Source organism: Oncorhynchus nerka, linkage group LG11 (assembly GCF_034236695.1).
Source record: "Oncorhynchus nerka isolate Pitt River linkage group LG11, Oner_Uvic_2.0, whole genome shotgun sequence".
Classification (NCBI taxonomy): Eukaryota; Metazoa; Chordata; class Actinopteri; order Salmoniformes; family Salmonidae; genus Oncorhynchus; species Oncorhynchus nerka.
In genome coordinates this window covers 26051702-26181880 of record NC_088406.1, presented here as the reverse complement: position 1 = coordinate 26181880, position 130179 = coordinate 26051702, and the positions used below count along the sequence as shown (strand labels likewise).

General features: G+C 45.7%; 1 protein-coding gene across 1 annotated transcript; it reads left to right on the top strand.

The window, feature by feature from the left end:
- Nucleotides 1-70356: 70356 nt before the first annotated feature.
- On the top strand, nucleotides 70357-122218 carry LOC115126444 (chordin-like). The gene is made up of 21 exons (XM_065024334.1): nucleotides 70357-70819; nucleotides 72234-72337; nucleotides 72608-72734; nucleotides 74713-74859; nucleotides 76084-76201; nucleotides 76394-76481; nucleotides 78762-78903; nucleotides 79247-79384; nucleotides 80348-80430; nucleotides 102499-102646; nucleotides 104494-104600; nucleotides 104746-105025; nucleotides 106400-106641; nucleotides 112287-112400; nucleotides 117978-118169; nucleotides 118409-118502; nucleotides 118656-118712; nucleotides 119231-119334; nucleotides 119494-119751; nucleotides 120246-120339; nucleotides 120545-122218. The coding sequence occupies exons 1-21, from the start codon at nucleotides 70660-70662 to the stop codon at nucleotides 120607-120609; spliced, it is 2862 nt and encodes a 953-aa protein (XP_064880406.1). The 5' UTR covers nucleotides 70357-70659; the 3' UTR covers nucleotides 120610-122218.
- The last annotated feature ends 7961 nt before the right edge of the window (nucleotides 122219-130179 follow it).

Sequence of the window (130179 nt, the reverse complement as noted above, 5' to 3'; positions counted from 1 at the left end):
GGTATTTAGTAAATAAATAATTAAACCTAATTTTGTATTGCTGATTCAACTTGTTAGCTAGGGTTCGTGAAGATAACCAAGAATTTACAAGAATTTATAAGGTGACGATTAATATTGACTGCTATTGATGTAAAATATTACTAGGTCTTTAAGAGTTTATTCGGAAGATAACTGCTCTATAAATGTTATTTTGTGGTGCCCCGACTTTCTAGTTAGTTACATTTACATGATTAGCTCAATCAGGTAATATTAATTACAGGGAAAGGATTTTATAGAATAGCATGTCATACACTTAATCTGGCATAGCCAAAGACACGACAACTATGTAACTGCAATATTTAGACTTAGGGATGCCACCCCTTAGATAAAATACGGGACGGTTCCGATTTTCACTGAAATAATAAACGTTTTGTTTTGAAAATGATAGTTTCCGAATTCGACCATATTAATGAACAAAGGCTCGTATTTCTGTGTGTTATTATGTTATAATTAAGTCTATGATTTGATATTTGATAGAGCAGTCTGACTGAGCGATGGTAGGCAGCAGCAGGATCGTAAGCATTCATTCAAACAGCACTTTCGTGCGTTTTGCCAGCAGCTCTTCGCAATGCTTCAAGCATTGAGCTGATTATGATTTCAAGCCTATCAACTCCCAAGATTAGGCTGGTGTAACCGATGTGAAATGGCTAGCTAGTTAGCGGGGTCCGCGCTAATAGCGTTTCAAACGTCATTCTTTCTGAGACTTGGAGTAGTAGTTCCCCTTGCTCTGCATGGGCCACGGATTTTGTGGAGCGATGGGTAATGATGCTTCGAGGGTTCAAGCCCAGGTAGGGGCGAGGAGAGGGACGGAAGCTATACTGTTACACTGCCAATAGTAAAGTGCCTATAAGAACATCCAATAGTCAAAGGTATATGAAATACAAATGGTATAGAGAGAAATCATCCTATAAATACTATATTAACTACAACCTAAAACCTCTTACCTTGGAATATTGAAGTCTCATGTTAAAAGGAACCACCAGCTTTCATATGTTCTCATGTTCTGAGCAAGGAACATAAACGTTAGCTTTTTTTACATGGCACATATTGCACTTTTTACTTTCTTCTCCAATACTTTGTTTTTGCATTATTTAAACCAAATTGAACATGTTTCATTATTTATTTGAGGCTAAATGATGTTTATTGATGTATTGTATTAATTTAAAATAAGTGTTCATTCAGTATTGTTGTAATTGTCATTATTACAAATAAATAAAAATAATCTGCTTTTTTTGGTCCTCCAATAATCGGTATCGGCGTTGAAAAATCATAATCGGTCAACCTCTAATGTCAAATCCCTGCACAGGGATTGTCACACAACACAATGCCACAGATGTCTCAAGTTTTGAGGGAGCCTGCAATTGGCATGCTGACTGCAGGAATTTCCACCAGAGCTGTTACCAGAGAATGTAATGTTCATTTCTCTACCATTAGCTGCCTCCAATGTTGTTTTAGAGAATTTGGCAGTAAGTCCAACAAGCCTCACAACCGCAGACCACGTGTAACCATGCCACTCCAGGACCTCCACATCTGGCTTCTTCACCAGCGGGATCGTCTGTAACCAGCCACCCGGCAGCTGATGAAACTGGGGGTTTGTGCAACCAAAGAATTTCAGACAGTGTGTATGGCGTTGTGTGGGCGAGCGGTTTGCTGATGTCAACATTGTGAACAGAGTGCCCCATGGTGGTGGTGGGGTTATGGTATGGGCAGGCATAAGCTACGGACAACGAACACAATTGCATTTTATCTATGGCAATTTTTATGCAGATTTCCGTAACAAGATCCTGAGGCCCATTGTCGTGCCATTCATCCGCCGCCATCACATCACCTCACGCCACTCAGGCTCTCGAGTGGCGCAGCAGTCTAAGGCACTGCATCTCAGTGCTAGAGGCATCACTACAGACACCCTGGTTCGAATCCAGGCTGTATCATAACCGGCTCTGATTGGGAGTCCCATAGGGAGGCGCACAATTGACCCAGCGTCGTCCGGGTTTGGCCGGTGTAGGCTGTCATTGTAAATCGTCTGAGATCGCTAAAGATTGGAAAGCTGCCGCGGTCATCCCCCTCTTCAAAGGGGGTGACACCCTAGACCCTAACTGTTACAGACCTATATCCATCCTGCCACGTCCTCGAAAGCCAAGTTAATAAACAGATCACTGACCATTTCGAATCCCACCGTACCTTCTCCGCTGTGCAATCTGGTTTCCGAGCCGGTCACGGGTGCACCTCAGCCATGCTCAAGATACTAAACGATATCATAACCGCCATCGATAAAAGACAGTACTGTGCAGCCGTCTTCATCGACCTGGCCAAGGCTTTCGACTCTGTCAATCACCATATTCTTATCGGCAGACTCAATAGCCTTGGTTTTTCTAATGACTGCCTCGCCTGGTTCACCAACTACTTTGCAGACAAAGTTCAGTGTGTCAAATCGGAGGGTCTGCTGTCCGGACCTCTGGCAGTCTCTATGGGGGTGCCACAGGGTTCAATTCTTGGACCGACTCTCTTCTCTGTATACATCAATGAGGTCGCTCTTGCTGCTGGTGAGTCTCTGATCCACCTCTACGCAGACGACACCATTCTGTATACTTCCGGCCCTTCTTTGGACACTGTGTTAACAACCCTCCAGGCAAGCTTCAATGCCATACAACTCTCCTTCCGTGGCCTCCAATTGCTCTTAAATACAAGTAAAACTAAATGCATGCTCTTCAACCGATCGCTACCTGCACCTACCCGCCTGTCCAACATCACTACTCTGGACGGCTCTGACTTAGAATACGTGGACAACTACAAATACTTAGGTGTCTGGTTAGACTGTAAACTCTCCTTCCAGACCCATATCAAACATCTCCAATCCAAAGTTAAATCTAGAATTGGCTTCCTATTTCGCAACAAAGCATCCTTCACTCATGCTGCCAAACATACCCTTGTAAAATTGACCATCCTACCAATCCTCGACTTTGACATTGTCATTTACAAAATAGCCTCCAATACCCTACTCAACAAATTGGATGCAGTCTATCACAGTGCAATCCGTTTTGTCACCAAAGCCCCATATACTACCCACCATTGCGACCTGTACGCTCTCGTTGGCTGGCCCTCGCTTCATACTCGTCGCCAAACCCACTGGCTCCATGTCATCTACAAGACCCTGCTAGGTAAAGTCCCCCCTTATCTCAGCTCGCTGGTCACCATAGCATCTCCCACCTGTAGCACACGCTCCAGCAGGTATATCTCTCTAGTCACCCCCAAAACCAATTCTTTCTTTGGCCGCCTCTCCTTCCAGTTCTCTGCTGCCAATGACTGGAACGAACTACAAAAATCTCTTAAATTGGAAACACTTATCTCCCTCACTAGCTTTAAGCACCAACTGTCAGAGCATCTTACAGATTACTGCACCTGTACATAGCCCACCTATAATTTAGCCCAAACAACTACCTCTTTCCCAACTGTATTTAATTAATTTATTTATTTTGCTCCTTTGCACCCCATTATTTTTATTTCTACTTTGCACATTCTTCCATTGCAAAACTACCATTCCAGTGTTTTACTTGCTATATTGTATTTACTTTGCCACCATGGCCTTTTTTGCCTTTACCTCCCTTCTAACCTAATTTGCTCACATTGTATATAGACTTGTTTTTTTTACTGTATTATTGACTGTATGTTTGTTTTACTCCATGTGTAACTCTGTGTCGTTGTATGTGTCGAACTGCTTTGCTTTATCTTGGCCAGGTCGCAATTGTAAATGAGAACTTGTTCTCAACTTGCTTACCTGGTTAAATAAAGGTGAAATAAATAAATAAATAAATATAGACTTTATTTTTTTTCTACTGTGTCATTGACTTGTTTATTGTGTTATTGGCTTGTTTATTGTTTACTCCATGTGTAACTCTGTGTTGTTGTCTGTGTCACACTGCTTTGCTTTATCTTGGCCAGGTCGCAGTTGTAAATGAGAACTTGTTCTCAACTAGCCTACCTGGTTAAATAAAGGTGAAATAAATAAAATAAATAAAATAAAATAATTTGTTCTTAACTGACTTGCCTTGCCTAGTTAAATAAAGGTTCAATAAATAAATGTAACAAAAATTTATGTTTCAGCATTATACTCCACAGCCTGTCGTAAGGATCTGTACACAATTCCTGGAAGCTGAAAATTAACCAGATCTTCCATGGCCTGCATACTCACCAGACATTTCGCCCATTGAGCATGTTTGGGATGCTCTCCATCGACATCTACAAGAGCGTGCTCCAGTTTCCGGGAAATTCCAGCAACTTGGCACAGACATTGAAGAGGAGTGGGACAACATTGTACAGGCCACAATCGACAGCCTCATCAACTCTACAGTATACAAAGGAGATGTGTTGCGCTGCATGAGGCAAATGGTGGTCACACCAAATAAATAATGACTGGTTTTCTGAGCCACACCCCTACCTTTTAGTTAAGGAATCTGTGACCAAAATATACATGTGAACACCCCTTCAAATTAGTGGATTCGGCTATTTCAGCCACACCTGTTATTGACATGTGTCTAAAATCGAGCACACAGCCATGCAATCCATAGACAAACATTGGCAGTAGAATGGCTTTACTGAAGAGCTCAGTGACTTTCATAAGATGCCTTTTCAACAAGTCAGTTTATAAAATGTCTGCCCTACTAGAACTGCCCTGGTCAACTGTAAGCGCTGTTATTGTGAAGTGGAAACATCTAGGAGCAACAACAGCTTGTGGTAAAGTGGTAGGCCACACAAGCTCACAGAACAGGACAGCCAAGTGCTGAAGCGTGTAGTGCATAAAAATGGTCTGTCCTCGGCTGCAACACTCACTACCGAGTTCCAAACTGCCTCTGGAAAAAAATGTCAGCACAATAATTGTTCGTCAGGAGCTTCATGAAATGGGTTTCCATGGCCAAGCAGCCACACACAGGCCTAAGATCACCATGCGCAATGCCAAGCGTCGGCTGTATGGGTATAAAGCTTGTCGCCATTGGACTCTGGAACAGTGGAAACGCATTCTACAGAGTGATGAATAACGCTACACCATCTAGCAGGCCGACGGACGAATCTGGGTTTGGCAAATGCCAGGAAAACACCACCTGTCCGAATGCATAGTTCCAACTGTAAAGTTTGGTGGATGAGGAATAATGTTCTGGGGCTGTTGTTCATGGTTCGGACTAGGCTCCTTAGTTCCAGTGAAGGGAAATCTTAATGCTACAGCATACAATGACATTCTACACGATTCTGTGCTTTCAACTTTGTGGCAACAGTTTGGTGAAGGCCCTTTTGCTGTTTCAGCATGACAATCCCCCGTGCACAAAGCGAGGTCTATACAGAAATGGTTTGTCAAGATCGGTGTGGAAGAACTTGACTGACCTGCACAGAGCCCTGACCTAAACCACGTCGAACACCTTTGGGATGAATTGAAACACAGATTGCGAGCCAGGCCTAATCACCCAACATCAGTGCCCAACCTCACTAATGCTCTTGTGGCTGAATGGAAGCAAGCCCCAGTAGCAATATTCAAACATCTAGTGGAAAGCCTTCCCTGAAGAGTGTTATATCAGCAAAGGCGGGACCAACTCCATATTAATGCCCATGATTTTGGAATGAGATATTCAAACGAGCAGTGTCCACATACTGTACTTTTGGTCATGTAGTGTATCTGTATTCCCAGTCATGTGAAATCCATAAATTAGGGCCTAATTATCTTATTTAAATTGACTGATTTCCTTATATGAACTGTAACTCAGTAAAGTCCTTGAAATTGTTGCATGTTGCATTTATATTTTGGTTCAGTGTATGTTTTCTAAAAACCTTCCAGAGAGGCCATAAGTAATGGCAGTATTCAGTAATTCAGTATCATATCAAATGTTGTATCATATTGTACAACAGCTAACAATCTCCGCTGGTATTTGCTGATAGTTGCTGGTTGAAAATACAATCAACACAGGATGTCTTAATCAGCGGGTTAAGTATAAATGAATAGACCAGTTCCAAACCTCTGCTAATAACAGCTAGTTTTCAGGTTAGGCTACATTTCCCCCCCATCAGGCTCTTCTTCTTTGGTGAATTGATCACACTGTGGTTAATGCACCACTTTGTTGCCCTTCCACTCCCCACTCAACATTTTTGCATGAGAATATTTTTTTTGCAAAGAAAAACTAGTTTTGTTTCGTTTTGATCACTTTAATGGAAAACTATTACAGTAAGGTATTTAATTGTTGCCCAGAGATGATTTGATATTGAGATAAGTTATTTTTTTACAGCTGCATTGGGCCTTTAAAATTCAGGAAATTTATTTTAAATGCTAAAAATACATCTAGTTGGATGAGCCGACTACGCCTCTGCTCCAATTTATTTCAGAGAAACCTGGAAACCTGATCACCTGGCTAATGCGGCATCCCCCAGAGCAGGCTCAACTTGCCCGGCTGCCATGCCATAAATTGTACATCACTTACTTAACAATGCGGATTAACCAGAAAGATCAGTTGTATGTTTACTGGAATTCTTTACAGTTATGTTGTTTTCAGTAATAAAAAAATCACCTGGGGCAACTTTAGAGCAAGCTCAACTTTCCAAATACCCAGTTTACATGCCCCAGGCAATAGGACAACTCTTAAAGTCCCTGAAACAACCAGTAGTTTTACCTGCTTTACCATCAGAAGGAAAAAAATCCCCACTCTGGGACCTGTGGTGCCATCTCTGCGCATGTCTCTTATTAAGCCATTTTGAGAAAACCAAATAAAAGAATAAGCGAATTAATTAATCATCTACATTAATGTATACTATTATACATATACTATCGTCGCTGTCTGATGAAAACCTCGTATTTCCAAAACAGAAACTTTGTAGGATTTTTTTCCCTCCATATTTTCCCAATAACAAACATGTCACTATTTTGAATAAATGTTCTTGGTCCTAGAGTCATTAAATGTTCAGAGTACATTGAGTTGAGTTACTTCAAATAAATGTACAAAAAATTGAATTGCAACAACGGAGTTCATCAGACAGCGACTATATAAACCTTCACAAAAAATGTGTGATCACAATATGAGACATATTAGGATAATCCAAATAAAACGAAAAATAACAACAAATAAAAGTTCCCACTCCTTTTCTTATCGAATGTGATTCGATTGTCGATCAATGAACTATTAAGAAGTCGTCAATAGTTGGTTATCCATACTAGGTATTGTTTTATGATAAACTTCTCATAGCTCAATAAACTCAATAATATATCGCAATACATGACTACTTCTTTAGACGGCTTAAGGCTATAAAAAAAAGTATTGGAAATAGAAATGATCAGTCAGAATTCAAAATCTTCATCTGGACTTACCGCCGGAGATCCCGAGGATACCCACGGAGAAATGCAGCGACTCCAGCTCAGCCATCACCAGAGCATCTGATGCACGCGCCACGGGGCGCTGAGGTTATAAATACATTTCCGGTTTTCTTACGTCACTCTCTACCTGTTACAAGACACTGCTGGAGGATAGTCGGGAAAGTTACCTCATTACCTCATAAACAACAACACCGGGACAACAAGAGATCCTTTTTGTCAGAACTATTCAGGAAGTTCTGCCTCGTGAAATGAGTTCTATTTTCCAATGCCGTACACTCATGGATATGCACATCGGTGAACGCCTATCTTGTTTGACATGCATTAAATAAACCGACATTTCAAAGCTAGACACATCCTTCTTATCTATGAAAATTATGAACATCTGAAGTTGCAGAAATTTACCCTAGACACCTTTTTTTAATATTGTCTTTTGAAGGGGCAATCTGCGATTGCTACATCCATTTTTAGACTTTTAAATTAATGATATATAGCCATTGATTCTTCAGGAATATAGGCTAACTTATACATGTTTTATACGTTTTAATTCAGCTGTAACCCCATCAAAACCGAAAATATATGCTTGTTTTTCTCTATTGTTTGTAAACAATCTATTTTAAGAGTTCATTCCAAAACTCTATTTATACATTTTCAGAAATGTTGGTAAATTATCTTTTATTGTTTGAAGAAATTATTAAAGAGATTGGTGTGTTTTTACATGATCTAATCATGGCATGGGGTTGTTCAATGACAGGCATATACTGTATTTGTTTAAAATATATCACTTGATGGTTTCATTTCAGAGAGACAAATAATCATGTTTTTTTGCAAAAGGCGTCACTGCAGTCCCTGGTTCGTATCCAGGCTGTATCACAACCGTCCGTGACCGTGAGTCCCATAGGGTGGCGCACAATTTGCCCAGCATCGCCCGGGTTAGGGGAGGATTTGGCCGGGGGGGGGGGCTTTACTTGGCTCATTGCACTCCAGTGACTCCTTGTGGTGGATCGGGCACCTGCAGGCTGACTTCAGTTGTCAATTGTTTCCTCCGACACATTGGAGCAGCTGGCTTCCGGGTTAAGTGGGCGGGTGTTAAGAAGCATGGTTAGGTGGTTCATGTTTCGGAGGACGCATGACTTGATCTTCACCTCCATAGCCCGTTGGGGAGTTGCAGACAAGATAGAAATTAGTGGGTTAAAAAAAATATTCAATACATCTTTATGTAAAACATTTACATTCTACATTTGAGTCATTTTGCAGATGCAGAGCGATCTTAAGATAGCTAGGTGAGAAAACCACATATCACAGGACATCACAGGACATGAACATCCCATTCCATGTAAACAATGGATATTTAGCATTTTGCAAAAATGTTTACAAAAAAATCATACACATCTAAAATCTATGAATAATAAAGCAATATTTTAGCTAAACGATTGATGTTCTTCAGATCACTGTACCCACCTTCCGACCAAGGCTCAGACTTTCCAAAAAGCAGGCAAGGCCAGCAATACAGGCGGCTTGATGGCTCCCTGTTAAGGTACCAGACCGAGGTAAAATTGGTTTTATATTCACACATGCGGACTTTCAACAGACATTCATCAGACATTCGCCAAAAGCATTATAAAAATCAATAACTAATTAATAGTTTGTCACAGAATCATCAAATTAGGTATGATTTATTCTATAAATGTCTAGCGTACTTTTACAACGTTTTTTAGTAGAAATTCCAGTTTTGACTTGATAGAAATACATAACATCTATAAAATACCATTTAAAGCGGTATAAGTCAATATCTAAATCACAGTTTGTCACAGAAACATAAACCTAAGTATGATTTATTCTATAAATGTCTTGCATACTTTTACAACCTTTGTTTTGAGGCCAAATTCCAGTTTTGATTTTATAGAAATACACTTCAACAAGGCTGTCCCTATGCACTTTGATCTCTTTCTCTCTTAAACTGCTAGCACAAAGCATACGTGAGAATTTGTTTCACAAAAGATCATGAAAAAAATATAAACTGGCCAAAATCACCATAATTCAGCAGGGAGACGTGCAACTACCACACATTATACCAGTGTAGAAACTACATCACCTACATAGGTATTACCAAATCTCTCTCAATTCACATTCCTTGCAGAAAGATCTATTTGCAAACCTTTTAAAACGTCCAGAAAGACAGTGGTCTTAGAAAGGTGTTTATACTTTAAAATACTTATTTTATGTGAATGGATGTGGATGAAAGAATTCTGGCAGTGTTTTAATGTCCTAGTTTCATATGTACAGTGGGGCAAAAAAAGTATTTAGTCAGCCACCAATTGTGCAAGTTCTCCTACTTAAAAGGATGAGAGAGGCCTGTAATTTTCATCATAGGTACACTAAAAAATCCAGAAAATCACATTGTAGGATTTTTTATGAATTTATTTGCAAATTATGGTGGGAAATAAGTATTTGGTCACCTACAAACAAGCAAGACTCCTGGCTCTCATAGACCTGTAACTTCTTCTTTAAGAGGCTCCTCTGTCCTCCACTCGTTACCTGTATTAATGGCACCTGTTTGAACTTGTTATCAGTATAAAAGACACCTGTCCACAACCTCAAACAGTCACACTCCAAACTCCACTATGGCCAAGACCAAAGAGCTGTCAAAGGACACCAGAAACAAAATTGTAGTCCTGCACCAGGCTGGGAAGACTGAATCTGCAATAGGTAAGCAGCTTGGTTTGAATATATATATATATATATCCAAGTGAGCCTATGAGGACCTTGGGGATCAGATTTACCATTATACCCATTGATCAAATGTATAACAGACAGACACTGCTCAAAGGGAGTTGTTTGTGATATCTACACTTAGTTGCCACTTTATTAGGTTCACCACCTCATTCACAAAAAGAAACTGCTCCTACATACACCAAGTCCAGTGGGCTTGGCTTGCTAGAAACTAAATAATGCTGAGAAGTATTCAGGTATTCTGTTACTGTTTGTTTGAAATTTAGAATATGCTAAATGACAGCACAGTCTGTGATGGTAACTCAGAAAAGTTCCAAAACTGTTTTTTTAATCATTCCAACACTCAGCTTGTACTGACTGTAATAAACTCAAACTAGACTTAAATAAGACTTAAACTAGACTTAAATACTTAAATACAGTCCATCTCCTTTCCCAGTTTCATCAACTTTGTTTAATTCACGCTGTTCCAGATGCAAGGGGGGTTGTACCTAATAAAGTGACCACTGAATCTATAGACTTTCCAGAATGTGTTCTGGGAATACCTGGGGTATTAAACGTTTGGCTGTAAGTGTTGAACATTTGAATCCATTACTTCAGGAATAAAGCATGAAAAAGGAAATACTGATACTGGAAAATACATTTTGGGAGGTTTAATGTACTTTGATGTAGGTTTGATGTACCTACTGTAGTTATTGTAATTCATGTTACATATATTTCTAAATCCCACATGGTGATCTCATGGAACCTTGCTGTTTTTATGTCTTAGCCATTAGGAGGAGATGTTATTTTTATTCTGCATTAGACTAACAGGAAATACAGAAAAAAGGAGGGAAATTCAGACAGTAGCTTACAGTAGCTTACAACAAGGTTGACTCTGTGTTTTCGAGGTAAACTTTTGGCTCCAATGGGACGTGTACAGCAGAAAGACGAGCTTTGGGAAACCCTTTGCTACAGGGTGTGGGAAGGGGGTAAAGCACAGTGAGAGAACAATGTAGTATGCAACTGTGAGGGACAGATCTTATCTTTGAAGCACAACCTTTAGAACTATGGGTTCCAGAAAGAGTCTTTAAATGTGTCAACAATGCATAAAAATGTGGTCCTCTTTTTTTTCTTCCAGTCTTCAATGCGAAGCAAGACTGCTCAATGTGTGCTTTGCATCCTCCAGAGAAAAATTATCATCATCTGACCAACTGGTTTTTTCTTTGTGTAATATAACAGTAGGCTATGAAAACTCATGTAGTTTCATTCTTCAAGACATTTAGAAGTATGAAACTTTGTCTTGAAACATTTTATCAGGGTTATTCTTGTGTTATTGCTAGGGTTGCACATTTTGGAGAATATTCAGAGTCGGAAACTTTCCATGGGAATAAACGGGAATATATGGGAATTAACGAGAATATATGGGAATTAATGGCAATATATGCAAATTAATATTAATACCATTTAAAGTAGATGTTTTTTGCATTGGAAATATTTGCCATGTCATATGGAGACAGAAACATAAACCTTTTACTGTATAATAATTAGACAAATTGCATATTATTAAATCCTTCCAATAGAAAATAATTTAACTTTAATTAAATGAGTTGACTCTTCACATGGGATGATTTTACCGAACAACAAAAGAAAGGGAACATTGAATGATTCCCAATGATCCACCGCATCTTCCAAAAACGTTTTCAACATACATCTGTAAAATGATAGTCTAGCAACTAAAACTTGTTGTCTTCCTCTCAGGCTTCATCAGACTCTGAGGCCTCATCTTCACTGTCACTTACAACCTTGTTGAGGAAGGCTCAACATCCGGCTCAATATCAGGCTCAAAAAGCCTCAAATTTGCCTGTATGGCCAATAATTTTTCAACCCTAGTATTGGTCAGCTTGTTGTGTTCTTTGTTGTGTGTGTTCCCAAACAAGGACCAGTTGCGCTCTGAGGCGGCTGACTTTGGTGGGATTTGGTAATAGGGGAAAGATCCACAAAGTCCCTTCCACCAGGTGGCTGATGAGATATGTTGGAACGACTGCCATATTGCATCTCCATCCCAAAGCCCTTGCTTGGAAGTGTACTTCGCCAGACTGCCAAGAACCTTGCCCTCATCCAGGCCAAGGTGGCGAGACACTGTTGTGATGACACCATAGGCCTTGTTGATCTCCGCACCAGACAGGATCCTCTTGCCAGCATACTTGTATGCTGCGGTGTTTATGGGCTTCAGGCAGAAGTCTTCACGCTTTTTGATGTATTTCAGAACTGCAGTTTCCTCTGCTTGGCGCAACAGTGAAGTGGGCAGGGCAGTACGGATTTCTTCTCTTACATCTGCAAGCAATTATCTCTGTCCCTGTGCCGTCGCTGGGTCGCGGCTGTGAAAGGTTCAGCAGGCTCTTAACACTTCATATATGACTTAATGACTATTACCACTCGATTGGCATAACTTTTCCTGATAATTTCATCACCTTTTGGAAACAAAAAATGCTCTACAGAGATGGACTCCACTCAAACCATCTAGACCAAGCCCCAATCAGGTAATACCTCCCATCCTTTCTAAGCGTTATCGTCAAACTGTTATCAATACTGCCAGAGGTGTTGTCAGTTGTAATCATGTATCCATTAGTTTGAACTCCACTATTAGATCTGCTATTGTTAGCCCAAAAGAGAAGCCCACCGTGGTCTGTTTTATTTCAATTTGAATTCCATAAACTTGAATACCCCTTCAGTTTTCAAATCATGTAGAGGGCCCATGTAAGTCAGTTTATAACATTCCATCATTTGTTAAAGTGGTGGCAGGTAGCCTCGTGGTTAGAGCGTTGGGCCAGTATCTGAAAGGTTGCTGGATCGAATCCCTGAGCTGACAAGGTAAAAAAAAAATGTTGTTCTGCCCCTGAACAAGGCAGTTAACCCACTGTTCCCTGGTAGGCCATCATTATAAGTAAGAATTTGTTCCTAACTGACTTGCCTAGTTAAATTAAAATTATTCTAACCTTGAAAAGTCATTCCAATTTCTACCCTTTCCTATATTACTAATAGGGATAGAACAAATGGTGCAGTTCTATGCAATCGTATAGCCATACATACCTCACACACATGGTTATGGGCTTAAGAAAAAGACACCTGCCTCATGTCAGATATAGAGTTGAAATGTATTCAATTTATAATATGCATCCCAATATTACATGTTCTATACATCACCATTTGACATAGAAACACCGCATTTTCTGCGGGTTTAAAAAAAAGAACGCTGATTTATTATGGAATTATGAAAAATATGAATAACATTCCACTCATGAAGCCACTAGGTCAATTGACTGCAGGAAAGGGCTAAACATTGTAAAAGACTTTGGTTGCTGCATCTGAACATTAGTAGCTTACTTCCTAAACTGGATTACAGGGCCTTGCAAAAGTATTCACCTCCTTGGCTTTTTTCCTATTTTGTTGCATTACAACCTGTAATTTAAATAGATTTTTATTTGATTTTCATGTAATGGACATACACAAAATAGCTCAAATTGGTGAAGTGAAATTTAAAAAATGCTCAAAAATAAAAAACTGAAAGTGGTTGCGTGCATATATATTCACCCCCTTTGCTATGAAGCCCGTACATAGGATCTGGTGCAACCAATTACCTTCAGAAGTGACATAATTAGTTAAATTAAATCAAGTCCACCTGTGTGCAATCTAAGTGTCACCTGTCACATGATCTCAGTATGTATACACCTGTTCTGAAAGGCCCCAGAGTCTGCAAAACCACTAAGCAAGGGGCACCACCAAGCAAGCGGCGCCATGAAGACTAAGGAGCTCTCCAAACAGGTCAGGGACAAAGTTGTGGAGAAGTACAGATCAGGGTTGGGTTATAAAAAAATATGATCAACTTTGAACATCCCACAGAGCACCATTAAATCCATTATTAAAAAATGGAAAGAATATAGCACCACAATAAACCTGGCAAGGAGGGCATTAATCAGAGAGGCAACAAAGAGACCAAAGATAACCCTGAAGGAGCTGCAAAGCTCCACAGCAGAGATTGGAGTATCTGTCTATTGGACCACTTTAAGCCGTACACTCCACAGAGCTGGGCTTTACGGGAGAGTGGCCAGAAAAAAAGCCTTTGCTTAAAGAAAAAAATAAGCAAACATGTTAGGTGTTCGCAAAAGGCATGTGGGAGACTACCCAAACATATGGAAGAAGGTACTCTGATTAAAATTGTGCTTTTTGGCCGTCAAGGAAAACACTATGTCTGGCACAAACCCAACACCTCTCATCACACCGAGAACACCATTCCCACAGTGAAGTATGGTGATGGCAGCATCATGCTGTGGGGATGTTTTTCATTGGCAGGGACTGGGAAACTGTTCAGAATTTAAGGGATGATGGATGCCGCTAAATACAGGGAAATTATTGAGGGAAACCTGTTTCGGTCTTCCAGAGATCTGAGACTGGGACGGAGATTCACCTTCCAGCAGGACAATGACCCTAAGCATACTGCTAAAGCAACACTCGAGTGGTTTAAGGGGAAACATTTAAATGACTTGGAATGACCTAATCAAAGCCCAGACCTCAATCCAATTGAGAATCTGTGGTATGACTTAAAGATTGCTATACACCAGCGCAACTCATTCAATTTAAAGGAGCTGGAGATGTTTTTTGTCTTGAAGAATGGGTAAAACTCCCAGTGGCTAGATGTTCCAAGCTTATAGAGACATACCCCAAGAGACTTGGTAAAAAGGTAAAAATCTGTCATTCTGCCCCTGAACAAGGCAGTTAACCCACTGTTCCTAGGCTGTCATTGAAAATAAGAATTTGTTCTTAACTGACTTGCCTGGTAAAATAAAAAAAACAACACAACTGGATGGCTCAAACACATTAAGAAGGAAAGAAATTCCACAAATGTACTTTTAACAAGGTACACCTGTTAATTGAAATGTATTCCAGGTGACTACCTCATGAAGCTGGTTTAGAGGATACCAACAGTGTGCAAAGCTGTCATCAAGGCAAAGGATGACTACTTTGAAGAATCTCAAATATAAAATATTTGTAGATTTTTTTAACACTTTTTTGGTTACTCCCATTTTTGATATTGCAAAGCTTTAATGTCTACACTATTATTCTACAATATACAAAATTGTGAAAATAAAGAAAAACCCTGGAATGAGTAGGTGTGTCCAAACTTTTGACTGGTACTGTACCTTAAAAAAACATATCTCTCTTTTTACGAACATATCAATAATATTTCAAGGACAGCTTTTTTTTCATCTTCGTAACATTGCAAAAATCAGAAACGTTCTGTCGAAAAAGGATGCAGAAAAATAATCCATACTTTTGTCACTTCTAGATTAGACTACTGCAATGCTCTACTTTCCGGATACCTGGATAAGCACTAAATACACTTCAGTTAGTGCTAAACATAGCTACTCGAATCTTGACTAGAACCAAAAAATGTGATCATATTACTCCAGTGCTAGCCTCTCTACACTTGCTTCCTGTTAAGGCAAGGGCTGATTTCAAGGTTTTACTGCTAACCTACAAAGCATTACATGGGCTTGCTCTGACCTAACTTTCTGATTTGGTCCTGCCGTACCTACACGTACGCTACGGTCACAAGACGCAGGCCTCCTTATTGTCCCTAGAATTTCTAAGCAAACACCTGGAGGCAGGGCTTTCTCCTATAGAGCTACATTTTTTTGGAATGGTCTGCCTATCCATGTGAGAGACGTAGACTCAGTCTCAACCTTTAAGTCTTTATTGAAGACTCATCTCTTCAGTAGGTCCTATGATTGAGTGTAGTCTGGCCCAGGGGTGTGAAGGTGAACGGAAAGGTACTGGAACGACGAACTGCCCTTGCTGTCTCTGGCTGGGCGGTTCCCCTCTCGCCACTGGGATTCTCTGCCTCTGACCCTATTACAGGGGCTGAGTCACTGGCTTACTGGTGCTCTTCCATGCCGTCCCTCGAGAGGTGCATCACTTGAGTGGATTGAGTCACTGACGTGATCTTCCTGTCCGGGTTGGCGCCCCCCTCGGGCTTGTGTCATGGGGGAGATCTTTGTGGTCTATACTCGGCCTTGTCTCAGGGTAGTAGGTTGGGGGTTGAATATATCCAGTGAGGGTAAAAATGACAAATAAAAAAAATTACCATCCGTTTTATCACCAAAGCCCCATATACTTCCCACCACTGCGACCTGTATACTGTCCCTCACTACATATCCGTCGCCAAACCCACTGACTCCAGGTCATCTATAATTCTTTGCAAGGTAAAGCCCCGCCTTATCTCAGCTCACTGGTCACCATAGCAACACCCACCCATAGCACGCGCTCCAGCAGGTATATTGCACTGGTCATCCCCAAAGCCAACACTTCCTTTGGCCACCTTTCCTTCCAGTCCTTTGCTGTCAATGACTGGAACAAATTGCAAAAATCTCAAAATAACAGTTACATGTAGTGGAGTTACTTTTAGTCATTTCCATATTAATTCAACATTTACCAATCTTTTTTTTTGGCAACATCCATATATATATGTCATTTTCATTCATGTTATAATATATTCATATATTAACATTAAGATTCATATGTAAACAGAGCTTTTCAAAAAATATCTCCCTCTCTAACTTTAAGCATCAACTGTCAGAGCAGCTTACTGTACCTGTACACAGCCTATCTGTAAATAGCACACCCGACTACCTCATCCCCATATTATTACTTACCCTCTTGCTCTTTTGCACCCCAGTATCTCTACTTGCACATCATCATCTGAACATCTATCACTCCAGTATTAATCCTGAATTGTAATTATTTTCTTATTATCCTATTTATTGCCTACCTCCTTACTCTTCTACATTCGCACACACTGTACATAGATGTTTCTATTTTCCTTTTCTATTGTGTTATTGACTGTACGTTTGTATATGTGTAACTCTGTGTTGTTGTTTTTGTCGCACTGCTTTGCTTTATCTTGGTCAAGTCGCAGTTGTAAATGAGAACTTGTTCTCAACTGGCTCTCCTGGTTAAATAAAGGTGACATCAAAAAAATATATAATAATAATAATAATCAGAACAACAGTTTTCAGCTGTGCCAACATAATTGTAAAAGGGTTTTCTAATAATCAATTAGCCTTTTAAAATTATAAACTTGGATTAGCTAACTCAATGTGCCATTGGAATACAGGAGTGATGGTTGCTGATAATTGGCCTCTGTACACCTATGTAGATATTCCATTAAAAATCAGCTGTTTCCAGCTACAATAGTTGTTTACAAAATGAACTATGTCAACACTGTATTTCTGATCAATTTGATGTTATTTTAATGCACAAAAAATGTTTGCTTTTCTTTCAAAAACAAGGACATTTCTACGTGACCCCAAACTTATGAACGGTACTGTATATATATATATAAACTCACTGTCAACTGCTTTTATTTTCATGTGTAAATATTTGTATGAACATAACAAGATTCAACAACTGAGACATGAACTGAACAAGTTCCACAGACATGTGACTAACAGAAATTGAATAATGTGTCCCTGAACAAAAGGGGGGTCAAAATCAAAAGTAACAGTCCGTATCTGCTGTGGCCACCAGCTGCATTAAGTACTGCAGTGCATCTCTTCCTCATGGACTGCACCAGATTTGCAAGTTCTGAGATGTTACCCCACTCTTACACCAAGGCACCTGCAAGTTCCCAGACATTTCTGGCGGGAATGGCCCTAGTGCTCATCCTCCGATCCAACAGGTTCCAGACGTGCTCAATGGGATTGAGATCCGGGCTCTTTGCTGGCCATGGCAGAACATTGACATTCCTGACTTGCAGGAATTCACACACAGAACGAGCAGTATGGCTGGTGGCATTGTCATGCTGCAGGGTCATGTCAGGATGAGCCTGCAGGAAGGGCACCACATGAGGAAGGAGGATGTCTTCCCTGTAATGCACAGCGTTGAGATTGCCTGCAATGGCAACAAGCTCAGGCCGATGATGCTGTGACACACCGCCCCAGACCATGACGGACCCTCCACCTCCAAAACAATCCCGCTCCAAAGTACAGGCGTAACGATCATTCCTTCGACAATAAATGCGAATCAGACCATCACCCCTGGTGAGACAAAACCGTGACCCGTCAGTGAACACTGGTCCAGCGACGATGGGTTTGTGCCCATAGGCGTCGTTGTTGCCAGTGATGTCTGGTGAGGACCTGCCTTACAACAGGCCTACAAGCCCTCAGTCCAGCCTCTCTCAACCTATTGCGGACAGTCTGAGCACTGATGGAGGGATTGTGTGTTCCTGGAGTAACTCAGGCAGTTGTTGTTGCCATCCTGTACTTGTTACACGTGGTCTGCCACTGCGAGGACGATCAGCTGTCCGTCCCGTCTCCCTGTAGCGCTGTTTTAGGCTTCTCACAGTATGGACATTGCAATGTATTGCCCTGGCCACATCTGCAGTCCTCGTGCCTCCTTGCAGCATGCCTAACCACGTTCACGCAGATGAACAGGGACCCTGGGCATCTTTGTTTTGGTGTTTTTCAGAGTCAGTAGAAAGGCTTCTTTTGTGTCCTATGTTTTCATAACTGTGACCTTAATTGCCTACCGTCTATAAGCTGGTAGTCTCTTAATGACCGTTCCACAGGTGCATGTTCATTATTTGTTCATGGTTCATTGAACAAGCATCTGAAACAGTGTTTAAACCCTTTACAATGAAGATCTGTGAAGCTATTTTGATTTTTATCTTTGAAAGACAGTGTCCTGAAAAAGGGGTTTCTTTTTTTGCTGACTTTATATATATAATATATATATATATATATATTGTATTTATATATATAATATAATATTGTGTGTATTTATGCTCTATCATACTGGGCACATTTGAAAAGAGACCTAGGTCTCAATATGTCTTCCCTGTTAAAGTAAAGGTTCAATCAAATCTGCAACCCATGAGTTGTTGCATCTTTAGATCTCCCCTCTTTCTAAATTTCAAACAGATATTTCCATCTCTGTCCATGAAACCACTCACGCGTGGTGCACATTTTAGAATGGTGTTTTCCCACAAATTGGAACATTTGCGCGTAGGCCTACTGCCGTGTGCACAGTGCTGCAGTGAAAATGTGAAGAAATAATAGTTTAAACTAAACCTTCTTATCAGTTCCATCAGCCTTAGTTGATACAGAGTATACCTCCACTACACTACTTTGATACGCATCGTGAGGATTAAGAAGTTTATATATGCAATTCCCACCAATTACCGCCAGCTACTGTACTGGAGTGCCCCCACCTCCTGACTGTGTAGCGGAGTCTTAGCTTAAAAATGTACCAATAGAGGTATAAAGAGGGGTTCCTGCAGATGCAAGAATGCCCACATGCAGCAACGCCCCTAATTGCTGGCCGCAATTGCACCCTTCTCAAACCTACTGAATAGAAGGTACTGTGTGGATTGTATTTTCAACCAGCAACTATCAGGAAATAATACTGATCATGTTTTTTCACACTTTTACAGTGTTAGTTTCGTCATCTGTTGTACAATATGACACAAAACACAAGAAAAACTGAATGATTACTGCACTGGGCCTTTAATGGAATGCATTTATCAATGATTTCATTTTGTTATAAAACTTCATAATATAGACCATATTGTGCACATTTAAAATTTTAAACAAATACAGAAATATGAGCAAATATTGTTCCAATATAAAATATCAGTGTTTTGTTGACATGGGCACTTTAATATCAATCATATACATCATATTCACACCATGTCATGCTGTATATCACCAGAAGAGGGCTCTGTAACTCCATCAATAAATCCAGGTGGCAGCAAAACACTGCCATGTTGTACAGACAGCTTCCACCAGAGAGTGCTAGTGCAGTCTTCTGGTCACCCTTCAGTTCAGCATTGATAAAAGATAGAAGAAATCCCAGGTTATCCTCTCAGGTCCACATAGCTGTCTCTGAGGTCCATTGAGAGCCACTCTAGCTTCCCCCGGAGCACCCTGCCATACAGCTGCGGCACTTGGGTCAGACTCTGGCTCTGCTGGCTGGGACAGCCTGGGTCTGGATCTGAGTCTGTCAAGTCATCCTGTGGACCAACAGACACACAGTCAAGTATTTGTGAGGGGAGAATAGGAGAGAGGACGAGAGAGAGGGCTGGCAAGAATTAATGTGTGTGTGTGTGCGTGTGTGTGTGCGTGCTCCATCTCACCGTGATGTCCAGGTTGGTGACTATGTGCAGGTAGTTTGTGATTCCATGCTCTAGTCTCTCCAGCAAAGATAACTGACAGCTGAGTTTGGTCTGTGTCCTCATTCTCCCCACACTGTCCAACAATACCCCCAGAGCCCCTCTCACCTCAGCACGCTTCTGCTGTAGCTAGGGACGCACACGCATGCACACACACACACACAGACTGAGACAAACGCGCAATCAATTTAAAACTTTGAATTTATCAATTCGATTTTGGGATTTCTGATCCCAGGATGCCTTTAGAATTCTAACACAGGGTAGCTGAAGGGAGGAGTGGAGTTGGTCTGTACCACTACAGGCAATCTGGATGGATCAAAGAAATGGTAAAGATACACTGAACCAAAATATAAATGTAACATGTTTCATAAGCTGAAATAAAAGATCCCAGAAAAGTTCCATACTCACAAAAAGCTTATTTCTCTCAAATGTTGTGCATGCTGACCGCAAGAATGTCCACCAGAGCTATTACCAGAGAATTTAATGTTAATTTCTCTAACGTAAGCCACCTCCAACATCGTTTGGCAGTACGTCCAACCGGCCTCACAACCGCAAATCATGTGTATGGCGTGTGGGCGAGCGGTTTGCTGATGTCCACATTGTGAACAGACTAGCCCCATGGTGGCAGTGGGGTTATGGTATGGGCAGGCATATGCTACGACAACGAACACAGTTGCATTTTATTGATGGCAATTTGAATGCACAAAAATAGTGTGACGAGATCCTGAGGCCAATTGTGAGGCCTATATTTTTAAGTCACAGTATCTGTGACCAACAGATGCATATCTGTATTCCCAGTCAAGTGAAATCTATAGATTAGGGCCTAATGAATTTAATTCAATTGACTGATTTTCCCATATGAACCACATCTCTGTAAAATCTTTGAAATTGTTGCATTTATATTTGTGTTCAGTATATATAAAACAGATAAGATATACAGAATGTGTAAGTCTGTCTCTCACCATGGCAACTTCCAGGTCCTTCATGTTGTTCATGTTTCTCCAGTCGTGTGTGTCTCACACAAAGTCGATTGATCTCGTCTGGACGTTGGGTACCTTAGAAGAAACCACAAGCAACAGCAGGAGTAGAAGTCCTAAAGGAGTGAAGAGCAGAGATTATTTAGGTTTAGGATAACAATGGTGAATGTGTCCCAAACTAAAACCAAGATGGCCTCTGTTTCTCCACCAGTTCAGTGGCTCTAAAAGAGGTAGATTTGACCACATTCACACAATATGTTTCCGCCTACTGTCTCTTACACAGGGTGTTTCTTTGGGACTTTTTTGCAACTCTTTTAACACAGGAGCCAAGCCAAGTGTTATCTTCTTGAGAAAAGGCATCGTTTTATTACTGTCCATAGATTACCCAACACTCTTCTGGTGAACTGAGCTGCTTCAACAAGTTCTGCTCAATAACAAAAAGAATGCCAAGTTCCATTCTCTGATTTCCCTGTGGACCAACAAAAGACCATGACAGATATCTTATCTTCCATATATAAAATCAAAGTTCAAAATGATACTGACTGCCCTTAACCAACACAAAAACATCCTATGGCGTTCTGCATTAGCATCGAACAGCCCCCGTGATATGCAGCTGTTCAGGGAAGCTAGAAACCGTTATACACAGGCAGTTAGAAAAGCCAAGGCTAGCTTTTTCAAGCAGAAATTTGCTTCCTGCAACACTAACTCTAAAAAGTTCTGGGACACTGTAAAGTCCATGGAGAATAAGAACACCTCCTCCCAGCTGCCCACTGCACTGAAGATAGGAAACACTGTCACCACTGATAAATCCACCATAATTGAGAATTTCAATAAGCATTTTTCTACGGCTGGCCATGCTTTCCACCTGGCAACTCCTACCCCGGTCAACAGCACTGCACCCCCAACAGCAACTCGCCCAAGCCTTTCCCATTTCTCTTTCTCCCAAATCCATTCAGCTGAAGTTCTGAAAGAGCTGAAAAATCTGGACCCCTACAAATCAGCCTGGCTAGACAATCTGGACCCTTTCTTTCTAAAATTATCTGCCGAAATTGTTGCCACCCCTATTACTAGCCTGTTCAACCTCTCTTTCGTGTCATCTGAGATTCCCAAAGATTGGAAAGCAGCTGCGGTCATCCCCTCTTCAAAGGGGGACACTCTTGACCCAAACTGCTACAGACCTATATCTATCCTACCATGCCTTTCTAAGGTCTTGAAAGCCAAGTCAACAAACAGATTACCGACCATTTCGAATCTCACCATACCTTCTCTGCTATGCAATCTGGTTTCAGAGCTGGTCATGGGTGCACCTCAGCCACGCACAAGGTCCTAAACGATATCTTAACCGCCATCGATAAGAAACATTACTGTGCAGCCGTATTCATTGATCTGGCCAAGGCTTTCGACTCTGTCAACCACCACATCCTCATCGGCAGACTCGACAGCCTTGGTTTCTCAAATGATTGCCTCGCCTGGTTCACCAACTACTTCTCTGATAGAGTTCAGTGTGTCAAATCGGAGGGTCTGCTGTCCGGACCTCTGGCAGTCTCTATGGGGGTGCCACAGGGTTCAATTCTTGGACCGACTCTCTTCTCTGTATACATCAATGAGGTCGCTCTTGCTGCTGGTGAGTCTCTGATCCACCTCTACGCAGACGACACCATTCTGTATACTTCCGGCCCCTTCTTTGGACACTGTGTTAACAACCCTCCAGGCAAGCTTCAATGCCATACAACTCTCCTTCCGTGGCCTCCAATTGCTCTTAAATACAAGTAAAACTAAATGCATGCTCTTCAACCGATCGCTACCTGCACCTACCCGCCTGTCCAACATCACTACTCTGGACGGCTCTGACTTAGAATACGTGGACAACTACAAATACTTAGGTGTCTGGTTAGACTGTAAACTCTCCTTCCAGACCCATATCAAACATCTCCAATCCAAAGTTAAATCTAGAATTGGCTTCCTATTTCGCAACAAAGCATCCTTCACTCATGCTGCCAAACATACCCTTGTAAAATTGACCATCCTACCAATCCTCGACTTTGACATTGTCATTTACAAAATAGCCTCCAATACCCTACTCAACAAATTGGATGCAGTCTATCACAGTGCAATCCGTTTTGTCACCAAAGCCCCATATACTACCCACCATTGCGACCTGTACGCTCTCGTTGGCTGGCCCTCGCTTCATACTCGTCGCCAAACCCACTGGCTCCATGTCATCTACAAGACCCTGCTAGGTAAAGTCCCCCTTATCTCAGCTCGCTGGTCACCATAGCATCTCCCACCTGTAGCACACGCTCCAGCAGGTATATCTCTAGTCACCCCCAAAACCAATTCTTTCTTTGGCCGCCTCTCCTTCCAGTTCTCTGCTGCCAATGACTGGAACGAACTACAAAAATCTCTTAAATTGGAAACACTTATCTCCCTCACTAGCTTTAAGCACCAACTGTCAGAGCATCTTACAGATTACTGCACCTGTACATAGCCCACCTATAATTTAGCCCAAACAACTACCTCTTTCCCAACTGTATTTAATTTATTTATTTATTTTGCTCCTTTGCACCCCATTATTTTTATTTCTACTTTGCACATTCTTCCATTGCAAAACTACCATTCCAGTGTTTTACTTGCTATATTGTATTTACTTTGCCACCATGGCCTTTTTTGCCTTTACCTCCCTTCTCACCTAATTTGCTCACATTGTATATAGACTTGTTTTTTTTACTGTATTATTGACTGTATGTTTGTTTTACTCCATGTGTAACTCTGTGTCGTTGTATGTGTCGAACTGCTTTGCTTTATCTTGGCCAGGTCGCAATTGTAAATGAGAACTTGTTCTCAACTTGCTTACCTGGTTAAATAAAGGTGAAATAAATAAAATAAATAAAAATAAACATTATCCACTCCAACTCCTGCCACACACACTGTGAATTATGCTGATATCAAGATTGGATTAAAAGCCGTGCTTGGTGTTTAGAGTGAAAGACACTAGAAATAGTTCAGTGGAGAGATAAGTCCCCTACCTCTGCCCAGCTGCAGTAGTCCTCCTATAATATACAGTATATATAATAATATATACCATTTTGCAAACACTTTTATCCAAATAGGGGCATATATTTTTACTTACAGGTGGTCCCGGAAATCAAATCCACTATGCTGGTGTTGCAAGCGCCATGCTATACCAACTGAGCTCCTTCTTTATCCGTCTGCTTCCCCTCTTTTCTCCTCCTACTTCCTACCCCTCCTCCGTCCTGCACCCTATCACCCCAGAAGCCCACTTTTAGCTGACCACAACCTGGCCCTGGTGTTGTAGAGTGGCCCGGGGAACAATGGCCCCACCAGCCCATATGGAGACAGACAGAAAGTGTAACCACGGTGATAGAGCTGGGGCAGATCTTTAAATTCACATCATGTAGCGAAAACCCTTTCAGATAATCCACGTAGTACAGGAGGAGACACGGAGAGAGGGAAACAGAAAGGAAAAGGTTTGCATGACAAATTAGTGTCTATGAGTGTCTGCAGGTGACCATTACATTAATCACGTGTGTGTGTGTGTGTGTGTGTGTGTGTGTGTGTGTGTGTGTGTGTGTGTGTGTGTGTGTGTGCGCGTGCGTGTGTCTTCATTCAGTGGGCCGGCTTTACTGACGTCTTTATGGAAGGCCATCACCATGGCAACGGCAAGCAATGAGCGTCTAATAAAAGGCTGCTCTCTTCTCTGGCTGTTGCTCTCTCTCTCTCTCTTTCTCCTATTTGCCTTTCTCTTTCTCTGTTTCATTTATTTTATTTTCCTCTGTCTGTCTTGCCAACCTACGTAGCACAGCATGCTCAACATCAGCATAGGGAAATAGATGGAACAGCAAAAGTGAGGCAGAAGAAAAGGACAGAAATATGTCTAGCTCTAACATCTCACTCCGTGTGAATGCAACCTACTGTGTCATCCATCATCCATCTGTGTGGGGGACATCTTTGATCTGTCAAAGAAGAGGATCTTTGATTTACCAGAGTTGGATATCTTTGTGACCTGTTGAGGAAACATCTCTTTTGAAATCTACTAGAAAAGGATATCTTTGTACAGTGGGCGATCTCTCCTCATTGTGTATTTCTAAGGAGGATAGGAGAGCATGTGTCCTTTGTGTTGGCCAAGGAAAGGCTCTCGGAATACTGTAATGGTTAAAGACTTGATTCAGGGATGGCCCCCTTACTACTGAATTGTCGACAGTACATGTCGACTGTAGAGACAGGTTCACTATGCTGACCTTTGCTTTGGTGAAGGCAAAATAAATTTGACAAATGTGATATGATATTGAGCTATAAATGCATTCAACTCAACTTTTCATCTGCCAATAATGCGTAGGACACCACCCCGTCTTGACGGAACACAACAAAAGATCGACAATCCGCAGGGTGAGGAAGAAGAGGAGGGAAAAGAGGCGGAACAAGAAGAGGAAGAGAAGGGAGAAGAGGAGGGTCATCATGATTTGGCTAAATCTTCTCTATGCCCTTCCTGTAGGCGTGGTTTTGATGTTGCCCTTCTCCTACCATGCTCCCATACCCTGTGTGGGCGCTGTGTAGGAGGTGGAGAGGGGGCAGGGCGATGTGGAGAGGGGGCAGGGAAATGTGTACTGGATGAGGAAGGGGACGGTGTGTCCCATGCTTCCTGTGGTGGCACCCATTCTGCCCACCACCGCTCTACCAGTACGCCTGTGTGTGCCGTGCTGTGCCCTTGCTGTCGCCACCCTGTGGAGCTGCCATGCTGGGAGTGGGCTTCTGCCACCTGTTGCCTGCCCCCCGACCCCACCCTGACCCCTGGGTGGACAGCCAGCAGTGCTGGGGACCAGGCCGAAGAAGGGATGAAGGCCTTCTCACAGGTAACTAAGCTTGTTCTTTTCTTTTCATGTTGGATAGGTAGGCTTATTTCATCTTTGTTTTAGACAAGTGAGAGGCACACTAGCCTTATGGATGCACAATCTTCTCCCATTGCCCTATTCAATCTTTGGATGGATACAGGTCACACCTTCCAGGTGACCCAGTGACTTAAGCCTCCCTAACACATCTTCCCATTCCTTCCCACCCCACCTCCACTAATCCCACATGCAGAGGAATCCATTCGGCAGAGACAAAGAGGATGTCACGGACCAGATCACTGCTGCATATGGTGAGTGAAATGGCACCTTGGCAGTTAGTCTAGGTTAGACACATTTTGTGAGCTCAAGGTTAAAACTGGGAGACATGCCAGGCAGTTGTTATTGTTGTTGCTGTTACTCTTCACGGTGTTGGGCCTCTAGTTCCTCTGAATACCGTCAGGCCTCATGGGAAAGGGAGAATGAAGTGGGTTAAGGAGAATCTGGCAGGCTTACTTCCCTACATGCTTTACTGAGTAAGGCTTTAAATGGCGCCAACTGTGTTGTGTCTGTTTTAACGGTGTCTTTTCTCTCTGCGTATCCATGGATGCAGGCTCACCACTGGAGGGAACTATAGATCTACGAGAGGAGGAGATGGAACAGTCTGTCTCAGGTCAGTGAGTCCAATGCAAGACTCTTTATCCAATGATGTCTTGATATACTGTGTAGAAGAAGAGTAAAAAATACAAATGTTATTAATTGCAATGCCCCTGGTTAGAGGAAATCCGGTTTCACCTGCTCTTTCGTCTTCATCTCTCCCTTCCCAGGTCTGACGTTCACCCTGGACCCCTCTGCTGCTGCTCCATCCCTCCATCTCTCCACCTCTTCTCTCACTGTGACGTTCCACGGACCAAGCCCTCCGCCACTACCCTCTCGCCATCATGGAAACAGGGTCACAGGGTCAGTAACAAGCACTGAATCCCAGGAGTCTGCCCCCCATCCCCTCCCTCAGGTGTGTGGGGACGTGGTCATCATCAGGGGTCAGTTCTACTGGGAGGTGGACGTATGCAACAGTACCCTCTACAGGATAGGTGAGGAAGTGCACCGTAATCCACCTGGCCATGATTTACTGGTAGTGGCAGAACAAGTACAAATCCCTGCTTTGATAATAATACTCTTAGCTTCTGGCATGCTGATAAATTCCTACTGATGGAGATAAATATGAATTTCCATGGGCTACATTTCTTACACAATCATGTTGTAGCCTACAAATACATACAGACAGTCTTGTGTAAATGCTCCCGCACACAGGACACAGGCTGTCTGTCCTACATAAAGTTAATTCACATCCTTCAACTCTGCTCTGTGGTGCCACCGAGTGGTGAACAGGATGTCAGCAGGGATATCCCAGCGCTTGGCTGAACCACTAAACTATTGCATTTTTTATTGAACAATTACATTTTGGCTTACAAGGCATATTGACATCTGCTCTCTGTAAACAACAGAAAACTCTAAAAATTTTGCCCAGCAACAAACCATAAACAATCTGTTGATTTGCATTAAATATGACAGAAATGTGCAGCTTCATCATTAACTGTAGGGAGTCAGGCCAAATACCTATTAGTGGTTGTTGACCATGATGACTGGCACTGTCGACAGAGCTGTACTTAGGGAATAGGGATACTTAGCGAGGTAATATGGGATGGGAACCGCATTGATATTTCACATATTATTGCTCACTCATGCCTATCTCACATGAAAAAATACTACAGTTTACTATAGAATACTACGGTACTTTCTATAGAATTCAGTAGTAAACTGTACTATACTGTAGAATACTATACTACACCTGTAGTATATCTCTATGTGTAGTACTTACTATAGAATGGTGTAGTATACTGTAAAATACTATAGTAAATACTACAGTATACTACAGACCACAAACACTACAGTAAATACTACAGTCACATCCACAAAAACACTACTGTCTGCAAAAACATTACGGTAATTACTATAGTGTATATACTATAATATTTAATTTGCAAATACCCTGTCCATTACCCTCCCCCATATCCTAATATGTTCCACCCATAAGTGAGAAACCTACATGCCAATTATAGATCATGTATTGTGTTCCTTACAGAAGCCCTGAATTGTCTGTTCAGACCTTAGTCCTACCTACAGGTTATGGAAAATGTGCTCTTTGAGTATTTTGTCCTTTAGATTTCCTTAAGGACAAAGCCACCACTGCTATGTCAAAGATAATAAACCAAAACCTGAGTTTTATTACAATACTGTCTGCTAAAACACTACAGAGTATAATACAGTCCACAAAAACACTACAATATTTTTTACATGTTTTTTATTTAACCTTTATTTAAACAGAGAGTCACATTGAGATGAGAAATCTATTTTACTAGAGAGCCCTGTATACATTACAATAAAAACAGAATAATCAAACATACACATACACTACTGTTCAAAAGTTTGGGGTCACTTAGAAATGTCCTTGTTTTTGAAATAAAAGAGAAAAAAAATTGTCAAAAAATTTGTTTTTCTTTCAAAAACAAGGAAATTTCTATGAACCCCAAACTTTTGAAGGGTATAACGATATGAAAAATGTAAAAAATTGTGGCGGCCATGCACCGCCGCTGATAAATACATATGGCGGAAACACTGTGGGTGTGTGGGTGCCAGTCTGTTTCTACTCCAATAACAGGTTTTAATTCAGGCCAAATGAGGCAACAAATTCCTGCTACAGTGGCGTTGTTGAGTGCATAAACAGTCAGGCATACAGACTATCCTATTTCATGGTGACATTGAAAAGTTTATTGGCACAATATTTGAAGACATCATTTCCCATTATGTCTTTTTTTGTGACACAGAAAGCAACCATCTTTCCTATTTTCCATACAGGAGTGAGCTCATTGGACGATGCTTGCGGCTGGTGGCTGGAAAGGCGGGGCTTGTCCTTCTCCACTGTGTATGATAGCCGTCGGGAGCCCTTATGTGCCGTGCCACCCCAGATCAAGACCCTAGGGCTGTTCCTCAACATGGGTGGAGGGACGTTGAGCTTCCACAACCCTCTGACCCAGGAGCACCTGGCCACCCTACCCACTCGCTTCAGCCATGCTGGGGTACGTCCCGCTCTGGGGCTGGGCCAGGGCAGGCTGAGGCTCCACTGTGGCCTACCCCCTCCACCTCACGTCTTTCTCAGCCGAGCATCCGACTATAGAGGGCCTACTGGAGCTGGTGGGGGTCGCTGGCGCAGAGACATGCCCTTCCGGTCTGTACGGATGGTCATCCAGAAGTTTGAGGAGCTGGCGGTGTCAGATTCTGACTCAGGGCTGGTGTCCAGTTTTGGGTCATCCTGCTCCACTCTGGCCGAACCAGGCCCAGGCCTCAGCTTCAGCCTCAGCCCAGGAGCAGCTCTCCATTCTGGGAAAGAGGGAAAGGAGGCGGGGGCAGAGTGACATATGGAGGACAGAGTATAGTACCTTGCTGGTGATAGGAGCAAACTGCTACCACATCATGCTGGCACAATTTGGGATAAACTTGTGAGATGGAAGGACCATTCTTCTGCTGTATGATGGGAGAAAAGTGAATAACACACCAACTCTTTGGGATGAGTTTGATCTTTGGATGACCATTTCCATGTCTAATTTCCCATCTCTGAAGAACTCTCTGTGACTTCTCCCCAGGATGCTGGACTTCCTCTCAGCTACACAACCCCTGGAGGTTTGGGGCTGGGCCAGCGCTGTCTGTGGGAGTGTTAGGAGGATGTCTCACTGGGGGTCCCACACTCTGGTGTGGGGGTTGATTGTAGGACAGTAGGGTTGATACGGATGGTGGTGGTGTGTGTGTGTGAGATTGTGAGGCGTGGGAGTCAGTGGCGGTAACACTACCAGTGTTGACTCAGGGTCACAAAGACAGGTGGTAACGTACGTTTATCCCGCAGGACGTGTGTGTGTGTGTGTGTGTGTGTGTGGCGTGCATGAATGGGCTGGGCCCAGAAGACCTCTGATGACCACAGGACCCTAACGACTTCAAAAGACAGGCAGGGAAAGAGGGAAGGACAAAGATAAAGGGAAGGAGTAGGCCTTTATAGAAATGTAGCAGGTGGAGAGATGGTTGGAGCAGGAATAAGTCAGAAATGTTGGATTGTTTGTCCAATTGATTGTGATATTCAACCCTACTGCAACATTATTTGTCTGGTCATCTGAACCAGGAGGTAGTATTAAAGAGGGATTTCCCTCTGTCCCATCCTGTCTCTCCATGATCTCTCTTTTCTCTTTTTCTGCTGTTTGCATGTTCTGGAACAGACACTGGTATCATTTGGTCAGACCACCCAGATTGTAAATCAGCTGTAAATCACATTGTAAAAAATAAAATAAAAATTACCGCAGGAATAAAAATGTGCAACCAACAAAATGTGTATACTGCCAACAAAATATGTATACTGCCAACAAAATGTGTATACTGCCAACAAAATGTGTATACTGTGGGCAGTTATCACTGGGTCCTCGACTCTTGACAACTATCAACTTTCTAAAGCCGCTTAAAATAAAGTGCGGAAGTAATTTCACTCTTATAAACAAAATTAGATGCGGATGATGCAGAATTCAAAGGCGCTCAGTAATGGTGTTTCTGCCGGATTGGGGGGGTGGGGGTGATTCAAGCCTGGTGTTTGCTTATCGAGGGGGGAACAGATCTGTAAGCAACATGGGAACAGCTGTAGAAAAGAACAACCACATAGACTTTTATTCTACACTTTTGGCGCCAAAGTGTAGGCCGAGTTATAGGGGTATAACGGACACACCGGTCTGGTAACATTAAATAATGAAGCCTGCTACAGTGGCGGCTGCTACAGAAGGCTGCTACAGTGGTGGCTGCTACAGAAGGCTGCTACAGAAGGCTGCTACAGAAGGCGGCTACAGTGGTGGCTGCTACAGAAGGCTGCTACAGTGGTGGCTGCTACAGAAGGCTGCTACAGTGGTGGCTGCTACAGAAGGCTGCTACAGTGGTGGCTGCTACAGAAAGCTGCTACAGAAGGCTGCTACAGTGGTGGCTGCTACAGAAGGCTGCTACAGTGGTGAATGCTACAGAAGGCTGCTACAGAAGGCTGCTACAGTGATGGCTGCTACAGACGGCTGCTACAGTGGTGGCTGCTACAGAAGGCTGCTACAGAAGGCTGCTAAAGTGTTGGCTGCTACAGAAGGCTGCTACAGAAGGCTGCTACAGAAGGCTGCTACAGTGGTGGCTGATACAGAAGGCTGCTACAGAAGGCTGCTACAGTGGTGGCTGCTACAGAAGGCTGCTACAGTGGTGGCTGCTACAGAAAGCTGCTACAGAAGGCTGCTACAGTGGTGGCTGCTACAGAAGGCTGCTACAGTGGTGAATGCTACAGAAGGCTGCTACAGAAGGCTGCTACAGTGGTGGCTGCTACAGTGGTGGCTGCTACAGAAGGCTGCTACAGAAGGCTGCTACAGAAGGCTGCTACAGTGGTGGCTGCTACAGAAGGCTGCTACAGAAGGCTGCTACAGAAGGCTGCTACAGTGGTGGGTGCTACAGAAGGCTGCTACAGAAGGCAGCTACAGAAGGCTGCTACAGTGGTGGCTGCTACAGAAGGCTGCTACAGAAGACAGCTACAGAAGGCTGCTACAGTGGTGGCTGCTACAGAAGGCTGCTACAGAAGGCTGCTACAGAAGGCTGCTACAGAAGGCTGCTACAGTGGTGGGTGCTACAGAAGGCTGCTACAGAAGGCAGCTACAGAAGGCTGCTACAGTGGTGGCTGCTACAGAAGGCTGCTACAGAAGGCTGCTACAGAAGGCTGCTACAGTGGTGGCTGCTACAGAAGGCTGCTACAGAAGACAGCTACAGAAGGCTGCTACAGTGGTGGCTGCTACAGAAGGCTGCTACAGAAGGCTGCTACAGTGGTGGCTGCTACAGTGGTGGCTGCTACAGAAGGCTGCTACAGAAGGCTGCTACAGAAGGATGCTACAGAAGGCTGCTACAGTGGTGGGTGCTACAGAAGGCTGCTACAGAAGGCAGCTACAGAAGGCTGCTACTTTGGTGGCTGCTACAGAAGGCTGCTACAGAAGGCTGCTACAGAAGGCTGCTACAGTGGTGGCTGCTACAGAAGGCTGCTACAGTGGTGGCTGCTACAGAAGGCTGCTACAGAAGACTGCTACAGTGGCGGCTGCTACAGAAGGCTGCTACAGTGGTGGCTGCTACAGAAGGCTGCTACAGTGGAAGGCTGCTACAGTGGTGGCTGCTACAGTGGTGGCTGCTACAGAAGGCTGCTACAGTGGTGGCTGCTACAGAAGGCTGCTACAGAAGGACTGCTACAGTGGTGGCTGCTACAGAAGGCTGCTACAGAAGCCTGCTACAGAAGGCTGCTACAGTGGCGACTGCTACAGAAGGCAGCTACAGTGGTGGCTGCTACAGAAGGCTGCTACAGTGGTGGGTGCTACAGAAGGCTGCTACAGAAGGCAGCTACAGAAGGCTGCTACAGTGGTGGCTGCTACAGAAGGCTGCTACAGAAGGCTGCTACAGAAGGCTGCTACAGAAGGCTGCTACAGAAGGCTGCTACAGTGGTGGCTGCTACAGAAGGCTGCTACAGTGGTGGCTGCTACAGAAGGCTGCTACAGTGGTGGCTGCTACAGAAGGCTGCTACAGAAGACTGCTACAGTGGTGGCTGCTACAGAAGGCTGCTACAGAAGACTGCTACAGAAGGCTGCTACAGAAGGCTGCTACAGTGGTGGCTGCTACAGAAGGCTGCTACAGAAGGCTGCTACAGTGGTGGCTGCTACAGAAGGCTGCTACATAAGGTTGCTACAGTGGAGGCTGCTACAGAAGGCTGCTACAGAAGGCTACTACAGAAGGTTGCTACAGTGGTGGCTGCTACAGAAGGCTGCTACAGAAGCCTGCTACAGAAGGCTGCTACAGTGGCGACTGCTACAGAAGGCAGCTACAGTGGTGGCTGCTACAGAAGGCTGCTACAGTGGTGGGTGCTACAGAAGGCTGCTACAGAAGGCAGCTACAGAAGGCTGCTACAGTGGTGGCTGCTACAGAAGGCTGCTACAGAAGGCTGCTACAGAAGGCTGCTACAGTGGTGGCTGCTACAGAAGGCTGCTACAGAAGACAGCTACAGAAGGCTGCTACAGTGGTGGCTGCTACAGAAGGCTGCTACAGAAGACAGCTACAGAAGGCTGCTACAGTGGTGGCTGCTACAGAAGGCTGCTACAGAAGGCTGCTACAGAAGGCTGCTACAGTGGTGGGTGCTACAGAAGGCTGCTACAGAAGGAAGGCTGCTACAGTGGTGGCTGCTACAGAAGGCTGCTACAGAAGGCTGCTACAGAAGGCTGCTACAGTGGTGGCTGCTACAGAAGGCTGCTACAGAAGACAGCTACAGAAGGCTGCTACAGTGGTGGCTGCTACAGAAGGCTGGTGGCTGCTACAGTGGTGGCTGCTACAGTGGTGGCTGCTACAGAAGGCTGCTACAGAAGGATGCTACAGAAGGCTGCTACAGTGGTGGGTGCTACAGAAGGCTGCTACAGAAGGCAGCTACAGAAGGCTGCTACTTTGGTGGCTGCTACAGAAGGCTGCTACAGTGGTGGCTGCTACAGAAGGCTGCTACAGTGGTGGCTGCTACAGAAGGCTGCTACAGAAGGCTGCTACAGAAGGCTGCTACAGTGGTGCTGCTGCTACAGAAGGCTGCTACAGAAGGCTGCTACAGAAGGCTGCTACAGTGGTGGCTGCTACAGAAGGCTGCTACAGTGGTGGCTGCTACAGAAGGCTGCTACAGTGGTGGCTGCTACAGAAGGCTGCTACAGAAGGCTGCTACAGTGGTGGCTGCTACAGAAGGCTGCTACAGAAGACTGCTACAGAAGGCTGCTACAGAAGGCTGCTACAGGTGGCTGCTACAGTGGGCTGCTACAGAAGGCTGCTACAGTGGTGGCTGCTACAGAAGGCTGCTACATAAGGTTGCTACAGTGGCGGCTGCTACAGAAGGCTGCTACCGAAGGCTACTACAGAAGGTTGCTACAGTGGTGGCTGCTACAGAAGGCTGCTACAGAAGCCTGCTACAGAAGGCTGCTACAGTGGCGACTGCTACAGAAGGCAGCTACAGTGGTGGCTGCTACAGAAGGCTGCTACAGTGGTGGCTGCTACAGAAGGCTGCTACAGAAGGCTGCTACAGAAGGCTGCTACAGTGGTGGGTGCTACAGAAGGCTGCTACAGAAGGCTGCTACAGAAGGCTGCTACAGTGGTGGCTGCTACAGAAGGCTGCTACAGAAGACAGCTACAGAAGGCTGCTACAGTGGTGGCTGCTACAGAAGGCTGCTACAGAAGGCTGCTACAGAAGGCTGCTACAGTGGTGGGTGCTACAGAAGGCTGCTACAGAAGGCAGCTACAGAAGGCTGCTACAGTGGTGGCTGCTACAGAAGGCTGCTACAGAAGGCTTCTACAGAAGGCTGCTACAGTGGTGGCTGCTACAGAAGGCTGCTACAGAAGGCAGCTACAGAAGGCTGCTACAGTGGTGGCTGCTACAGAAGGCTGCTACAGAAGGCTGCTACAGTGGTGGCTGCTACAGTGGTGGCTGCTACAGAAGGCTGCTACAGAAGGCTGCTACAGAAGGCTGCTACAGTGGTGGCTGCTACAGAAGGCTGCTACAGAAGGCAGCTACAGAAGGCTGCTACAGTGGTGGCTGCTACAGAAGGCTGCTACAGAAGGCTGCTACAGAAGGCTGCTACAGTGGTGGCTGCTACAGAAGGCTGCTACAGAAGACAGCTACAGAAGGCTGCTACAGTGGTGGCTGCTACAGAAGGCTGCTACAGAAGGCTGCTACAGAAGGCTGCTACAGAAGGCTGCTACAGTGGTGGGTGCTACAGAAGGCTGCTACAGAAGGCAGCTACAGAAGGCTGCTACAGTGGTGGCTGCTACAGAAGGCTGCTACAGAAGGCTGCTACAGAAGGCTGCTACAGTGGTGGCTGCTACAGAAGGCTGCTACAGAAGGCAGCTACAGAAGGCTGCTACAGTGGTGGCTGCTACAGAAGGCTGCTACAGAAGGCTGCTACAGTGGTGGCTGCTACAGTGGTGGCTGCTACAGAAGGCTGCTACAGAAGGCTGCTACAGAAGGATGCTACAGAAGGCTGCTACAGTGGTGGGTGCTACAGAAGGCTGCTACAGAAGGCAGCTACAGAAGGCTGCTACTTTGGTGGCTGCTACAGAAGGCTGCTACAGAAGGCTGCTACAGAACAGAAGGCTGCTACAGAAGGCTGCTACAGTGGTGGCTGCTACAGAAGGCTGCTACAGAAGACTGCTACAGAAGGCTGCTACAGAAGGCTGCTACAGTGGTGGCTGCTACAGAAGGCTGCTACAGAAGGCTGCTACAGTGGTGGCTGCTACAGAAGGCTGCTACAGAAGGCTGCTACAGTGGTGGCTGCTACAGAAGGCTGCTACAGAAGGCTGCTACAGAAGGTTGCTACAGTGGTGGCTGCTACAGAAGGCTGCTACAGAAGCCTGCTACAGAAGGCTGCTACAGTGGCGGCTGCTACAGAAGGCTGCTACAGTGGTGGCTGCTACAGAAGGCTGCTACAGTGGAGGCTGCTACAGAAGGCTGCTACAGAAGGCTGCTACAGTGGTGGCTGCTACAGAAGGCTGCTACAGAAGGCTGCTACAGAAGGCTGCTACAGAAGGCTGCTACAGAAGGCTGCTACAGTGGTGGCTGCTACAGAAGGCTGCTACAGTGGTGGCTGCTACAGAAGGCTGCTACAGTGGTGGCTGCTACAGAAGGCTGCTACAGAAGACTGCTACAGTGGTGGCTGCTACAGAAGGCTGCTACAGAAGACTGCTACAGAAGGCTGCTACAGAAGGCTGCTACAGTGGTGGCTGCTACAGAAGGCTGCTACAGAAGGCTGCTACAGTGGTGGCTGCTACAGAAGGCTGCTACAGAAGGTTGCTACAGAAGGCTGCTACAGTGGTGGCTGCTACAGAAGGCTACTACAGAAGGTTGCTACAGTGGTGGCTGCTACAGAAGGCTGCTACAGAAGCCTGCTACAGAAGGCTGCTACAGTGGCGACTGCTACAGAAGGCAGCTACAGTGGTGGCTGCTACAGAAGGCTGCTACAGTGGTGGGTGCTACAGAAGGCTGCTACAGAAGGCAGCTACAGAAGGCTGCTACAGTGGTGGCTGCTACAGTGGTGGCTGCTACAGAAGGCTGCTACAGAAGGCTGCTACAGTGGTGGCTGCTACAGAAGGCTGCTACAGAAGACAGCTACAGAAGGCTGCTACAGTGGTGGCTGCTACAGAAGGCTGCTACAGAAGACAGCTACAGAAGGCTGCTACAGTGGTGGCTGCTACAGAAGGCTGCTACAGAAGGCTGCTACAGAAGGCTGCTACAGAAGGCTGCTACAGTGGTGGCTGCTACAGAAGGCTGCTACAGAAGGCAGCTACAGAAGGCTGCTACAGTGGTGGCTGCTACAGAAGGCTGCTACAGAAGGCTGCTACAGAAGGCTGCTACAGTGGTGGCTGCTACAGAAGGCTGCTACAGAAGACAGCTACAGAAGGCTGCTACAGTGGTGGCTGCTACAGAAGGCTGCTACAGAAGGCTGCTACAGTGGTGGCTGCTACAGTGGTGGCTGCTACAGAAGGCTGCTACAGAAGGATGCTACAGAAGGCTGCTACAGTGGTGGGTGCTACAGAAGGCTGCTACAGAAGGCAGCTACAGAAGGCTGCTACAGTGGTGGCTGCTACAGAAGGCTGCTACAGAAGGCTGCTACAGAAGGCTGCTACAGTGGTGGCTGCTGGGCTGCTGCTACAGAAGGCTGCTACAGAAGGCTGCTACAGTGGCTGCTACAGAAGGCTGCTACAGAAGGCTGCTACAGTGGTGGCTGCTACAGAAGGCTGCTACAGTGGTGGCTGCTACAGAAGGCTGCTACAGTGGTGGCTGCTACAGAAGGCTGCTGCTACAGTGGTGGCTGCTACAGAAGGCTGCTACAGAAGGCTGCTACAGTGGTGGCTGCTACAGTGCTGCTACAGAAGGCTGCTACAGAAGGCTGCTACAGTGGTGGCTGCTACAGAAGGCTGCTACAGAAGGCTGCTACAGTGGTGGCTGCTACAGAAGGCTGCTACAGAAGGCTGCTACAGAAGGCTGCTACAGTGGTGGCTGCTACAGGCTGCTACAGAAGGCTGCTACAGAAGGCTGCTACAGTGGTGGCTGCTACAGAAGGCTGCTACAGTGGTGGCTGCTACAGAAGGCTGCTACAGTGGTGGCTGCTACAGAAGGCTGCTACAGAAGGCAGCTACAGAAGGCTGCTACAGTGGTGGCTGCTACAGAAGGCTGCTACAGAAGGCTGCTACAGAAGGCTGCTACAGTGGTGGCTGCTACAGAAGGCTGCTACAGAAGGCTACAGAAGGCTGCTACAGTGGTGGCTGCTACAGAAGGCTGCTACAGAAGGCTGCTACAGAAGGCAGAAGGCTGCTACAGTGGTGGGTGCTACAGAAGGCTGCTACAGAAGGCAGCTACAGAAGGCTGCTACAGTGGTGGCTGCTACAGAAGGCTGCTACAGAAGGCTGCTACAGAAGGCTGCTACAGTGGTGGCTGCTACAGAAGGCTGCTACAGAAGGCTGCTACAGAAGGCTGCTACAGTGGTGGCTGCTACAGTGGTGGCTGCTACAGAAGGCTGCTACAGAAGGCTGCTACAGAAGGCTGCTACAGTGGTGGCTGCTACAGAAGGCTGCTACAGTGGTGGTGCTACAGAAGGCTGCTACAGAAGGCTGCTACAGTGGTGGCTGCTACAGGTGGCTGCTACAGTGGTGGCTGCTACAGAAGGCTGCTACAGTGGTGGCTGCTACAGAAGGCTGCTACAGAAGGCTGCTACAGTGGTGGCTGCTACAGAAGGCTGCAGTGGCTGCTACAGAAGGCTGCTACATAAGGTTGCTACAGTGGTGGCTGCTACAGAAGGCTGCTACCGAAGGCTACTACAGAAGGTTGCTACAGTGGTGGCTGCTACAGAAGGCTGCTACAGTGGTGGCTGCTACAGAAGGCTGCTACAGTGGTGGCTGCTACAGAAGGCAGCTACAGTGGTGGCTGCTACAGAAGGCTGCTACAGTGGTGGCTGCTACAGAAGGCTGCTACAGAAGGCTGCTACAGAAGGCAGCTACAGAAGGCTGCTACAGTGGTGGCTGCTACAGAAGGCTGCTACAGAAGGCTGCTACAGTGGTGGCTGCTACAGAAGGCTGCTACAGAAGACAGCTACAGAAGGCTGCTACAGTGGTGGCTGCTACAGAAGGCTGCTACAGAAGGCTGCTACAGAAGGCTGCTACAGTGGTGGGTGCTACAGAAGGCTGCTACAGAAGGCAGCTACAGAAGGCTGCTACAGTGGTGGCTGCTACAGAAGGCTGCTACAGAAGGCTGCTACAGAAGGCTGCTACAGTGGTGGCTGCTACAGAAGGCTGCTACAGAAGACAGCTACAGAAGGCTGCTACAGTGGTGGCTGCTACAGAAGGCTGCTACAGAAGGCTGCTACAGTGGTGGCTGCTACAGTGGTGGCTGCTACAGAAGGCTGCTACAGAAGGCTACAGAAGGCTGCTACAGTGGTGGGTGCTACAGAAGGCTGCTACAGAAGGCAGCTACAGAAGGCTGCTACAGTGGTGGCTGCTACAGAAGGCTGCTACAGAAGGCAGCTACAGAAGGCTGCTACAGTGGTGGCTGCTACAGAAGGCTGCTACAGTGGTGGCTGCTACAGAAGGCTGCTACAGAAGGCTGCTACAGAAGGCAGCTACAGAAGGCTGCTACAGTGGTGGCTGCTACAGAAGGCTGCTACAGTGGTGGCTGCTACAGAAGGCTGCTACAGTGGTGGCTGCTACAGAAGGCTGCTACAGAAGACTGCTACAGTGGTGGCTGCTACAGAAGGCTGCTACAGAAGACTGCTACAGAAGGCTGCTACAGAAGGCTGCTACAGAAGGCTGCTACAGTGGTGGGTGCTACAGAAGGCTGCTACAGAAGGCAGCTACAGAAGGCTGCTACAGTGGTGGCTGCTACAGAAGGCTGCTACAGAAGGCTGCTACAGAAGGCTGCTACAGTGGTGGCTGCTACAGAAGGCTGCTACAGAAGACAGCTACAGAAGGCTGCTACAGTGGTGGCTGCTACAGAAGGCTGCTACAGAAGGCTGCTACAGAAGGCTGCTACAGTGGTGGCTGCTACAGTGGTGGCTGCTACAGTGGTGGCTGCTACAGAAGGCTGCTACAGAAGGCTGCTACAGTGGTGGCTGCTACAGAAGGCTGCTACAGAAGGCAGCTACAGAAGGCTGTTACAGTGGTGGCTGCTACAGAAGGCTGCTACAATGGTGGCTGCTACAGAAGGCTGCTACAGAAGGCTGCTACAGAAGGCTGCTACAGTGGTGGCTGCTACAGAAGGCTGCTACAGTGGTGGCTGCTACAGAAGGCTGCTACAGTGGTGGCTGCTACAGAAGGCTGCTACAGTGGCTGCTACAGAAGGCTGCTACAGTGGTGGCTGCTACAGAAGGCTGCTACAGAAGGCTGCTACAGAAGGCTGCTACCGAAGGCTGCTACAGAAGGCTGCAACAGAAGGCTGCTACAGTGGTGACTGCTACAGAAGGCTGCTACAGTGGTGGCTGCTACAGAAGGCTGCTACAGTGGTGGCTGCTACAGAAGGCTGCTACAGAAGGCTGCTACAGAAGGCTGCTACAGAAGGCTGCTACAGTGGTGGCTGCTACAGAAGGCTGCTACAGAAGGCTGCTACAGTGGTGGCTGCTACAGAAGGCTGCTACAGAAGGCAGCTACAGAAGGCTGCTACAGTGGTGGCTGCTACAGAAGGCTGCTACAGAAGGCTGCTACAGAAGGCTGCTACAGAAGGCTGCTACAGTGGTGGCTGCTACAGAAGGCTGCTACAGAAGGCAGCTACAGAAGGCTGCTACAGTGGTGGCTGCTACAGAAGGCTGCTACAGAAGGCTGCTACAGAAGGCTGCTACAGTGGTGGCTGCTACAGACAGTGCAGTGGCTGCTACAGTGGTGGCTGCTACAGAAGGCTGCTACAGTGGTGGCTGCTACAGTGGTGGCTGCTACAGTGGTGGCTGCTACAGAAGGCTGCTACAGAAGGCTGCTACAGTGGTGGCTGCTACAGAAGGCTGCTACAGAAGGCAGCTACAGAAGGCTGTTACAGTGGTGGCTGCTACAGAAGGCTGCTACAATGGTGGCTGCTACAGAAGGCTGCTACAGAAGGCTGCTACAGAAGGCTGCTACAGTGGTGGCTGCTACAGAAGGCTGCTACAGTGGTGGCTGCTACAGAAGGCTGCTACAGTGGTGGCTGCTACAGAAGGCTGCTACAGAAGGCTGCTACAGAAGGCTGCTACCGGAGGCTGCTACAGAAGGCTGCAACAGAAGGCTGCTACAGTGGTGGCTGCTACAGTGGCTGCTACAGTGGTGGCTGCTACAGAAGGCTGCTACAGAAGGCTACAGAAGGCTGCTACAGTGGTGGCTGCTACAGAAGGCTGCTACAGAAGGCTGCTACAGAAGGCTGCTACAGTGGTGGCTGCTACAGAAGGCTGCTACAGTGGTGGCTGCTACAGAAGGCTGCTACAGTGGTGGCTGCTACAGAAGGCTGCTACAGAAGGCTGCTACAGTGGTGCAGCTGCAGAAGGCTGCTACAGTGGTGGCTGCTACAGAAGGCTGCTACAGAAGGCTGCTACAGTGGTGGCTGCTACAGAAGGCTGCTACAGAAGGCTGCTACAGAAGGCTGCTACAGTGGTGACTGCTACAGAAGGCTGCTACAGTGGTGGCTGCTACAGAAGGCTGCTACATAAGGTTGCTACAGTGGTGGCTGCTACAGAAGGCTGCTACCGAAGGCTACTACAGAAGGTTGCTACAGTGGTGGCTGCTACAGAAGGCTGCTACAGAAGCCTGCTACAGAAGGCTGCTACAGTGGCGACTGCTACAGAAGGCAGCTACAGTGGTGGCTGCTACAGAAGGCTGCTACAGTGGTGGCTGCTACAGAAGGCTGCTACAGAAGGCTGCTACAGAAGGCAGCTACAGAAGGCTGCTACAGTGGTGGCTGCTACAGAAGGCTGCTACAGAAGGCTGCTACAGTGGTGGCTGTTACAGAAGGCTGCTACAGAAGACAGCTACAGAAGGCTGCTACAGTGGTGGCTGCTACAGAAGGCTGCTACAGTGGTGGCTGCTACAGAAGGCTGCTACAGAAGGCTGCTACAGTGGTGGGTGCTACAGAAGGCTGCTACAGAAGGCAGCTACAGAAGGCTGCTACAGTGGTGGCTGCTACAGAAGGCTGCTACAGAAGGCTGCTACAGAAGGCTGCTACAGTGGTGGCTGCTACAGAAGGCTGCTACAGAAGGCAGCTACAGAAGGCTGCTACAGTGGTGGCTGCTACAGAAGGCTGCTACAGAAGGCTGCTACAGTGGTGGCTGCTACAGAAGGCTGCTACAGAAGACAGCTACAGAAGGCTGCTACAGTGGTGGCTGCTACAGAAGGCTGCTACAGTGGTGGCTGCTACAGAAGGCTGCTACAGAAGGCTGCTACAGTGGTGGCTGCTACAGAAGGCTGCTACAGAAGGCAGCTACAGAAGGCTGCTACAGTGGTGGCTGCTACAGAAGGCTGTGGCTGCTACAGAAGGCTGCTACAGTGGTGGCTGCTACAGAAGGCTGCTACAGTGGTGGCTGCTACAGAAGGCTGCTACAGTGGTGGCTGCTACAGAAGGCTGCTACAGAAGGCTGCTACAGAAGGCTGCTACAGAAGGCTGCTACAGTGGTGGCTGCTACAGAAGGCTGCTACAGTGGTGGCTGCTACAGAAGGCAGTGGTGCTACAGAAGACAGCTACAGAAGGTGCTGCTACAGAAGGCTGCTACAGAAGGCTGCTACAGAAGACTGCTACAGAAGGCTGCTACAGTGGTGGCTGCTACAGAAGGCTGCTACAGAAGGCTGCTACAGAAGGCTGCTACAGTGGTGGCTGCTACAGAAGGCTGCTACAGTGGTGGCTGCTACAGAAGGCTGCTACAGAAGGCTGCTACAGAAGCTGCTACAGAAGGCTGCTACAGTGGTGGCTGCTACAGAAGGCTGCTACAGTGGTGGCTGCTACAGAAGGCTGCTACAGTGGTGGCTGCTACAGAAGGCTGCTACAGAAGGCTGCTACAGGTGGCTGCTACAGTGGTGGCTGCTACAGAGGCTGCTACAGAAGGCTGCTACAGAAGGCTGCTACAGTGGTGGCTGCTACAGAAGGCTGCTACAGAAGGCTGCTACAGAAGGCTGCTACAGTGGTGGCTGCTACAGTGGTGGCTGCTACAGAAGTGGCTGCTACAGAAGGCTGCTACAGTGGTGGCTGCTACAGAAGGCTGCTACAGAAGGCTGCTACAGTGGTGGCTGCTACAGAAGGCTGCTACAGAAGGCTGCTACAGAAGGCTGCTACAGTGAAGGCTGCTACAGAAGGCTGCTACAGTGGTGGGTGCTACAGAAGGCTGCTACAGAAGGCAGCTACAGAAGGCTGCTACAGTGGTGGCTGCTACAGAAGGCTGCTACAGAAGGCTGCTACAGGCTGCTACACAGTGGTGGCTGCTACAGAAGGCTGCTACAGTGGTGGCTGCTACAGAAGGCTGCTACAGTGGTGGCTGCTACAGAAGGCTGCTACAGTGGTGGCTGCTACAGAAGGCTGCTACAGTGGTGGCTGCTACAGAAGGCTGCTACAGTGGTGGCTGCTACAGAAGGGCTGCAGAAGGCTGCTACAGTGGTGGCTGCTACAGAAGGCTGCTACAGAAGGCTGCTACAGGTGGCTGCTACAGTGGTGGCTGCTACAGAAGGCTGCTACAGAAGGCTGCTACAGAAGGCTGCTACAGTGGTGGCTGCTACAGTGGTGGCTGCTACAGTGCTACAGTGGCTGCTACAGTGGTGGCTGCTACAGAAGGCTGCTACAGAAGGCTGCTACAGAAGGCTGCTACAGAAGGCTGCTACAGTGGTGGCTGCTACAGAAGGCTGCTACAGAAGGCAGGAAGGCTGCTACAGTGGTGGCTGCTACAGAAGGCTGCTACAGCTGCTACAGAAGGTGGCTGGCTACAGAAGGCTGCTACAGAAGACTGCTACAGAAGGCTGCTACAGTGGTGGCTGCTACAGAAGGCTGCTACAGAAGGCTGCTACAGAAGGCTGCTACAGTGGTGGCTGCTACAGAAGGCTGCTACAGTGGTGGCTGCTACAGAAGGCTGCTACAGTGGTGGCTGCTACAGAAGGCTGCTACAGAAGGCTGCTACAGAAGGCTGCTACAGTGGTGGCTGCTACAGAAGGCTGCTACAGTGGTGGCTGCTACAGAAGGCTGCTACAGTGGTGGCTGCTACAGAAGGCTGCTACAGTGGTGGCTGCTACAGAAGGCTGCTACAGAAGGCTGCTACAGAAGGCTGCTACAGAAGGCTGCTACAGTGGTGGTGGCTGCTACAGAAGGCTGCTACAGAAGGCTGCTACAGAAGGCTGCTACAGTGGTGGCTACAGAAGGCTGCTACAGTGGTGGCTGCTACAGAAGGCTGCTACAGTGGTGGCTGCTACAGAAGAAGGCTGCTACAGTGGTGGCTGCTACAGAAGGCTGCTACAGGTGGCTGCTACAGAAGGCTGCTACAGTGGTGGCTGCTACAGGTGGCTGCTACAGTGGTGGCTGCTACAGAAGGCTGCTACAGTGGTGGCTGACAGAAGGCTGCTACAGTGGTGGCTGCTACAGAAGGCTGCTACAGAAGGCTGCTACAGAAGGCTGCTACAGGTGGCTGCTACAGAAGGCTGCTACAGTGAAGGCTGCTACAGAAGGCTGCTACAGTGGTGGCTGCTACAGAAGGCTGCTACAGTGGTGGCTGCTACAGAAGGCTGCTACAGAAGGTTGCTACAGTGAAGGCTGCTACAGTGGTGGCTGCTACAGAAGGCTGCTACAGTGGTGGCTGCTACAGAAGGCTGCTACAGTGGTGGCTGCTACAGAAGGCTGCTACAGAAGGCTGCTACAGAAGGCTGCTACAGTGGTGGCTGCTACAGTGGTGGCTGCTACAGAAGGCTGCTACAGAAGGCTGCTACAGTGGTGGCTGCTACAGTGGTGGCTGCTACAGAAGGCTGCTACAGAAGGCTGCTACAGTGGTGGCTGTTACAGTGGAAGGCTGCTACAGTGGTGGCTGCTACAGTGGTGGCTGCTACAGGTGGCTGCTACAGAAGGCTGCTACAGAAGGCTGCTACAGTGGTGGCTGGCTGCTACAGAAGGCTGCTACAGAAGGCTGCTACAGTGGTGGCTGCTACAGTGGTGGCTGCTGCTACAGTGAAGGCTGCTACAGTGGTGGCTGCTACAGAAGGCTGCTACAGTGGTGGCTGCTACAGAAGGCTGCTACAGTGGTGGCTGCTACAGGCTGGTACAGGCTGCTACAGAAGGCTGCTACAGGTGGCTGCTACAGAAGGCTGCTACAGTGGTGGCTGCTACAGAAGGCTGCTACAGTGGTGGCTGCTACAGTGGTGGCTGCTACAGAAGGCTGCTACAGTGGTGGCTGCTACAGAAGGCTGCTACAGAAGGCAGCTACAGAAGGCTGCTACAGTGGTGGCTGCTACAGAAGGCTGCTACAGTGGTGGCTGCTACAGAAGGCAGTGGTGGCTGCTACAGTGGTGGCTGCTACAGAAGGCTGCTACAGGCTGCTACAGTGGTGGCTGCTGCTACAGAAGGCTGCTACAGTGGGCTGCTACAGAAGGCTGCTACAGTGGTGGCTGCTACAGTTGTGGCTGCTACAGAAGGCTGCTACAGTGGTGGCTGCTACAGAAGGCTGCTACAGAAGGCTGCTACAGAAGTCTGCTACAGTGGTGGCTGCTACAGAAGGCTGCTACAGAAGGCTGCTACAGAAGGCTGCTACAGTGGTGGCTGCTACAGAAGGCTGCTACAGTGGTGGCTGCTACAGAAGGCTGCTACAGTGGTGGCTGCTACAGTGGTGGCTGCTACAGAAGGCTGCTACAGAAGGCTGCTACAGAAGGCTGCTACAGTGGTGGCTGCTACAGAAGGCTGCTACAGAAGGCTGCTACAGAAGGCTGCTACAGTGGTGGCTGCTACAGAAGGCTGCTACAGTGGCTGCTACAGAAGGCTGCTACAGTGGCTGCTACAGAAGGCTGCTACAGTGGTGGCTGCTACAGTGGTGGCTGCTACAGAAGGCTGCTACAGAGGCTGCTACAGTGGTGGGTGCTACAGAAGGCTGCTACAGAAGGCAGCTACAGAAGGCTGCTACAGTGGTGGCTGCTACAGAAGGCTGCTACAGAAGGCAGCTACAGAAGGCTGCTACAGTGGTGGCTGCTACAGAAGGCTGCTACAGAAGGCTGCTACAGAAGGCTGCTACAGTGGTGGCTGCTACAGAAGGCTGCTACAGAAGGCAGCTACAGAAGGCTGCTACAGTGGTGGCTGCTACAGAAGGCTGCTACAGAAGGCTGCTACAGAAGGCTGCTACAGTGGTGGCTGCTACAGTGGTGGCTGCTACAGAAGGCTGCTACAGAAGGCTGCTACAGAAGGCTGCTACAGAAGGCTGCTACAGTGGTGGCTGCTACAGAAGGCTGCTACAGTGGTGGCTGCTACAGAAGGCTGCTACAGTGGTGGCTGCTACAGAAGGCTGCTACAGAAGGCTGCTACAGTGGTGGCTGCTACAGAAGGCTGCTACAGAAGCTGCTACAGAAGGCTGCTACAGTGGTGGCTGCTACAGAAGGCTGCTACAGTGGTGGCTGCTACAGAAGGCTGCTACAGAAGGCTGCTACAGAAGGCTGCTACAGTGGTGGCTGCTACAGAAGGCTGCAGAAGGCTGCTACAGAAGGCTGCTACAGTGGTGGCTGCTACAGAAGGCTGCTGCAGAAGCTGCTGCTACAGTGGTGGCTGCTACAGAAGGCTGCTACAGAAGGACTGCTACAGAAGTGGTGGCTACAGAAGGCTGCTACAGTGGTGGCTGCTGAAGGCTGCTACAGAAGGCTGCTACAGTGGTGGCTGCTACAGTGGTGGCTGCTACAGAAGGCTGCTACAGCTACAGAAGGCTGCTACAGAAGGCTGCTACAGTGGTGGCTGCTACAGAAGGCTGCTACAGAAGGCTGCTGCAGAAGGCTGCTACAGTGGTGGCTGCTACAGAAGGCTGCTACAGAAGGCTGCTACAGAAGGCTGCTACAGTGGTGGCTGCTACAGAAGGCTGCTACAGTGAAGGCTGCTACAGTGGTGGCTGCTACAGTGGTGGCTGCTACAGAAGGCTGCTACAGAAGGCTGCTACAGTGGTGGCTGCTACAGAAGGCTGCTACAGTGGTGGCTGCTACAGAAGGCTGCTACAGAAGGCTGCTACAGAAGGCTGCTACAGTGGTGGTGCTACAGAAGGCTGCTACAGTGAAGGCTGCTACAGAAGGCTGCTACAGTGGTGGCTGCTACAGAAGGCTGCTACAGAAGGCTGCTACAGAAGGCTGCTACAGTGGTGGCTGCTACAGTGGTGGCTGCTACAGTGGCTGCTACAGAAGGCTGCTACAGTGGTGGCTGCTACAGAAGGCTGCTACAGAAGGCAGCTACAGAAGGCTGCTACAGTGGTGGCTGCTACAGAAGGCTGCTACAGAAGGTGCTACAGAAGGCTGCTACAGTGGTGGCTGCTACAGTGGTGGCTGCTACAGAAGGCTGCTACAGAAGGCTGCTACAGAAGGCTGCTACAGTGGTGGGTGCTACAGAAGGCTGCTACAGAAGGCAGCTACAGAAGGCTGCTACAGTGGTGGCTGCTACAGAAGGCTGCTACAGAAGGCTGCTACAGAAGGCTGCTACAGTGGTGGCTGCTACAGAAGGCTGCTACAGTGAAGGCTGCTACAGTGGTGGCTGCTACAGTGGTGGCTGCTACAGAAGGCTGCTACAGTGAAGGCTGCTACAGTGGTGGCTGCTACAGAAGGCTGCTACAGAAGGCTGCTACAGAAGGCTGCTACAGTGGTGGCTGCTACAGAAGGAAGGCTGGCTACAGTGGTGGCTGCTACAGTGGTGGCTGCTACAGAAGGCAGCTACAGAAGGCTGCTACAGTGGTGGCTGCTACAGTGGTGGCTGCTACAGTGGTGGCTGCTACAGAAGGCTGCTACAGAAGGCTGCTACAGAAGGCTGCTACAGTGGTGGCTGCTACAGAAGGCTGCTACAGGTGGCTGCTACAGTGGTGCTACAGGCTGCTACAGAAGGCTGCTACAGAAGGCTGCTACAGAAGGCTGCTACAGTGGTGGCTGCTACAGAAGGCTGCTACAGAAGCAGCTGCTACAGAAGGCTGCTACAGTGGTGGCTGCTACAGAAGGCTGCTACAGAAGGCTGCTACAGAAGGCTGCTACAGTGGTGGCTGCTACAGAAGGCTGGCTACAGAAGGCTGCTACAGAAGGCTGCTACAGTGGTGGCTGCAGAAGGCTGCTACAGAAGGCTGCTACAGAAGGCTGCTACAGTGGTGGCTGCTACAGAAGGCTGCTACAGTGGTGGCTGCTACAGAAGGCTGCTACAGAAGTGCTACAGTGGCTGCTACAGTGGTGGCTGCTACAGAAGGCTGCTACAGAAGGCTGCTACAGAAGGCTGCTACAGTGGTGGCTGCTACAGAAGGCTGCTACAGAAGGCTGCTACAGAAGGCTGCTACAGTGGTGGCTGCTACAGTGGCTGCTACAGAAGGCTGCTACAGAAGCTACAGTGGTGGCTGCTACAGTGGTGGCTGCTACAGTGGTGGCTGCTACAGTGGTGGCTGCTACAGTGGTGGCTGCTACAGAAGGCTGCTACAGAAGGCTGCTACAGTGGTGGCTGCTACAGAAGACAGGCTGCTACAGAAGGCTGCTACAGTGGTGGCTGCTACAGAAGGCTGCTACAGAAGGCTGCTACAGAAGGCTGCTACAGTGGTGGCTGCTACAGTGGTGGCTGCTACAGAAGGGCTGCTGCTACAGAAGGCTGCTACAGTGGTGGCTGCTACAGAAGGCTGCTACAGCTACAGAAGGCTGCTACAGTGGTGGCTGCTACAGAAGGCTGCTACAGTGGTGGCTGCTACAGAAGGCTGCTACAGTGGTGGCTGCTACAGAGGCGGCTGCTACAGAAGGCTGCTACAGAAGGCTGCTACAGTGGTGGCTGCTACAGAAGGCTGCTACAGGCTGCTCGAAGGCTGCTACAGAAGGCTGCTACAGAAGGCTGCTACAGTGGTGGCTGCTACAGAAGGCTGCACAGAAGGCTGCTACAGAAGGCTGCTACAGTGCTGCTACAGTGGTGGCTGCTACAGAAGGCTGCTAGGCTGCTACAGAAGGCTGCTACAGTGGTGGCTGCTACAGAAGGCTGCTACAGAAGGCTGCTACAGAAGGCTGCTACAGTGGTGGCTGCTACAGAAGGCTGCTACAGTGGTGGCTGCTACAGAAGGCTGCTACAGTGGGTGCAGAAGGCTGCTACAGAAGGCTGCTACAGTGGTGGCTGCTACAGAAGGCTGCTGCTACAGTGGTGGCTGCTACAGAAGTGGTGGCTGCTACAGTGGTGGCTGCTACAGAAGGCTGCTACAGTGGTGGCTGCTACAGAAGGCTGCTACAGAAGGCTGCTACAGTGGTGGCTGCTACAGAAGGCTGCTACAGTGGTGGCTGCTACAGAAGGCTGCTACAGTGGTGGCTGCTACAGGAAGCTGCTACAGTGGTGGCTGCTACAGAAGGCTGCTACAGTGGTGGCTGCTACAGGCTGCTACAGAAGGCTGCTACAGAAGGCTGCTACAGTGGTGGCTGCTACAGAAGGCTGCTACAGAAGGCTGCTACAGAAGGCTGCTACAGTGGTGGCTGCTACAGAAGGCTGCTACAGTGGCAGGCAGAAGGCTGCTACAGTGGTGGCTGCTACAGAAGCTGGCTGCTACAGAAGGCTGCTACAGAAGGCTGCTACAGTGGTGGCTGCTACAGAAGGCTGCTACAGAAGGCTGCTACAGAAGGCTGCTACAGTGGTGGCTGCTACAGAAGGCTGCTACAGAAGGCTGCTACAGAAGGCTGCTACAGTGGTGGCTGCTACAGAAGGCTGCTACAGAAGGCTGCTACAGTGGTGGCTGCTACAGTGGAAGGCTGCTACAGTGGCTGCTACAGAAGGCTGCTACAGAAGGCTGCTACAGTGGTGGCTGCTACAGAAGGCTGCTACAGGTGGCTGCTACAGAAGGCTGCTACAGTGGTGGCTGCTACAGAAGGCTGCTACAGAAGGCTGCTACAGAAGGCTGCTACAGTGGTGGCTGCTACAGAAGGCTGCTACAGAAGGCTGCTACAGAAGGCTGCTACAGTGGTGGCTGCTACAGAAGGCTGCTACAGAAGGCTGCTACAGTGGTGGCTGCTACAGAAGGCTGCTACAGTGGTGGCTGCTACAGAAGGCTGCTACAGTGGTGGCTGCTACAGAAGGCTGCTACAGAAGGCTGCTACAGTGGTGGCTGCTACAGAAGGCTGCTACAGAAGGCTGCTACAGAAGGCTGCTACAGAAGGCTGCTACAGAAGGCTGCTACAGTGGTGGCTGCTACAGAAGGCTGCTACAGTGGTGGCTGCTACAGAAGGCTGCTACAGTGGTGGCTGCTACAGAAGGCTGCTACAGAAGGCTGGCTGCTACAGAAGGCTGCTACAGTGGTGGCTGCTACAGAAGGCTGCTACAGTGAAGGCTGCTACAGAAGGCTGCTACAGTGGTGGCTGCTACAGAAGGCTGCTACAGAAGGCTGCTACAGAAGGCTGCTACAGTGGTGGCTGCTACAGTGGTGGCTGCTACAGAAGGCTGCTACAGAAGGCTGCTACAGAAGGGCTGCTGCTACAGAAGGCTGCTACAGTGGTGGCTGCTACAGAAGGCTGCTACAGTGGTGGCTGCTACAGTGGCTGCTGCACAGAAGGCTGCTACAGTGGTGGCTGCTACAGTGGTGGCTGCTACAGAAGGCTGCTACAGAAGGCTGCTACAGAAGGCTGCTACAGTGGTGGCTGCTACAGAAGGCTGCTACAGAAGGCTGCTACAGAAGGCTGCTACAGTGGTGGCTGCTACAGAAGGCTGCTACAGAAGGCTGCTACAGAAGGCTGCTACAGTGGTGGCTGCTACAGAAGGCTGCTACAGAAGGCTGCTACAGAAGGCTGCTACAGTGGTGGCTGCTACAGAAGGCTGCTACAGAAGGCTGCTACAGAAGGCTGCTACAGTGGCTGCTACAGAAGGCTGCTACAGAAGGCTGCTACAGGTGGCTGCTACAGTGGTGGCTGCTACAGAAGGCTGCTACAGAAGGCTGCTACAGAAGGCTGCTACAGAAGGCTGCTACAGTGGTGGCTGCTACAGAAGGCTGCTACAGAAGGCTGCTACAGTGGTGGCTGCTACAGAAGGCTGCTACAGAAGGCTGCTACAGAAGGCTGCTACAGTGGTGGCTGCTACAGAAGGCTGCTACAGAAGGCTGCTACAGAAGGCTGCTACAGTGCTACAGTGGTGGCTGCTACAGAGGCTGCTACAGAAGTGGTGGCTGCTACAGAAGGCTGCTACAGAAGGCTGCTACAGTGCTGCTACAGTGGTGGCTGCTACAGAAGGCTGCTACAGTGGTGGCTGCTACAGAAGGCTGCTACAGTGGTGGCTGCTACAGAAGGCTGCTACAGAAGGCTGCTACAGAAGGCTGCTACAGGTGGCTGCTACAGAAGGCTGCTACAGTGGTGGCTGCTACAGAAGGCTGCTACAGAAGGGCTACAGAAGGCTGCTACAGTGGTGGCTGCTACAGATGGCTGCTACAGAAGGCTGCTACAGAAGGCTGCTACAGAAGGCTGCTACAGTGGTGGCTGCTACAGAAGGCTGCTACAGTGGTGGCTGCTACAGAAGGCTGCTACAGTGGTGGCTGCTACAGAAGGCTGCTACAGAAGGCTGCTACAGAAGGCTGCTACAGTGGTGGCTGCTACAGAAGGCTGCTACAGAAGGCTGCTACAGAAGGCTGCTACAGTGGTGGCTGCTACAGAAGGCTGCTACAGTGGTGGCTGCTACAGGCTGCTACAGTGGTGGCTGCTACAGTGGTGGCTGCTACAGGTGGCTGCTACAGAAGGCTGCTACAGAAGGCTGCTACAGAAGGCTGCTACAGAAGGCTGCTACAGTGGTGGCTGCTACAGAAGGCTGCTACAGAAGGCTGCTACAGTGAAGGCTGCTACAGTGGTGGCTGCTACAGAAGGCTGCTACAGTGGTGGCTGCTACAGAAGGCTGCTACAGTGGTGGCTGCTACAGAAGGCTGCTACAGAAGGCTGCTACAGTGAAGGCTGCTACAGAAGGCTGCTACAGTGGTGGCTGCTACAGAAGGCTGCTACAGAAGGCTGCTACAGTGGTGGCTGCTACAGAAGGCTGCTACAGTGGTGGCTGCTACAGAAGGCTGCTACAGAAGGCTGCTACAGAAGGCTGCTACAGTGGTGGCTGCTACAGAGGCTGCTACAGTGGTGGCTGCTACAGAAGGCTGCTACAGAAGGCTGCTACAGTGGTGGCTGCTACAGAAGGCTGCTACAGTGGTCAGGCTGCTACAGAAGGCTGCTACAGTGGTGGCTGCTACAGAAGGCTGCTACAGAAGGCTGCTACAGAAGGCTGCTACAGTGGTGGCTGCTACAGAAGGCTGCTACAGTGGTGGCTGCTACAGTGGCTGCTACTGCTACAGAAGGCTGCTACAGTGGTGGCTGCTACAGAAGGCTGCTACAGAAGGCTGCTACAGTGGTGGCTGCTACAGTGGTGGCTGCTACAGAAGGCTGCTACAGAAGGCTGCTACAGTGGTGGCTGCTACAGAAGGCTGCTACACTGACAGTGGTGGCTGCTACAGAAGGCTGCTACAGTGGTGGCTGCTACAGAAGGCTGCTACAGAAGGCTGCTACAGAAGGCTGCTACAGTGGTGGCTGCTACAGAAGGCTGCTACAGAAGGCTGCTACAGAAGGCTGCTACAGTGGTGGCTGCTACAGAAGGCTGCTACAGAAGGCTGCTACAGAAGGCTGCTACAGTGGTGGCTGCTACAGAAGGCTGCTACAGAAGGCTGCTACAGAAGGCTGCTACAGTGGTGGCTGCTACAGAAGGCTGCTACAGAAGGCTGCTACAGAAGGCTGCTACAGTGGTGGCTGCTACAGTGAAGGCTGCTACAGAAGGCAGCTACAGAAGGCTGCTACAGTGGTGGCTGCTACAGAAGGCTGCTACAGTGGTGGCTGCTACAGAAGGCTGCTACAGTGGTGGCTGCTACAGAAGGCTGCTACAGTGGTGGCTGGAAGGCTGCTACAGAAGGCTGCTACAGAGAGGCTGCTACAGTGGTGGCTGCTACAGAAGGCTGCTACAGTGGTGGCTGCTACAGAAGGCTGCTACAGTGGTGGCTGCTACAGAAGGCTGCTACAGTGGTGGCTGCTACAGTGGTGGCTGCTACAGAGGCTGCTACAGAAGGCTGCTACAGTGGTGGCTGCTACAGAAGGCTGCTACAGAAGCAGCTACAGAAGGCTGCTACAGTGGTGGCTGCTACAGAAGGCTGCTACAGAGGCTGCTACAGAAGGCTGCTACAGTGGTGGGCTGCTACAGAAGGCTGCTACAGAAGGCTGCTACAGTGGTGGCTGCTACAGTGGTGGCTGCTACAGAAGGCTGCTACAGAAGGCTGCTACAGAAGGCTGCTACAGTGGTGGCTGCTACAGAAGGCTGCTACAGAAGGCTGCTACAGAAGGCTGCTACAGTGGTGGCTGGTGGCTGCTACAGAAGGCTGCTACAGTGGTGGCTGCTACAGAAGGCTGCTACAGTGGTGGCTGCTACAGAAGGCTGCTACTGCTACAGTGGTGGCTGCTACAGAAGGCTGCTACAGTGGTGGCTGCTACAGAAGGCTGCTACAGTGGTGGCTGCTACAGAAGGCTGCTACAGTGGTGGCTGCTACAGCTAGGCTGCTACAGAAGGCTGCAGTGGTGGCTGCTACAGAAGGCTGCTACAGAAGGCTGCTACAGTGGTGGCTGCTACAGTGGTGGCTGCTACAGAAGGCTGCTACAGTGGTGGCTGCTACAGAGAGGCTGCTACAGTGGTGGCTGCTACAGAAGGCTGCTACAGTGGTGGCTGCTACAGAAGGCTGCTGCTACAGAAGGCTGCTACAGTGGTGGCTGCTACAGAAGGCTGCTACAGTGGTGGCTGCTACAGAAGGCTGCTACAGTGGTGGCTGCTACAGAAGGCTGCTACAGTGGTGGCTGCTACAGAAGGCTGCTACAGTGGTGGCTGCTACAGAAGGCTGCTACAGAAGGCTGCTACAGAAGGCTGCTACAGTGGTGGCTGCTACAGAAGGCTGCTACAGTGGTGGCTGCTACAGAAGGCTGCTACAGTGGTGGCTGCTACAGAAGGCTGCTACAGAAGGCTGCTACAGTGGTGGCTGCTACAGTGGTGGCTGCTACAGAAGGCTGCTACAGAAGGCTGCTACAGAAGGCTGCTACAGTGGTGGCTGCTACAGAAGGCTGCTACAGAAGGTTGCTACAGAAGGCTGCTACAGTGGTGGCTGCTACAGAAGGCTGCTACAGTGGTGGCTGCTAGGCTGCTACAGAAGGCTGCTACAGAAGGCTGCTACAGTGGTGGCTGCTAGGCTGCTACAGTGGTGGCTGCTACAGAAGGCTGCTACAGTGGTGGCTGCTACAGAAGGCTGCTACAGAAGGCTGCTACAGAAGGCTGCTACAGTGGTGGCTGCTACAGAAGGCTGCTACAGTGGTGGCTGCTACAGAAGGCTGCTACAGTGGTGGCTGCTACAGAAGGCTGCTACAGAAGAAGGCAGCTACAGAAGGCTGCTACAGTGGTGGCTGCTACAGTGGCTGCTACAGAGGCTGCTACAGTGGTGGCTGCTACAGAAGGCTGCTACAGTGGTGGCTGCTACAGAAGGCTGCTACAGTGGTGGCTGCTACAGAAGGCTGCTACAGAAGGCTGCTACAGAAGGCTGCTACAGAAGGCTGCTACAGTGGTGGCTGCTACAGAAGGCTGCTACAGTGGTGGCTGCTACAGAAGGCTGCTACAGTGGTGGCTGCTACAGAAGGCTGCTACAGAAGGCTGCTACAGTGGTGGCTGCTACAGAAGGCTGCTACAGAAGACTGCTACAGAAGGCTGCTACAGAAGGCTGCTACAGAAGGCTGCTACAGTGGTGGGTGCTACAGAAGGCTGCTACAGAAGGCAGCTACAGAAGGCTGCTACAGTGGTGGCTGCTACAGAAGGCTGCTACAGAAGGCTGCTACAGAAGGCTGCTACAGTGGTGGCTGCTACAGAAGGCTGCTACAGAAGACAGCTACAGAAGGCTGCTACAGTGGTGGCTGCTACAGAAGGCTGCTACAGAAGGCTGCTACAGAAGGTTGCTACAGTTGTGGCTGCTACAGAAGGCTGCTACAGAAGGCTGCTACAGAAGGCTCCTACAGAAGGCTGCTACAGAAGGCTGCTACAGTGGTGGCTGCTACAGAAGGCTGCTACAGAAGGCAGCTACAGAAGGCTGTTACAGTGGTGGCTGCTACAGAAGGCTGCTACAATGGTGGCTGCTACAGAAGGCTGCTACAGAAGGCTGCTACAGTGGTGGCTGCTACAGAAGGCTGCTACAGTGGTGGCTGCTACAGAAGACTGCTACAGTGGTGGCTGCTACAGAAGGCTGCTACAGAAGGCTGCTACCGAAGGCTGCTACAGAAGGCTGCAACAGAAGGCTGCTACAGTGGTGACTGCTACAGAAGGCTGCTACAGAAGGCTGCTACATAAGGCTGCTACAGTGGTGGCTGCTACAGAAGGCTGCTACAGAAGGCTGCTACAGAAGGCTGCTACAGTGGTGGCTGCTACAGAAGGCTGCTACAGAAGACAGCTACAGAAGGCTGCTACAGTGGTGGCTGCTACAGAAGGCTGCTACAGTGGTGGCTGCTACAGTGGTGGCTGCTACAGTGGTGGCTGCTACAGAAGGCTGCTACAGAAGGCTGCTACAGAAGGCTGCTACAGAAGGCTGCTACAGTGGTGGCTGCTACAGAAGGCTGCTACAGAAGGCAGCTACAGAAGGCTGCTACAGTGGTGGCTGCTACAGTGGTGGCTGCTACAGTGGTGGCTGCTACAGAAGGCTGCTACAGTGGTGGCTGCTACAGTGGTGGCTGCTACAGAAGGCTGCTACAGTGGTGGCTGCTACAGAAGGCTGCTACAGTGGTGGCTGCTACAGAAGGCTGAGGCTGCTACAGTGGCTGCTACAGAAGGCTGCTACAGTGGTGGCTGCTACAGAAGGCTGCTACAGGTGGCTGCTACAGAAGGCTGCTACAGAAGGCTGCTACAGTGGTGGCTGCTACAGAAGGCTGCTACAGTACAAGGCTGCTACAGAAGGCTGCTACAGAAGGCTGCTACAGTGGTGGCTGCTACAGAAGGCTGCTACAGAAGGCTGCTACAGAAGGTTGCTACAGTGGTGGCTGCTACAGAAGCCTGCTACAGAAGGCTGCTACAGCTGCTACAGAAGGCAGCTACAGTGGTGGCTGCTACAGAAGGCTGCTACAGTGGTGGCTGCTACAGAAGGCTGCTACAGAAGGCAGCTACAGAAGGCTGCTACAGTGGTGGCTGCTACAGAAGGCTGCTACAGAAGGCTGCTACAGAAGGCTGCTACAGTGGTGGCTGCTACAGTGGTGGCTGCTACAGAAGGCTGCTACAGAAGGCTGCTACAGAAGGCTGCTACAGTGGTGGCTGCTACAGAAGGCTGCTACAGTGGTGGCTGCTACAGAAGGCTGCTACAGAAGGCTGCTACAGAAGGCTGCTAGGTGGCTGCTACAGTGGCTGCTACAGAAGGCTGCTACAGAAGGCTGCTACAGTGGTGGCTGCTACAGAAGGCTGCTACAGTGGTGGCTGCTACAGAAGGCTGCTACAGTGAAGGCTGCTACAGGCTGCTACAGTGGTGGCTGCTACAGAAGGCTGCTACAGTGGTGGCTGCTACAGAAGGCTGCTACAGAAGGCTGCTACAGTGGCGGCTGCTACAGAAGGCTGCTACAGAAGGCTGCTACAGTGGTGGCTGCTACAGAAGGCTGCTACAGAAGACAGCTACAGAAGGCTGCTACAGTGGTGGCTGCTACAGAAGGCTGCTACAGAAGGCTGCTACAGTGGTGGCTGCTACAGTGGTGGCTGCTACAGAAGGCTGCTACAGAAGGCTGCTACAGAAGGCTGCTACAGAAGGCTGCTACAGTGGTGGGTGCTACAGAAGGCTGCTACAGAAGGCAGCTACAGAAGGCTGCTACAGTGGTGGCTGCTACAGAAGGCTGCTACAGAAGGCAGCTACAGAAGGCTGCTACAGTGGTGGCTGCTACAGAAGGCTGCTACAGTGGTGGCTGCTACAGAAGGCTGCTACAGAAGGCTGCTACAGAAGGCTGCTACAGAAGGCTGCTACAGTGGTGGCTGCTACAGAAGGCTGCTACAGTGGTGGCTGCTACAGAAGGCTGCTACAGTGGTGGCTGCTACAGAAGGCTGCTACAGAAGACTGCTACAGTGGTGGCTGCTACAGAAGGCTGCTACAGAAGACTGCTACAGAAGGCTGCTACAGAAGGCTGCTACAGAAGGCTGCTACAGTGGTGGGTGCTACAGAAGGCTGCTACAGAAGGCAGCTACAGAAGGCTGCTACAGTGGTGGCTGCTACAGAAGGCTGCTACAGAAGGCTGCTACAGAAGGCTGCTACAGTGGTGGCTGCTACAGAAGGCTGCTACAGAAGACAGCTACAGAAGGCTGCTACAGTGGTGGCTGCTACAGAAGGCTGCTACAGAAGGCTGCTACAGAAGGTTGCTACAGTTGTGGCTGCTACAGAAGGCTGCTACAGAAGGCTGCTACAGAAGGCTGCCAGAAGGCAGAAGTGGTGGCTGCTACAGAAGGCTGCTACAGTGGTGGCTGCTACAGAAGGCTGCTACAGTGGTGGCTGCTACAGAAGGCTGCTACAGTGGTGGCTGCTACAGAAGGCTGCTACAATGGTGGCTGCTACAGAAGGCTGCTACAGAAGGCTGCTACAGTGGTGGCTGCTACAGAAGGCTGCTACAGTGGTGGCTGCTACAGAAGGCTGCTACAGTGGTGGCTGCTACAGAAGGCTGCTACAGAAGGCTGCTACAGGCTGCTACCGAAGGCTGCTACAGAAGGCTGCAACAGAAGGCTGCTACAGTGGTGACTGCTACAGAAGGCTGCTACAGAAGGCTGCTACATAAGGCTGCTACAGTGGTGGCTGCTACAGAAGGCTGCTACAGAAGGCTGCTACAGAAGGCTGCTACAGTGGTGGCTGCTACAGAAGGCTGCTACAGAAGACAGCTACAGAAGGCTGCTACAGTGGTGGCTGCTACAGAAGGCTGCTACAGTGGTGGCTGCTACAGTGGTGGCTGCTACAGTGGTGGCTGCTACAGAAGGCTGCTACAGAAGGCTGCTACAGAAGGCTGCTACAGTGGTGGGTGCTACAGAAGGCTGCTACAGAAGGCAGCTACAGAAGGCTGCTACAGTGGTGGCTGCTACAGAAGGCTGCTACAGAAGGCTGCTACAGAAGGCTGCTACAGTGGTGGCTGCTACAGTGGTGGCTGCTACAGAAGTGCTACAGTGGCTGCTACAGAAGGCTGCTACAGTGGCTGCTACAGGTGGTGGCTGGCTGCTACAGAAGGCTGCTACAGTGGTGGCTGCTACAGAAGGCTGCTACAGAAGGCTGCTACAGAAGGCTGCTACCGAAGGCTGCTACAGAAGGCTGCAACAGAAGGCTGCTACAGTGGTGACTGCTACAGAAGGCTGCTACAGTGGTGGCTGCTACAGAAGGCTGCTACAGTGGTGGCTGCTACAGTGGTGGCTGCTACAGAAGGCTGCTACAGAAGGCTGCTACAGAAGGCTGCTACAGTGGTGGCTGCTACAGAAGCTGCTACAGAAGGCTGCTACAGTGGTGGCTGCTACAGTGAAGGCTGCTACAGAAGGCAGCTACAGTGGTGGCTGCTACAGAAGGCTGCTACAGTGGTGGGTGCTACAGAAGGCTGCTACAGAAGGCAGCTACAGAAGGCTGCTACAGTGGTGGCTGCTACAGAAGGCTGCTACAGAAGGCAGCTACAGAAGGCTGCTACAGTGGTGGCTGCTACAGTGGTGCTACAGTGGTGGCTGCTACAGAAGGCTGCTACAGAAGGCTGCTACAGAAGGCTGCTACAGAAGGCTGCTACAGTGGTGGCTGCTACAGAAGGCTGCTACAGTGGTGGCTGCTACAGAAGGCTGCTACAGAAGACTGCTACAGTGGTGGCTGCTACAGAAGGCTGCTACAGAAGACTGCTACAGAAGGCTGCTACAGTGAAGGCTGCTACAGTGGTGGTGGCTGCTACAGAAGGCTGCTACAGAAGGCTGCTACAGTGGTGGCTGCTACAGAAGGCTGCTACAGAAGGCTGCTACAGAAGGCTGCTACAGTGGTGGCTGCTACAGGCTGCTACAGAAGGCTGCTACAGTGGTGGCTGCTACAGAAGGCTGCTACAGAAGGCTGCTACAGAAGGCTGCTACAGTGGTGGCTGCTACAGAAGGCTGCTACAGAAGGCTGCTACAGTGGTGGCTGCTACAGAAGGCTGCTACAGAAGGCAGCTACAGAAGGCTGCTACAGTGGTGGCTGCTACAGAAGGCTGCTACAGAAGGCAGCTACAGAAGGCTGCTACAGTGGTGGCTGCTACAGAAGGCTGCTACAGTGGTGGCTGCTACAGAAGGCTGCTACAGAAGGCTGCTACAGAAGGCTGCTACAGTGGTGGCTGCTACAGAAGGCTGCTACAGTGGTGGCTGCTACAGAAGGCTGCTACAGTGGTGGTACAGAAGGCTGCTACAGAAGGTTGCTACAGTTGTGGCTGCTACAGAAGGCTGCTACAGAAGGCTGCTACAGAAGGCTGCTACAGAAGGCTGCTACAGAAGGCTGCTACAGTGGTGGCTGCTACAGAAGGCTGCTACAGAAGGCAGCTACAGAAGGCTGCTACAGTGGTGGCTGCTACAGAAGGCTGCTACAGAAGGCTGCTACAGAAGGCTGCTACAGTGGTGGCTGCTACAGTGGTGGCTGCTACAGAAGGCTGCTACAGAAGGCTGCTACAGTGGTGGCTGCTACAGAAGGCTGCTACAGAAGGCTGCTACAGAAGGTTGCTACAGTTGTGGCTGCTACAGAAGGCTGCTACAGAAGGCTGCTACAGAAGGCTCCTACAGAAGGCTGCTACAGAAGGCTGCTACAGTGGTGGCTGCTACAGAAGGCTGCTACAGAAGGCTGCTACAGAAGGCTGCTACAGTGGTGGCTGCTACAGAAGGCTGCTACAGTGGTGGCTGCTACAGAAGGCTGCTACAGAAGGCTGCTACAGTGGTGGCTGCTACAGAAGGCTGCTACAGTGGTGGCTGCTACAGAAGGCTGCTACAGTGGTGGCTGCTACAGAAGGCTGCTACAGAAGGCTGCTACCGAAGGCTGCTACAGAAGGCTGCAACAGAAGGCTGCTACAGTGGTGACTGCTACAGAAGGCTGCTACAGAAGGCTGCTACAGAAGGCTGCTACAGTGGTGGCTGCTACAGAAGGCTGCTACAGAAGGCTGCTACAGAAGGCTGCTACAGTGGTGGCTGCTACAGAAGGCTGCTACAGAAGACAGCTACAGAAGGCTGCTACAGTGGTGGCTGCTACAGAAGGCTGCTACAGTGGTGGCTGCTACAGTGGTGGCTGCTACAGTGGTGGCTGCTACAGAAGGCTGCTACAGAAGGCTGCTACAGTGGTGGCTGCTACAGAAGGCTGCTACAGAAGGCAGCTACAGAAGGCTGCTACAGTGGTGGCTGCTACAGAAGGCTGCTACAGGTGGCTGCTACAGAAGGCTGCTACAGTGGTGGCTGCTACAGTGGTGGCTGCTACAGAAGGCTGCTACAGAAGGCTGCTACAGAAGGCTGCTACAGTGGTGGCTGCTACAGAAGGCTGCTACAGTGGTGGCTGCTACAGAAGGCTGCTACAGTGGTGGCTGCTACAGAAGGCTGCTACAGAAGGCTGCTACAGAAGGCTGCTACCGAAGGCTGCTACAGTGGTGGCTGCTACAGCTGCTACAGAAGGCTGCTACAGTGGTGGCTGCTACAGAAGGCTGCTACTGCTACAAGGCTGCTACAGTGGTGGCTGCTACAGAAGGCTGCTACAGAAGGCTGCTACAGAAGGCTGCTACAGTGGTGGCTGCTACAGAAGGCTGCTACAGAAGGCTGCTACAGTGGTGGCTGCTACAGAAGGCTGCTACAGTGGTGGCTGCTACAGAAGGCTGCTACAGTGGTGGCTGCTACAGAAGGCTGCTACCGAAGGCTACTACAGAAGGTTGCTACAGTGGTGGCTGCTACAGAAGGCTGCTACAGAAGCCTGCTACAGAAGGCTGCTACAGTGGTGGCTGCTACAGAAGGCTGCTACAGTGGCTGCTACAGTGAAGGCTGCTACAGTGGTGGCTGCTACAGAAGGCTGCTACAGTGAAGGCTGCTACAGAAGGCTGCTACAGTGGTGGCTGCTACAGAAGGCTGCTACAGAAGGCTGCTACAGTGGTGGCTGCTACAGAAGGCTGCTACAGAAGGCTGCTACAGAAGGCTGCTACAGAAGGCTGCTACAGTGGTGGCTGCTACAGAAGGCTGCTACAGTGGCTGCTACAGTGGTGGCTGCTACAGAAGGCTGCTACAGAAGGCTGCTACAGTGGTGGCTGCTACAGAAGGTGCTACTGCTACAGTGGTGGCTGCTACAGAAGGCTGCTACAGTGGTGGCTGCTACAGAAGGCTGCTACAGTGGTGGCTGCTACAGAAGGGCTGCTACAGAAGGCTGCTACAGTGGTGGCTGCTACAGTGAAGGCTGCTACAGAAGGCTGCTACAGAAGGCTGCTACAGTGGTGGCTGCTACAGAAGGCTGCTGCTACAGAAGGCTGCTACAGTGGTGGCTGCTACAGAAGGCTGCTACAGTGGTGGCTGCTACAGAAGGCTGCTACAGAAGGCTGCTACAGAAGGCTGCTACAGTGGTGGCTGCTACAGAAGGCTGCTACAGAAGGCTGCTACAGAAGGCTGCTACAGGTGGCTGCTACAGAAGGCTGCTACAGTGGTGGCTGCTACAGAAGGCTGCTACAGTGGTGGCTGCTACAGAAGGCTGCTACAGAAGGCTGCTACAGTGGTGGCTGCTACAGTGGTGGCTGCTACAGAAGGCTGCTACAGAAGGCTGCTACAGTGGCTGCTACAGAAGGCTGCTACAGAAGGCTGCTACAGTGGTGGCTGCTACAGAAGGCTGCTACAGAAGGCAGCTACAGAAGGCTGCTACAGTGGTGGCTGCTACAGAAGGCTGCTACAGAAGGCAGCTACAGAAGGCTGCTACAGTGGTGGCTGCTACAGAAGGCTGCTACAGAAGACAGCTACAGAAGGCTGCTACAGTGGTGGCTGCTACAGAAGGCTGCTACAGTGGTGGCTGCTACAGAAGGCTGCTACAGTGGTGGCTGCTACAGTGGTGGCTGCTACAGTGGCTGCTACAGAAGGCTGCTACAGAAGGCTGCTACAGTGGTGGCTGCTACAGAAGGCTGCTACAGAAGAAGGCTGCTACAGAAGGCTGCTACAGTGGTGGCTGCTACAGAAGGCTGCTACAGTGGTGGCTGCTACAGAAGGCTGCTACAGAAGGCTGCTACAGTGGTGGCTGCTACAGAAGGCTGCTACAGTGGTGGCTGCTACAGAAGGCTGCTACAGAAGACTGCTACAGTGGTGGCTGCTACAGAAGGCTGCTACAGAAGGCTGCTACAGAAGGCTGCTACAGTGGTGGGTGCTACAGAAGGCTGCTACAGCTACAGAAGGCTGCTACAGTGGTGGCTGCTACAGAAGGCTGCTACAGAAGGCTGCTACAGAAGGCTGCTACAGTGGTGGCTGCTACAGAAGGCTGCTACAGAAGGCTGCTACAGAAGGCTGCTACAGTGGTGGCTGCTACAGAAGGCTGCTACAGAAGGCTGCTACAGAAGGCTGCTACAGTGGTGGCTGCTACAGAAGGCTGCTACAGAAGGCAGCTACAGAAGGCTGCTACAGTGGTGGCTGCTACAGAAGGCTGCTACAATGGTGGCTGCTACAGAAGGCTGCTACAGAAGGCTGCTACAGAAGGCTGCTACAGTGGTGGCTGCTACAGAAGGCTGCTACAGTGGTGGCTGCTACAGAAGGCTGCTACAGTGGTGGCTGCTACAGTGGTGGCTGCTACAGAAGGCTGCTACAGAAGGCTGCTACCGAAGGCTGCTACAGAAGGCTGCAACAGAAGGCTGCTACAGTGGTGACTGCTACAGAAGGCTGCTACAGTGGTGGCTGCTACAGAAGGCTGCTACAGAAGGCTGCTACAGAAGGTTGCTACAGTGGTGGCTGCTACAGAAGGCTGCTACAGAAGCCTGCTACAGTGGTGGCTGCTACAGAGTGGCGCTGCTACAGAAGGCAGCTACAGTGAAGGCTGCTACAGTGGTGGCTGAGTGGTACAGAAGGCTGCTACAGAAGGCTGCTACAGTGGTGGCTGCTACAGAGGCTGCTACAGTGGTGGCTGCTACAGTGGGCTGCTACAGTGGTGGCTGCTACAGAAGGCTGCTACAGAAGGCTGCTACAGTGGTGGCTGCTACAGAAGGCTGCTACAGAAGGCTGCTACAGAAGGCTGCTACAGTGGCTGCTACAGGCTGCTACAGTGGAAGGCTGCTACAGTGGTGGCTGCTACAGAAGGCTGCTACAGAAGGCTGCTACAGAAGGCTGCTACAGAAGGCTGCTACAGAAGGCTGCTACAGTGGTGGCTGCTACAGAAGGCTGCTACAGAAGGCTGCTACAGTGGTGGCTGCTACAGAAGGCTGCTACAGAAGGCAGCTACAGAAGGCTGCTACAGTGGTGGCTGCTACAGAAGGCTGCTACAGAAGGCTGCTACAGAAGGCTGCTACAGTGGTGGCTGCTACAGAAGGCTGCTACAGAACAGACAGTGGTGGCTGCTACAGAAGGCTGCTACAGTGAAGGCTGCTACAGAAGGCTGCTACAGAAGGCTGCTACAGGTGGCTGCTACAGTGGTGGCTGCTACAGTGGCTGCTACAGAAGGCTGCTACAGTGGTGGCTGCTACAGAAGGCTGCTACAGAAGGCTGCTACAGTGGTGGCTGCTACAGAAGGCTGCTACAGAAGGCTGGCAGAAGGCTGCTACAGAAGGCTGCTACAGTGGTGGCTGCTACAGAAGGCTGCTACAGAAGGCTGCTACAGTGGTGGCTGCTACAGAAGGCTGCTACAGAAGGCTGCTACAGTGGTGGCTGCTACAGAAGGCTGCTACAGAAGGCTGCTACAGAAGGCTGCTGCTACAGAAGGCTGCTACAGTGGTGGCTGCTACAGAATGCTGCTACAGAAGGCTGCTACAGAAGGCTGCTACAGTGGTGGCTGCTACAGAAGGCTGCTACAGAAGGCAGCTACAGAAGGCTGCTACAGTGGTGGCTGCTACAGAAGGCTGCTACAGTGGTGGCTGCTACAGAAGGCTGCTACAGAAGGCTGCTACAGAAGGCTGCTACAGTGGTGGTGCTACAGAAGCTGCTACAGAAGGCTGCTACAGAAGGCTGCTACAGTGGTGGCTGCTACAGAAGGCTGCTACAGAGAGGCTGCTACAGTGGTGGCTGCTACAGTGGTGGCTGCTACAGTGGTGGCTGCTACAGAAGGCTGCTACAGAAGGCTGCTACAGAAGGCTGCTACAGTGGTGGCTGCTACAGTGAAGGCTGCTACAGAAGGCTGCTACAGTGGTGGCTGCTACAGCTGCTACAGAAGGCTGCTACAGTGGTGGCTGCTACAGAAGGCTGCTAGTGGTGGCTGCTACACAGAAGGCTGCTACAGGCTGCTACAGAAGAAGTGGCTGCTACAGAAGGCTGCTACAGTGGTGGCTGCTACAGTGGTGGCTGCTACAGAAGGCTGCTACAGGCTGCTACAGTGGTGGCTGCTACAGAAGGCTGCTACAGTGGTGGCTGCTACAGTGGAAGGCTGCTACAGTGGCTGCTACAGAAGGCTGCTACAGAAGGCTGCTACAGTGGTGGCTGCTACAGAAGGCTGCAGAAGGCAGTACAGTGGCTGCTACAGTGGTGGCTGCTACAGAAGGCTGCTACAGTGGTGGCTGCTACAGAAGGCTGCTACAGAAGGCTGCTACAGAAGGCTGCTACAGTGGTGGCTGCTACAGAAGGCTGCTACAGTGGTGGCTGCTACAGAAGGCTGCTACAGAAGACTGCTACAGTGGTGGCTGCTACAGAAGGCTGCTACAGAAGACTGCTACAGAAGGCTGCTACAGAAGGCTGCTACAGTGGTGGCTGCTACAGAAGGCTGCTACAGAAGGCTGCTACAGTGGTGGCTGCTACAGAAGGCTGCTACATAAGGTTGCTACAGTGGAGGCTGCTACAGAAGGCTGCTACAGAAGGCTACTACAGAAGGTTGCTACAGTGGTGGCTGCTACAGAAGCCTGCTACAGAAGGCTGCTACAGTGGCGACTGCTACAGAAGGCAGCTACAGTGGTGGCTGCTACAGAAGGCTGCTACAGTGGTGGGTGCTACAGAAGGCTGCTACAGAAGGCAGCTACAGAAGGCTGCTACAGTGGTGGCTGCTACAGAATGCTGCTACAGAAGGCTGCTACAGAAGGCTGCTACAGTGGTGGCTGCTACAGAAGGCTGCTACAGAAGACAGCTACAGAAGGCTGCTACAGTGGTGGCTGCTACAGAAGGCTGCTACAGAAGGCTGCTACAGAAGGCTGCTACAGAAGGCTGCTACAGTGGTGGGTGCTACAGAAGGCTGCTACAGAAGGCAGCTACAGAAGGCTGCTACAGTGGTGGCTGCTACAGAAGGCTGCTACAGTGGTGGCTGCTACAGAAGGCTGCTACAGAAGACAGCTACAGAAGGCTGCTACAGTGGTGGCTGCTACAGAAGGCTGCTACAGAAGGCTGCTACAGTGGTGGCTGCTACAGTGGTGGCTGCTACAGAAGGCTGCTACAGAAGGCTGCTACAGAAGGCTGCTACAGTGGTGGCTGCTACAGAAGGCTGCTACAGAAGGCAGCTACAGAAGGCTGTTACAGTGGTGGCTGCTACAGAAGGCTGCTACAGTGGTGGCTGCTACAGAAGGCTGCTACAGAAGGCTGCTACAGAAGGCTGCTACAGTGGTGGCTGCTACAGTGGTGGCTGCTACAGAAGGCTGCTACAGTGGTGGCTGCTACAGAAGGCTGCTACAGAAGACTGCTACAGTGGTGGCTGCTACAGAAGGCTGCTACAGAAGACTGCTACAGAAGGCTGCTACAGAAGGCTGCTACAGTGGTGGCTGCTACAGAAGGCTGCTACAGAAGGCTGCTACAGTGGTGGCTGCTACAGAAGGCTGCTACAGAAGGCTGCTACAGAAGGCTGCTACAGTGGTGGCTGCTACAGAAGGCTGCTACAGTGGTGGCTGCTACAGAAGGCTGCTACAGAAGACTGCTACAGTGGTGGCTGCTACAGAAGGCTGCTACAGAAGACTGCTACAGTGGTGGCTGCTACAGAAGGCTGCTACAGTGGTGGCTGCTACAGAAGGCTGCTACAGAAGGCTGCTACAGTGGTGGCTGCTACAGAAGACTGCTACAGAAGGCTGCTACAGAAGGCTGCTACAGTGGTGGCTGCTACAGAAGGCTGCTACAGTGGTGACTTGGAGTCAGGCAATTCTACAAGCATGCAGTGAGAGAAATCCCAGGTGGATCCGAGGGGTCAAAGACAAGCTTTGTTGTTGCCCCCTCCTCACCGTACCACGTTTCCAGGCCTACTGTGTTTGGAGATGGCTTCTGGTCGCTAATTGCATGGAGGGTGATAATTAGACTCACACAATCTCTATCTGAGGAACCCTTGGAAATGGATTGTGAGAAGAATACAACAAGAGCAACAATTAAATTCGCATATCCCCTGTCCGCTTTCATTTCGCCGTTTCGGCAGTGTCTGCAAATTGATTATTCATTACATGAATAAACATGAATTCTAACCAGACCGGCATTTACATTTTGAGTGGGTGTTCTCTACTTTGCATTGCTAGGAGTAACACAAGAATTAGCCTGACAACACCAGGTCATGTAGGCCTGGTTGGTCTTATTACCATCATTATCTACATCAGCATAACAGTAGTGATAAAGACATCAGCCCTTGTCTTTTTGTAGTTCTGTCAGTTGCCATTATTAAGATCCAAATTGGAGGCAGTAAAAGGTTCTTCCTCGAGACACATCCTGGTTTTAATTGACCTCATAATGAATCAATGTAGAGGATTAGTTCTGACCGATTAGTTCTGACTTACTTTATATGTTATAATTTAAACAACTTTTAATTTATAAACACTGGCATGGTTATTTAATCACTAGCATGTTATTTTTTTCCATCATTAGGCTAAATAATATCCACCACCTCCAGGAGTCGTATTAAAGGTTTTATCAAGGGTCAAATAAAATGAGTCATCATTTTTTCTGACGACTCTCCATAAAAGCAAACTGACTAACCAGTGAGCAACTTTATATTTCTCTGATCTATTCTTGAGGGAAAAAAATCCGTCTCTATGTCTGGACTTGATAACGCGAGCAGTGGTCCAATGAGAGCGCGAGGGAGACAGGATTTCAATACTACATTCAGCGCATTTGTTCTGGTTTGTTTCAAGAGATTTACACTTGAGTCAGAAATGTAGGTTGAAATGAGATACATCACGAAAAAGCTCAATCTCTCAGGTGCCACAGGGGGTTAAATGTGCGTGCATTAAAGTAGGACAGAAATTGTAGTGACCTCGTTGTCAACCTCTGCCATGTGATCAGTGTATATAAAACGGTGATGGGGAACAGGTGGTGTCGGGGGGCGCCCTGTAACCCGTTGGTACACATCTGCTAGGCTATCATGAGTCCCCTGCTCCCCCTCCTCGCTGTATATTCACACCTCCAGTATAATCCAGCCAGCAAACAGGATGCGGTCCCGAATGTGTGCCAGTCAGACAGAAAGAGGAGGGAGGGACGAGGTTTCTGGGGTAGTACGCAAATGAAACAACATGCGCTGCTGCGTTTATGCACTTTCAGATGTCTGTATTCGACACCAACAGCAAATACACAGAGAAGAGACATGATTGCGTAATCAAAGCACCAACATGTTCTCACATAGGCGTATGATTCTTAGATCTGGTCATATTTTAGGCCTCGAGTGTGTCATATCTTCAGGGAAAACATATTGGACAACACTAACTATAAAAAAAAAGAGACATGGTGTCTGGTTTATATTAGGTTTTGTCTGATCAGAATTGTAAATTCACTCGCTCATCGAACACTGGTCACGGTTAATCGATTTTATTAGAGCGCAGTCAATGTTTTTTGACACATTAGAAATGATTTCAGACGCGTGCACTCTCTTTCCTTCTCCCGTTTAACATTTTCTCTCTCTTTCCCCTCTTCTTTACACGAAAGCACACGTCATGGTTTAGGGTAACGACTGTAAACTCCAAGCTAGGCTACTTTCATTCTCGAAATGAGTGCAAGAGAGATACTATTTTTGAAATCTACAGACAAGGGCAAACTCTACACAATCTACCGAGATGGGCTAACTACACTTTTCAACCCTCAACCCTAAATCCTTCTGTTTTAGATATCAAATAATGGGAGGTTTACAGTAGACCTAATAATATAGCAACATTAAAGAATGTCCACATCCACATTTATCCTTTTTGGAGTTCAGAAAAGTGCACCTATTGCAAGCCATGCGTGTAGGGCAATACACAAAAGCTCCCCTCATTACTCTGTGAGACTCGTAGAATATAAATAAATGTGTTGTGTTAGCTCCCAATAGACAATTTGATACCCAATGTGATGAATCGGTCGGTCCAACATTAAATAAAAGCGGCGGTTATCACTCAGTGATGAAGTGCAAATAGACCATCATCGAATCCATTCACGGTTGCGCGCCGTGCACGGAGTAGAGGGGAACCCGGGTGTGAATTAATTCACCTCAGTGGAAGTCTCTCACAGCCACATAATGTGACATTCACCTTGTCCTCACACATACAATACACTTTTGCAGATGTTATCGCAGGTGCAGCGAAATGCTTATGTTTCTAGTTCCAAAAGTGCAGTAATATCTAACAATACAAAATGATACACACAAATCCCAAAAGAAATAAAAAGAAGGAAATGAAGAGATATCAGAACATGCAATGTCAGGTTCCGGAATAAAACATTAAAAAAATTATAATTAATACAAGTGTGTGTGTGTGTGTGTGTGTATATATATATATAATGTGTGTGTGTATATATATATATACTCTTCAGACGAAGAGGAGGAAAACCCTTACAGTCTCTCTATAGCCTATACACAAGGGGACAATATACATTATTTTATATTCCAATACATTGATAGATATTTAGGGGTTCCCACATTCACTTTTATCTCCACCTACACTGGCTATGGGGAACTAGTCTTTAAATACAAACTGATGCAGAAAATAGGATGCAATTTTATTAAAGTAGCCTAAGACTAGTGCTGGCACAATTATCATATAATCATGTAACCGACAATTATGGACAATAACCGTGAACAAAAATATATATATCGACATTATTGTCTTAATGTCTTAATATATTCATTTTAGGAGAAGGGGATTCAACTTCATATGCAAGTAGATATAGTTTACCCAATATCAGTTTTTGATTTTTACATGATGGCACGGTTGGGAGGAAAAGCTTTATTTCCAAAAGTTGCAAGCAGTCAAAACCATTTGTTTTTGAGACAGGGGGGTCACAAAATCTGTGTTGTATGCATTAGGTATGATGTCACATTTTCAAAGATGCATTATGATGCATTAGGCCTTACAAAAAAAATCTACAAAATTTGCAAAAAAAACGTTACCCAAAATACCATAATGTCACAGCACAACCTAAGACTTTAGAAAACTTAATTTTGGATATAAGCCTATATGCTTCGAGACATGGTCTTGTTGTTCCTTCCTTTTCATAGTCCTTGTTTATAGCCCTTGTTAGAGCTAGGGTCACTCGGGCAGAATGGGAGACGTGCTGGTTTCTTGTTGAATGGGTTAGGTTATCGCCATTGAGCATATCGTCATGTTTAGCATGTGGATGGATTGGGGAGGGGTTGGAGGCGAGAGCCAGGCGCAGTTTCCGGAGCGCGACAGACAAAGCTACAATCAGTGATAGATATATGGTTCTTCTCTAAACAGCTCGCCTGATTCACAGCCTGGCCCCCAAGCCCCCTTAAATGAGGGATACTTTATTTTGGTTGTTTTATTATTCGTCGGGGTAGTTTGGGACTTTGGGAAAGAAACGCACACAATGTTCATCCGGTGATCCTTTAGGCTACAATAAGCAAATGAATAAGTCAAGATTTAAATGAGCTATTATGTGCCATTATTGTTATTATTATTATTATCATTACTGTATTATCATCCTATTCTGTCTAATGGTGGTGGTTGTCCTTTATTTGCACTCACTGAGGGATGATTACTGTTCCACAGACTGACTGATTGGCGAGACCCTTGCTGTGAACTTCCTCAAATAAATCTCCTTGCGCACTTCACTACAGTAATATAAATTTGACCAGCAGAGCGCTAGTGAATCCTCCCTATGGACCAAGACTGAAGCCTCTTGAAAGCATTCTCCAACACATTCTCGCGCCAATGGAACATGGAGTGTGAAGCATATTGCTCAATTTACAACAAACCTAAATAAAATGTTGTATATAATTTTATCTTTGATAACAACAAGATAACGTTTTTATAAACAAAATAGTAAATAATGAGTCAATATTGTCGATGACTTCAGACATTCTTATTCATTGTGAATCCTACACTATCCAAAACAGGATTATATTGAGTTGTAACTTTATAACGACATAGGAGTCCAATCGAACCGTTGGCTTACAAATAGGCCACACAAACGCATGACTGTTCAGGTAGGAATGGTAGGTATTCGAAGCTGAAGTTAATATGGCACAAAATAAATAAATAGCTAAATAAAAAAGGCCATTCTGTGATAGAGGACCAGCATACATTGAAACACGTCGCATTAACTATTCAAACTATGTTCATTTGTTTCTGTTAAGTCACTTAGGTCTGAACTCCAGACGCAGTTGTATAAATAGAGAAAATGCTGCACACAGACACACAGAAACACATTCCTCCCTCGCCTACTGTAGGCTAAAGCCTTGAAGATTCCACTTTCTTTCACTAGGTGTTCTGACACACTTTCCATGGCATTAGGATAGCGGTATAGGCTATAGGTATAGGACGTTCATCTAACCCCAACCACTCCTTTATTTCTCACCCCTCCCTGCCGGTGCCTGCCCCAAGTGCCAGGGAAAGTATAAAGTGGGAAGGGACCCGCACGGACGGGACATACGCTTCTGGGCTGGGTACAGTCATTGCCTCAGAAAACCTCCAAACTCTTTCGTCACTTTCTCTGCTTTTCTCTCTCGCTTAACTTGGGAGACTTTATTTCTGAATAGGAATAACTTCAATACCATCAACGAATAGGCTATCTGGTGACGTGAATGCTAACATATTCATGCTCATTTAGGGAAGGTGTATTACTGGAGTGACAACTTACGTGAAAGCTTCAAGAACAAAAAAGGAAAATAGATGCTGCCCCTCTCCAATATGCAGACTCGCGGAGCGCTGAGTTCCTTGATGTGCGTGATGAGTTGCGCGTTGCTGCACTCTGGACTGGCCTCACGGCTGAAGTCTCCCATTCTGCCCATCCAGTCGGAGAGGGAGCCTTTCACATCCAAGGGCATGTCAGGTGAGCCAAGATGCCTCTTCTATTTCAGTCAAAGTCATTTATTTTCAGGCTGAATTTCTGAATTCAAAGAATTGCCGATAATGACGCCTGCTGCGTTTTGAATTCTGGCAGGGGCAGCTCAGCTCTATAGGCTAGCCTATTGCTCGTTTGCTAATCTGCCAAATATACGTTTAAATGTATAGCCTGATATGTCTATAGCTTTTTAAGACCGTCATTAAAGTATCATTTTGTATATCAAAGTGTCTGACTGCACAGCATCAAACATCTTCTCCTTATTATCGTCCCAATCGTTTCTTTCTTGCATCTTCCTCAACCTGCACACTGTTATGGTTACTTCATGAACAACTTTGCAGAAAACATATTAGTCATAACCACTGAGAATGCCATCTGGTTCACGTGCAGGGCTTTAAACTGCTTGTTAGGCCTACTGAGACCATGGGAGTGAGAAGTCAAGGCGTTACTGCAGTGTATTAACAACTGCCACTAATAACGTTTATCCAATCATGGAAACTGTAATCAATCGACATTCCATTCCATTTACTGCAGTTCTTTAGTGTCCTACTCTGGCTGTGCCAAGCAGTGATTTATATTGCAGTGAGTTGTGCGGGAAAGCTTGGTGATCTGTCTAACTCTAACCCGACTCGATTGTTTAAAGTGTAGTCACTTAATGAAAGAATAATGCGAACCAGGTTGTTAGCAGCTACGGCAACCGCACAATATCAAATCAACAGTAGTGAACTTGGAACCCGGGAGCTTCACCTCCAGGCTGCGGTGGTGGGCCTGAGGGGCTAAGGTGACCGCGGTCTACAGCGACTTTTGAAACGGAGGAGGAATACACCCATATGGAGCTCGGCAGGGGAGGGTTGTGGCCAAACACTTGTCCCTGGGGCTATTTTTATCCAAGCTTTTTTTTATAATGCAATACTTTTATTAATACCACTTTTCCAATCATTTGAAATACTCGAAACCAAACACGTCAATTCGTTTCCATTACATAGCCCTTGGTAGGCTACCAAAAGGCATTCCTTGTATTTCTCTATCCAAATGGCTTGGTGTTTGTTGTGTGAATGGTATTTTTATATTAATTTAAGGGCCCCTGCACCGTTTAAATGAAACAGGATGGGTCTGTGAGCTCTGGAACACAATAGGTATCCAGTCAATCCACTCAACCAGCGAAATGAATTATCTATCAAACATCTAGTCTGGCTGCACAGAATACTATTTTTGTCGTTCTGTCTGACAACATTGTGGGAATATGCAGTCTTTCACTTTGCAGCGAACTGCCCAGTACACATCCCATTGTCTAGTGCATAGGCCTGGCTACCACATTACTCACCAGTTTTACATTTAGATGTGGACTGTAGCACCTGTCAGTGTATTGTTGTCTAAATGGGTTCTTCTGGTCTGATTGCAGGATGTTCATTCGGAGGAAGATTTTATTCGCTGGAGGACACTTGGCACCCTGACCTCGGGGAGCCGTTTGGGGTCATGCACTGTGTCAAATGTTACTGTGAGACAGTAAGTAACACCCTTCATAACAACAAGCCTAGTAGAGTACATTTCAATCTTGGATAGTGGATCCATTATGTAGGCCTTTTACTATCAACGGACAGAAATAGGACATCAAATAATGAACTAATGAATTATAAACAAATCAATTACCAAAATCATCTCCTTATCTTAGTGCCCCCAAAATGACCCCATTTAACAAATATCATCAGGCCTGTTTGATACAGAATTGAGGTCAGTGTGGATGAAGAGTTGTTGTTTTCTATCTATTCTTTTCAGCAAAGGGGTCGTAAGGGTAAGGTGTTGGGAAAGGTGAGCTGTAAGAACGTCAAGCGGGACTGTCCTGAGCCTAGCTGTGATGCCCCAGTGCTGCTACCTGGACAATGCTGCAAGACCTGCCCCAAAGGTAACCCCTACTAGCCTACTAACTCTCTCTCTCTCTCTCTCTCTCTCTCTCTCTCTCTTTCTCCATCTTTACATACACTATATATATAAAAGTATGTGGACACCCCTTCTAGGTCAGTTAGTTGTATTATGTTGTTCTCTAGAGAGGCTGATTGGTGATCAGTAGCAGGTCTGGGCTTGGTTGTCTTGCCTACTCTCAACATTTTCATGAATGTGTGTCATGGTGGTGATTTGGGGAAAAACGTGGGAGTGTGTTGTGGTTGTGTCTTTAAGAAAAGTATGAGTGTGTTTGTCTAAATGTTAAAAAGATTTGAGTGTGTTTGTCTAAGTGGTGAAAAATGGTATGTCTATCTGCACGTTTGTGTGTGTGTGTGTGTGTGTGTGTGTGTGTGTGTGTGTGTGTGTGTGTGTGTGTGTGTGTGTGTGTGTGTGTGTGTGTGTATTCTCTGGTGCACCTGAGGATACAGTATAGTGGAATGCAGGGAGGTGAGACTGACACTACACAAAATCCTTAGAGCATGCCCTATGGAGGGAGAGAGAGGACTGGGGAAATAAGGCCATGAAAGAGCCAGAAAGAGAGAAAGAAAGAGAGGATATGAGAGGGACAAAGAGAAGTAAAGGAAATAGTCAAGGAGTAAAGTGGATGGTCTTGAAGAAATATGTCTGGACACTTTGATGATGATGTGTGTGTGACTAATAGTCTGTCTCTGTCTCGTAGTGTGTGTGTGTGTGTTTCTCAGTATGCTTTTCAGTGTGTCTGTACTTCAGTGTGTGTGAGTTGTCTGTCAGATTGTGTGTTAGTGTGTGAGGCGCTGAAATGTCCTGACATCAGGACACATAGTGGTGTGGAAGAGCAGGTCATTGTTGGGATTGCATGTTAGTGTCACTGCCAACCCTCCTCCGCTCCTTGGACTAACAAACAAACCTTGTTATCGTGGCACCCAGACAAGCCAGCAGTGCTCCAACGAGGGATTGGAGTAGATACCTGGAGAGAAGAAGATGGAGGGATAAATGAGAGACGGAGAGAATTAGGAATGACTGAAAGAACACTTGTCTGAATTTTGGATCAGCATTTTAGAATTATTCCTCTCCTCTCTTTCACTCTGTAACTCTCACTCTTTCACTCTAACTATCACTCTTTCACTCTGTAACTATCACTTTTTCACTCTGTAACTCTCACTCTTTCACTCTGTAACTCTCACTCTTTCACTCTAACTATCACTCTTTCACTCTGTAACTATCACTTTTTCACTCTGTACCTCTCGCTCTTTCACTCTGTAACTCTCACTCTTTCACTCTGTAACTCTCACTCTTTCACTCTGTAACTCTCACTCTTTCACTCTGTAACTATCACTCTTTTACTCTGTAACTATCACTCTTTCACTCTTTTACTCTGTAACTCTCACTCTGTAACTCTCACTCTTTCACTCTGTAACTCTCACTCTTTCACTCTGTAACTATCACTCTTTCACTCTGTAACTCTCAGTCTCTCACTCTGTAGCTCTCACTCTTTCACTCTGTAACTCTCACTCTTTCACTCTGTAACTATCACTCTTTCACTCTGTAACTCTCACTCTTTCACTCTGTAACTCTCACTCTTTCACTCTGTAACTATCACTCTTTCACTCTGTAACTCTCAGTCTCTCACTCTGTAGCTCTCACTCTTTCACTCTGTAACTATCACTCTTTCACTCTGTAACTCTCACTCTTTAACTCTCCTCTCTTTCACTCTCCTCTCTTTCACTCTGTAACTCTCACTCTATCACTCTGCAACTCTCACTATTTCACTCTGTAACTCTCAATCTGTAACTCTGTAACTCTCACTCTTTCACTCTGTATCTCTCACTCTTTCTAGCTGTTTCACTCATTCAACATTTTCTGTTATTCTCTTTACTTCATGTTAAAGTAATGCCAACCTGTAGGTGTTTAAATATCCCCCCGCCTCACACATTGTGTCCCTGGGTGTTGTGCTTGTCCAGGCGATGTGGACAGGAAGCAAGTGGAGGCAATGTTTGATGGCTTCGAGTACTTCCAGGAGAAGGAGAAAGAGGATGACCTGCACAAGACCTACAATGACCGCTCATACCTCAGCTCCGAGGACATTTCCCCTGGGGAGAGCCGTACTGGTGAGCATGCACACTCACCCGCACGACCCAACGCATACAAACACCAATATTGTACATTCATGCATGGACTTACATCATTGACATTTAGCCATTTAGCAGAGAGAAGTGCCTTGCTCAACGGCACATCGACAGATTTGGTCACCTTGTCGGCTCAGGGATTCAAACCAGCAACCTTTCGGTTACTGGTCTATTGCTTTAGGCTACCTGCAATTGAAATACACACACACATATTATACATGCAGTACATGGATATACAGCACATGGATATACAGCACATGGATATACAGCACATGGATATACAGCACATGGATATACAGTACATGGATATACAGCACATGGATATACAGTACATGGATATACAGTACATGGATATACAGCACATGGATATACAGCACATGGATATACAGTACATGGATATACAGTACATGGATATACAGCACATGGATATACAGTACATGGATATACAACACATGGATATACAGCACATGGATATACAGCACATGGATATACAGTACATGGATATACAGCACATGGATATACAGTACATGGATATACAGTACATGGATATACAGTACATGGATATGCAGTACATGGATATACAGTACATGGATATACAGCACATGGATATACAGTACATGGATATACAGTACATGGATATACAGTACATGGATATGCAGTACATGGATATACAGTACATGGATATACAGCACATGGATATACAGTACATGGATATACAGTACATGGATATACAGTACATGGATATACAGTACATTGATATACAGTACATGGATATACAGCACATGGATATACAGTACATGGATATACAGTACATGGATATACAGCACATGGATATACAGTACATGGATATACAGTACATGGATATACAGCACATGGATATACAGTACATGGATATACAGCACATGGATATACAGTACATGGATATACAGTACATGGATATACAGTACATGGATATACAGTACATGGATATACAGTACATTGATATACAGTACATGGATATACAGTACATGGATATACTGTTCCTAGGCAGTCATTGAAAACAAGAATTTGTTCTTAACTGACTTGCCTAGTTAAATAAAGTTAGACTAAAAAAATAACAAATATAAGGAACACATATACTCTCACTGCCCTCGTAACAAGAAAATCGTTCCTCCATTCAGTCTTTCTGATTTACATCTTTACTTTACTGTGTGTGTGTGTGTCCAGACTTTGTAGCAGTGTTGACGGGAGTGACAGACTCCTGGTTACCCAGCTCCAGTGGTGTGGCCCGGGCACGCTTCTCTCTCACTAGAACCAGCCTGACCTTCTCCATCACCTACCAGAGGTAACACACACACACACACACACACACACACACACACACACACACACACACACACACACACACACACACACACAGACAGACAAAAAATAAACGATAAGCGTGTAATAATCATTAGTAATAACTAGTCTCTAAAATTGTATCTTTCCCTCTCTCCCTCTCTCCTGTCCTCACTCTCCCTCTCTCCTCTCCTAGGATCGGGAGACCAAGCAGGGTTGTCTTCCTTGATTCTGATGGAAACACTGCGTTTGAGTACAAGGCCCCTAAGGGAGACTCAGACATGGTAAGAGACTGGAACTCTCTCTGTTCCTAGGTAGACATTTCCGCTATTTATGTTTTTGTTGTGTGTCTATGTGTGTGTGTGTGTGTGTGTGTGTGTGTGTGTGTGTGTGTGTGTGTGTGTGTGTGTGTGTGTGTGTGTGTGTGTGTGTGTGTGTGTGTGTGTGTGTGTGTGTGTGTGTGTGTGTGTGTGTGTGTGTGTGAATGTGAGAAAGACAGGGAGAGAAAGTGTTTGTCTGTGAATGTGTGTGAGTGTGAGTGTGGGTCTCAGTGTGCAAGTGTGTGTATTTGTGTGTAGAGAGAAAGATTAAGTAGCTCCACGATAAACACTCTCTCTCTGTGACTCTCCGGTCAAACTCTCACTGGCCTGACATAATTCACCCTGCAATAATAAACATACACGCACACACTCACAGCATTGTCAAAGCGTTGTCTTATCGTTCTCAGAACATTGCTTGGGTAATCAGGTCTTAATTACTGTAATAAATAAATAAATAAATAATAATGCATGGGGCCATTCTCACAAACAACTTTCACACAGAAAAAAACACTCATGATTGCGCTCACTAACACACACACTCACACACTCACACACTCACACACTTACACACTTACACACTTACACACTCACACACACACACTTACACACTCACATTCTTACACACTTACACACTCACACACTCACACACTCACACACTTACACACACACACACACACACACACACTTACACACTCACACACTTACACACACACACACTTACACACTCACACACTTACACACTTACACACTCACACACTCACACACTTACACACTTACACACTCACACACTTACACACTCACACACTCACACACTTACACACACACACACTCACACACACACACACTTACACACTCACACACTTACACACTCACACACACACACACACACACTTACACACTTACACACTCACACACTCACACACTCACACACACACACACTTACACACTTACACACACACACTCACACACACACACACACTTACACACTTACACACTCACACACTCACACACGCACACACACACACACTTACACACTCACACACTCACACACACACACTTACACACTTACACACTTTCACACACACACACACTCACACACACACACACTTACACACTCACACACTCACACACTCACACACACACACACACTTACACACTCACACACTCACACACACACACACTTACACACTTACACACACACACACACACACACACACACACACACACTTACACACTCACACACTCACACACTTACACACTTACACACACAAGCCAAATTACACACGTGACATCATCACATTTTGTAACAACTTAATTCAGGACCCCTAAATATAGGCCTAGAAAAATGTACCCATTATTTTTTGGACAAATGCCCCTATCAAGTGTCAAGTGAAACCGCCCTGAGACGGCCAGGGGAGGGGGAAGGGTTGCTGGCACAGATCATCTCGGGGGAGGAGGGGGTGGGGGGTTAGTGTGTGACATCACCCGTGTGAAGGAGACGAAGCACATTTATAATTATAAGAGGAGATTATCCTGGACTGTGAGTTATGAGGTGTGTGTCCGTCGACACATTTCTTCCCCCTCTAGGGCAAATGTTTTTTTCCAGAGGGTTCGTTGTTTGTGGCCTGGGGCTGAGATAGAGTCCAGAGTCTCAACGGGCTGATCTTTTCCACAGATGGAACTGTCTGTCTGTCTGTGTGTGTGTGTGTGTGTGTGTGTGTGTGTGTGTGTGTGTGTGTGTGTGTGTGTGTGTGTGTGTGTGTGTGTGTGTGTGTTGAAGGGAAATAAAAAAAGCACATGCAGGCTGTTTTGAGTCAGTTGTAAACTGTAACTATGGCAGAGCACCACACACACACTCAAACCCCAGCCTTGGATAAGAACACCACACACACTCACACCCAGACTTGGATAAGAACACCACACACACTCAAACCCCAGCCTTGGATAAGAACACCACACACACTCACACCCCAGCCTTGGATAAGAACACCACACACACTCACACCCCAGCCTTGGATAAGAACCCGACACACACTCAAACCCCAGCCTTGGATAAGAACACCACACACACTCACACCCCAGCCTTGGATAAGAACCCCACACACACTCAAACCCCAGCCTTGGATAAGAACACCACACACACTCAAACCCCAGCCTTGGATAAGAACACCACACACACCCAAACCCCCAGCCTTGGCTAAGAACATGTGACTGTGGTCACCTGTGTGTGTAAATGTGTTTCAGATCTGTGGAGTGTGGAAGAATCTTCCCCAATCCCACGTGCGACAGCTACAGGCAGAACAACTTCGGGTTACTATGACAACAGCCACCGGTAGACGGGAAGTGATCGAAGGAAAGATCATCAAACACAGAGCACTGTTCGCAGGTGAGTGAATGTGTGTTTGTGTGTGTGTGTGTGTGTGTGGGGGGGGGGGTATTTGTGGGTGCATGAAAGTGTGTTTGTGTATCTGTTTAAATGTGGGTAGAAGTAGTCTCAATATTTCCATGAGGTAGGATTTATGTGAATATGTGTACAAGTAACTGCCAAAATAAACTAACCCACTTGAGTAAAGGAGGGATACAAAGTACAATACATTTGTGTACATTTCAACAAGGACAAACGTTCAGTAACCGACTGCAGTGAAAAGAAGGTGGTGTGTGTATATATACATGTGTATATACATTATGTGTGTTTATAATGCGAGGGTGATATCTGTGTGACCCCGCAGAGACGTTCAGCTCCACTCTGACCTCAGAAGAGGAGCATTCTGGGATGGGAGGCATCGCCATGCTGACTCTGAGTGACACAGAGAATAACCTTCACTTTGTTCTCATACTGCAGGGACTGATACAACATAGAGAGAGAGGTGAGAGAGGGAGAGAGAGGAGAGAGAGAAGGAGAGAGAGGGAGGGAGGACTGATATAACATAGGGAGAGAGAAGGAGAGAGAAGGAGAGAGAGGGAGGGAGGACTGATACAACATAGAGAGAGAGGTGAGAGAGGGCAGGATGGAAGGAGGGAGGACTTATACAACACAGAGGTGAGAGAGGGGGAGGGATGACTGATACAACACAGACAGATAAGTAAGAGAGGGATGGAGAGGGGAGGGAGGACTGATACAACAGAGAGAGAGAGAGAGATGGGGGGGACAGAGGAGATACAACATAGATAGGGAGGAAGAGAGGGATGTGTAGGGGAGCAACTCATCACTTGAACTTTTTAGGGTGGCAGGTAGCCTAGTGGTTAGAGCATTAGGCCAGTAACCAAAAGGTTGCTGGATCAAATCCCTGAGCTGACAAGGTAAAAATCTGTCGTTCTGCTCCTGAACAAGGTAGTTAACCCACTGTTCCCCAGTAGGCTGTCATTGTAAATAAGAATTTGTTCTTAACTCACTTGCCTTGTTAATTATATATATTTTTATCCTCCTTTCAGTTTAATGGTGCTTCTGCTATATTGCCTCTATCTTGTTCCTTTGCTGGGAGTAATTTAGGGGCTAAGATAAGAAACTAGAGGTTGTTTTGGGACTTGTGACCAAGGAGTAATTTAGGGCCTAGAGAAGAGACTAGAGATTGTTTTGGGACTGGGGTCTAGGGAGTAATTTAGGGGCTAAAAGATGAGATTAGAGGCTGTTTTGGGACTGGGGACTAGGGAGTAATTTAGGGGTTAAGAGAAGAGACTAGAGGTTGTTTTGGGACTGGGGACTAGGGAGTAATTTAGGGGCTAAGAGAAGAGACTAGAGGTTGTTTTGGGACTGGGGACTAGGGAGTGCTGTGAGGCAGTGTGACATGGTTCTAAGTTTGTTCTGTGCTCTCTCTCTCTCGGCCCTGTAGACTCCCCCCTGGTGCCCATCCAGGTACGACTGCAGTACCGCCAACACGTCCTGAGAGAGATCCATGCCAATGTCACCGCCTATGTATGTTATATAAACTACACACACACACACACACACACACACACACACACACACACACACACACACACACACACACACACACACACACACACACACACACACACACACACACACACACACACACACATTAGTTGGAAACACACATTAGGGACAAGCCAAGAGGCGGGAGGAAAGGGGGGAAACACACATTAGGAACAAGCCAAGAGGCGGGAGGAAAGGGGGGGAAACACACATTAGGAACAAGCCAAGAGGCGGGAGGAAAAGGGGGAAACACACATTAGGGACAAGCCAAGAGGCGGGAGGAAAGGCGGGGGGGAAACACACATTAGGAACAAGCCAAGAGGCGGGAGGAAAGGGGGAAACACACATTAGGGACAAGCCAAGAGGCGGGGAGGAAAGGGGGGAAACACACATTAGGAACAAGCCAAGAGGGGGGAGGAAAGGGGGGAAACAGATGACATGGTGACACACTGTCCCGCTGAGATGGATGTGGTTCCTTCCCCACATCCTACTGCTGTTGTCAGTACTGAAGATCACTGTTAAACCTCCATAGACACATGGGATGGACAGAGAAAAAGAAAGAGAGAGAGTGGAGAAGGGTTGTAAAGAGACATGTAGTGAGGAACAGATGGAGGGATGAGAGACAGAAAGGAGAAAGTGAGAGAGGGTGAAAAGACATGCACACTCCTCACACATGTTAGTGGTTAGTTGTCTGTGGGATCAGAAAAGGGGAGGGAGGGGGGAGGAAAAGAGGAAGGGATGGAGGGAGGAGGAGGGATGAAAGAGGAGTCTGTTTTTAATCTGGTGGGAATTATGTGAATCTGAGAGTTGATGTGCCCCTCTTTCTGTTTTACACACACACACACACACACACACACACACACACACACACACATAGACACACAACAAAAACATAAATAGCGGAAACTTTTAACTTTCCTTTCATTTCCAATCATGCTTTTTACTCTACACATTTCTCAATTACTCCTTCCTCTATCCTTTCTTTCCTTCCTTGTCTCCCTTCATCCCTCCTTCCCTTCATCCCTCCATCCCTCTCTCCCTCTCTCCCTTCATCCCTCCATCCCTCTCTCCCTTCATCCCTTCATCCCTCTATCCCTCTCTCCCTTCATCCCTCCATCCCTCTCTCCCTTCATCTGTCTATCCAACTCAAACTGTCTATCCATCTCAAACTCTGTCTATCTATCTAAAACTCTGTCTATCTATCTCAAACTCTGTCTATCCATCTCAAACTCTGTCTATCCATCTCAAACTGTCTATCCATCTCAAACTCTGTCTATCCATCTCAAACTATGTCTATCCATCTCAAACTGTCTATCCATCTCAAACTCTGTCTATCCATCTCAAACTCTGTCTATCTATCTCAAACTCTGTCTATCTATCTCAAACTCTGTCTATCTATCTAGAACTCTGTCTATCTATCTCAAACTCTGTATATCTATCTCAAACTCTGTCTATCTATCTAAAACTCTGTCTATCTATCTCAAACTGTCTATCCATCTCAAACTCTGTCTATCTCAAACTCTGTCTATCCATCTCAAGCTCTGTCTATCTATCTCAAACTGTCTATCTCAAACTCTGTCTATCTCAAACTGTCTATCTATCTCAAACTGTCTATCTATCTCAAACTCTGTCTATCTATCTCAAACTCTGTCTGTCTATCTATCTCAAACTCTGTCTATCCATCTCAAACTCTGTCTATCTCAAGCTCAGTCTATCCATCTCAAGCTCAGTCTATCCATCTCAAGCTCTGTCTAACTATCTCAAGCTCAGTCTATCTATCTCAAACTCTGTCTATCTCAAACTCTATCTATCTATCTCAAACTCTGTCTATCTATCTCAAACTCTGTATATCTATCTCAAACTCTGTCTATCTATCTCAAACTCTGTCTATCTCAAACTCTGTCTATCTCAAACTCTGTCTATCGATCTCAAACTGTCTATCTCAAACTCTGTCTATCTCAAACTCTGTCTATCGATCTCAAACTGTTTATCTCAAACTCTATCTATCTATCTCAAACTCTGTCTATCTATCTCAAACTCTGTATATCTATCTCAAACTCTGTCTATCTATCTCAAACTCTGTCTATCTCAAACTCTGTCTATCTCAAACTCTGTCTATCGATCTCAAACTGTCTATCTCAAACTCTGTCTATCTCAAACTCTGTCTATCGATCTCAAACTGTCTATCTCAAACTCTATCTATCTATCTCAAACTCTGTCTATCTATCTCAAACTCTGTATATCTATCTCAAACTCTGTCTATCTATCTCAAACTCTGTATATCTATCTCAAACTCTGTCTATCTATCTCAAACTCTGTCTATCTATCTCAAACTCTGTCTATCTATCTCAAACTCTGTATATCTATCTCAAACTCTGTCTATCTATCTCAAACTGTATATCTATCTCAAACTCTGTCTATCTATCTCAAACTCTGTCTATCTATCTCAAACTCTGTCTATCTCAAACTCTATCTATCTCAAGCTCTGTATATCCATCTCAAGCTCAGTCTATCTATCTCAAACTGTCTATCTATCTCAAACTCTGTCTGTCTATCTATCTCAAACTCTGTCTATCTATCTCAAACTGTCTATCCATCTCAAACTCTGTCTATCTCAAACTCTGTCTATCCATCTCAAACTCTGTCTATCTATCTCAAACTGTCTATCTATCTCAAACTCTGTCTATCTATCTCAAACTCTGTATATCTATCTCAAACTCTGTCTATCTATCTAAAACTGTCTATCTCAAACTCTGTCTATCTCAAACTCTGTCTATCGATCTCAAACTGTCTATCTCAAACTCTATCTATCTATCTCAAACTCTGTCTATCTATCTCAAACTCTGTATATCTATCTCAAACTCTGTCTATCTATCTCAAACTCTGTATATCTATCTCAAACTCTGTCTATCTATCTCAAACTCTGTCTATCTATCTCAAACTCTGTCTATCTATCTCAAACTCTGTATATCTATCTCAAACTCTGTCTATCTATCTCAAACTGTATATCTATCTCAAACTCTGTCTATCTATCTCAAACTCTGTCTATCTATGTCAAACTCTGTCTATCTCAAACTCTATCTATCTCAAGCTCTGTATATCCATCTCAAGCTCAGTCTATCTATCTCAAACTGTCTATCTATCTCAAACTCTGTCTGTCTATCTATCTCAAACTCTGTCTATCTATCTCAAACTGTCTATCCATCTCAAACTCTGTCTATCCATCTCAAACTCTGTCTATCTATCTCAAACTGTCTATCTATCTCAAACTGTCTATCTATCTCAAACTCTGTCTATCTATCTCAAACTCTGTATATCTATCTCAAACTCTGTCTATCTATCTCAAACTCTGTATATCTATCTCAAACTCTGTCTATCTATCTCAAACTCTGTCTATCTATCTCAAACTCTGTCTATCCATCTCAAACTGTCTATCCATCTCAAACTGTCTATCCATCTCAAACTCTGTCTATCTCAAACTGTCTATCTATCTCAAACTCTGTCTATCTATCTCAAACTCTGTATATCTATCTCAAACTCTGTCTATCTATCTAAAACTCTGTCTATCTATCTCAAACTCTGTCTATCTATCTCAAACTCTGTCTGTCTATCTATCTCAAACTGTCTATCCATCTCAAACTCTGTCTATCTATCTCAAACTCTGTCTGTCTATCTATCTCAAACTCTGTCTATCCATCTCAAACTCTGTCTATCTCAAGCTCAGTCTATCCATCTCAAGCTCAGTCTATCCATCTCAAGCTCTGTCTAACTATCTCAAGCTCTGTCTATCTATCTCAAACTCTGTATATCTATCTCAAACTCTGTCTATCTATCTCAAACTCTGTCTATCTATCTCAAACTCTGTCTATCCATCTCAAACTGTCTATCCATCTCAAACTCTGTCTATCTCAAACTGTCTATCTATCTCAAACTCTGTCTATCTATCTCAAACTCTGTATATCTATCTCAAACTCTGTCTATCTATCTAAAACTCTGTCTATCTATCTCAAACTCTGTCTATCTATCTCAAACTCTGTCTGTCTATCTATCTCAAACTGTCTATCCATCTCAAACTCTGTCTATCTATCTCAAACTCTGTCTGTCTATCTATCTCAAACTCTGTCTATCCATCTCAAACTCTGTCTATCTCAAGCTCAGTCTATCCATCTCAAGCTCAGTCTATCCATCTCAAGCTCTGTCTAACTATCTCAAGCTCAGTCTATCTATCTCAAACTCTGTCTATCTATCTCAAACTCTGTCTATCTCAAACTCTGTCTATCTCAAACTCTGTCTATCGATCTCAAACTGTCTATCTCAAACTCTATCTATCTATCTCAAACTCTGTCTATCTATCTCAAACTCTGTATATCTATCTCAAACTCTGTCTATCTATCTCAAACTCTGTCTATCTATCTCAAACTCTGTCTATCTATCTCAAACTCTGTCTATCTCAAACTCTGTCTATCTCAAACTCTGTCTATCTATCTCAAACTGTCTATCTCAAACTCTGTCTATCTATCTCAAACTGTCTATCTATCTCAAACTCTGTATATCTATCTCAAACTGTCTATCCATCTCAAACTCTGTCTATCTCAAACTCTGTCTATCGATCTCAAACTGTCTATCTCAAACTCTGTCTATCTATCTCAAACTGTCTATCTATCTCAAACTCTGTCTATCTATCTCAAACTGTCTATCTATCTCAAACTCTGTCTATCTATCTCAAACTCTGTCTATCGATCTCAAACTGTCTATCTCAAACTCTATCTATCCATCTCAAGCTCAGTCTATCCATCTCAAGCTCTGTCTATCCATCTCAAACTCAGTCTATCCATCTCAAGCTCTGTCTATCCATCTCAAGCTCTGTCTATCTATCTCAAACTCTGTCTATCCATCTCAAACTCTGTCTATCCATCTCAAGCTCTGTCTATCCATCTCAAGCTCAGTCTATCTATCTCAAACTCTGTCTATCTATCTCAAACTCTGTCTATCTCAAACTCTGTCTATCTATCTCAAACTGTCTATCTATCTCAAACTCTGTATATCTATCTCAAACTCTGTCTATCTATCTAAAACTGTCTATCTCAAACTGTGTCTATCTCAAACTCTGTCTATCGATCTCAAACTGTCTATCTCAAACTCTATCTATCTATCTCAAACTCTGTCTATCTATCTCAAACTCTGTATACCTATCTCAAACTCTGTCTATCTATCTCAAACTCTGTATATCTATCTCAAACTCTGTCTATCTATCTCAAACTCTGTCTATCTATCTCAAACTCTGTCTATCTATCTCAAACTCTGTATATCTATCTCAAACTCTGTCTATCTATCTCAAACTGTATATCTATCTCAAACTCTGTCTATCTATCTCAAACTCTGTCTATCTATCTCAAACTCTGTCTATCTCAAACTCTATCTATCTCAAGCTCTGTATATCCATCTCAAGCTCAGTCTATCTATCTCAAACTGTCTATCTATCTCAAACTCTGTCTGTCTATCTATCTCAAACTCTGTCTATCTATCTCAAACTGTCTATCCATCTCAAACTCTGTCTATCCATCTCAAACTCTGTCTATCCATCTCAAACTCTGTCTATCTATCTCAAACTGTCTATCTATCTCAAACTCTGTCTATCTATCTCAAACTCTGTATATCTATCTCAAACTCTGTCTATCTATCTCAAACTCTGTATATCTATCTCAAACTCTGTCTATCTATCTCAAACTCTGTCTATCTATCTCAAACTCTGTCTATCCATCTCAAACTGTCTATCCATCTCAAACTGTCTATCCATCTCAAACTCTGTCTATCTCAAACTGTCTATCTATCTCAAACTCTGTCTATCTATCTCAAACTCTGTATATCTATCTCAAACTCTGTCTATCTATCTAAAACTCTGTCTATCTATCTCAAACTCTGTCTATCTATCTCAAACTCTGTCTGTCTATCTATCTCAAACTGTCTATCCATCTCAAACTCTGTCTATCTATCTCAAACTCTGTCTGTCTATCTATCTCAAACTCTGTCTATCCATCTCAAACTCTGTCTATCTCAAGCTCAGTCTATCCATCTCAAGCTCAGTCTATCCATCTCAAGCTCTGTCTAACTATCTCAAGCTCAGTCTATCTATCTCAAACTCTGTCTATCTATCTCAAACTCTGTCTATCTCAAACTCTGTCTATCTCAAACTCTGTCTATCGATCTCAAACTGTCTATCTCAAACTCTATCTATCTATCTCAAACTCTGTCTATCTATCTCAAACTCTGTATATCTATCTCAAACTCTGTCTATCTATCTCAAACTCTGTCTATCTATCTCAAACTCTGTCTATCTATCTCAAACTCTGTCTATCTCAAACTCTGTCTATCTCAAACTCTGTCTATCTATCTCAAACTGTCTATCTCAAACTCTGTCTATCTATCTCAAACTGTCTATCTATCTCAAACTCTGTATATCTATCTCAAACTGTCTATCCATCTCAAACTCTGTCTATCTCAAACTCTGTCTATCGATCTCAAACTGTCTATCTCAAACTCTGTCTATCTATCTCAAACTGTCTATCTATCTCAAACTCTGTCTATCTATCTCAAACTGTCTATCTATCTCAAACTCTGTCTATCTATCTCAAACTCTGTCTATCGATCTCAAACTGTCTATCTCAAACTCTATCTATCCATCTCAAGCTCAGTCTATCCATCTCAAGCTCTGTCTATCCATCTCAAACTCAGTCTATCCATCTCAAGCTCAGTCTATCCATCTCAAGCTCTGTCTATCTATCTCAAACTCTGTCTATCCATCTCAAACTCTGTCTATCCATCTCAAGCTCTGTCTATCCATCTCAAGCTCAGTCTATCTATCTCAAACTCTGTCTATCTATCTCAAACTCTGTCTATCTCAAACTCTGTCTATCTATCTCAAACTGTCTATCTATCTCAAACTCTGTATATCTATCTCAAACTCTGTCTATCTATCTAAAAACTGTCTATCTCAAACTCTGTCTATCTCAAACTCTGTCTATCGATCTCAAACTGTCTATCTCAAACTCTATCTATCTATCTCAAACTCTGTCTATCTATCTCAAACTCTGTATATCTATCTCAAACTCTGTCTATCTATCTCAAACTCTGTATATCTATCTCAAACTCTGTCTATCTATCTCAAACTCTGTCTATCTATCTCAAACTCTGTCTATCTATCTCAAACTCTGTATATCTATCTCAAACTCTGTCTATCTATCTCAAACTGTATATCTATCTCAAACTCTGTCTATCTATCTCAAACTCTGTCTATCTATCTCAAACTCTGTCTATCTCAAACTCTATCTATCTCAAGCTCTGTATATCCATCTCAAGCTCAGTCTATCTATCTCAAACTGTCTATCTATCTCAAACTCTGTCTGTCTATCTATCTCAAACTCTGTCTATCTATCTCAAACTGTCTATCCATCTCAAACTCTGTCTATCCATCTCAAACTCTGTCTATCCATCTCAAACTCTGTCTATCTATCTCAAACTGTCTATTTATCTCAAACTCTGTCTATCTATCTCAAACTCTGTATATCTATCTCAAACTCTGTCTATCCATCTCAAACTGTCTATCCATCTCAAACTGTCTATCCATCTCAAACTCTGTCTATCTCAAACTGTCTATCTATCTCAAACTCTGTCTATCTATCTCAAACTCTGTATATCTATCTCAAACTCTGTCTATCTATCTAAAACTCTGTCTATCTATCTCAAACTCTGTCTATCTATCTCAAACTCTGTCTGTCTATCTATCTCAAACTGTCTATCCATCTCAAACTCTGTCTATCTATCTCAAACTCTGTCTGTCTATCTATCTCAAACTCTGTCTATCCATCTCAAACTCTGTCTATCTCAAGCTCAGTCTATCCATCTCAAGCTCAGTCTATCCATCTCAAGCTCTGTCTAACTATCTCAAGCTCTGTCTATCTATCTCAAACTCTGTATATCTATCTCAAACTCTGTCTATCTATCTCAAACTCTGTCTATCTATCTCAAACTCTGTCTATCCATCTCAAACTGTCTATCCATCTCAAACTGTCTATCCATCTCAAACTCTGTCTATCTCAAACTGTCTATCTATCTCAAACTCTGTCTATCTATCTCAAACTCTGTATATCTATCTCAAACTCTGTCTATCTATCTAAAACTCTGTCTATCTATCTCAAACTCTGTCTATCTATCTCAAACTCTGTCTGTCTATCTATCTCAAACTGTCTATCCATCTCAAACTCTGTCTGTCTATCTATCTCAAACTCTGTCTATCCATCTCAAACTCTGTCTATCTCAAGCTCAGTCTATCCATCTCAAGCTCAGTCTATCCATCTCAAGCTCTGTCTAACTATCTCAAGCTCAGTCTATCTATCTCAAACTCTGTCTATCTATCTCAAACTCTGTCTATCTCAAACTCTGTCTATCTCAAACTCTGTCTATCGATCTCAAACTGTCTATCTCAAACTCTATCTATCTATCTCAAACTCTGTCTATCTATCTCAAACTCTGTATATCTATCTCAAACTCTGTCTATCTATCTCAAACTCTGTCTATCTATCTCAAACTCTGTCTATCTATCTCAAACTCTGTCTATCTCAAACTCTGTCTATCTCAAACTCTGTCTATCTATCTCAAACTGTCTATCTCAAACTCTGTCTATCTATCTCAAACTGTCTATCTATCTCAAACTCTGTATATCTATCTCAAACTGTCTATCCATCTCAAACTCTGTCTATCTCAAACTCTGTCTATCGATCTCAAACTGTCTATCTCAAACTCTGTCTATCTATCTCAAACTGTCTATCTATCTCAAACTCTGTCTATCTATCTCAAACTGTCTATCTATCTCAAACTCTGTCTATCTATCTCAAACTCTGTCTATCGATCTCAAACTGTCTATCTCAAACTCTATCTATCCATCTCAAGCTCAGTCTATCCATCTCAAGCTCTGTCTATCCATCTCAAACTCTGTCTATCCATCTCAAGCTCAGTCTATCCATCTCAAGCTCTGTCTATCTATCTCAAACTCTGTCTATCCATCTCAAACTCTGTCTATCCATCTCAAGCTCTGTCTATCCATCTCAAGCTCAGTCTATCTATCTCAAACTCTGTCTATCTATCTCAAACTCTGTCTATCTCAAACTCTGTCTATCTATCTCAAACTGTCTATCTATCTCAAACTCTGTCTATCTATCTCAAACTCTGTCTATCTATCTCAAACTGTCTATCCATCTCAAACTCTGTCTATCTATCTCAAACTGTCTATCCATCTCAAACTCTGTCTATCCATCTCAAACTCTGTCTATCCATCTCAAACTCTGTCTATCTATCTCAAACTGTCTATCTATCTCAAACTCTGTCTATCTATCTCAAACTCTGTATATCTATCTCAAACTCTGTCTATCTATCTCAAACTCTGTATATCTATCTCAAACTCTGTCTATCTATCTCAAACTCTGTCTATCTATCTCAAACTCTGTCTATCCATCTCAAACTGTCTATCCATCTCAAACTGTCTATCCATCTCAAACTCTGTCTATCTCAAACTGTCTATCTATCTCAAACTCTGTCTATCTATCTCAAACTCTGTATATCTATCTCAAACTCTGTCTATCTATCTAAAACTCTGTCTATCTATCTCAAACTCTGTCTATCTATCTCAAACTCTGTCTGTCTATCTATCTCAAACTGTCTATCCATCTCAAACTCTGTCTATCTATCTCAAACTCTGTCTGTCTATCTATCTCAAACTCTGTCTATCCATCTCAAACTCTGTCTATCTCAAGCTCAGTCTATCCATCTCAAGCTCAGTCTATCCATCTCAAGCTCTGTCTAACTATCTCAAGCTCAGTCTATCTATCTCAAACTCTGTCTATCTATCTCAAACTCTGTCTATCTCAAACTCTGTCTATCTCAAACTCTGTCTATCGATCTCAAACTGTCTATCTCAAACTCTATCTATCTATCTCAAACTCTGTCTATCTATCTCAAACTCTGTATATCTATCTCAAACTCTGTCTATCTATCTCAAACTCTGTCTATCTATCTCAAACTCTGTCTATCTATCTCAAACTCTGTCTATCTCAAACTCTGTCTATCTCAAACTCTGTCTATCTATCTCAAACTGTCTATCTCAAACTCTGTCTATCTATCTCAAACTGTCTATCTATCTCAAACTCTGTATATCTATCTCAAACTGTCTATCCATCTCAAACTCTGTCTATCTCAAACTCTGTCTATCGATCTCAAACTGTCTATCTCAAACTCTGTCTATCTATCTCAAACTGTCTATCTATCTCAAACTCTGTCTATCTATCTCAAACTGTCTATCTATCTCAAACTCTGTCTATCTATCTCAAACTCTGTCTATCGATCTCAAACTGTCTATCTCAAACTCTATCTATCCATCTCAAGCTCAGTCTATCCATCTCAAGCTCTGTCTATCCATCTCAAACTCAGTCTATCCATCTCAAGCTCAGTCTATCCATCTCAAGCTCTGTCTATCTATCTCAAACTCTGTCTATCCATCTCAAACTCTGTCTATCCATCTCAAGCTCTGTCTATCCATCTCAAGCTCAGTCTATCTATCTCAAACTCTGTCTATCTATCTCAAACTCTGTCTATCTCAAACTCTGTCTATCTATCTCAAACTGTCTATCTATCTCAAACTCTGTATATCTATCTCAAACTCTGTCTATCTATCTAAAACTGTCTATCTCAAACTCTGTCTATCTCAAACTCTGTCTATCTATCTCAAACTGTCTATCTCAAACTCTATCTATCTATCTCAAACTCTGTCTATCTATCTCAAACTCTGTATATCTATCTCAAACTCTGTCTATCTATCTCAAACTCTGTATATCTATCTCAAACTCTGTCTATCTATCTCAAACTCTGTCTATCTATCTCAAACTCTGTCTATCTATCTCAAACTCTGTATATCTATCTCAAACTCTGTCTATCTATCTCAAACTGTATATCTATCTCAAACTCTGTCTATCTATCTCAAACTCTGTCTATCTATCTCAAACTCTGTCTATCTCAAACTCTATCTATCTCAAGCTCTGTATATCCATCTCAAGCTCAGTCTATCTATCTCAAACTGTCTATCTATCTCAAACTCTGTCTGTCTATCTATCTCAAACTCTGTCTATCTATCTCAAACTGTCTATCCATCTCAAACTCTGTCTATCTCAAACTCTGTCTATCCATCTCAAACTCTGTCTATCTATCTCAAACTGTCTATCTATCTCAAACTCTGTCTATCTATCTCAAACTCTGTATATCTATCTCAAACTCTGTCTATCCATCTCAAACTGTCTATCCATCTCAAACTGTCTATCCATCTCAAACTCTGTCTATCTCAAACTGTCTATCTATCTCAAACTCTGTCTATCTATCTCAAACTCTGTATATCTATCTCAAACTCTGTCTATCTATCTAAAACTCTGTCTATCTATCTCAAACTCTGTCTATCTATCTCAAACTCTGTCTGTCTATCTATCTCAAACTGTCTATCCATCTCAAACTCTGTCTATCTATCTCAAACTCTGTCTGTCTATCTATCTCAAACTCTGTCTATCCATCTCAAACTCTGTCTATCTCAAGCTCAGTCTATCCATCTCAAGCTCAGTCTATCCATCTCAAGCTCTGTCTAACTATCTCAAGCTCAGTCTATCTATCTCAAACTCTGTCTATCTATCTCAAACTCTGTCTATCTCAAACTCTGTCTATCTATCTCAAACTGTCTATCCATCTCAAACTCTATCTATCTCAAACTGTCTATCCATCTACTCTGTCTATCTCAAACTGTCTATCTATCTAAAACTCTGTCTATCTATCTCAAACTCTGTATATCTATCTCAAACTCTGTCTATCTATCTAAAACTCTGTCTATCTATCTCAAACTCTGTCTATCTATCTCAAACTCTGTCTGTCTATCTATCTCAAACTGTCTATCCATCTCAAACTCTGTCTGTCTATCTATCTCAAACTCTGTCTATCCATCTCAAACTCTGTCTATCTCAAGCTCAGTCTATCCATCTCAAGCTCAGTCTATCCATCTCAAGCTCTGTCTAACTATCTCAAGCTCAGTCTATCTATCTCAAACTCTGTCTATCTATCTCAAACTCTGTCTATCTATCTCAAACTCTGTCTATCGATCTCAAACTGTCTATCTCAAACTCTATCTATCTATCTCAAACTCTGTCTATCTATCTCAAACTCTGTATATCTATCTCAAACTCTGTCTATCTATCTCAAACTCTGTCTATCTATCTCAAACTCTGTCTATCTATCTCAAACTCTGTCTATCTCAAACTCTGTCTATCTCAAACTCTGTCTATCTATCTCAAACTGTCTATCTCAAACTCTGTCTATCTATCTCAAACTGTCTATCTATCTCAAACTCTGTATATCTATCTCAAACTGTCTATCCATCTCAAACTCTGTCTATCTCAAACTCTGTCTATCGATCTCAAACTGTCTATCTCAAACTCTGTCTATCTATCTCAAACTGTCTATCTATCTCAAACTCTGTCTATCTATCTCAAACTGTCTATCTATCTCAAACTCTGTCTATCTATCTCAAACTCTGTCTATCGATCTCAAACTGTCTATCTCAAACTCTATCTATCCATCTCAAGCTCAGTCTATCCATCTCAAGCTCTGTCTATCCATCTCAAACTCAGTCTATCCATCTCAAGCTCAGTCTATCCATCTCAAGCTCTGTCTATCTATCTCAAACTCTGTCTATCCATCTCAAACTCTGTCTATCCATCTCAAGCTCTGTCTATCCATCTCAAGCTCAGTCTATCTATCTCAAACTCTGTCTATCTATCTCAAACTCTGTCTATCTCAAACTCTGTCTATCTATCTCAAACTGTCTATCTATCTCAAACTCTGTCTATCTATCTCAAACTCTGTCTATCTATCTCAAACTGTCTATCCATCTCAAACTCTGTCTATCTCAAACTCTGTCTATCCATCTCAAGCTCTGTCTATCTATCTCAAACTGTCTATATTAAACTCTGTCTATCTATCTCAAACTGTCTATCTATCTCAAACTGTCTATCTATCTCAAACTCTGTCTATCTATCTCAAACTCTGTCTATCTATCTCAAACTGTCTATCCATCTCAAACTCTGTCTATCTCAAGCTCAGTCTATCCATCTCAAGCTCAGTCTATCCATCTCAAGCTCTGTCTATCTATCTCAAACTGTCTATCTTAAACTCTGTCTATCTATCTCAAACTGTCTATCTATCTCAAACTGTCTATCTATCTCAAACTCTGTCTATCTATCTCAAACTCTGTCTATCTATCTCAAACTGTCTATCCATCTCAAACTCTGTCTATCTCAAGCTCAGTCTATCCATCTCAAGCTCTGTAACTATGTCAAGCTCAGTCTATCCATCTCAAGCTCTGTCTAACTATCTCAAGCTCAGTCTATCCATCTCAAGCTCAGTCTATCCATCTCAAAATCTGTCTATCCATCTCAAACTCTGTCTATCTATCTAAAACTCTGTCTATCTATCTCAAACTCTGTCTTTCTATCTCAAACTCTGTCTATATCTCAAACTCTGTCTATCATCTCAAACTCTGTCTATCTATCTCAAACTCTATCTCAAACTCTGTCTATCTCAAACTCTGTCTATCTATCTCAAACTGTCTATCTCAAACTCTGTCTATCTATCTCAAACTCTGTCTGTCTATCTATCTCAAACTCTGTCTATCTATCTCAAACTCTGTCTATCTATCTCAAACTCTGTCTGTCTATCTATCTCAAACTGTCTATCCATCTCAAACTCTGTCTGTCTATCTATCTCAAACTCTGTCTATCCATCTCAAACTCTGTCTATCTCAAGCTCAGTCTATCCATCTCAAGCTCAGTCTATCCATCTCAAGCTCTGTCTAACTATCTCAAGCTCAGTCTATCTATCTCAAACTCTGTCTATCTATCTCAAACTCTGTCTATCTCAAATCTCAAACTCTGTCTATATCTCAAACTGTCTATCTCAAACTCTGTCTATCTATCTCAAACTCTGTCTATCTATCTCAAACTCTGTATATCTATCTCAAACTCTGTCTATCTATCTCAAACTCTGTCTATCTATCTCAAACTCTGTCTATCTATCTCAAACTCTGTCTATCTCAAACTCTGTCTATCTCAAACTCTGTCTATCTATCTCAAACTGTCTATCTCAAACTCTGTCTATCTATCTCAAACTGTCTATCTATCTCAAACTCTGTATATCTATCTCAAACTGTCTATCTCAAACTCTGTCTATCTATCTCAAACTGTCTATCTATCTCAAACTCTGTATATCTATCTCAAACTGTCTATCTATCTCAAACTCTGTCTATCTATCTCAAACTCTGTCTATCTATCTCAAACTCTGTCTCTCAAACTCTATCTCAAACTCTCAGATCTCAAACTGTCATCTCAAGCTCTGTCTATCCATCTCAAACTCTGTCTATCCATCTCAAACTCAAATCTCTGTCTATCCATCTCAAGCTCTGTCTATCTATCTCAAACTCTGTCTCCATCTATCTATCCAAAGCTCTGTCTATCCATCTCAATCTATCTCTGTCTATCTATCTCAAACTCTGTCTATCTATCTCAAACTCTCTATCTATCTCAAACTGTCTATCTCAAACTCTGTCTATCTCATCTCTATCCATCTGTCTGTCTATCTCAAGCTCAGTCTATCCATCTCAAGCTCTGTCTATCTATCTCAAGCTCAGTCTATCCATCTCAAGCTCAGTCTATCCATCTCAAACTCTGTCTATCCATCTCAAACTCTGTCTATCTATCTCAAACTCTGTCTATCTATCTCAAACTCTGTCTTTCTATCTCAAACTCTGTCTATCTATCTCAAACTCTGTCTATCCATCTCAAACTCTGTCTATCTATCTCAAACTGTCTATCTCAAACTCTGTCTATCTCAAACTCTGTCTATCTATCTCAAACTGTCTATCTCAAACTCTGTCTATCTATCTCAAACTCTGTCTATCTATCTCAAACTCTGTCTGTCTATCCATCTCAAACTCTGTCTATCTCAAACTCTGTCTATCTATCTCAAACTCTGTCTATCTATCTCAAACTGTCTATCTATCTCAAACTCTGTCTATCTATCTCAAACTGTCTATCTATCTCAAACTCTGTCTGTCTATCTATCTCAAACTCTGTCTATCTATCTCAAACTGTCTATCCATCTCAAACTCTGTCTATCTCAAACTCTGTCTATCCATCTCAAACTCTGTCTATCTATCTCAAACTGTCTATCTATCTCAAACTCTGTCTATCTATCTCAAACTCTGTATATCTATCTCAAACTCTGTCTATCTATCTAAAACTCTGTCTATCTATCTCAAACTCTGTCTATCTATCTCAAACTCTGTCTATCTATCTCAAACTCTGTCTATCATCTCAAACTGTCTATCCATCTCTGTCTATCCATCTCAAACTCTGTCTATCTACTGTCTATCTATCTCAAACTCTGTCTATCTATCTCAAACTCTGTATATCTATCTCAAACTCTGTCTATCTATCTAAAACTCTGTCTATCTATCTCAAACTCTGTCTATCTATCTCAAACTCTGTCTGTCTATCTATCTCAAACTGTCTATCCATCTCAAACTCTGTCTATCTATCTCAAACTCTGTCTGTCTATCCATCTCAAACTCTGTCTGTCCATCTCAAACTCTGTCTATCTCAAGCTCAGTCTATCCATCTCAAACTCAGTCTATCCATCTCAAGCTCTGTCTATCTATCTCAAGCTCTGTCTATCTATCTCAAACTCTATCTATCTCAAACTCTGTCTATCTATCTCAAACTCTGTCTATCTATCTCAAACTCTGTCTATCTATCTCAAACTGTCTCCATCTCAAACTGTCTATCTCAAACTCTGTCTATCTCAAACTGTCTATCTATCTCTGTCTATCTATCTCAAACTCTGTCTATCTATCTCAAACTCTGTCTATCTATCTCAAACTCTGTCTATCTATCTCAAACTCTGTCTATCTATCTCAAACTCTGTCTATCTATCTCAAACTCTATCTATCTATCTCAAACTCTGTCTATCTATCTAAAACTCTGTCTATCTATCTCAAACTCTGTCTATCTCAATCTCAAACTCTGTCTATCTATCTCAAACTCTGTCTATCTATCTCAAACTCTGTCTATCTATCTATCTCAAACTCTGTCTATCTATCTCAAACTCTGTCTATCTCAAACTCTGTCTATCTATCTCAAACTCTGTCTATCTATCTCAAACTGTCTATCTCAAACTCTGTCTATCTATCTCAAACTCTGTCTATCTATCTCAAACTCTGTATATCTATCTCAAACTCTATCCATCTCAAACTCTATCTCAAACTCTGTCTATCTATGTCTATCTCAAACTCTGTCTATCTATCTCAAACTGTCTATCTATCTCAAACTCTGTCTATCTATCTCAAACTGTCTATCTATCTCAAACTCTGTCTATCTATCTCAAACTCTGTCTATATCTCAAACTGTCTATCTCAAACTCTGTCTATCCATCTCAAGCTCAGTCTATCCATCTCAAGCTCTGTCTATCCATCTCAAACTCAGTCTATCCATCTCAAGCTCAGTCTATCCATCTCAAGCTCTGTCTATCTATCTCAAACTGTCTATCCATCTCAAACTCTGTCTATCTCAAACTCTGTCTATCCATCTCAAGCTCTGTCTATCTATCTCAAACTGTCTATATTAAACTCTGTCTATCTATCTCAAACTGTCTATCTATCTCAAACTGTCTATCTATCTCAAACTCTGTCTATCTATCTCAAACTCTGTCTATCTATCTCAAACTGTCTATCCATCTCAAACTCTGTCTATCTCAAGCTCAGTCTATCCATCTCAAGCTCAGTCTATCCATCTCAAGCTCTGTCTATCTATCTCAAACTGTCTATCTTAAACTCTGTCTATCTATCTCAAACTGTCTATCTATCTCAAACTGTCTATCTATCTCAAACTCTGTCTATCTATCTCAAACTGTCTATCTATCTCAAGCTCAGTCTATCCATCTCAAGCTCTGTAACTATGTCAAGCTCAGTCTATCCATCTCAAGCTCTGTCTAACTATCTCAAGCTCAGTCTATCCATCTCAAGCTCAGTCTATCCATCTCAAACTCTGTCTATCCATCTCAAACTCTGTCTATCTATCTAAAACTCTGTCTATCTATCTCAAACTCTGTCTTTCTATCTCAAACTCTGTCTATCTATCTCAAACTCTGTCTATCCATCTCAAACTCTGTCTATCTATCTCAAACTGTCTATCTCAAACTCTGTCTATCTCAAACTCTGTCTATCTATCTCAAACTGTCTATCTCAAACTCTGTCTATCTATCTCAAACTCTGTCTGTCTATCTATCTCAAACTCTGTCTATCTATCTCAAACTCTGTCTATCTATCTCAAACTCTGTCTGTCTATCTATCTCAAACTGTCTATCCATCTCAAACTCTGTCTGTCTATCTATCTCAAACTCTGTCTATCCATCTCAAACTCTGTCTATCTCAAGCTCAGTCTATCCATCTCAAGCTCAGTCTATCCATCTCAAGCTCTGTCTAACTATCTCAAGCTCAGTCTATCTATCTCAAACTCTGTCTATCTATCTCAAACTCTGTCTATCTCAAACTCTGTCTATCTCAAACTCTGTCTATCTATCTCAAACTGTCTATCTCAAACTCTATCTATCTATCTCAAACTCTGTCTATCTATCTCAAACTCTGTATATCTATCTCAAACTCTGTCTATCTATCTCAAACTCTGTCTATCTATCTCAAACTCTGTCTATCTATCTCAAACTCTGTCTATCTCAAACTCTGTCTATCTCAAACTCTGTCTATCTATCTCAAACTGTCTATCTCAAACTCTGTCTATCTATCTCAAACTCTGTCTATCTATCTCAAACTCTGTCTATCTATCTCAAACTGTCTATCCATCTCAAACTCTGTCTATCTCAAACTCTGTCTATCGATCTCAAACTGTCTATCTCAAACTCTGTCTATCTATCTCAAACTGTCTATCTATCTCAAACTCTGTCTATCTATCTCAAACTGTCTATCTATCTCAAACTCTGTCTATCTATCTCAAACTCTGTCTATCTATCTCAAACTGTCTATCTCAAACTCTATCTATCCATCTCAAGCTCAGTCTATCCATCTCAAGCTCTGTCTATCCATCTCAAACTCAGTCTATCCATCTCAAGCTCAGTCTATCCATCTCAAGCTCTGTCTATCTATCTCAAACTCTGTCTATCCATCTCAAACTCTGTCTATCCATCTCAAGCTCTGTCTATCCATCTCAAGCTCAGTCTATCTATCTCAAACTCTGTCTATCTATCTCAAACTCTGTCTATCTCAAACTCTGTCTATCTATCTCAAACTGTCTATCTATCTCAAACTCTGTCTATCTATCTCAAACTCTGTCTATCTATCTCAAACTGTCTATCCATCTCAAACTCTGTCTATCTCAAACTCTGTCTATCCATCTCAAGCTCTGTCTATCTATCTCAAACTGTCTATATTAAACTCTGTCTATCTATCTCAAACTGTCTATCTATCTCAAACTGTCTATCTATCTCAAACTCTGTCTATCTATCTCAAACTCTGTCTATCTATCTCAAACTGTCTATCCATCTCAAACTCTGTCTATCTCAAGCTCAGTCTATCCATCTCAAGCTCAGTCTATCCATCTCAAGCTCTGTCTATCTATCTCAAACTGTCTATCTTAAACTCTGTCTATCTATCTCAAACTCTGTCTGTCTATCTATCTCAAACTGTCTATCCATCTCAAACTCTGTCTGTCTATCTATCTCAAACTCTGTCTATCCATCTCAAACTCTGTCTATCTCAAGCTCAGTCTATCCATCTCAAGCTCAGTCTATCCATCTCAAGCTCTGTCTAACTATCTCAAGCTCAGTCTATCTATCTCAAACTCTGTCTATCTATCTCAAACTCTGTCTATCTCAAACTCTGTCTATCTCAAACTCTGTCTATCGATCTCAAACTGTCTATCTCAAACTCTATCTATCTATCTCAAACTCTGTCTATCTATCTCAAACTCTGTATATCTATCTCAAACTCTGTCTATCTATCTCAAACTCTGTCTATCTATCTCAAACTCTGTCTATCTATCTCAAACTCTGTCTATCTCAAACTCTGTCTATCTCAAACTCTGTCTATCTATCTCAAACTGTCTATCTCAAACTCTGTCTATCTATCTCAAACTGTCTATCTATCTCAAACTCTGTATATCTATCTCAAACTGTCTATCCATCTCAAACTCTGTCTATCTCAAACTCTGTCTATCGATCTCAAACTGTCTATCTCAAACTCTGTCTATCTATCTCAAACTGTCTATCCATCTCAAACTCTATCTATCTATCTCAAACTCTGTCTATCTATCTAAAACTCTGTCTATCTATCTCAAACTCTGTCTATCGATCTCAAACTGTCTATCTCAAACTCTATCTATCTATCTCAAACTCAGTCTATCCATCTCAAGCTCTGTCTATCCATCTCAAACTCAGTCTATCCATCTCAAGCTCAGTCTATCCATCTCAAGCTCTGTCTATCTATCTCAAACTCTGTCTATCCATCTCAAACTCTGTCTATCCATCTCAAGCTCTGTCTATCCATCTCAAGCTCAGTCTATCTATCTCAAACTCTGTCTATCTATCTCAAACTCTGTCTATCTCAAACTCTGTCTATCTATCTCAAACTGTCTATCTATCTCAAACTCTGTCTATCTATCTCAAACTCTGTCTATCTATCTCAAACTGTCTATCCATCTCAAACTCTGTCTATCTCAAACTCTGTCTATCCATCTCAAGCTCTGTCTATCTATCTCAAACTGTCTATATTAAACTCTGTCTATCTATCTCAAACTGTCTATCTATCTCAAACTGTCTATCTATCTCAAACTCTGTCTATCTATCTCAAACTCTGTCTATCTATCTCAAACTGTCTATCCATCTCAAACTCTGTCTATCTCAAGCTCAGTCTATCCATCTCAAGCTCAGTCTATCCATCTCAAGCTCTGTCTATCTATCTCAAACTGTCTATCTTAAACTCTGTCTATCTATCTCAAACTGTCTATCTATCTCAAACTGTCTATCTATCTCAAACTCTGTCTATCTATCTCAAACTCTGTCTATCTATCTCAAACTGTCTATCCATCTCAAACTCTGTCTATCTCAAGCTCAGTCTATCCATCTCAAGCTCTGTAACTATGTCAAGCTCAGTCTATCCATCTCAAGCTCTGTCTAACTATCTCAAGCTCAGTCTATCCATCTCAAGCTCAGTCTATCCATCTCAAACTCTGTCTATCCATCTCAAACTCTGTCTATCTATCTAAAACTCTGTCTATCTATCTCAAACTCTGTCTTTCTATCTCAAACTCTGTCTATCTATCTCAAACTCTGTCTATCCATCTCAAACTCTGTCTATCTATCTCAAACTGTCTATCTCAAACTCTGTCTATCTCAAACTCTGTCTATCTATCTCAAACTGTCTATCTCAAACTCTGTCTATCTATCTCAAACTCTGTCTGTCTATCTATCTCAAACTCTGTCTATCTATCTCAAACTGTCTATCCATCTCAAACTCTGTCTATCTCAAGCTCAGTCTATCCATCTCAAGCTCTGTAACTATGTCAAGCTCAGTCTATCCATCTCAAGCTCTGTCTAACTATCTCAAGCTCAGTCTATCCATCTCAAGCTCAGTCTATCCATCTCAAACTCTGTCTATCTATCTCAAACTCTGTCTATCTATCTAAAACTCTGTCTATCTATCTCAAATATGTCTATCCATCTCAAACTCTGTCTATCTATCTCAAACTCTGTCTATCTATCTAAAACTCTGTCTATCTATCTCAAACTCTGTCTATCTATCTAAAACTCTGTCTATCTATCTCAAACTCTGTCTATCTATCTCAAACTCTGTCTATCTATCTCAAACTCTGTCTATCTATCTCAAACTGTCTATCTCAAACTCTGTCTATCTCAAACTGTCTATCTATCTCAAACTGTCTATCTATCTCAAACTGTCTATCCATCTCAAACTCTGTCTATCTCAAACTCTGTCTATATATCTCAAACTGTCTATCTCAAACTCTGTCTATCTATCTCAAACTGTCTATCTATCTCAAACTGTCTATCTATCTCAAACTCTGTCTATCTATCTCAAACTCTGTCTGTCTATCCATCTCAAACTCTGTCTATCTCAAACTCTGTCTATCTATCTCAAACTCTGTCTATCCATCTCAAGCTCAGTCTATCCATCTCAAGCTCTGTCTATCCATCTCAAGCTCAGTCTATCCATCTCAAGCTCAGTCTATCCATCTCAAGCTCTGTCTATCTATCTCAAGCTCAGTCTATCCATCTCAAGCTCTGTCTGTCCATCTCAAGCTCAGTCTATCCATCTCAAGCTCAGTCTATCCATCTCAAGCTCAGTCTATCCATCTCAAGCTCTGTCTATCTATCTCAAACTGTCTATCCATCTCAAACTCTGTCTATCTCAAGCTCAGTCTATCCATCTCAAGCTCTGTAACTATGTCAAGCTCAGTCTATCCATCTCAAGCTCTGTCTAACTATCTCAAGCTCAGTCTATCCATCTCAAGCTCTGTCTATCTATCTCAAACTCCGTCTATCCATCTCAAGCTCTGTCCATCTATCTCAAACTCTGGCGATTGAAAGGATATGAAAATGGATGCAATGTGTGAGATATTAACCCCAATGCAAGCCATATTGTCGGTGTGTGTTGAGTTTATGTGAGCCTGTGTGTGTGTATGTATGTGTGGTGGGGGGGTTGTTGAGAGAGACAGAGAGAGTGTGTTGTAGTGACATAATTAGTGTGTTTTGGTATGTGTGTTTGTGAGTGTATCTATTATCTGTTATCGATTATCACCTTTCTGTGTTTGTTTGTGATAAGTCTAGTAAGAGATTTGGGTTTGGTTGTTCTGACGTTATATCACCATTTCTCCAACTCTCTACTTTTAGGACACAGACTTTGCTGAGGTTCTGACAGACCTGAACAGTCGGGAGCTCTTCTGGTTGTCAAGGGGCCAGCTGGTGATCACCGTGGAAACTGAGGTCCAGGACCCCCGACACATCTCCGGCTTCATCACTGGCAGGAAGTCATGTGACAGTAAGCTCCACCGCCCTTTATGTAGAACAATCAGACAATCAGTGAACAGTCAGCCACTCAGACAGGTGATGGGTTGAATCGATTTGTTTGGAAGTTACTCGAGTCACTCAACATCACACAAACAACCTTCATTCCTCTTTTTATGAGTTCTATCCATCATTCTGTCATCCTGTCACACCTGAACCGAGGCCAGTCAGAGACCTACTGTAGGAGGAATGTGTTTTGTTCTCCTTCTTTTCCTCCATGGTTGTTTTAGCGATTCTCTCCCTTCTAGAAATACTCCCTCCTTCCTTCCATCTCTTCATTCTTTCAAGTCTTATCACTGGAGTAAAACCATGTTTATAGCTCTGCTTTTTGACTTGGTGGTCCACCAAGATGGGGAGCGCTGGTGTGTGTCTTAGACAAAGTCTGAGACATTTCAGCACGCACATGTTCCATTCAAGCGACTCTAACACAAACATACTTATATACTTAGATCACACTCACACACACGTTGTCTTTTTCATACACACACACACTTGGTGTCCACACACGAACACACAAACACACACACACCCTGGGCGCTGCCAAGGTCACATTCTGCTGGACTTCACTCTCCATACTGGTGTTCCAGCTCCATGATTAACAGCTTGACGTTATGTGTGAAGAATTCAACCCAACACACTTGTTTCACTCTCTCCTTACATCTCTCTCTCTCTCTCTTTCTCTACATGCTTCTCAACATCTCTTATCTGTCTAGCTCTCTCTCTGCCTGTCTCTCCATCTTGTTCTGTTCTTTCTCTACATGCTTCTCAACATCTCTTATCTGTCTAGCTCTCTCTCTGCCTGTCTCTCCATCTTGTTCTGTTCTTTCTCTACATGCTTCTCAACATCTCTTATCTGTCTAGCTCTCTCTCTGCCTGTCTCTCCATCTTGTTCTGTTCTTTCTCTACATGCTTCTCAACATCTCTTATCTGTCTAGCTCTCTCTCTGCCTGTCTCTCCATCTTGTTCTGTTCTTTCTCTACATGCTTCTCAACATCTCTTATCTGTGTAGCTCTCTCTCTGCCTGTCTCTCCATCTTGTTCTGTTCTTTCTCTGTCTTCAACTGCTTCCCCCTGTATCACTCCCATTCTGCCTTTCTTTTATTTTCCTTCTCTATTTGTCTTTCCCTGTCTGTCTTCTAAACCACTCCATGTTCAACAAGGGTTACCTCATCCCAAGGTTGTGGGTTAGCAGGTGGGGGTACACCATTTAAGCTACAATTCTCTCTTTTGAGATGACAAACACATACCCTCACCCTAAAGTTCTGTGTGGATGGGCTGTGCTGTATTCATTCCCCGTGATTGTCCCCACTTGGTGGAGGGATGACATGGTGTGTGTGTGTGTGTGTGTGTGTGTGTGTGTGTGTGTGTGTGTGTGTGTGTGTGTGTGTGTGTGTGTGTGTGTGTGTGTGTGTGTGTGTGTGCGCACGTCTTTCTACAGCGGAGACGTGAGACAATGTGTTCTGGCCCTCTCTCGGCTCCCCCTGTCTGGCTCTCCAGACTAACATGGTGAATTATAACACGACAGAGAGCATTGCCTCATGTCGCATGCAAGAGCTGCCTCATCGTCACATTCAGATTGTAGTCATCTGGGTGTGAAATGGAAAGGGAACAATGTTTTGAGGTCAGAGTCAGGGAGACCCTACTCATCATCCTTCCTCGTTTCACCTTCAATTTACTTATTGGAAACATGAAAAGGTCCAAGTGTGGCACTGCTTGTTCATCTGTTATGTAATAGCAAGGATTTAAGAAAATATTTACTAAAACATTTTCCCTCTCTCATGTGTCTTTTTCCCTCCTCTACTCCCTCTCTTTCTCTCTCCAGCCATCCAGAGTGTCATGTCCAGTGGTGATGCATTGACACCAGGGAAGACAGGCGGTGTGGGATCAGCATTCTTTCATCTCCATGACAACGGCACCCTGGACTACCAGGTATGGATCTGAACTGAATTGAATTGATTTGAACTTCAAATAACTAATCTAATGGAATTGTACTGCCACTATTTACATAACTGAACCAAACCAAACCACACTGAACTGAACCACCAAACCAACCCATATCCTGCTCCGTCCACAGGTTCAGCTAGTAGGGGTATCCAGTGAGGTGATGGGTTTGACCATCGAGCTAAAGCCTCGGCGGCGCAGTAAGCGCTCCGTGCTGTATGACCTAACTCCAGAGTTCGACAGGCCCAGCGGGAGGGCGGCTGGCAGCTGGAGTCGCGTAGAGGCTCGTCACATCCACATGCTGCTGCAGAACGAACTGTTCATCAACGTGGCTACCGCACACAGCCAGGAGGGGGAGCTACGCGGACAGATCAAAGGCCTGCTCTACAGCGGCCTGGAGGCACCCAGACACGGTGAGACACTGACCTCAGACCAGAGCACTAGGGCTGAATCCTAAAGCACCCCCTGCCCCTCCAGTTGGGGATCCACACGCGCCTCCACCATATGCACAAAGCTGGCGGAGTCAAAATGATGGAAGGTGTAGGTACTAATTAACCCTCCGAAAGACAGCTACGCTGACACCGCATTATTTTTGAGTTCGCGGAATTTCACACAACTGAATGGATAGGCGCTCATAAATATTAGCCACCTGTCTTAAATTGGGAGGTATTTCATACGTTACATGTGTCAAGCCTCGAAATCAATGTTTAACAGTTACTGGGGTTTATATCTTGTAAAACGAAAGGAACATTTTTATCATTTGAATTTCATGCTGTTTTATTATTTAAATGTATTACATGAATTGCATCATTCAAGTCATATGTGTCCCAAAATGGATGGTTTTATTGATCCCCTCACCAGTCTGAAAGTCACCCTCAGTAACACGGGACAACGGAGAGCCCTCTGAGTTTCCTCAGTAACACGGGACAACGGAGGGCCCTCTGAGTTTCCTCAGTAACACGGGACAACGGAGGGCCCTCTGAGTTTCCTCAGTAACACGGGACAACGGAGGGCCCTCTGAGTTTCCTCAGTAACACGGGACAACGGAGGGCCCTCTGAGTTTCCTCAGTAACACGGGACAACGGAGGGCCCTCTGAGTTTCCTCAGTAACACGGGACAACGGAGGGCCCTCTGAGTTTCCTCAGTAACACGGGACAACGGAGGGCCCTCTGAGTTTCCTCAGTAACACGGGACAACTGAGGGCCCTCTGAGTTTCCTCAGTAACACGTGACAATGGAGGGACCTCTGAGTTTCCTCAGTAACACGAGACAACTGAGGGCCCTCTGAGTTTCCTCAGTAACATGGGACAACGGAGGGACCTCTGAGTTTCCTCAGTAACACGTGACAACGGAGGGCCCTCTGAGAACGATGGTAAGGATGAGGGACTGGTTTGGGTTTCACTGTAGCATAACTCAAATAGGTTGAGTAAATGCAAAGGTCAGGGGTGGCAAACTCCAGTCCTCTAGAGTCACAGTGTCCACAGAATCTTCTTCATAAAGTATCTGAGAGACAACTCCAGTCCTCTAGAGTAGAGTCACAGTGTCCACAGAATCTTCTTTATAAAGTATCTGATAGACAACTCCAGTCCTCTAGAGTCACAGTGTCCACAGAATCTTCTTTATAAAGTATCTGAAAGACAACTCCAGTCCTCTAAAGTCACAGTGTCCACAGAATCTTCTTTATAACGTATCTGAATGACCACTCCAGTCCACGTTTGGGTGAAAAACATCAATCCCAATTTGACATTATTCTCTTTAACTTTAATATTTAACCCTCTCCTTCGCCAGAGATTCCTGTCCCTCTGGCAGGCCAGTTTGTGGCTCCTCCAGTCCTGACCAGTGCTGGGGGCCATGCCTGGGTGTCTGTGGACGAGCGCTGTCACCTCCATTATGAGATCGTGGTGGCAGGCCTCAGCAAAGCTGATGACCTCACAGTCAACGCCCACCTCCACGGATTGGCTGAAATCGGAGAACTTGACGAACGCAGCACCAATCACAAGAGACTCCTGACAGGGTTCTACGGTTCTCAGGTAGGCAGAGGAAGACACATGAATAATCACAGACAAACACACATGAACAACTTTGTCATGACATTATGATATAGAGAATGTCTATAACAGACTCTTATTCCATTCACTCTTTCTCTCTCTCTCTCTCTCTCTCTCTCTCTCTCTCTCTCTGTATATTCAATTCAATTCAATTCAAGGGCTTTATTGGCATGGGAAACATGTGTTAACATTGCCAAAGCAAGTGAGGTAGACAACATACAAAGTGAATATATAAAGTGAAAAACAACAAAAATTAACAGTAAACATTACACATACAGAAGTTTCAAAACAGTAAAGACATTACAAATGTCATATTATATATATATATACAATGTACAAATAGTTAAAGGACACAAGATAAAATGAATAAGCATAAATATGGGTTGTATTTACAATGGTGTTTGTTCTTCACTGGTTGCCCTTTTCTCGTGGCAACAGGTCACAAATATTGCTGCTGTGATGGCACACTGTGGAATTTCACCCAAAAGATATGGGAGTTTTTCAAAATTGGATTTGTTTTCGAATTCTTTGTGGATCTGTGTAATCTGGGGGAAATATGTCTCTCTAATATGGTCATACATTGGGCAGGAGGTTAGGAAGTGCAGCTCAGTTTCCACCTCATTTTGTGGGCAGTGAGCACATAGCCTGTCTTCTCTTGAGAGCCATGTCTGCCTACGGCGGCCTTTCTCAATAGCAAGGCTATGCTCACTGAGTCTGTACATAGTCAAAGCTTTCCTTAATTTTGGGTCAGTCACAGTGGTCAGGTATTCTGCCGCTGTGTACTCTCTGTGTAGGGCCAAATAGCATTCTAGTTTGCTCTGTTTTTTTGTTAATTCTTTCCAATGTGTTAAGTAATTATCTTTTTGTTTTCTCATGATTTGGTTGGGTCTAATTGTGCTGTTGTCCTGGGGCTCTGTAGGGTGTGTTTGTGTTTGTGAACAGAGCCCCAGGACCAGCTTGCTTAGGGACTCTTCTCCAGGTTCATCTCTCTGTAGGTGATGGCTTTGTTATGGAAGGTTTGTGAATCGCTTCCTTTTAGGTGGTTGTAGAATTTAACGGCTCTTTTCTGGATTTTGATAATTAGTGGGTATCGGCCTAATTCTGCTCTGCATGCATTATTTGGTGTTTTACGTTGTACACGGAGGATATTTTTGCAGAATTCTGCGTGCAGAGTCTCAATTTGGTGTTTGTCCCATTTTGTGAAGTCTTGGTTGGTGAGCGGACCCCAGACCTCACAACCATAAAGGGCAATGGGCTCTATGACTGATTCAAGTATTTTTAGCCAAATCCTAATTGGTATGTTGAAATTTATGTTTCTTTTGATGGCATAGAATGCCCTTCTTGCCTTGTCTCTCAGATCGTTCACAGCTTTGTGGAAGTTACCTGTGGCGCTGATGTTTAGGCCAAGGTATGTATAGTTTTTGTGTGCTCTAGGGCAACAGTGTCTAGATGGAATTTGTATTTGTGGTCCTGGTGACTGGACCTTTTTGGAACACCATTATTTTGGTCTTACTGAGATTTACTGTCAGGGCCCAGGTCTGACAGAATCTGTGCATAAGATCTAGGTGCTGCTGTAGGCCCTCCTTGGTTGGTGACAGAAGCACCAGATCATCAGCAAACAGCAGACATTTGACTTCGGATTCTAGCAGGGGGAGACCGGGTGCTGCAGACTGTTCTAGTGCCCGCGCCAATTCGTTGATATATATGTTGAAGAGGGTGGGGCTTAAGCTGCATCCCTGTCTAACCCCACGACCCTGTGTGAAGAAATGTGTGTGTTTTTGCCAATTTTAACCGCACACTTGTTGTTTGTGTACATGGATTTTATAATGTCGTATGTTTTACCCCCAACACCACTTTCCATCAGTTTGTATAGCAGACCCTCATGCCAGATTGAGTCGAAGGCTTTTTTGAAATCAACAAAGCATGAGAAGACTTTGCCTTTGTTTTGGTTTGTTTGGTTGTCAATTAGGGTGTGCAGGGTGAATACATGGTCTGTTGTACGGTAATTTGGTAAAAAGCCAATTTGACATTTGCTCAGTACATTGTTTTCATTGAGGAAATGTACGAGTCTGCTGTTAATAATAATGCAGAGGATTTTCCCAAGGTTACTGTTGACACATATTCCACGGTAGTTATTGGGGTCAAATTTGTCTCCACTTTTGTGGATTGGGGTGATCAGTCCTTGGTTCCAAATATTGGGGAAGATAACAGAGCTAAGTATGATGTTAAAGAGTTTTAGTATAGCCAATTGGAATTTGTTGTCTGTATATTTGATCATTTCATTGAGGATACCATCGACACCACAGGCCTTTTTGGGTTGAAGGGTTTTTATTTTGTCCTGTAACTCATTCAATGTAATTGGAGAATCCAGTGGGTTCTGGTAGTCTTTAATAGTTGATTCTAAGATCTGTATTTGATCATGTATATGTTTTTGCTCTTTGTTCTTTGTTATAGAACCAAAAAGATTGGAGAAGTGGTTTACCCATACATCTCCATTTTGGATAGATAATTCTTCGTGTTGTTGTTTGTTTAGTGTTTTCCAATTTTCCCAGAAGTGGTTAGAGTCTATGGATTCTTCAATTGCATTGAGCTGATTTCTGACATGCTGTTCCTTCTTTTTCCGTAGTGTATTTCTGTATTTTTTTAGTGATTCACCATAGTGAAGGCGTAGACTCAGGTTTTCCGGGTCTCTATGTTTTTGGTTGGACAGGTTTCTCAATTTCTTTCTTAGATTTTTGCATTCTTCATCAAACCATTTGTCATTATTGTTAATTTTCTTCGGTTTTCTATTTGAGATTTTTAGATTTGATAGGGAAGCTGAGAGGTCAAATATACTGTTAAGATTTTCTACTGCCAGGTTTACACCTTCACTATTACAGTGGAACGTTTTACCCAGGAAATTGTCTAAAAGGGATTGAATTTGTTGTTGCCTAATTGTTTTTGGTAGGTTTCCAAACTGCATTCCTTCCATCTATAGCATTTCTTAATGTTACTCAGTTCCTTTGGCTTTGATGCCTCATGATTGAGTATTGCTCTGTTTAAGTAGACTGTGATTTTGCTGTGGTCTGATAGGGGTGTCAGTGGGCTGACTGTGAACGCTCTGAGAGATTCTGGGTTGAGGTCAGTGATAAAGTAGTCTACAGTACTACTGCCAAGAGATGAGCTATAGGTGTACCTACCATAGGAGTCCACTCGAAGCCTACCGTTGACTATGTACATACCCAGCGTGCGACAGAGCTGCAGGAGTTGTGACCCGTTTTTGTTGGTTATGTTGTCATAGTTGTGCCTAGGGGGACATATGTGGGAGGGGATGCTGTCACCTCCAGGCAGATGTTTGTCCCCCTGTGTGCTGAGGGTGTCAGGTTCTTGTCCGGTTCTGGCATTTAGGTCGCCACAGACTAGTACATGTCCCTGGGCCTGGAAATGATTGATTTCGCCCTCCAGGATGGAGAAGCTGTCTTCATTAAAATATGGGGATTCTAGTGGGGGGATATAGGTAGCACACAGGAGGACATTTTTCTCTGTTAGGATAATTTCCTTTTGAATTTCTAGCCAAATGTAGAATGATCCTGTTTTGATTAATTTAATGGAGTGAGTTAGGTCTGCTCTATACCAAATTAGCATACCCCCTGAGTCCCTTCCCTGTTTCACACCTGGTAGTTTGGTGGATGGGACTACCAGCTCTCTGGAACCTAGAGGGCAACCAGTGGGTCTGTCTCCTCTATACCAGGTTTCTTGCAGGATGACAATGTCTGTGTTACCGATTTCTTTGGTGAAGTCCGGGTTTCTGCTCTTCAGGCCAAAGGCAGATGACCTCAGGCCTTGGATATTCCAGGATGATATAGTGAATGCTTTTTGTTCCATAGAGTGTCCAATGTTGTTGGTCGTGGTTTGGCCTCAGGCCAGTAAGTGTGAGCAGAGCCTGCTGAGCATCTGGTACATGCCATTGGCTTGGGCGAGTGTGAGAGTGGGGGTTGGGACTGTTTGCCCGCTCACTACCTGGGCGTATGTGTGGCTTCCATGTTGAGGCCCTCTTTGCGGGGGTGGGGTGCATGGGGTGGGCAGGAGTGGCATAGGTCTGATATGAGGGGGCCTAAATGGGGTGTGGGCATGGTTGACGTGGGGGGGTGTTGATTGGTTGGGGTGGGGGTGTGGATGTGTCTGGGTGTGCGGTGGTCTGGATGTAATTCCTCTTGGCGTGGGTCCTCTATGTGTAGGTCCAGGGGGGGGGGGTCCTGCAGGTCTGGGAGGGTGTCTCGCCGGTCTGGGTGGGGTGTCTATTGATCTGTTGCTCCTGTGTGAAGTGTTGGGGATACGTTTGAGAGCGATGTCCTTTAGAGTTCGGGCAAAGGTGGGCACTGCTGCCTTGTAGAGGTGGACCTGGTCATAGAGGCTGTTCAAGTCCATGGTGGAGTGGTGTGCCAGGAAAACATTTGGTTTTGAGGCACAATCACGGGAAATACTTGCATTTACCCGCTGTATTGTGGCAGGGTGGAAGTCTTTTCGTGGTAGCAGGGTGGAGATAACCACTTGTGCGTTGGGGAAAGTAGAAGAAGCCTTTTGAATTACTCCGTTCAGTGCTGTGGCCACTCTTTCTTGTTGTGCTCTCAGGTCGTTTGTGCCTGTGTGTATTATTATGTGGCTGGGTGACCCTAGTTTGGCCTCAGACAGAAGGTCTAGGGCGCGCTGGGTGTTTGGACACCAGAGTTTAGACACACTGTGTTTGGGAAAAGTTTTTTTCTTCTATATATTTCCCATTTGAGTCCATAAGTAGTACAATCTGTGTCTTGTGTTTGTCCTCAGTGGGTGTGGGGGGTTGTCAGAGGGGCTATCAGGCAGGCTGACAGGGGGTGCTCAGAGGGGGTGAGAGCCGCTGGGCTTGGGGTTCTTCATTTGTCTGTTCTGCTGTGATGTCGACTCTATGGTCAGGGTCTGGTGTGGACTGTTCTGCTGTGGTGTCGAGACTTTTGTTGGGTGCTGAGGTGGGCTGTTCTGCTGGCTTCTCTGTGGGGGTAGCCACCTCTCTAGTGGGTTGTTCTCTGTCGCACGCCGTCCCCCTCAACCTCTCCTCCATCTCCCTCACCCTCTCCTCCATCCCCTCAACCTCTCCTCCATCCCCTCAACCTCTCCTCCACCAGCAGTCTGACACTCTCCTCTAGTGCTCTGTTCTGCTCCTCTTTCTCCTGTTGTATTTGTCTCACCACTGTCCAAAGTGCAGATATGTCTCTGTCCACCTCCAGCTCTCCGGGTCTGGTTAAGGGGCTGTTGTTGTGCTGGACTGTTGTCTGGGTCTGTGCTGACTGAAGTGTAATCACCTGCTGTTCCAGCTCCACCTGCCTTATCTCCAGCTGGGTGAATTTGTCCTTCATTTCAATGAGGGAGTGGTAATCTGTGCTGGGAGGTTGACTCTCTGCTGGGGGTTGCTCGTCTGTGGGGTTACATAATGAAGAGGTCTGGTCTGACCCGCTCGGTGTGGGGGTATCTTTATCAAGGGAGAGCTTCTCCTGCTGGGCTAATTCTTTGATTAGGTGAAATATATTTGATTAGGTGATATAGTATATCTATCTGTCTATATAGTATATCTGTCTCGCTCTCTGTCTGTCTTTCTCTCGGTGTCTCTCTCTCAGGCCCAGGGTGTGTTGAAGGACATCAGTGTAGAGTTGTTGCGTCACCTGGACAGAGGGACAGCCTTCATCCAGGTCAGCACCAAGGTCAACATCAGAGGAGAGATACGCGGACGGGTGAGTAGGACCACAGCCATAACACAATCCCTCCACAGCCATAACTCAACCACTCTAAACCATACCTCACTCTTAATGTCAACCCACACCCTTCAGGTTGATCATGCATTATTGGAATATATTGAGGATTATAGAGATTGAGCGATGACAGGTGGAAGAGAGTAGGAAGGGAGGGAGGTGAGGCCCCTCAGGGCCCTAGCCAGCTGAGTGTTTATATATATGTGTGTGTGTGTGTGTGTGTGTGTGTGTGTGTGTGTGTGTGTGTGTGTGTGTGTGTGTGTGTGTGTGTGTGTGTGTGTGTGTGTGTGTGTGTTGATTGCTCACTTAGCCAGTGTGAGGCCACATAGACACGCACTCTCACTGGCAGGTGGTCTTGTGTTTTCAGAGACGTTTTGGTGAAAAATACAAGTTTATGAGGACACACACACCCTCAAACAAACACATCGTTACAGGTGGCCTGGTTGATGATTTTGTCTTAGCTGCCAGTGATTAGAATGAAAGAAAGAAATGTGTAAGAACACACAAACCCAGTAAGGTCCGGCAGTTTTAATAGCAAACAGGTCTGACACAAACAGCAATCTGCCGTGGAGCCGTAGGGCCATGGGCAGAAAGTACACTTTACAACAAGCCACAAGGCAGATGTATCCAACCAATCATTAGCATCCTAACCTCTGTCTTCCCCCTCTCTCCCACCTTCCTTCCTCCTCATTGCTCTCTTTCTCTCTGTCCCTCCTCTCATTCTCCCTTTTTTATGCTCACCCTTTTCTGCCCCTCTCTCTCAAGTCAATTTCAATTTAAGGGGCTTTAGTGGCATGGGAAACATATGCAAGTGAAATAGGTAATAAACAAAAGTGAAATAAACAATAAATTACAGCAAACATTACACTCACAAAAGTTCCAAAAGAATAAAGACTTATCAAATGTCATATTATGTGCAAATAGTTTAAGTACAAAAGGGAAAATAAATAAGCATAAATATGGGTTGTATTTACAATGGTGTTTTTTCTTCACTGGTTGCCCGTTTCTTGTGGCAACAGGTCACAAATCTTGCTGCTGTGATGCACACTGTGGTATTTCACCCAATAGATATGGGAGTTTATCAAAATTGGATTTGTTTTCGAATTCTTTGTGGATCTGTGTAATCTGAGGGAAATATGTGTCTCTAATATGGTCATACATTTGGCAGGAGGTTAGGAAGTGCAGCTCAGTTTCCACCTAATTTTGTGGGCAGTGTGCACATTGTCTGTCTTCTCTTGGGAGTCAGGTTTGCCTACGGTGGCCTTTCTCAATAGCAAGGCTATGCTCACTGAGTCTGTACATAGTCAAAGCTTTCCTTAAGTTTGGGTCAGTCACAGTGGTCAGGTATTCTGCCACTGTGTACTCTCTGTTTAAACTCTCTGTTTGTTTATTTATATTTTTGTTTTCTCATGATTTGGTTGGGTCTAATTGTGTTGCTGTCCTGGGGCTCTGTAGGGTCTGTGTGTATTTGTGAACAGAGTCCCAGGACCAGCTTGCTTAGGGAACTCTTCTCCAGGCTCATCTCTCTGTATGTGATGGATTTGTTATGGAAGGTTTGGGGATCGCTTCCTTTTAAGTGGTTGTAGAATTTAACGGCTCTTTTCTGGATTTGGATATTTCGTGGGTATTGGCCTAATTCTGCTCTGCATGCATTATTCGTTTTTTTACGTTGTACACTGAGGATATTTTTGCAGAATTCTACATGCAGAGTCTCAATTTGGTGTTTATCCCATTTTGTGAATTCTTGGTTGCTTTAGCAGACCCCAGACCTCACAACCATAAAGGGCAATGGGTTCTATAACTGATACAATTTTAAGCCAGACCCTAATTGGTATGTCGATTCACTCTCTCATGCTCGCCCTGTCTTTCTCCTCCCTGCTTCTCTCCCTCCCTCCTTCTGTCTTTCTCCCCCCTGCTTCTCTCCCTACCGCCTTCTTTCTTTCTTTCTCCTCCCTGCTTCTCTCCCTCCCTCCTTCTGTCTTTCTCCCCCCTGCTTCTCTCCCTCCCGCCTTCTTTCTTTCTCCTCCCTGCTTCTCTCCCTCCCTCCTTCTTTCTTTCTCCTCCCTGCTTCTCTCCCTCCCTCCTGTCTTTCTCCTCCCTGCTTCTCTCCCTCTGTCCTTCTTTCTTTCTCTTCCCTGCTTCTCTCCCTCCCTCCTTCTTTCTTTCTCCTCCCTGCTTCTCTCCCTCCCTCCTTCTGGCTTTCTCCTCCCTGCTTCTCTCCCTCCCTCCTTCTGTCTTTCTCCCCCCTGCTTCTCTCCCTACCGCCTTCTTTCTTTCTTTCTCCTCCCTGCTTCTCTCCCTCCCTCCTTCTGTCTTTCTCCCCCCTGCTTCTCTCCCTCCCGCCTTCTTTCTTTCTCCTCCCTGCTTCTCTCCCTCCCTCCTTCTTTCTTTCTCCTCCCTGCTTCTCTCCCTCCCTCCTGTCTTTCTCCTCCCTGCTTCTCTCCCTCTGTCCTTCTTTCTTTCTCTTCCCTGCTTCTCTCCCTCCCTCCTTCTTTCTTTCTCCTCCCTGCTTCTCTCCCTCCCTCCTTCTGGCTTTCTCCTCCCTGCTTCTCTCCCTCCCTCCTTCTGTCTTTCTCCCCCCTGCTTCTCTCCCTCCCGCCTTCTTTCTTTCTTTCTCCTCCCTGCTTCTCTCCCTCCCTCCTTCTGTCTTTCTCCCCCTGATTCTCTCCCTCCCGCCTTCTTTCTTTCTCCTCCCTGCTTCTCTCCCTCCCTCCTTCTTTCTTTCTCCTCCCTGCTTCTCTCCCTCCCTACTGTCTTTCTCCTCCCTGCTTCTCTCCCTCCCTCCTTCTTTCTTTCTCTTCCCTGCTTCTCTCCCTCCCTCCTTCTGTCTTTCTCCTCCCTGCTTCTCTCCCTCCCTCCTGTCTTTCTCCTCCATGCTTCTCCCCCTCCTTCTGTATTTCTCCTCCCTGCTTCCCCCCTCCTTCTTTCTTTCTCCTCCCTGCTTCTCTCCCTCCCGCCTTCTTTCTTTCTCCTCCCTGCTTCTCTCCCTCCCTCCCTCCTTCTTTCTTTCTCCTCCCTGCTTCTCTCCCTCCCGCCTTCTTTCTTTCTCCTCCCTGCTTCTCTCCCTCCCTCCCTCCTTCTGTCTTTCTCCTCCCTGCTTCTCTCCCTCCCGCCTTCTTTCTTTCTCCTCCCTGCTTCTCTCCCTCCCTCCTGTCTTTCTCCTCCCTGCTTCTCTCCCTCCCGCCTTCTTTCTTTCTCCTCCCTGCTTCTCTCCCTCCCTCCTTCTTTCTTTCTTTCTCCTCCCTGCTTCTCTCCCTCCCTCCCGCCTTCTTTCTTTCTCCTCCCTGCTTCTCTCCCTCCCTCCTGTCTTTCTCCTCCCTGCTTCTCTCCCTCCCTCCTTCTTTCTTTCTCCTCCCTGCTTCTCTCCCTCCCTCCTTCTTTCTTTCTCCTCCCTGCTTCTCTCCCTCCAACCTTCTTTCTTTCTTTCTCTTCCATGCTTCTCTCCCTCCCTCCTTCTTTCTTTCTCCTCCCTGCTTCTCTCCCTCCCGCCTTCTTTCTTTCCTTCTCCTCCCTGCTTCTCTCCCTCCCTCCTTCTTTCTTTCTCTTCCCTGCTTCTCTCCCTCCCTCCTTCTTTCTTTCTCCTCCCTGCTTCTCTCCCTCCCGCCTTCTTTCTTTCTTTCTCCTCCCTGCTTCTCTCTCTCCCTCCTTCTTTCTTTCTCTTCCCTGCTTCTCTCCCTCCCTCCTTCTTTCTTTCTCCTCCCTGCTTCTCTCCCTCCCTCCTTCTGTCTTTCTCCTCCCTGCTTCTCTCTCTCTCTCCTCTTGTCTTTCTCCTCCCTGCTTCTCTCCCTCCCTCCTTCTTTCTTTCTCTTCCCTGCTTCTCTCCCTCCCTCCTTCTGTCTTTCTCCTCCCTGCTTCTCTCCCTCCCTCCTGTCTTTCTCCTCCCTGCTTCTCCCCCCCTCCTTCTGTATTTCTCCTCCCTGCTCCCCCCTCCTTCTTTCTTTCTCCTCCCTGCTTCTCTCCCTCTCTCCTTCTGTCTTTCTCCTCCCTGCTTCTCTCCCTCCCTCCCGCCTTCTTTCTTTCTCCTCCCTGCTTCTCTCCCTCCCTCCCTCCTTCTTTCTTTCTCCTCCCTGCTTCTCTCCCTCCCGCCTTCTTTCTTTCTCCTTCCTGCTTCTCTCCCTCCCTCCTTCTGTCTTTCTCCTCCCTGCTTCTCTCCCTCCCGCCTTCTTTCTTTCCCCTCCCTGCTTCTCTCCCTCCCTCCTGTCTTTCTCCTCCCTGCTTCTCTCCCTCCCGCCTTCTTTCTTTCTCCTCCCTGCTTCTCTCCCTCCCTCCTTCTTTCTTTCTTTCTCCTCCCTGCTTCTCTCCCTCCCTCCCGCCTTCTTTCTTTCTCCTCCCTGCTTCTCTCCCTCCCTCCTGTCTTTCTCCTCCCTCCTTCTCTCCCTCCCTCCTTCTTTCTTTCTCCTCCCTGCTTCTCTCCCTCCCGCCTTCTTTCTTTCTCCTCCCTGCTTCTCTCCCTCCAACCTTCTTTCTTTCTTTCTCTTCCATGCTTCTCTCCCTCCCTCCTTCTTTCTTTCTCCTCCCTGCTTCTCTCCCTCCCTCCTTCTTTCTTTCTCCTCCCTGCTTCTCTCCCTCCCGCCTTCTTTCTTTCTTTCTCTTCCATGCTTCTCTCCCTCCCTCCTTCTTTCTTTCTCCTCCCTGCTTCTCTCCCTCCCGCCTTCTTTCTTTCTTTCTCCTCCCTGCTTCTCTCCCTCCCTCCTTCTTTCTTTCTCTTCCCTGCTTCTCTCCCTCCCTCCTTCTTTCTTTCTCCTCCCTGCTTCTCTCCCTCCCTCCTTCTTTCTTTCTCTTCCCTGCTTCTCTCCCTCCCTCCTTCTTTCTTTCTCCTCCCTGCTTCTCTCCCTCCCTCCTTCTGTCTTTCTCCTCCCTGCTTCTCTCTCTCTCTCCTTCTGTCTTTCTCCTCCCTGCTTCTCTCCCTCTCTCCTTCTGTCTTTCTCCTCCCTGCTTCTCTCCCTCCCTCCTTCTTTCTTTATCCTCCTTGCTTCTCCCCCCCTCCTTCTGTCTTTCTCCTACCTGCTTCTCTCCCTCTCTCCTTCTGTCTATCTCCTCCCTTCTTCTCTCCCTCTCTCCTTCTGTCTTTCTCCTCCCTGCTTCTCTCCCTCTCTCCTTCTGTCTTTCTCCTCCCTGCTTCTCTCCCTCCCTCCTTCTGTATTTCTCCCTGCTTCTCTCCCTCCCTCCTGTCTTTCTCCTCCCTGCTTCTCTCCCTCCCTCCTTCTTTCTTACTCCTCCCTGCTTCTCTCCCTCCCTCCTGTCTTTCTCCTCCCTGCTTCTCTCCCTCCCTCCTGTCTTTCTTTCTCTTCCCTGCTTCTCTCCCTCCCTCCTTCTTTCTTTCTCTTCCCTGCTTCTCTCCCTCCCTCCTTCTTTCTTTCTCCTCCCTGCTTCTGCCCCCCCTCCTTCTGTCTTTCTCCTCCCTGCTTCTCTCCCTCTCTCCTTCTGTCTTTCTCCTCCCTTCTTCTCTCCCTCTCTCCTTCTGTCTTTCTCCTCCCTGCTTCTCTCCCTCCCTCCCTCCTTCTTTCTTACTCCTCCCTGCTTCTCTCCCTCCCTCCTTCTTTCTTTCTCTCCCTACAGGTTCATGTGCCTAATAACTGTGAGTTTCGGACAAAGGGTGAGGTGGAGTTGGCGGAGTTTGATGACCTGTTTGTGCGTGATCCTGAGGAACTAAAGAAAGACCCCCACACCTGTTTCTTCGAGACTCAACACCACGCCCACGGCTCACTCTGGACCCCCAACTACAACCACTGTTTCACCTGCAGCTGTCAGGTAGGACTGTTCCAACTACAACCAACTACAACCACGTTACACATTAAATTAGTGCTTGTTTCCCAGACAAATGATGTCTAGTCCTCGACTAAGAAGCCCTTTTGATGGAGAATCTAGAAGTCTTGAGAATCTAGAAGTAAAGTTTCTACTTCTATATTGAATGACTTTGTGTCTAACCACCTCTTCTTCTGTACATTTTTCTCCTTCCTCATCCCTCCATCTCTCTGTCCTCCCTGTAGAAGCGCACAGTGATCTGTGACCCGGTCATCTGTCCAGTTCTCACCTGCTCTCGCACCATCCAGCCTGACGACAAGTGCTGCCCCATGTGTGTTGGTGAGTGTGCGTGTGTGTGTGTGTGTGTGTTACTATGTTTGAATGGGATTATGTGCTTGACTGTGTTTTTCTTATTCTTGACAGGGCACCCCATTACGGTCGCAAAGTTGTGAAATAATACTTCCCTGTGTCTGTTTCCCGTCTGTCCTTTAGAGAGGAAAAACCCCAAGGAAATGAAGACTCCAGAGAGGCTAGACGAGCATCCAGAAGGTTCTCAACCATCTCTCTGTCTGACTGTCACTCCTCCTCTTTCTCGCTTTCTCCATCTGTCTGGTCCTGTCTCTCCCTCCCAGCAGGCACTCATTCTGTCTCTCTCCACCACCCTCCCTCCTCTCCATCTCAGGTCCTCTGTCTCTCCCTCCCAGCAGGCACTCATTCTGTCTCTCTCTGTCTCCCTCCCTCCTGTCCATCTGTCTGGTCCTCTGTCTGGTCCTCTGTCTCTCCCTCCCAGCAGGCACTCATTCTGTCTCTCTCTGTCTCCCTCCCTCCTCTCCATCTCAGGTCCTCTGTCTCTCCCTCCCAGCAGGCACTCATTCTGTCTCTCTCTGTCACCCTCCCTCATCTCCATCTGTCTGGTTCCCTCTGTGTCTTTGTGCCAACAGATACGCTTTACCTCTGAGATTGATATGCATTTCCAATGCTAAGAGTGTCCTCTATTTCTCTCATCCCTCTGCCCCCCCTCCCTCTCTTTCTCTCTCTCTCTCTCTCTCTCTCTCTCTCTCTCTCAGGTTGTTACTTTGAGGGGGACCAGAAGATGCATGCTCCTGGGTCTACCTGGCATCCATTCGTCCCTCCGTTTGGCTACATCAAGTGTGCCCTCTGCACCTGCAAGGTAGGCCTCTAGGTTATTCCTTCACAGCTAGCATGATGTTAGTCGATAAGTGATGCTAACATTATTAGAAACATGACTATTAATCTTTCTTCAGCTTCCTAGAATGTCATGTAAATTCTGCTAATTTCCCATTGTGTCCTTCCTCCTCCACTCCTGTAGGGAGCCACAGGCGAGGTGCACTGTGAGAAGGTGACGTGTCCAGCCCTGACCTGCAGTCGTCCGGTACGCCGTAGCCCCTCAGACTGCTGTAAGGAATGTCCGGAGGAAGACAACCCCCCCCTGGAGCACGCTGACATGATGCAGGCAGACGGGACGAGTCACTGCAAGTTTGGGAAGAACTTCTACCAGAACAGTGACAACTGGCACCCCCGTGTGCCCCTGATGGGAGAGATGAAGTGCATCACCTGCTGGTGTGACGTGAGTATTACAGAGAGTCAGGTACCAGTCAGGAACAAGTCTCTTACATAATACAGCCACTTGGAGTGGGATTGGACCTGTTGCCAAGCAACACAATTCAAGACAAAAAAAGATTCAGACTGTTGGGCCTAAACCCCAAAGAGCAAAAGAGAAAAAAAGCACTGGAGAACTCCCTATGTTTCAGTAAACCTTTAAAAACCCAGGCTCAAAGTTTCTTCTGAGTTTTTCCATGCCACTGTGATACATGTTTTTGCAGAAAGAGTAGGGATGTTTCAGACGTGGTTGAGCTTCAAAGCTGTAGGGATGGGGGTACTTGGGTAGCCCTTAAAATTCCAATGTCGGGGGGGTAGGGGGTAACTCCGGGATTTGGAGTTGAGAAGCATGGAGCATTTTCTGGTTTCTCAGCATTGTGAGGTGTTTTCCAAATGTACCTCCCTCTCTCTCTCTCCCCCTCCTTCCTCTCTCTCTCTCTTTCTTTCTCCCCCTCTCTCCAGCATGGTGTGACTAAGTGTCAGAGGAAACAGTGTCCAGTCCTGACCTGTAGTAACATCACCCGCCGGGAGGGCATGTGCTGTCCTGAGTGCCAAGGTGACAAGCACACACACACACACCATGCTCCCAAGCCAGAGCATCTGAGGACACATGCTTGAAATTGCGAGACATGCTCTCAATCCTGATGACATGCTCTCAATCCTGATGACATGCTCTCAATCCTGATGACATGCTTTCAAACAGTGATGATTCATGTAGTAATCATAGATTGAATTCATATTGGATTGTCTCTCTTGTTTAGATTCCAAAGAGGAAGAGGAGGAGCTGATGAAAGTTCCGGAAAAGAAGAACAGCTGGAGACACTGAGCTGAGACCGCCTCTCCACCCGCATCCCCCCTTCTACCCCCCCCCCCCCCCCGCTCTCTACCTACCCCCTCATGGGGAGACCTAGACCTGCACACTGGGTCAGCTAACACCCCCTAAAGCCAAGCCCCCTATGATCCTCCTACCCCGACCCACAACCCCCCTGTCCACTCCCACCCCTTAGTCAACCTCTGGATTGTAACGACGGAAGGAAAGACAAGCAGAGAAAAAGAAGGAGAAAGAGGAGCACCAAGGTGTCATGGAAGGGACTGAGGACGTACAGTCCACAGAAGCTAACTGAAAGAATGGAAAGAAAGGACCAAAAAGAGATATGAAATGGACCAACATAACTGCTGCAGCTGTGTCTTTTGACTGGTATCTCCTTTGAAATGGGACTTTTGTTGTTGTTTTTGTTTCTAGTTGTTTTGCTTCCTCTTGATGAATATTACCCTTTCAAAAATCACACACAATTACCCTTCATATTCGAATACCGGTACACAAGGTGACACTGTTTGTTGTTTAGTTGTTCAAATGGATGTATTGGTAGTCTTGATTAGGAATTATTTCTGAAGTTCAGCCCTAAGTTGTGTTTGTGTGTGTGTGTGTGTGTGTGTGTGTGTGTGTGTGTGTGTGTGTGTGTGTGTGTGTGTGTGTGTGTGTGTGTGTGTGTGTGTGTGTGTGTGTTTACCAGTGGTAAAAAGGCTTGCTAAACCGCCACAAACATACGAGGCAGTAAACTTACTGGGTGGCTAGATGGAAACACACACAAAAAAGACTGAGCATCACTGACGATCTCATAAATCAGCACCACACATATGTTCTCTTATCCCATCCAGTCAGCACCACACATATGTTCTCTTATCCCATCCAGTCAGCACCACACATATGTTCTCTTATCCCATCCAGTCAGCACCACACATATGTTCTCTTATCCCATCCAGTCAGCACCACACATATGTTCTCTTATCCCATCCAGTCAGCACCACACATATGTTCTCTTATCCCATCCAGTCAGCACCACACATATGTTCTCTTATCCCATCCAGTCAGCACCACACATATGTTCTCTTATCCCATCCAGTCAGCACCACACATATGTTCTCTTATCCCATCCAGTCAGCACCACACATATGTTCTCTTATCCCATCCAGTCAGCACCACACATATGTTCTCTTATCCCATCCAGTCAGCACCACACATATGTTCTCTTATCCCATCCAGTCAGCACCACACATATGTTCTCTTATCCCATCCAGTCAGCACCACACATATGTTCTCTTATCCCATCCAGTCAGCACCACACATATGTTCTCTTATCCCATCCAGTCAGCACCAATAGAACACTTCCCTTGGAAAAGCATAACAAGAATCTATTCTAATAGCTTACTGAAGAGATTAGAATATACAGTAAGTTTACATGAACATCTGTTTTAGATTTATTTATAACTCTGACCTGTATTGCACCTCTTCATGTGCTCGTCCATGATGTTATCAGTTTCTCATTTCAGTAATATGTGTCATTATTTTATAATACTTTGTATTAGTGTTGTTATTTTTATGAATCTTGCTTGTATTTATTGACCGTGTGAAGGAAAAAATAAAAGTTGTTCGTAATAAATTGTCTTTTGACAATTTAGTTGAAATCCATAACTTTTTCCGCTATCCTCCTCTCTTCTCTCTTCATCTTAATCTCTCTCTCTTTCATTTCTTCTCTTCACTCTTCCATTTCCTGTATCAACTGGTTCCACTTTCTTTTCCCTAACTTTATTTGACTCCTCTCTGTCTCTCTACTTTTCAATGCATCCTCTATCTCTCTCTCTCTCTCTCTACATACATGTATAACCACATACCTATGGAGATGACAGGCCATTTTGACCTGACTTGCTCTCTCTGTCCTCTCTCCCTTTTCTTGCTCTCTTCCCCTCTGATCTGTCTGTTTTCCTTCCTTCTCCCTCTCTCCTCCTCCCTTGTTCTGTCCAGCTGGATTTGAGGAATGGGGAAATGTGACAAACAGACGTAGCTCCCCTACTCTCTCTCTCCCTCTCCACCCTTCATCAGATGGCACTCTCTCTTACTTTTCCTCTCCTTCGCTCCATAGACACACACCACATGTGTTCTATAGCACCCGCAATGCACTCTGTCCCTGAAGGAACACTCTCTCTCACACATACAGACAGACACAAATGCACGCACACACACAATCACAATGACTCAGACAAAGGACAGACAGACTGGAACATAAACACACATGCACAGATGTACACAGGTACACACTCTGCCCCTGAAGAATGAACACACACATGCACGTAGGTTAGCGTTTTTCCATCATGAATCTTGTTCTGGAGGCAGCTCTGCATTGTTGTCCCTAGCTGGCACAGCCACAAAGTCTTAAAATCTGTTTTTAAACGTAACCTTAACCACACTGCAAATCCATCTGCCACACCCTAACCTTAAATTAAGAACGAAAAGCTCATTTTTGTTTTCAGTACTTTTTACAATATAGCCCATTTTTACTTTGCAGCTGGCCTATTTAAGGGGAAATTGCTCAGTTCTGCCTCCAGGACAAGACTCATGACAACAAAAGTCAACCTGCCACATGCACACTGATTCAGCCAAAGGACACAGACTGAACATCTACTGCTCCCCCTATGGGCAGGTAAATAGTACTGACATAAATCACCTCCTATGGTAGAGCCAGCTGGTTGTGAGCATGTCCAGTTGCACCTGCTGACCTTCCCTTAGCAGAGAGAGAAGCCATGTTGTAAAGTCGCCAGCCGTCTAACCAGCCAGCAGCCACACAGCTGGAGGCTAGGGTCAAAGGTCAACAATGCTGAGCTATGGCTCTGTTCCGACAGCTTGGATCAGAGGCATGTCTACTGACTGGCTGGGGGAGGGAGGGACGGAAGTATGTGGGTCTGCATCTGCATGCCATAGTGTGGGTGCATTTTCATGGCACATTCCTGTCTCTCTGTGGGTAAGTGTTCACTTCTTCTCTCTTTCCCCCCTCTCTTCTTTTTCTCCCTCCATCTCTCCTCCTGTCTCTCCCTCTCTCTCTTGCTACGTGGCTTTGTGGGTCACAGGGCCTTTGAAAAGCCTCTTAAATCTCTGGGCCTGAGCTGAGCCACGGGCAGGCAGCACAGGGCTCAGCTCCACAATAACCCCCTATAGCAGACAGCACACCCAGGGACACAGCCCCACCCAGACTGGGATAGGAGAAAGTTACAGGGGAACTCAGTCTGAAAAGACGAGACGCAGTGCTTTAGAAGTCTATACCTCTTCATTGTAGGGTGAAGGTCGAAGGTTACAGTGCCCTTTGAGGCAGCAAATGATAAAGGACAGGAGTTGAATGAGGAGAGAAGAAAACAGTAGTTGGAGAGAGTGTGGGGTTATAAAAAGAGGAGCAAATGGAAGATAAAAGAAGATGGGAACAGAGAGCAGACAGAGAGAGTGTGGAGCGAGAGATAGAGGAGAGAACAGGAGGAGGAGGAGAGACCTGCTGTTGTCCTAGTGTGGCCCAGGGCTGTTTAACTTTCTCCAGGAGTAGTTACACAAAGGGGGAGACGGGTAAACAAGGCTCCTGCATCATCAAACCCAGAGAGAAAGAGAGAGAGAGGGGAGGTAGAGTTAAAGAATCAAAGAGGAAGAGACACAGACAGTAAGGGTTTTCCACTGGACTAACACTGTACCCCCTCTCTTATAACGACAACAGCAGGATAGCAATATAAACTGCTCAAATGACCAGGAATTAGCGACTCTGCAAACAAACATGCTACTAACACTCACTGTTCACACATGCACGCGCACACACACACTACGTTAATTCATTCAGTCCTTTCTGTTGTTCCCCTACAGAGATCTACTGGGACCTCTAGTGGTCGCTGGCGGAAACTGCAGTGAATTATTGAAAACATTAGATTTAGGACTGTGGAAACTTGACATCCAGGCATCAGTTTGTCTATGGATGCCACAGTTCCTGGGACATGAGAAAGCCAAGGGCCATTCCTGCAGAGTAACGAGGATAAGGAGACCATTTCCGAGCAGTCACTCAGATTATATATTTATTATTGTTTTAATATTGTTTTTAAAGTATTGTTTTATTATTGTTATAATATTATTGTTATAATATTATTGTTATATTATTGTTATAATATTATTGTTATAATATTATTGTTATAATATTATTGTTATAATATTATTGTTTTATTATTGTTATAATATTATTGTTTTATTATTGTTATAATATTATTGTTATAACATTATTGTTTTATTATTGTTTTAATATTATTGTTTTATTATTGTTTTAATATTATTGTTATAACATTATTGTTTTATTATTGTTATAATATTATTGTTATAATATTATTGTTATAATATTATTGTTATAATATTATTGTTATAATATTATTGTTTTATTATTGTTTTAATATTATTGTTTTATTATTGTTATAATATTATTGTTTTATTATTGTTATAATATTATTGTTATAATATTATTGTTATAATATTATTGTTTTAATATTATTGTTATAATATTATTGTTTTATTATTGTTATAATATTATTGTTTTATTATTGTTATAATATTATTGTTTTATTATTGTTTTAATATTATTGTTTTAATATTATTGTTATAACATTATTGTTTTATTATTGTTTTAATATTATTGTTATAACATTATTGTTTTATTATTGTTTTAATATTATTGTTATAATATTATTGTTATAATATTATTGTTATAATATTATTGTTATAATATTATTGTTTTATTATTGTTTTAATATTATTGTTTTATTATTGTTATAATATTATTGTTTTATTATTGTTTTAATATTATTGTTATAATATTATTGTTTTATTATTGTTTTAATATTATTGTTATAATATTATTGTTATAATATTATTGTTTTATTATTGTTATATTATTGTTTTATTATTGTTATAATATTATTGTTTTATTATTGTTTTAATATTATTGTTATAATATTATTGTTTTATTATTGTTTTAATATTATTGTTATAATATTATTGTTATAATATTATTGTTTTATTATTGTTATAATATTATTGTTATATTATTGTTTTATTATTGTTTTATTATTGTTATAACATTATTGTTTTATTATTGTTTTAATATTATTGTTTTATTATTGTTTTATTATTGTTTTAATATTATTGTTTTATTATTGTTTTATTATTGTTATAATATTATTGTTTTATTATTGTTTTAATATTACTGTTATAACATTATTGTTATAATATTACTGTTGTGATATTATTTTTTGAATATTGTTTTAATATTATTGTTTTATTGCCATCTGCTGGACTGAGTGAGTATTACAGGAGACTGGAGAGAAAACAAGAGAGCAGACTGGCTGATATTTGATTAAACATGACCAGGGTATGACATACATAAAATGTTTGATCTGTCATTGTTGAATAGATCCTCTGTATGCTGGGGCTCACATAGTGATTGCCTTGGACATGACACTTCAAGCAGGGCTGGGGAAAGGAGTGGGTTTAAGGGCTGTATAGAGGGAGGGAAGGAGAGAAGAGAATGGGGAGAGGAGAGGAGAAGATTTAGAGGACTGGATAGAGAGACAGGAGAGGAAGGAGGGAGGGAGATGAAAGCGTTTAGAGAGCTGTATAGAGAAAGATGAGAGGAAGAAAGGAATGAAGGGAGAGCAGAGGAGACTTTAAGTGGGACTTTGTGCTCTTTACAGGTACAGTAATGACTCTAAACTAAGGAATATTTTTAACAGAGTAACCAACCAATAGAAATCCCAAGAGCACTTCAAGTCCAGAGCTTCCATGTGTATTGGATTCTTCTGCATTCCATTACCGTGATTAATCTTCCATTCCCAAACTTGTCCCAGTAAACTAGTTCCAATGTAGGATGAATACAAGGTGGTATCCAGGCTTTGAGCCTGTCCGGTCACGCACTAGTTCAAAGACAGCATGAGAGGGCAACAATAGGTTTGGAGAATCAAATTACATTATTGAATGTGGCGTCCCCACGCGCTCTCATCTCCACACTGCGTTGGCTAACGAAATACAGGGCCACGGAGTGTAATTGAACAATGCAGTAGGGCAAAACGATGTCCCAAAACAATTAACGTCGAGATTAATGTGCCAGGTAGGGCACATTTGAGTCTAATGTGGGTATTTTCTCTCAGTTTTAAACCAAAATGATTTTTTTATCTGCTTTATTGTCGACAAGGGGGTTCTGTATGTCCCTGTTAGGTGACTTATGGCCATAATTAATGGGCCTATATTTTGTTTCGTTCATGAATTAACTATCAGTCTATGAGGGAAAAACCTGGAGGATTCCTTCCCGGTCCGAAATCAGTAATGGCTCCGGAGCTGAGACACTGAGACAGCCATAGCCACTTTACCTCCAGAATCCAAATCCATCTTCAGACCCGGCGTTTTCCAAACCGAGATGGATATGGCAGCGTCGGCACATTACTGTTTACTGTGCTGTGTAGACTACTAGGCTACTGTGTCGGACTGGGCTGGGCTGGAAAATACGATAGCCTAGACATAAGGCTGAAGACATGAATGATGAACCGAACCTACCGCTTTCCCGTCAGACGCCATGGGCTTGCGCATTACCACAGCTCCCCAAGGCTCGAGAAACAGACGAGCCTAATCAACCCAGCATAGACGCATCATGAATAAACATGCATCTCACGCAGTACTTTTCACTCTCAAAGCCTCTGTGTTTTAATTGCCGTTTGTCCGGCAGAGCTCATCTAAAAAAAAGAACCTAAGTTAACTGCACTCGTGTGCGTCAGGGTAGCACAGAAAGAACAAGTCAGCGACACATTCAAATCAAAGGGGGTATTCATGATTTTACTCATATTTTAATTCAACCCTGTGGTGTCATTTTGAATTAGTCTATCGGCATGAATTTATTATAGGCTTCTCCTTACGAAACTGATACGCGAAGCCTATCAATCCCTATCATACTCTGATCAACACCACACGTGGAGGCGTGGAGTGGAGCAGAAAGAGCTGGGCAGTAACAGTTGCTGCGGCAGCACCCGCATTGCAACACAGAATCGATGTTCCGCTGTACCAGCATGGGCAAGACAAGCTGTTGCATGCATGGGTTTCGTTTCTATCCCCCCTCCAAAATAACGAGACAGATCCCGTTGACGTCACGTCCTCTGATACCTATAGCTATCTGTATGTGTATTTCCTCGCAACTTGATAGGTTGAACAGGGAATGCGGCTTGAGAAATTCCGGTTGGAAGTTGGGCTGAACAGCACGGTTTCTCATCATCAGCGAAGCGACAAGCCTGGCAGCCGGCAGTTTCGAAGGAGGCTATGAAGCAACAGGAAGATGGATTAGAATTCCTGGACATCGGTTGTAGCCTGTAGCCCACTATAGCAGCAAACCAACCATCTCCAGCCTGTAGCCCACTTTAGCAGCAAACCAACCATCTCCAGCCTGTAGCCCACTATAGCAGCAAACCAACCATCTCCAGTGCCAGATAGTGATGAAAAAACAAATCTGAACTTTCCTTAAGAAGACCACCTTCTCTTGTGGTCGAATTTTGCCATCTTGCCTCCACTCTTTCCCCACTCTTCCAACCCAATGCTCAGGGGAGATATGGAGTATCACAGGTGACTGGAGCCCAACAGGGATATTTTAGGATTGTGAACTGGAGATATCGCATTGAGGAAAGGATGGTGAGTATGGGGAAATGTTCATCCTGCTCTCATCTCCCATTAACCAGCTATTGCCCCCATTCCCTCACCTCACCCTCACCCTGTCTCTCAGACTCACGGTTCCATTCAGACAGAAGTCCCGCGGTGCCGACATGGTCACATTCAACCGTGAAGATCACCCTCATCATCGCAAGTGATGCCCGCTCACTCAGAGGCGAAAGACTGACACACAAACACACACACACAGTGCAGCAAACAGATGACAGATGAAAATGATGTTTGCTGGTATATTCTCTACTGGCATGCCCTACCATTAAACCTGTTGACTGATGAGAGTTGTTACTCTATCCCAACAGCCTATAATATTCAGTGCTGGTTCAGCTATTCTGGTTGGCCTATAAATGTAGACTTTTTATGCTTACTTGCAATACAACTTTATAAAGTGATGGGGGTGACACATGTGACACTGACGCATCAAGTGAGAGTGAGTGACGCACCAGATGACTTTCATTTCAGATATTGATCTTCAATATTGCAATCTTCTTTCCCTCTTGTGAGTGAGAAGGCTAAGTAAGTGTGATAAAATGGATTAAGTGTGAATTAAAAAATGTAAAAAATAAGGAATGGAGGACAATAAATGGAGAAGATGCTCTAGGGAAGTGGTTCCCAGACTTTTTATAGTCCCGTACCCCTTCAAACATTCAACCTCCAGCTGCGTACCCCCTCTAGCAGCAGGGTCAGCTGTACCCCCTCTAGCACCAGGGTCAGCACACTCTCAAATGTTGTTATTTGCCATCATTGTAAGCCTGCCACACAAATACTATACGATACATTTATTAAACATAAGAATGAGTGTGAGTTTTTGTCACAATCCGGCTCGTGGGAAGTGACAAAGAGCTCTTATAGGACCAGGGTACAAATAATATTATAATAATAAACAATAATTTTGCTCTTTATTTGACAATCTTACAGATAAAACCTTATTTGTTCATCGCAAAATGTGAATAACTCACCACAGGTTAATGAGAAGGGTGTGCTTGAAAGGATGCACATAACTCTGCAATGTTGGGTTGTATTAGAGAGAGTCTCTGTCTTAAATAATTTTGCACACACAGTCTATGCCTGTATATAGTTTTCATGCTAGTGAGGGCCGAGAATACACTCTCACATAGGTACGTGGTTGCAAAGGGCATCAGTGTCTTATTAGTGCGATTTGCCAAGGCAGGATACTCTGAGCGCAGCCCAATCCAGAAATCTGGCAGTGGCTTCTGATTAAATTACATTTTCACAGAACCGCTTGTTGCAATTTTGAGGCTCTCTTGTTCAGATATCGGTAAGTGGACTGGAGGCAGGGCATGAAAGGGATAACGAATACAGTTGTTTGTGTCATCCGTTTCAGGAAAGTACCTCCGTAATTGCTCACCCAACTCACTCAGGTGCTTCGCTATATCACATTTGACATTGTCCGTAAGCTTGAGTTCATTTGCACACAAAAAAATCATACAATGATGGAAAGACCTGTGTGTTGTCCTTGTTAATGCAGACAGAGAAGAGCTCCAACTTCTTAATCACAGCCTCAATTTTGTCCCACACATTGAATACAGTTGCAGAAAGTCCCTGTAATCCTAGATTCAGATCATTCAGGTGAGAAACAACATCCCCCAGATAGGCCAGTAGTGTGAGAAACAACATCACCCAGATAGGCCAGTAGTGTGAGAAACAACATCCCCCAGATAGGCCAGTAGTGTGAGAAACAACATACCCCAGATAGTCCAGTAGTGTGAGAAACAACATCCCCCAGAAACGGCCAGTAGTGTGAGAAACAACATCCCCCAGATAGGCCAGTAGTGTGAGAAACAACATCCCCCAGATAGGCCAGTAGTGTGAGAAACAACATCC

What these genes read in the sequence shown, in the direction of transcription:
- LOC115126444 (XM_065024334.1), top strand. Translation starts at nt 70,660, where the DNA reads ATGCTGCCCCTCTCCAATATGCAGACTCGCGGAGCGCTGAGTTCCTTG. An exon ending in GTTTCACCTGCAGCTGTCAG is followed by an intron (nt 118,170 to 118,408) that starts GTAGGACTGTTC and finishes TCCTCCCTGTAG; the next exon opens with AAGCGCACAGTGATCTGTGA. An exon ending in GTGCTGTCCTGAGTGCCAAG is followed by an intron (nt 120,340 to 120,544) that starts GTGACAAGCACA and finishes TCTCTTGTTTAG; the next exon opens with ATTCCAAAGAGGAAGAGGAG.